Source organism: Python bivittatus, unplaced genomic scaffold (genome assembly GCF_059951505.1).
Source record: "Python bivittatus isolate LINGU-HERP-01145 unplaced genomic scaffold, Pbiv_v1 ctg000700_np1212, whole genome shotgun sequence".
Taxonomy (NCBI): domain Eukaryota; kingdom Metazoa; phylum Chordata; class Lepidosauria; order Squamata; family Pythonidae; genus Python; species Python bivittatus.
This window is the reverse complement of record NW_028277098.1, coordinates 86,018,430-86,132,457: the sequence shown is the minus strand read 5'-3', so window position 1 is coordinate 86,132,457 and position 114,028 is coordinate 86,018,430. Positions and strand designations below refer to the sequence as shown.

General features: G+C 39.8%; 1 protein-coding gene across 3 annotated transcripts; it reads right to left on the bottom strand.

Annotated features, from left to right (window-relative positions):
- Nucleotides 1–40,902: 40,902 nt before the first annotated feature.
- On the bottom strand, nucleotides 40,903–111,219 carry SLC9A8 (solute carrier family 9 member A8). 3 transcript variants are annotated; one of them, XM_088153437.1, is made up of 16 exons: nucleotides 110,981–111,218; nucleotides 107,131–107,309; nucleotides 92,561–92,641; nucleotides 87,774–87,832; nucleotides 85,259–85,342; nucleotides 80,148–80,249; nucleotides 74,069–74,103; nucleotides 72,960–73,103; nucleotides 71,644–71,782; nucleotides 67,375–67,480; nucleotides 57,965–58,081; nucleotides 55,479–55,561; nucleotides 53,614–53,725; nucleotides 52,300–52,520; nucleotides 48,929–49,075; nucleotides 40,914–47,001 (listed from the first exon to the last, which is right to left on the bottom strand). In XM_088153437.1, the coding sequence occupies exons 1-16, from the start codon at nucleotides 110,992–110,994 to the stop codon at nucleotides 46,894–46,896; spliced, it is 1,731 nt and encodes a 576-aa protein (XP_088009563.1). In that variant the 5' UTR covers nucleotides 110,995–111,218; the 3' UTR covers nucleotides 40,914–46,893. The 3 variants fall into 3 exon arrangements, with proteins under 3 accessions (XP_088009565.1, XP_088009564.1, XP_088009563.1); XM_088153439.1 differs by lacking the exon at nucleotides 57,965–58,081 and having other exon boundaries at nucleotides 40,903–47,001; nucleotides 110,981–111,219; XM_088153438.1 differs by lacking the exon at nucleotides 92,561–92,641 and having other exon boundaries at nucleotides 40,911–47,001.
- Nucleotides 111,220–114,028: the final 2,809 nt, after the last annotated feature.

Sequence of the window (114,028 nt, the reverse complement as noted above, 5' to 3'; positions counted from 1 at the left end):
TCTGATTTCTAAAGTGCAGTTTAAGACAAGGAAGCCAACACCTTTCCCCCCCAGTCAACTGGCAAGCCTACTATGATCAAATCAGCAAGCATTAAGTTTTCAACTTTTCAGTTGTGGAGGAGAGGAAATGTTCCTTACTTTAATATGGAATTTAAAAGGTGGCTATAGCCAGCAACTGGATTATTAGGTAGCAAGCAAAGAAACAAAAACAAATTCCAACTGTTTGCAATAAGAAAACATTAAGAACTTCAAATTAGCAGAAAATGCCAGCTGTTTCTGAGCAGGTTCAAAGCCTAAAACAGGGGTGGACAACTTGTGCCCCCCCCCAGCTTCTTCTAAATAACAATCAGCTGCATGGGTTCCCATTATTTTTAAGCAGGGAACACCTGAACATAGCAGTATATGCTTTAAAATAGTCTTAACTATTAAAGCTCCCTCAACTTGGGAACTGCACCAGAAAGTCCAACCACTACCTCTATGTGTAACCCAGCACTGAATGCTTGGTATCAGCACCCTATCCATGGTGAATATTGCCTACTGCCCACCCCACCCCAACTGAAGTATGGCTTTCAGCCCCCAAAACATGGCACTCACCAGGATATAATTTAAATGTATATAGTAAACACTAAAGCAGACTAAGATTACAGAAACTGAAATGGCCATTCACTACATAATAGAGAACAGGGACCAACAAGGACAATCAAAGAACAGTCAAAGGCTAACAGCAACACCCCTACACGCACATATTAGAATGTTTGGGACTCCTTAATAGAGAACGGCCATATAAAATTATGCAGGGTGGGGTGAAAGTGGGTAGAGAAAAGGTGAGTTTTCCTTCTCATTTCTATAAACTCTAAAATTCAGGGCCATTCAAGGAAGCTGAATGGAACAAACCAAGCTATATGGGACAGAAGAAGGACAAACTTCACTCAGCCAAACTTTGACGGCTTCCTCCTGTACCAACCAAGCTTCTTTCCCACACCATGGATCTCAATGCAATTGAGATCACTACAGAAGGACAATTAAACCTCTACCCCTCTCCACTGCCCAACCCCAACTGATTTACCAGTGCTGCAAGGCCTAGGCCCATAAAGGACACTTAGTGTGAAAAGAAGAACATGGGGTGCTCTGCCTTTCGTATTTATAGGGCTCTGTAGTCTGCAGTGGGAGGTTGCACCCAGGCATTTTGCAGGAGACATGACTTGTGAGGCTGGAAGTGAGCTGAACATTTCAGAGCACTGTTCTGCATTTGGGGGTTTTCTTGGGGAAAACATCAATCTGATGGGGTTGGATGTTTTTAAGGAGTGCAATTAATTGGTAATTTAAGCTTCTGCAAAGCTTACAATGTCAGTTTTGTTTGTTTAAAGTTTCATAGTTTTTAAAGGGTCTGAAATTTATGTCCCATCATCTTGGGGAGCAAATATTGGAGGCTCCATGCAGCCCATGTACTTCAGCCCATGCCTATTGTACAGGATAAGGCCAAAAGACCCTGTTTTCTAGAGAATTTGGACTCAGAAAGTTTCGTTTTCAGCCTGGGAGAATTCTATAGTTCTCTCGCATTGGGATAGCCACCAATTTAAGAAGACTTCAAACTGGACATATTCATGAAAGATGATGTGATCATCGCTACATACCTGAAGCATGCTCTGAATAGCACTCTCAGGAAAGAAATATAAAAGGTCTGTACCAGAATACAGTGCTTGGGGACTTTTTAAGTATTGGCTGGGTGCTCTAACAAGAAGATACTGAACTGATAGTGGGGTGATTCAGCAAGCCATTTTAGGTCCATGTAAATTTAAAGTTTCATAAAAGATGTACAGTAGTGTGCAAGAAAAAGTGTTGCCAAGAGCAAGCGAATTGCCTGCGAAAGGGTTCAGCAAAGAGAAGAGCCATTCACAGTGCAACCCAAGGCAGGGATCTTCAAAGCCAAGTCCTACTAAATTCAGTGCCTCCTAGATTAGTGCAGCTTAAATACTTCCTGAGGGAGGCAAATAGATCAAGGTGGAACAGCAGAGATAAGTGAACAGCTAAGTCAAATGTAAATAAACAGTAGACAGAGACAAAAATAACTGGAGCTTGCCAAACAAGATTGGTGGCAGGTGGAAAGAAGAGAAAGCAGGGCAGATAAAGTGGAAGTGAAGGCACTCAAAAGTGAGACACTTCAAATTCCATCCAGGTAGGTCATGGATTTTAAACGGGCCCAATTTTGGGGGCTGGTAGCAGGGGCATCCTCAGGAGAGGTTAAAAAGGTCAAGATGGTGGCCACAACCATGCAGTTGAAGACCCCACCCCTTTTTATGGGCATTGAACATGTGGCACATGTAAAAAAGAGGCAGGTCTTCAGTTGTATGGTCACAGTTACAATATTGACTTTTTGTCTGACCACTGACACCCCCTGGCTGGGAGCCATATAGGAAGTTTGAGAACATGTGAAGTGCACTTTTACAAAATGGCTGCCATGGTGTGCAGAAGGACAGCTTATCCTTCCATAAGATAGTTATTTTGGTGGGTCTTGACAAACGTACAAAACAACAGCTCTCTCCCTGAAGGTTGAAAGAAAAGGAGCTTATTCAAGGACATTTGTACAAAATAAAAAGGCCATCTGAACTCAAAAATGCAAAATCCTACCTTTGTGAACCCACAGGTTTCTGCTCCAGCAGATTTTTTTTAACTGATGAGCCTCAGAGACAAGAACATTGCCTAATAAAAGATGTCCAGTTCGAGAGGAGTCATATGCCAATCACTGAGGTGCTCCCATAAAACGTACAGCAAAATATTCATTTCACAGAAGGCCAACTGCTGATAGTCAGAAAAACCCACCCTGACTTCTTCATTCTGACTGAGAAACTCATTTCCTGCCTTTAAAAAATGCCTCACTTCCCCATCGTCTGAAATCAAAAATATTTTGATTTACTTCCAATGTAATATATGAATTCCTTTACAAATGTGGAAATAGGCAAGCCGCCATCCTGTTCATCAGATCCTCAGAGAAAGATAGCTGTGTACCACGATATTACCAGAACTCTTGCTCTTTGACAGGCCTTCTTTGCATAATCCACTGAACCACAAATTAGCTAATCTTTGTTTAGCCTGATGGGTTATGTGAACTCACCATGTGCATTGGGTAAAATATAATATGCCAGGTCCCGGACTGACCACCTGGGCTAGGTTCACACCACACGCCAGGCAAAAATGGGATTGGCTAGTTTGTGGCTGAGTACTTCCTGTATTCTGTGAACATCACCTTTGTGTATTCCAAAGCTGTGCAGAGGTACACTGGAATCAGCTGCTGCTTTCACAGTTCTACATCACAGCAGCTTTCATCTCAACATACACACAGTGGATCCCCACTAGTGATTTAGAGTGCTTTTTAGAGCACTCTAACCATCATTGTAGTGATATAACAATAGTAAGGACAGACTTCATATTTCCTCAGTGATGGCTGGGTGACTGGGATGAGGATTTCTACAAAACAAATCTCTGCGAAAGACAAAAGAGCTGGCTGGGCCTGTTCCTCCACCCCTCCAGCCATCTGGCATTTACTCCCTCATTTGGGATCAAAATGACCACATTGGCAACCCATTGTCCCATTTTGGAAGCGGTCTGACCCGTGTCAGGATCACGGTACCTCCCCATCAGAGCAGAGCCAAGAAATACTACCAAATGCAGTATCGTAGTGACCATTTGGCCCGGCAATGGCTACTCGATACTGCCTGTGTGTCAAGATGATTTTGTAACGCTTAACTCCTTCCGTTGCTGCCTTCCATAAAACTCATCACAGGCGCAGCTTCATTTCCTTCTCCACCATCTCTTTTGCTCCTTTAACAGTGACAAATCTGAGCCCGTGGACCCATCTGCAGCTGCTGGGCCACTATTATTACCCTTGGTCAATGAGCCTTGATAAAATGAACCCACTTGAATTTTAGGCAAGGGAGCAAACTCCTGAGCTGACAAGTTGAGTTAGTTTTTGGGCATGGAGGCAGGAGCATTTTCTTTTCTCCAGAATCAGTGAGCAGAACAGACCATCTGCTCTGACAGACCTTAATAGGAGATCATCAGCTGCTCTCACCCCTGCAGCCTCTATGCCACACGGTCTTGGCCTGCTGTGGACCATTTCATTCCGTGTTCTCTTCCCCAAACTCCAGGAGACAGGGAAAGGGGAGCCATCCTCTAGTGCTGAACCCAGCAGACAGAAGGACACACCACGCAGGACAAAAGCTACAACCATTCAGACACAGAGGTGTTAAACAGTGCAATATTCAAGGGAAGCTGGGGCTCTTGTCTTTAAGGATCGGCATGACAATTTAAAGAGGGTTCATGATGGTCTATGCACAGGGGTGTGTTGGAGCTGGCCCACACTGGCTTGCAAGAGCTGATTTTTAATTTTCTGGAATTTTGCAAGCCGGCTGAGAGCAGAGCTGAGCCACAATGGCTAGTGCACTAATCAGCTGTTTGGTGACTAACCATGCTGTGGGGCTGCAGTAATGAAGCCAGCAGAGCTGGTTATTGAATGTTCATCAGCATGCCACTGTCTATGCACCAGCTAGGTTGGCCTGGCCTACCTAGTTATTTTAAAGTCAGGGTGAATGAACCTCACAGATTTGCTTGTAGGAGAGAAAGGAACTTGGGCTACTAAACTGCATACTTGGAAAAGAGGGACAATTGACTCTATGCATGGGGCAACAATTTCCTTATTACAATTGAGAAAAGGTTGCATTGGACAGAGTGGGTCACTCCAAGTTTACTGGAGTACATTAGTGTTGGGTGGCAAATTAAAACAAAATAAAATAAATAAAATAAAATATTGGACTGCCCTCCTAAGTCAGAAGTCGTCTACTGGTACAGTAAATAATATTATCATCTCATTAATAACCAAGCTGTACTTTCTCCAGGCTGTGACAGATCTTTTCTCATCTGTCTATAAAGTTTTGAAAGGACAACCGTATCACTGATGACCCCAAGTTGAGACTTCGTGTGACCCAGAGAACCTCACAGTGCTCTTTTTGTGAAGATCTGTCTTCGCTTTTCTGCATAGCAGGTTAAGAAAGTAGTGAAGGCCATGTAAGTCTTGGAAAGGAAATGTGTAGGCAAGATACATTGACAATGGCATGTATATGAGTCTTGGTGGCCATCTCCCATATATCTCAACAACTGCCACAACCTCATGAAGTTGCACTTTTCCTGACAGAAACTCTGCTCTTTAAACAATTTTGGGACATCCAGAAGTTCAGGGTTTAACTTAGAGTATGGGTGCATAAGTAGGAGAGCTGCACTAGTTGGATTTCTGCCTGCTGTGCAACTATTAATAGTAAAAAGAACTTGTTGCTAATAGGAAAAGTGGCTACCAATGAATTCTACTAATAAATTCTACTAATTCCATCCTTCTGGAAATCTATGCACTCCAATGCTCAAGGACCACATTAGCAGTCGTCCCACATCGTCCTCTGCTGAAATTGCCTCTTCCACTCTGTGTTTCACCTTGTATCTTTTCTCCACCCCTCCCCAACCCAAGTCACAAAAGCTCATTTCCCCAAATGCGCTGTCAGGTTGAACTGCATTAGTCTACAGGGCAAACTATCCATGAGGAAGCCACTGATCTGGACCTCCATGTGCCTTAGAGAGATGCAGCCAATGTGACTGTATCCTTGGGCATGAAGGCAGACTGTGAAATGGTCCAAGCATATTCAAGCCCCTCATTCTATGATAGACAAAGGCATCAATTTGAAGTCTTAATGGGTGCAACAGTCCTTTAGCCAGTCAGGTTTGATGCACGAGATGGGAGTGCTTTTAGCAGCTTTTCAGGATCTGGCTGTAAAGTCAGTGCTACAGAAAGTTGTAATCCTGAACGGAATAATTGACTCAGAGTCTGCTATTAACTGTTCAGTCTGCTCTAGGCTGGTTAAGCAGCCTTGGAGGACTGCAGGGCTAGAGCAGGAAAAAAATAACCACACCCCAGTCGCTAATGCTAAACCCTAAACCTGGGTTAACAAAATACAATGGCTGGGTTCACATGGTATGTTGTACCTAAACAAAGAGGTCATATTATGGCATAATGGGGTGGCTTAGTTCACACAACGTAGAAGAATGGCAAGAATGGTTTTTGGCAGAAGCAATCTGCCCTTTTCCTGACAACCTGATGTGTTAAGGGGAAAAAGGGGGGGGGAGTATCAGAGACAAGAGGGGATGCCAAAAAGAGGGAAAGGTGGGCTCGTGAACATAGACATCCCATCTACAGCTAGCTACTCTGATTCCCAAATGATGAAACATGATGATGCAGGCTTCAGCTTTTCCTATCATGTTGCATGCCAGTTCCTAAGGAGAAGAGTTTGTGTCACAACTTTGCAATCTCATATGCATTTTTCATCCCTTGCCCCCCATTTTGAGCTCAGCTTCCAGTACCAGCCTCTCCCCTCCTGGAATGCAAGGTAGCTCTCAACCAATTATCCCTGTGAGGTTGTGGAAAAGCTTGCCTACCTGAGAGGCTAGGTTCATAGGACATGCTAAATGCTAAACTGGGCTGAACAAAATGCAATCGATATGTTCACATAACATATCCCCCTAATAGTATGGCTTAATAATATGGCCTGGTTCCCATACTAAGCTGAACCACAAACTAGCCAAACCCACTTTAGCCATTTCTATTGTACCGAGCAAACCAATATCAGCTGGACATTACAAACCTGAGATTTTTCTTAGGGAACTAGCGTACAATGGCAAGATGTATGAAGAGAACTGAAATAAGCAGTTTCCTCAAGCTGAGTTGTATGGCTGGTGTCAGCATCGCTTGCTGAATTTAAGTAGCCATTCCAGCATAGGTAGGACACAGAGCAACCAAAAAGCAGGATCACTGAATCAGAGTTGGCTGCTGCTACCACATTTGCTGAGTAGCTTGACTTTCGAAGGAACTTCACTTGAATGTTTGACTCATTCCATGATAACCTGCCAATATTTCCCATTTGCTTTTAATCGCAGCATAAACATGCTGTGGTAACCTCTTTTTACTGCCACGTCCTCATGGTATTCCTTCATATCATCCCCAGCCCATATCTGAGGCAGCTTTAAGTCATCCTTAGCTGCTCCAGTTGTAAAGGCGTGTTTCCCTCTTAAGGGAAACCACAGAAGTCTTACTGTGGAACAATTTGATGTCCTTCACAATAATTCTGTAGCTTATGCGATCACCCAGCACTCCTTGGCCACCTTACACTGGTGCAGTCATGCCTTCTCCCCTCCTGTTTCTTGGACTGCCCTCTAGGTTTTTTGGTTTTGCTTTGGGCAGCAGGAGACTGATTTTTCCCCCCAAACCCAAGTCTTCCCTTTTACTTGCTAGGTTTCCAAGCCAATCCCCAGATTAAAAACTTGAACCAACTTGAATAGTAGCCAACCAGCAGTGGCAGGGAAGAGAGCCAGCTTTCTCTCCATCACTTCAAGGCATTCTGCCACACACCCCTTCCCCAAGCCTGATAGCTTTTGTCTGGGCTGCTTTTGAACAAGGGTTCAAAGTTCTTCCAGAAGTGTGCTAACCCTGTGTCCCAAAGCACCCAAATAACAAGTATTTTTGAACACAGATTTAGCACTCTTTCAAGGGAAAAGCTAGGTTTCCAAAGCCCTCCCCAGCTGCCTGATACTACAGGAAGCAGATTTGAGAGATCAGAGACCTGGCAGATAAAGACCCTCTTCTACCCTTTACTTGGACTTCTCTTAGTCTGGGCACAGCAGCCAGGGATAGGGGAGGTGGCAGGTGAAACAGGGGTTGTTGTTGTTTAGTCGTTAAGTCGTGTCCGACTCTTCGTGACCCCATGAACCATATTGCGCCAGGCCTTCCTATCCTTCACTGCCTCCCTGAGTTTGCTCAGTTTCATGCTCATTGCTTCAGTGATGCTATCTAACCATCTCATCCTCTGCCGTCCTCTTCTCCTTTTGCCTTCAATCTTTCCCAGCATCAGGGTCTTTTCCAAAGAGTCCTCTCTTCGCATTAGGTGACCAAAGTATCTGAGCTTGAGCTTCATTATCAATCCTTCCAATGAGCAGTCAGGGTTGATTTCCTTTAAGATTGACTGGTTTGACCTCCTAGCAGTCCAGGGGACTCTTAAGAGTCTTCTCCAGCACCACAGTTCAAAGGCATCAATTCTTCGGCGCTCAGCCTTCTTTATGGTCCAGCTCTCACAGCCATACATTACTACTGGAAAAACCATAGCGGATCTTTGTCGGCAAGGTGACGTCTCTGCTTTTTAATATGCTATCTAGGCTTGCCATAGCTTTCCTCCCAAGGAGCAAGCGTCTTTTAATTTCATGGCTGCAGTCTCCGTCTGCGGTGATCTTGGAGCCCAAATAAATGAAGTCTGTTACTGCTTCCATTTCTACCCCTTCTATTTGCCAGGAATTGATGGGTCCAGATGCCATGATCTTAGTTTTTTTAATGTTGAGTTTCAAACCAGCTTTTGCACTCTCCTCTTTCACCCTCATCAAGAGGCTCTTTAGTTCTTCTTCACTTTCTGCCATGAGGGTGGTATCGTCTGCATATCTGAGGTTGTTGATGATTCTCCCTGCAATCTTAATTCCGGCTTGTGATTCTTCCAGCCTAGCATTTCTCATGATGTACTCTGCATATAGGTTAAATAAGCAGGGTGACAGTATACAGCCTTGTCGTACACCTTTCCCTATTTTGAACCAATCGGTTGTTCCATGACTGGTTCTAACTGTTGCTTCTTGGCCCACATACAGATTTCTCAGGAGACAGGTAAGGTGGTCTGGTACTCCCATCTCTTTAAGAACTTGCCACAGTTTGTTGTGATCCACACAATCAAAGGCTTTTGCATAGTCAATGAAGCAGAAGTAGATATTTTTCTGGAACTCTCGTGCTTTCTCCATGATCCAGCGAATGTTGGCGATTTGATGTCTAGTTCCTCTGCCTCTTCGAAACCCAGCTTGTACATCCGGTAGCTCTCGGTTCATGTATTGCTGAAGCCTAGCTTGTAGGATTTTGAGCATAACCTTGCTAGCATGTGAAATGAGTGCAATTGTGCGATAGTTTGAGCATTCTTTGGCATTGCCCTTCTTTGGAATTGGAACATAAACTGACCTTTTCCAATCCCGTGGCCACTGTTGCATTTTCCAAACTTGCTGGCATATTGAGTGCAGCACTTTAACACCATCATCTTTTAGTATTTTAAATAACTCAGCTGGAATACTGTCATCTCCACTAGCTTTGTTGTTAGCAATGCTTCCTAAGGCCCACTTGACTTCACTCTCTAGGATGTCTGGCTCAAGGTCAGTGATCACACCAGGGTGGACATCAGGGACATTAAGATCTTTCTTGTATAGTTCTTCTGTGTATTCTTGCCACCTCTTCTTAATCTCTTCTGCTTCTGTTAGGTCCCTGCCTTTTTGTCCTTTATCATGCCCATCTTTGCACTAAACGTTCCTTTCATATCTCCAATTTTCTTGAAGAGATCTCTAGTCTTCCCCATTCTATTGTTTTCCTCGATTTCTTTGCATTGTTCATTTAAGAAGGCCTTCTTATCTCTCCTTGCTATTCTCTGGAAATCTGCATTCAGTTGCTTATATCTTTCCCTTTCACCCTTGCTTTTCACATTCCTTCTTTCCACAGCTATTTGTAAAGCCTCATCAGACAGCCATTTTGCTTTCTTGCATTTCTTTTTCTTTGGGATGGTTTTAGTTGCTGCCTCCTGTACAATATTACGGACCTCCGTCCATAGTTCTTCAGGCACTCTGTCTACCAAATCTAATCCTCTAAATCTATTCATCACCTTCACTGTGTACTCACAAGGATTATGATCTAAGTCATACCTGAGTGGTCTAGTGGTTTTCCCTACATTCTTCAATTTAAGCCTAAATTTTGCAGTAAGAAGCTCATGATCTGAGCCACAGTCAGCTCCTGGTCTTGTTTTTGCTGTCTGTATAGAGCTTCTCCATCTTTGGCTGCAAAGTATATAATCAATCTGGTTTCGGTATTGACCATCTGGTGATGTCCATGTGTAGAGTCGTCTCTTGTGTTGTTGGAAAAGAGTGTTTGCTATGACTAGCTTGTTCTCTTGACAGAACTCTATTAGCCTTTGCCCTGCTTCATTTTGTACTCCAAGGCCAAACTTGCCTGTTATTCCGATTACTCCTTGACTTCCTACTTTAACATTCCAATCCCCTATGATGAAAAGGACATCTTTTTTTGGTGCTAGTTCTAGAAGGTGTTGTAGGTCTTCATAAAAGCGGTCAACTTCAGCTTCTTCAGCATCAGTGGTTGGGGCATAGACTTGGATGACTGTGATGTTGAATGGTTTGCCTTGGATACGCACTGAGATCATTCTGTCATTTTTGAGGTTGTACCCCATTACTGCCTTTCCCACTCTCTTATTGACTATGAGTGCAACTCCATTTCTTCTAAGGGTTTCTTGCCCACAGTAGTAGATATAATGGTCACCCGAATTAAATTCACCCATTCCCGTCCATTTCAGTTCGCTGATTCCCAAGATGTCGATGTTCAATCTTGTCATCTCATGTTTGACCACATCCAGCTTGCCTTGGTTCATAGTTCTTACATTCCAGGTACCTATACAGTATTGTTCTTTACAGCATCGGACCTTCTTTTCGCTTCCAGATACATCCACAGCTGAACGTCCTTTCGGCTTTGGCCCAGCCGCTTCACTCTTTCTGGAGCTACTTGGAATTGCCCTCCGCTCTTCCCCAGTAGCATATTGGACACCTTCCGACCTGAGGGGCTCATCTTCCGGCGTCATATCTTTTAGCCTTTTAACATTGTCCATGGGGTTTTCTTGGCAAGGATACTGGAGTGGGTTGCCATTTTCTTCTCCAGTGGACCACATTTTGTCAGAACTCTCTGTCATGACCTGTCCGTCTTGGGTGGCCCTACACGGTATAGCTCATGGCTTCACTGAGTTACGCAAGCCCCTTCGCCACGACAAGGCAGTGATCCATGAAGGGGGAAACAGGGGTGGGCTCTTTCAAATTGCACAGATCTCCAATCATGCAGGGTTGCAGGTCCATAGGGGAAAAGAAACTCCACTCTTCTCTTACATACCAATTCTCCCAGCCCAAGCTTGCTAATTCACAGGGTGGGAGATGGTATATACAGAAGGGAGGAAGCTCTTTCAAAGCCCCTGGTTTCTTACTCTATGGATCAGCAGATCTATGGGAGTGAAGACCCAGTAGATCCTGTCCTGCTTCACTTTCTACCCCGCCTAGCCTATCCCCAGTCTAGAGAAGCAGCAGGTGAATAGGAAGGAGTTTTGACATAAGATTAAACCCATGAGTCTTGCCATCTTCAAAAACACTGTCAATCACAGGAAGACTGTGATTGGCAGGTATTTTTCTGAGGTTGACAACTGAGGGGGAAGCAGTTTTTCCTGCCTGGGAAATGAAGACACCTTCCTCCTTTGAGGCCAGCAAAATCTATGCCCATTTGCTTTTCTGTCAGCTCATAGTTGGCTGGAGAGCAATTTAATTGAACTGTGGGAAGAGCCCTGAGCCATCTTCGCAGTAGAAGAGTGGTTGGCGTTTCTACCTCTACGAATCACTATGCAGTTTCTTCCTAACGAATTATTCACATTTCCTTACCACCTGGCTAAGTTTATAAGACATGTTCAGCCTGTGGTTGTATTTGTGGATGATAAATCACAAACCACTTTTCATCAGGAGAAAGATTGGTTAATCTTTCCATTTTTCTTCTTTAAAGAAGAAGTATTGCTAGTATTTATGTTCCCCTTGATGTCTGGTAGAAAATCATTCTTTAGTATGGTTAAGCTTAGTGTGGAGTTGCCAACTGATCAAAAATAAATGGTGAAAAACAGGTGAAGCTTTTTGCCCCATGAGAGTAGACACTGACTGAATTAAGCCAGGCCACTAGCCATAATTTGTGCAACCGGGATTTATTGAATAAACCATCATTGGCATGGAATACACAATACAGATCCCCTCACACCTTGCCAACAGCCATCTTGGCAGATCATACAGAGGATGACAGAAGATTGTCACAGATCCATTGCATGGCATGTCAGCTGCTGTGCAGGGATCTGGGAGGGGATCTGCAAAGATCCCCCATGTGGCATATCAACAGCTACTTTGGCAAGTGGCATGCAAAGGACCACTACTAACCCAGGGAACTGGAGAAGTGAGGACATCTCTGCACCAGCCAGTAGAAGCAGGGAAGATCCCACGCCTTGTCACTTCACCAGTTCAGTTGCCACCAAAACAGCACACATGCGTATAGCAAGGCTTGTGCTGGGGGAGGATGGAAAGCACCACTTCAGCTTCAGTCAAAAAAAAACAAAAAACAATGTTAGCTGGCATTGCCTATGCAGTAATGATGAAAGGAAGACTGTCATACAGAGATACCCTTCAAGAACTGTTAGCCAGGCATCCTCATATGAACTTAGGAGGACTTGTAGATGTGTCCTAACCCAAACCAAAACACATCACAGTATGATTTAGTACAACATATGAATCCACTGTTATCCTCTAAAACTACAGTGAAAGACCCAGCTGCACTAACACATTGGAAAGTTGGCATTCCAACTCACCAGTCTCTTCTTTTGTACCCCTTGTGCCCTGGTCTCTTTTCCTTGTAGCTTTGTTGGTCTTCAAATATTTAAGCACATGCAGTGGTGATCAATCTTTTCATGCATTTTCAATGTTCCAGCTCAAATGTCTTTTCACTAAGAGAATTTTATATGTGATGTCAAAAGAAAAAAAGGCAGTATCAGTAGAATTATTAGCAGGTATGGCGGGTTGCGAGGTAGAAATGAGTGCTCTTGGACTTTTCCTTGTGTTTTACCTACAGGGGTCAGCTAAATACTGTGATCAACATCAGTGCTGTAGGTTTTTGAGTCCCTGCACATTTACATACCCTCCAATCCACATAATTAATTGACAGATGTTCCGAAAACATGTGTTTGTCGTACTCTAGTTTCATAATCCCCTTCATGGATCACTGCCTTGTCGTGGCGAAGGGGCTTGCGTAACTCAGTGAAGCCAGGTATAGGTACCTGGAATGTAAGATCTATGAACCAAGGCAAGCTGGATGTGGTCAAACATGAGATGACAAGATTGAACGTCGACATCTTGGGAATCAGCGAACTGAAATGGACGGGAATGGGTGAATTTAATTCGGGTGACCATTATATCTACTACTGTGGGCAAGAAACCCTTAGAAGAAATGGAGTTGCACTCATAGTGAATAAGAGAGTGGGAAAGGCAGTAATGGGGTACAACCTCAAAAACGACAGAATGATCTCAGTGCGTATCCAAGGCAAACCATTCAACATCACAGTCATCCAAGTCTATGCCCCAACCACTGATGCTGAAGAAGCTGAAGTTGACCGCTTCTATGAAGACCTACAACACCTTCTAGAACTAGCACCAAAAAAAGATGTCCTTTTCATCATAGGGGATTGGAATGTTAAAGTAGGAAGTCAAGGAGTAATCGGAATAACAGGCAAGTTTGGCCTTGGAGTACAAAATGAAGCAGGGCAAAGGCTAATAGAGTTCTGTCAAGAGAACAAGCTAGTCATAGCAAACACTCTTTTCCAACAACACAAGAGACGACTCTACACATGGACATCACCAGATGGTCAATACCGAAACCAGATTGATTATATACTTTGCAGCCAAAGATGGAGAAGCTCTATACAGACAGCAAAAACAAGACCAGGAGCTGACTGTGGCTCAGATCATGAGCTTCTTACTGCAAAATTTAGGCTTAAATTGAAGAATGTAGGGAAAACCACTAGACCACTCAGGTATGACTTAGATCATATTCCTTGTGAGTACACAGTGAAGGTGATGAATAGATTTAGAGGATTAGATTTGGTAGACAGAGTGCCTGAAGAACTATGGACGGAGGTCCGTAATATTGTACAGGAGGCAGCAACTAAAACCATCCCAAAGAAAAAGAAATGCAAGAAAGCAAAATGGCTGTCTGATGAGGCTTTACAAATAGCTGTGGAAAGAAGGAATGCGAAAAGCAAGGGTGAAAGGGAAAGATATAAGCAACTGAATGCAGATTTCCAGAGAATAGCCAGGAGAGATAAGAAGGCCTTCTTAAATGAACAATGCAAAGAAATCGAGGAAAACAATAGAATGGGGAAGACTAGAGATCTCTACAAGAAAATTGGAGATATGAAAGGAACGTTTAGTGCAAAGATGGGCATGATAAAGGACAAAAAAGGCAGGGACCTAACAGAAGCAGAAGAGATTAAGAAGAGGTGGCAAGAATACACAGAAGAACTATACAAGAAAGATCTTAATGTCCCTGATGTCCACGCTGGTGTGATCACTGACCTTGAGCCAGACATCCTAGAGAGTGAAGTCAAGTGGGCCTTAGGAAGCATTGCTAACAACAAAGCTAGTGGAGATGACAGTATTCCAGCTGAGTTATTTAAAATACTAAAAGATGATGGTGTTAAAGTGCTGCACTCAATATGCCAGCAAGTTTGGAAAATGCAACAGTGGCCACGGGATTGGAAAAGGTCAGTTTACGTTCCAATTCCAAAGAAGGGCAATGCCAAAGAATGCTCAAACTATCGCACAATTGCACTCATTTCACATGCTAGCAAGGTTATGCTCAAAATCCTACAAGCTAGGTTTCAGCAATACATGAACCGAGAACTACCGGATGTACAAGCTGGGTTTCAAAGAGGCAGAGGAACTAGAGATCAAATCGCCAACATTCGCTGGATCATGGAGAAAGCACGAGAGTTCCAGAAAAATATCTACTTCTGCTTCATTGACTATGCAAAAGCCTTTGATTGTGTGGATCACAACAAACTGTGGCAAATTCTTAAAGAGATGGGAATACCAGACCACCTTACCTGTCTCCTGAGAAATCTGTATGCGGGCCAAGAAGCAACAGTTAGAACCGGTCATGGAACAACCAATTGGTTCAAAATAGGGAAAGGTGTACGACAAGGCTGTATACTGTCACCCTGCTTATTTAACCTATATGCAGAGTACATCATGAGAAATGCCAGGCTGGAAGAATCACAAGCCGGAATTAAGATTGCAGGGAGAATCATCAACAACCTCAGATATGCGGACGATACCACCCTAATGGCAGAAAGTGAAGAAGAACTAAAGAGCCTCTTGATGAGGGTGAAAGAGGAGAGTGCAAAAGCTGGCTTGAAACTCAACATTAAAAAAACTAAGATCATGGCATCTGGACCCATCAATTCCTGGCAAATAGAAGGGGTAGAAATGGAAGCAGTAACAGACTTCATTTATTTGGGCTCCAAGATCACCGCAGATGGAGACTGCAGCCATGAAATTAAAAGACGCTTGCTCCTTGGGAGGAAAGCTATGGCAAGCCTAGATAGCATATTAAAAAGCAGAGACGTCACCTTGCCGACAAAGATCCGCATAGTCAAAGCTATGGTTTTTCCAGTAGTAATGTATGGCTGTGAGAGCTGGACCATAAAAAAGGCCGAGCGCCGAAGAATTGATGCCTTTGAACTGTGGTGCTGGAGAAGACTCTTGAGAGTCCCCTGGACTGCTAGGAGGTCAAACCAGTCAATCTTAAAGGAAATCAACCCTGATTGCTCATTGGAAGGATCGATAATGAAGCTCAAGCTCAGACATTTTGGTCACCTAATGCGAAGAGAGATCTCTTTGGAGAAGACCCTGATGCTGGGAAAGATTGAAGGCAAAAGGAGAAGAGGACGGCAGAGGATGAGATGGTTAGATAGCATCACTGAAGCAATGAGCATGAAACTGAGCAAACTCAGGGAGGCAGTGAAGGACAGGAAGGCCTGGCGCAATATGGTTCATGGGGTCACGAAGAGTCGGACACGACTTAACGACTAAACAACAACAACAACAAAGTTTCATAATCTTGTGAGGGCCAAAAGTCCTGTTTTTCAAAAGTAGAGGGAGTCTCCTCACCACAGTTGCCAATCAGTGGCTGTCTGGAGCTGCATTTTTGGTGGGGGGATACAAATCCCGGGCTTAGTGAAAAAGGATGGTATCAAACTGATACAAAAGTGGTGCAGGTTCAGGTTGAATATTGAAAAATTATAATTTCTGATGAAACCTGATTTGAAAAGTCCATACCTGCCTAACTATGGGGATAGAAGCTCCAGGCTATATAGAAAAATTGGTTCAAAACCAGTATAAAACTTTGGTGCTGGTTCAGGATTGGTAAGACTATGCTAGCGTTTGAATGGTTTGGTAGCTCTCCATAAAGTTTGTCAGTTACCCACTTTTGGGGGAGGGAGGTACAAATTTCAGGCTTGGCAGAATAAAATGATACAGATTTTGTTGCAGGTTTGGGTGAATAGGGCAACATACCTCTGAAGCCCCAACTGAAACATGTTTAACCCTTAAGTTCTGGGTATATACGTAAAACCCACATTTGGTGTAACAAAATGTAGAAAACCGGTGCAAAATTTCAGCATAGATTATGTGTGGAAACCAAATTTTGGGATTCATGGTTAACACACCTGTTATCCAAAGCCCTTCTACTACCTGATGAGCAACCATTATACAGACACCTTACAAAAGAAAGTATGACTGACCCTAGAGCAGTGTTTCTCAACCTTGACAACTGTAAGATGGGTGGACTTCAACTTGAAGTCCAACCATCTTAAAGTTGCCAAGGTTGAGAAACACTGCCCTAGAGTTACCAGATCTGGATTGTAAACATCCAAGTAACCACTAGTTATCAACAAAGAATTAGCTTTTTCACTCTCTTCTGTTTGCCATTTAGTGGTTGTCCAGATTTTGCAGCCCAGATCTGGTAGCCCTACTGATCCTGAGTTCAGTGGTCACAAGTGGGCTGTGTGTCTGATGGCATGCCCCTGAAAAAAATTTGACTTATCACAGTGAATATATAGTAGATAGAAACACTAGAGTACAGGGAGTCCTTGTTTAGTGACCACAGTTGGGACCGGGAATTGAGTTACTATATGATGTGGTTGCTAAGTGGAAAGTCACGTGACCACAACTGTGCTTCTAATTTTACTTCATCTTTCCTTTTTCCCCACTCCCCAGCCCTTTTGAATGCTCACCCAGGCACTGGGATAATTAGCAAGAATGGAATTAACGTTTGTATTTACATTCATTGGAGTGGAAGGGATTACAAGAGAATAAGCAGGCATGCAATGGGAATACTCATCGAAAGGAATGCACTAGAGCCAGCTGTTTGCCTAGCGCTCTCAGGGCTGAGGGCTGCCAAGGCAAACAGCTGGCACCACCTACATTCTACCTATACTGTAGTTCTTCTTAACGCTGCCAACTGACCAGAAAAGGTAATAGCTTTTGTGTCCTTAAACAGTATAATATTTGATGTACAAACATTAGTCTGGAAATCAGCATTATCTGCTAATTTCTACAATTCACAGGCTGGCTCCATCCTTAGACAGAGTAAACAAGGGGCCTCTGGCTGCAGAAGTTGGAGGCAAGGGATCCACAAAGCAGGGTGGGAGGATCCACAAAGCTCAAGGAGGGCAGCTGTGCCCTCACTATTGAAACCCCACCCCTTTTCATGCAAATCACAACAAATGTAAAAAAAAAATGATGCATCAATCATGCCACCCTCTTGATATTTTTTTACCTCTTCTGTGGACATCCCACAAGCAGAGCTGTGAAGTTCAGCACGGACACGCGGATCTGCGTTGCTCTAACGACATATCATGTTCTGGGGCTGCTGATGGTATACTGAAGCATTTGTTTGAGCAGGCAGTCAGCGCAAATGAACTGAAGAAATGGGAGTGGGTAGGCTCTGCAAACTACACTTAGCTAGCCTACTATCAGATGTGCTGGAGGAGGCTACCTAGGGACATCTCATTGATAGCTGAAGGAACAGAAGGCTGCAGTGGGCCTTTGGTCTGAACTAGCAGGGCTACTTCTTTGTCGGGACTAGTAGAGACTTCTTCTAAGTCTATAAGATTAAACTGGCACGAAAGGCATTTCTTTCTTTTTTTAATTAATTTTTATGGAAGAAATTTTTATGGAAGAAAAACAAATTAAACAAATTAGAAGCAAAGAAAAATGATACATAAATAAGAAAGAAAAGAAAACAGAAAAGAAAGAAAAAGAAAAGGATATAAAGGAGTGGCTTCCAATCTTCTTTACAGCAGTTATAAATGCATTTATAATTTATCCTCTCTCTCGAAGGTTACATTATGGCTCCCTTCTTTCCATACTCTACCCTTTCTAATCATCAAACCCATAAATCACAAGTTCATTTTTTCCATTTTCAGAAAAAAGTCCATAAAGGGTTTCTAGGCACTAACAAATGTCTTTTCCCTAATCAAACCAGGGAGTCAATTTTGCCATCTCTGCAAGTTCTATCATCTTCACCAACCATTCCTCCATTGTGGGTATTTCAGAGTTTTTCCATCTTTGTGCATGTAATAATCTCACTGCAGCATTAAAGGCATTTCTGAAGAGACTGAGTTTTACCTTCTCCTACAGTTTACCTCCTCTGAATGTCCACAGTTAATCCTTCCTTTGTCTCAACCTTTTGAATAGATTTAGAAAGTTTTCAACTCTAGAGTTCAGTTAAGAGAGATATTTATTTTTTTTAAAAAAAAATCCCCTACCCTACATCCAAGCTGTAGGCTTAACTATGCCTGCAATGTGGTCTGCAAAAATCTGTCTGACCCCTAGATGGCAACAAAGAAAGTTAATATAACTTTCTTTGCTGCCATCTAGTGGTCAGACAAATGTTGGTAGTTCAGTTATATGTCTAGTTTAACCTTTCAGAAGTTTATTTCCAGAATAGCATTTTAGCTCTGGTGACACCACAAACCCACCCCTGGGGAGGGTTAGATGCCAATGTTTTTCCATCCAGCTGCTTTTGCTGTCATTCCATCCATATCACTGGAACCACGCTCCAACCAAAATCCAGAGCTTCTTGTGTTCCACTGTGACTCCCACATTTATACATTTTTAAAGACTTGTATCCTTAAATAAATGGTTGTGAAGGTCATTGCATTGCTGTCTGAGAGGGGAAGTTGAGGTCTTTAACATTGCCTTCCCTCCTGGCTTTTAGAAAGGCTGTTTCACCTGGCCAAAGGGGCTGGAGTGTTATGTCATTCTCTCTGGTGGGGAATGAGATCTTAATGGAGGCTCATCTGGTCCAGAAAAGCTCAAAAGGTTGGCTTTTGAAAGAAACTAGAAGCCAGGGCAATTGATGAACCCAACTGATGGGTGATGGGTGCTGGAACTTTACTTGCATTTCTCTTTCCAACATGTTATATTCGGTTTTGTATTTGTAAATATTTAATGATATTTTAACTCTGTACACTGCCTTGAGTCTTTTGATTTGATAGCCTTATAAATCGAATAGATTATTATCATCATTATCATTTCGGAGGCCATTGATTGTGGTTATTGGGAACTGTACATTCCGGAGTCAGCTTCATTGGAGCAGCTTATAACCCTGCTAAAATAAACATGTAAATAAATATTAAGCTATGACATAACTAGAAAAAGAAAGCAGGATGGGAATGATCAATCTTACAGCACCTTAAAGAGACTTTTAAAAAATATCACTATAATTATTATACATACACCTTATGCCCTCCTTGTTCCATGTTAGAATGTATTCTGTAGAAGGTCTTGAAGACTAAGTTGAACAAATGTTGGTCTTGGAAATAATTCCAAGGTCACAGTGAGGGCTGCTAAAAAGATCGGTTTTCTTTGCATGACAGCAACCTGGTGAAGAGGAAAACTCCCATCCAGAGCAATGTAACACTACAACATGGATGCCAGCAGCAATTATGAAACAAGTATTGCAATACAAACTCTGCCCCTTACATATTTGTGTGTGACTTTGTGGTACAAGGACAAAAGCACAGGGCTTCCAACGCAACACACATTTCATCATTTTGGTTAGAAATGGATGCCTACCCTGCAGTATGTAACCTTCACTCAAGATTTTATACATTTCCGTATAGGCTCATTGCATTACTCCAGAAGAATTTCTGGATCCCTGTGTTCTCACTCCATCCTCTGTTTGACAGCTGGGCTGATTTATTTCTGCCTTGCTTATGGTGTATCCAAAATCAAAAGAAAAGAGAAAGAAAAAAGAAAACGCAGCATTTTTTCTGTTTGCAGTGCTGAAGCTTCGCAGAGGCAACCTACAGTATTTTCCTGTTGGTGGGAATATTTGCTGCACCCCTCACCCTGCTCCACAGCTTAAGCTGACATAGCATTCTGTTCACACATCTTTACCACAAGATGTTGGTTTGATGCTTTACAAGTCCCCAAGAGGCAACCACTCAGATTTTTGGCATATAACCAGACAAATGTACACCATCCTGCTTATATTAGTTTAAAAGGCAGCTGAAATGGATCTGGAGTGGGTGTTTTGCTTGTTTGCAGTTCCTCGCAGCTGTTCCCCATGTGCATAACAGTTAGCAAGTTTCTAGGGATATGTCTTTGTATTAGTGTAGTTTGCTAGAGTTGTAAGTTTCCCACTTGTCTTCTGCACCAGACCATGTGGTGCTATTGCTGTTATGCAACTGTCTTGTAGAGGGGGGTGTTGTGGGGACTCTTGTTGCTTCAGAGACTACAGTTATTTGGGGTAGGGCACTGAAAAAGATTTTTGGCACACTCCTTTGAGTTAATTTAGGCAGAAAAAAAGAAAGGAGATCAAGAAGAATCTGTGTGAAAAAGGGAAACTGATTCTGAATCAGTGTGGTTGGTGGTAGTGAGGAAACCTGAGATAGAAGGTGAAACAAGGGAAGCAGCTGGTGATGACACAGGTGGCAGTGAGATATAAGGTTTTGTGACACCATCACAGAGGAAGCCTGCAGTGAGAATGCACAGAGAATTGTGAACACGTGAGTCAGCTTTGGTGGTGCAAGCTGAAGAGAACAGACCATCTGGGAAGAAAAGCATTATTGTCTCTGAATCTGCTTCTTAGTGCATCACCACATAATAGTGTCTGATGATCTTGTCACCAGGGGACACATGGGTAAACTGCAAAGACCCTGGGGACATCTACCAACCCTGCAGATTTTCTTCATGCTTCCTCTAAATGTTTATTTTTTACATCTGTTTTCTGAAAGACCCCACCTAATGCTAAGAGTGTACTAGGGAGTGGCTCATTTGGAGACACAAAGTAGCTGGCCCATCTTGCTTTTCATGCTGCCTCCTTCCAGATGTAAAAGATTGCATACTTTTTGCTGGCAATGTCCTTCGGTGCAAGCCAGTTCTTCCCAGCTTGAATCACAAGTTAGTGGAGTACAAGTCACAAGATCAATGGCCCTTTGGCATACAAGGTGGGGAGCAAAGGTGAATAAAATGCTGTACTTTTCCCCCCATAGAAAAATTCAACTCATAGGCTGATCCATCCAGTCTTGAAAGGTTTCTAGAACTGTATTATAACTGGAGCATGGCTACATGCACACTGACATCCATGCCTAGGGGGAATAGTTACTTACTATGAATCTCAGGTCTAGTATAATGTTTTAAAATTCTCCTCATGGGAAGTCATAATTTCTTTTTTTTTCCCTTCTGTTTTACTGGTGGGTAAGTGATTAGCAGCCTCTTTGTTAATTCTAATTGCTTTCTTATCAACCATTTTTATTATTTATCATCCAAGCATCTTCATTCAAGCTTATCTAATGCTGTACAGCAAGCCTTTTCTTACTTTGTTCTTTGCCAGTGCCTATTTTTTCTGTGGCTTGTGTCCAGGATTTTTGAAAGCAGCTTATTCAAGGTGGAATTGTTGCAATCCGTTCTTCCAAATTGTTTCTTCCAACTACATAATCAGTTAATGGGAAACTACAGGATGGTAGAAAAACAAGGACCCCTGAGAAGCAGTAGGCAAGGATGGGCATTCCCAGAGGAACCTTGACAGTTCCAGAAGAAAAATAAGTATCTTAGGGGAGGAAGCTGACTATGTGCTCTTCCACACTGCATTGTAAACTGGACATAATCAGTCAGCAAAAGTCACTGTCTGTCTGTTGGAATCTGGGTACATTAAAAGGAAGAAGAAATTAGATAGACTATTCAGGGAATGGGAACAGAATGGAACAGCCTGGAAAAAGACAAGTCTAGTTGACTGGATAGAAATGTTCCATACTACAACAGTTCTCTGTTGGGTACTTTGGTGGCTAATCACCCATGTCCATATGTACATTAAGAACTTCATGGGTGGAATAAGTCCTGATGATGCCTACAACATCTGAGATCAAACCAGTAAAAAGAGGGGCCTCTCAATGGGGAGGTCTCCATTCCCAAAAGCTCCTCAAAAGAGGTTTATCTGATATTTTACATATTCTGTTTATACTGCTAGTTTTTTCTCAAACATCTAGATAAAAATTAAAGGCTGTTGTCTTATGCTGTAATTTAACTATCTGTCTTGGCTTTCTTCCAAAATATTTTTCTTTTTGGTGGTTATGGTGTTTTTTACAATGGAGGGAGTACAAACTCTGATTTATGGGACACATAGATTGTCTCTGAGAATCCTCTGTGGCTTCTAGAGCTTCATTCTTATCTTGCATTATTTATTATTAATATGGTTGGTCACACAGTCATCCAGATGTTTATGGATGGATTTGGCATTTTTATCCACCTATTGAGTCCTTCCCAAGGACCTGGGATAGGCAGATGTTGTTTGATGGTGTTAAAGGTATCATTGCAGGATATCAGCTATTCCAAGTAAAGCTGCCTTTTAGAATTGACTGATGATTATATCAATACTGATGGTGTTCAAATGGCGCTCCAGATGTTTTGGGATTGCACCCAAGATGCCTATTACTATTGGTACTATCCTTGCTTTCTTTTATCACAGTCATTCTACTTCTATTTGCAGGTCTTTGTATTTTGTGATTTTCTCCAGTTCTTTCTCTTCTATTCTGCTGTCTCCAGGAATTGCAATGTCCACGATCCAGACTTGTCTTTCTGATGAACAATTGCTCAGTCTGGGGTGTTGTGTGGCAGATGCTTGTCTGTTTGAATTCTAAAGTCCCAGAGCACTTTAGCTTCTTCATTTTCTATTACTTTGTCTATTTTGTGGCCCCACCAGTTCTTGCTTATTATTATTATCTTTATGACAGAGTAAATTTTGATTTACCACCAAAATTCAGCAACAAACTGTAATTTTTATCATTTTGATAAAAAGCAGTCTCATGAAATATCAAAATTATCTTGACATTGTTTTGACATTTTCAACAATTCAGTTTAGTAATTCTTATTTAATATAACTAGAAACATAAGCTATCGTATTATAACCTTGAAGCAGTTTTTCTCTAAGTGAGAGAGAGAGAGAGAGAGAGATTGATTGATTGATTGATTTAACTGTAATATAGAGAGAACTGTTAACTTATTCTTGGGTTTTTTCATGAAATTCACTCACTCGCACGCACACACAAGCACACACACATACACACTCATATATGCTGATCTTCCCAAGTTGTTAATATTACCCTATTTTGGCACATGTGTGCTGAAATACCTATTTAAAATTATTGGATTTGAAAATATTCATTTAAGGAAGATTCATAAGCCTCCAAAATGAATTCCCCCCTTTGATGAAAGTACTTCTCAACTGAATACCATCTTAAAGCTGTCCAGGGTCTGATTTATCAATCCTTGATCAGAAAAGTGATCATGCTGCACTTGATCTCCCCTCCCCTCTTCTGCTTCTCTTTACATCGATATTCCTAGCACACAGATGTGAAGAGAAAGGCCACCAAGTTGGGGATAATTACGTTTTTTTAATTTTAATTCTTTCATCTAATCCCCTAACCAAGCTCAGGAATAAAAATGAAGGGTGCCACTTCATGCCCCACAAATCAAAATGTGATGAGTCAGCCCTCTCCAAATCTAAAATCAAATATGTTTTGAATGAGCATGACTACTAATATAAGAAAAGTTTGAATAATTGTTAAAAAGGATAGTGACAGTTCTGAGCATTTGAGCAAAAATGTAGTATCTTTTTTAAAATAGTGTGTTGCCCCCTCCCCCAGTATAAGTAATGTGTATACTAGAATATAATCTGTCTATCTATAAGTCTCTCTTGGCGTTCCTTAATACATATTATAAATTAGCGAACGATCCCAATGTCTTGAGAAAGGGAGCTGAGGTGGATGTTGTAGATCTACCTGTCAAGGTGGTAAAGAAGTCTTGAGGCAGATACAGGTCTAAATCTCCAGTGCCCTATCTCTTCTAGTCATGCTCTTTGAAGGTGGCAGGTGCCACAAGGAATGGCACCTCACACCCAGGCTAGGAATTGCTTTACTTCCATTAGATCCCAAATGCTCTTGTTCCTTAGTCTTTCCTGGAGCTGACGTGCTCATTTTTCTTCTTATCTAAAGCCAAAAGAAGAAGGCGTTTAAAAACTATTTAAGGGAAATCTCAACTCCCTTCCCACAAAAAAAGATGAAAACTGCCCCTTCTGCTACTGTCCTTACTGGCTTGAACACAGGATGGTTTAGGAAGGAAATGGCAACTCTTCTGGATTTGATTCTCTGGTTCTTGAGAATCTTCCTTAATCTTCAGTAGTTTGAATGCCAGAAGTCCCCAGTTGGCTCCTATTAAAATGAGCTGACTCTAATGATAGTAAAATATTTAGTCAGGATGGAAAAGAGAGCTGGAAGATGTAAAGATTACAACAAATGTTTTATTTCTGCCACTGGATAAATCATGACTGGAATCCTGATTTAATAATAAAAGGTAGAGCAAAACACCAAATAACTCTTGGGAGAGCTAAGAAATATGCAGGGGGAAAGATTTTTTTAATGGCATCACAAACACATCTTAGGAGCTGAAAGTCACTGGCAAGGTTTTGATACCAATATTTCCTAAATGATTATCCCATCATTGGCAACTGTATTTTCTACTATTATCATAGAAAATTATTGATTATTACAGAATCTTTTTTTTTTTTCTTCCTAGCATTTTCCCGCAGGTGCAGGGTCCGGTTTTTTCAGATCAACTGAATGTTACGAATAGTGCTAGGTTGAAAAGTTCGCCTACATTTTTTCCCCTAGTTTTCAATCCCTTTGATTCCTATAGAAGAGGAAGAAAAGAAATGGCTGAAATTTCAGTCAACACAGACAAGTCTTCTTACACACTGATTGAGTCTGTATGATGCAGCTGACCATCCATCCACTTCCCTGGAGTATCCACTTACTCTACATATTAGTAACCCATGATTATGGATAACTCTGATCAAGCCTCCCACTTTCCACAAGGATGGCTGAAAGATGGTCATTCTTGGTGGGATTTTCTTTCTTTTTGGAACCTTGTGAGAGGAGAGGAGAGGAGAGGAGAGGAGAGGAGAGGAGAGGAGAGGAGAGGAGAGGAGAGGAGAGGAGAGGAGAGGAGAGGAGAGGAGAGGATCCACTGTGATTAGTGATTGGGGATCATTATAACTATGGGCAGAGTTACTTCTTCGTTAATCAGTTCATGCCTGTTTGTATAACAAGTCATTATATAACTAGTCTGACTTGTGAAGGTTAATTTTCCTTAAGGTAACTCTAACACTCCCTGCCCTGTTGGCTTATTGAAGAGTGTTTGATGCCATTTTATTACAAGGGGGTATGTGTGAAAGTCTGTACAATTATCTCTTCCTGGCTTCCCAGAGCTTCATAAAGTTCCAGGGGAAAGCGCCATGAGAGATCTCCTGTGGAGGAGTTCAGAAATGTGGACAGACAAGGAGGCTTCACAGTGTGGAAAGATGTGTAATAGAAAACAACTACACCAGAAATTTCACCCTTGCCACTTCCAAGAAGGAAGCTCCAAAATACCACCAGGGGGAACTTTGAAACAGATTCTCAAGTAATCTGGAAAAACAAAAGCCTTTTTAACAAGGGGGGAAATTTTCTGAGAAACTGCAGGGCTGAAGCATAAAGTACCTCTTAATGCATATCTTTGTCTTGCTCTGCCTTGCTGGATCTCATTGAGGAAAGCTGTTGGGCAAAAGGCCCTGCCTCTGCCAGTTGAGTAGGATAATATAAGGTCATTCAGCTATGCATAAATCTCCATGATATTTGGCACCTTTTTAATTTTATGTTATAGGTCAGGAAGAATGAAACCACGAGCATGGGCTGCCCTCTAGTGGTGATGGATTGCCCAAAGATAGCAAAAGATTTTCATGAAGTGCTTGGGTTTCAAAGGACCTGATCTGAGAGTTATTTGAAGTGTGCCACAATCTATATATAAGACATTGCAAGGGTATTAGTGACAAGTGGAATAGGATAGGAGAAAGGAACATTTTGCTGCAGGAGAAACATTGGTGGTGAAGGGGAAGGAAGTTCCCTCTCTTCTCCCTATGGTGACAAATGATCCCACCCAGCAGCTTCATGTAGAGGTTAAATACAAGTGGGGAGAGTACCGGACCCTGAGGAACCCACGTTCTGGAGGGTTCTGGACCTCTCACTCCCAACAAACACTGACTGGTACTGGCCCTGCAGAAAGAAAACCAGCACAATACTGTGCCACCCACTCCCAACTCATGGAGCCGATCCAGAAGGATACCATGGTTGATGGTATCGAAGGCAGGCAAGAGATCAAGAAGAGCAAGGACAGATGCCCTACCTCTGTCCCACTCCTGCCAGAGATCATCCAAAAGTTCAACCAATGCCATCTCTGTCCCTTGCCCAGGCCTGAATCCTGATGGAAAAGGGTCCAGATAATCCACTTCATTCAGGGCACGCTGAAGCTGCTGCGCAACCACCTTCTCCACAATCTTCCCTAAAAAAGGGAGCTTAGACACTGGACGAAAATTGTCCAGCAGTAAGATCCAGCGATGGCTTCTTGAGCAGGGAGCAAACCAATGCCTCCTTAAGGGGCAGCGGAACAACCCCCATTCTCAAAGAAGAACAACCACACGCTACCCCCTGGAGAGCCTTAGCTAACCAGGAGGGGCATGGATTTAAGGAGCAGGTGCCTGAGCTCACTGTCATAAGGACCCTATCCACTTCCTCAGGCCCAACAGGATCGAACCATTCCCAGTTAGCAGAGCAAGTGTGGCTGCCTGGCCTTCTAGTAAACCTCCAACATTTAAGCCTTGTTTAAGGCTCATGTTGCCTTAAACAAGGCAGCCGGATGGCTTTCCGCAGATGCAATAAGGGCAGAGAAGTATTGTTGCATCGCTGCCCTTACTGTCACAAGGTGGGCTTTAATAGAGGCTCTCACCCATATTTGACTGAGTTCATCCCTCGCTGTTTTCCAGCAACTCTAGACATCTCTTCTCCCATTTCATCTCCCTGAGTTCTTCCACAAACCATGGAGAGTGACAGGATCTACAGGAGGGGGAGCACGATCCAATCTAAAGCCTCAGCTGCCCTCTCATTCCAAGTGACAACTAAGGCCTCGGTAGAACCATGCAGCAGGTCATCAGGAATAACCTGCAGCTCCCTCTGGAAACCATCTGGGTCCATCAGCTGCTGGGGTGCACTGATCTAATAGGACCAGCCTCCCTGTTCAATGAGTGTGAACCATTTGCCTTATCACAATCTCGAGAGAAGGTTGGTATCTCACTGAAATGTGTGTGAGTGTGTTCCCAGCAGAAACTTCTGACCATTGATCAAGCTACTTCTCCAGCACTCTCAAAACACCAGTTCCTGGCCATTCCCAAACTATGAAGCATCAGAAGTGGGGAGAGCTGTAATGTGCACCTCAGTGGATGCCATAAGTATGTGACTATGAGCTATAACAGAACCCAGATCAAATAAAGGTGCTCACATACATACATACATACATACATACATACATACATACATACATACATGAAGAATAACGTTGGGGGCAATACTAATTACAGATCCTTGTTCAATGAAAGATGGGCTGTTTTGCACACCTACAGTCCCATTTCTACGCTTCACTTCTCCAAGAAGGATATGGCGAAACTCTCCTCTGAAATTCTGAAACTTCTCCACCAATGTCACTAGTGGCATAAGTGAATAAATGAACCAACAGGCTGGTGCAGTGTAAGACAAATTCCTGTGCCCCAAACTATACTAAATTAGTGGTCCCTGCACTAAAAGGAAAGGTTTTGATTGGTCATAAACAAGTCATATATATTCTTGAATTTCAAAATTTTAACCTGCTTCTCCAGATGGCAGTTGTGGAGCAAGCATCTTAGCTCTCATTCACAGAAGTGAAAGCCTCATTTGCAAGTTAACATTCTGTGATTATAGATGCAAATAGGGCAATTTAAAACCCTGCTGGTGCAAACAAATCTATATGGCATCAAACAGCCAATATCAGCTTAGCCTGGCATTCCTGCATTTTAGCTTCTATTAACTTGAGTTTAAATTGAAATGTAGTTTTTCCCGTGTTGTTTGGATTAAGAGCTTGAATAATTTGCTGGGCACACCACGGGCAAGGCTGGAATATTAAACTGCACTTCAGAGTCAAAACGTTTGGACTCCGACAGGGTTAATAATTTAAACTGAAGGCTGGGAGAAAACAATCAGCAGCAAGGCACTATCCCCTCACTGTTGCTGTTGGATGCAATTCCAATCTTTAAAGGACACACAGGCAGGAAAAATAAGTGTGAATGAGAGCGACCGGATATGAAGAAAGACAAATTCCCTACCTTTTGAAGTTGAGGGAATTATGATCAGTGCAGTTTGTCATACAAAGGAGAGACAGGTTTCCCCACCTAAAAATTGCTTTGCATAATGATTAAATGGACAGGACTCCACTTATGCATTGGTAAAAAAAAAAAAAAAAAAAGGACAAAGTGGGATACAGATTTGCATATGCTAATTTTTATATATAGGCAGGGAATCAGAAATAATAACTAGAATTGAAATAGAAATACAGTATATTCATCTTAGGGGGAAAACTAGATCAATAAGTCTGTCTGTCTGTTAGGAGTCAAAAATGACTTGATGGCATATAATCAAACAATCAATCAATCAATCAATAAGGGCAACTGATGGGCAGTTTACAGGCCTCTCCTTTATCACCTTTTCTTTTAGTAAAGTTATGGCCCTTCCTCCCCTGGACATCTTAGCTAAGATAAAGGAGGCATATTCAGAAAAGGCATATACCATTTTGTTTGGGTCCAGAACTACCACTGTCACTATCCATACTATCTTGGCTGAAAATTCCATGTATTGTCACCCTAATATCTTTTCCTGGGTTAAAGCATACAGTTGCCAAATCTTATTCAAAAGTATACCTATATTTGTGTGAGTCTCCCTGAAGCAGCAAAAGAGAATTTCGGTCACTGTTGAAGTCTTGCCTGCTTACTATGAAAGTGCAGATTTCTTACAAAGGTTTACAAAGAGGGCTATAGCATCCAGGGCACATGGCCATTAAATGCTAATCTCAGTTGACAAAAATGCATGTGTGTGTGTTTTAATGACAAAACTTCAATGACTCTTCTCTGGAAGTATCTGTGCTACTTGAGTTTGCTGCCCACAATTCCTGACTCAGAAATGCCATCCTCTGCATACAGATTCATGGTACCATCTGAAGTAGGAGAGACAATTTCTGTCTTCAGCTGAGCTTCTCTCAGACTTTCACTCTGAAGCAAAGATTGTGAAAACCCAGTGTTCTGAAGCTGGTTCCTGAAACGTTCTTTCCCCCCCTGAAATGCATTGATCCTGTTATTAAGTAAGTAAATCTTCCAGAAGAGAAAGTAGTTCTCATCCAGATGTGCTCGGACAAACCCACCACCATGCTGCAGTCCCAATTTATCTGAGAAACCCCCAGGTTGAGAAGACTGTACTGCAAGCTATTTCCTTTCTAGCCTTAGTTTCCAGCCTGGTTAAAAATAGACAATGGCAAGCGATTTCCTTTAATACCAGTACTGGAAATTGAGAGTTTTAGAGCAGTTGTTACCTAGTAAATTGAGCAACTGATGTTTAACCATTATCTATCAAAACATCTCAGTTCCAGAGCAATTCACAGCATCTATCTGCACAAAAGTGGCACATGCAGAGCATGTATGAATCCACTTCACAACCCAGTTAGCATGATATGCAAGCATTTGGGCATGAAAACAGGACAATCTGAAACTTTCAGATCATTTAAGTAGCATCCAATGATATGCAACTTAATAGAGTCAAACACAATCAAGGCATTATTGCTGAGAGCATGACAGGGAATGTGAAAATGGGGATCCATTTTCAGAGATCAGTTGCTGGGAATAAGCTTCTGAACACAGACAAAATTAGCCAGAGAGAATAATGATGTTTCCAGATGTTGCCTGGCCTCTGCATTCATACCAAACAATTTGTCCTGTCTCACACCGCTAGATACCACCTCTGGAATTGCATCTGTTGGCTTAAGGAAAGCAAATTGTGGCCACCATTATTAAGCCCTCTTTTTGAGATATTCTGGAACTCCCCAAGATCATGATTGCTGAAAACTGGTGATTTTTCTACTTCCACCATTTTGAAGTAGAAAAGGCATGATAATATAGAATAAGCCTTAACATAGGTTTAAATTAGATTTAACAACAACAACAGACTTGGAAATTTCCCCCAAAGCCGGGGAAAACAAGAAGAAAACCCTTGGTCTTGCTCCTTTACAGCTTCACCCCTCCCACTGTGACTGTCGGGCTCCTCTGAAACCTCAGCCTCGTCCCAGAGTCTCAAGGCACACCAAGGAGATTTTAGAATCTTTAGCCCCCCAAACTAAATCCCTCCTGGCTGCTCTACACCATAGCCTAAGCGCATGCCAGATAGATGATTTAAAGAGTAATCATGATTTGTTTATATATTTAAGGTAAACATCCTTCAGTAAAAATTGCCCAGGTGATCTGCAGCTCTCTGAGCAGCACATTTGGCCCTAATTTGTCCCTCATTTCAGACAGCTTTCATATTGTTTCCTGCAAGTGATTTTTGCAGATCCCTCCAAGAACATGTTGCCCTTCTCCCATTTGTCTGCTGAGAGGGGAAGGAGGAGGAGGACAGAATAGGCTAGGCCAGAGAGAGAAGGGAGCAGTGTGCCCACTTTCAAGTCTCACCCTGCTTAGGACCAGCATATCTTCCCCCAAGCCTGACATCATGAGAGATGCAACCCTTTGCTGAAAACAATATTCCCCATGCCTTCCTCCTTCTGCAGAGGGACTCATGCCACTAAAATGCCCACAACACTGGGTCCTGTGATCACATGGAACATTACAATTTAAAGAAGTATAATATATCCAACAATTGTGGCTAGGTTTGTAACCAGGTTATCTCTCTGCTAGTCCAGGCTGTTGTCCGGACGGGTGAATTTAAGGATAACGCAAGTTCAAATATGAAGTTTGCCCTTCTTATAACTAGATGGGCAGCTGTTTGGGCAAAAGCAGGTTTATAAAGAGGGCTATATAAACCAGTGCACATGGCTAGTCTATGCTACCAGCAGTGAACTGTCACAATGTCCATAGGCTATTACTACTGGGAATTTCAGCAATGAAATGGATAAAAATCTGTCATTTTACCTTGTGATTGCGAGGGAGGGGGGAGGGAGAGAACTTAAAATGTAATTTGGGAATACAATACTTATATGTTAAAATACCAAAAGGCAATTTTTACTATCTTAGCTCAATATTCTATTGTGCAAAGGCTAAGGTGCCACTGGAGATTGACCGGTTAAATGAAAAGGCATGTTTCATATTGAAACACATCAGATTCAGATGGTTTCCAGCTAGATTAACACAACTGAAGGACCAGACAAAGGAACCAGAATATTTCCAACAGACCAATCCGGATGTGTTTCAAGTCTGAAGGGGGACAAATTAATAGAGACAAGAGAATAAATTTCCAAGGCTTTCAAACTCTGGTTGCAATGCTTGAAAAAAAATTCTTTCCCAGAGGAAACCCTTGCTCCCAAGTAATCAGGTCCAAGTTTTAAATCAGACTGAACTGCACTTTGGTGTACTTTTTAAAAAAAAAAAAATGTTTCTAAACTTGAGCTTGGGGTGCAAACTCTTTCCTAGAACCTTTCCAGGACCTGTCTTCTCCTATGGTTCTTAGTTAGTTAAAGAAACTGGTAGTCGAGAGGAAGTGGCACAGAGAGCTGTGGCCAAAAAGTAGAGAGGCACCTGGAATTATTACAAGATGATTACATCATTTCTTGGATGCTGGGCAGCTATACTTAAATCAGAATTGACATAATTAGGCAACTCCCCAGATCTGCATTCATGTGGACTCCCAGAGCCTCCTGGACTAGTTGCTCTTCCTCATGTTCTGTTCAGCCACCTAGTCTGAGCCTATCAACAGCACAGGACAGGAAGGGAGATAGAAAATGGGCAGCATCTTTGCTTGCCTTGTAGACTGTGGGGCAATAATCATAATAGCAAGGAAGAGATGGACCTACTGAAGACTTCTTCCCAAATGCTTTCCCAACATTTGAATTTGGCTCTCCTGGGCCAGACTGTCAGATACGTGCCCAACTTAGACAAAAGAGATAGGCGATTTTTAGGTTTTATTAGATGCTACTGGTCAGACAAAAAAATTTGGATGGATGTTTATTTATTTATGTATTTATAAAACTTGTATGGCCACTTACCTCATATAGACACCCTAGGTGGCTTACAATAATTGATAAAAGCAAGATAAAAACAGAACAAACCTTCCTACCAGGCATAGGACCACCTATACTATTGACCCCAACTCAGTCCTGTCCTAGCCCAAGGCTTGGAAGAGGTCTTCACAGTAGAAGCCCCTCAAATCTCAGGTGGGGGTCAATTCCAAAAGGCTGGGGCAGGCCCTATTTAAGACCCTTAATGGTTTAGGACCCTGATATTTAAAGGAGCACCAGTCTTACTCCACATCGGCCCCAATGTTAAGATCTACCTTGGGGGAGCGTTGTCTTCAGTAGCCCATGGCTGGGAGATGGTCTGCTACAGAAAGGCCTTTCCCTGATGGAGCACCCTGGTTTTGGAATATTCTTCCCTTAGAGGGCAGACTGGCCCCAATGTTCCCTGGGTTTTGCCACTAAGTGAAGACCTGTGTTTTTAATCTCACATTTGGGACTTAGCATTCACAACCTGACCATACATTAGACGCTTTAAGGGCCTCTTTGTCATTATTGTGTTTTAAATCCGTTTATTATTTATTTTACTTTGTAGACTCCCAGAACATCCTCTAGATAGCGATTGGACTAAAATCCAACCAAATCAAACAAGCAATAAGGGGAAAAGAAGGCAGGGGCTGAGGTGGGTGGGTGGGTGAGACCCCTAGTGGCATTTAAGGTTCAGATAAGAGTTTATCAAGAAAAGGAGGGATAATAACAAAGGAGAATGAGGGAGAAATCCCCTCACCTCTGCTTTGAAGCCTGGGATGAAGTGATCTTTATCTATGCAGCCCTCAGTCCTACTGGAAATGGATTCTGCACCCGTTCTCTGTCAATTTTGCAGTGACCTCAAGTGGCCTCTGTTTCTACATTTGAACAAGGATTTTACTCATGAGAGTTTCATTTTGAGGGACTATTTAGAAGGTTAGACAGCACACACAAACTTATAGGCTTTTTATTGTAAAATGAGCAGAATAAATTATTAATGACTTAATTTTATAATATGACATGAATATATGTCTAGCACTAGCTATTATTTGGAATACTAAATATCACCTGTATGCTTTTTTTTATTTGTATTTTCTTTTACACATAACATGTTGTGGTAAAAGAAAATACACCCAAATAGAATGTTATGACTTCCCACAAGTCACATTCCCACCATCTGATTTAATCTGCCATTGCTATTTTCCTATACAGCATGTCACATCCAGTGACTTATTCCTAGATTGGGCTCATTTTTAAAATCACTGTGATATTTCCTCTCGCTGTTTGACTGCAGCTGTGGGTATTTTAAGACCTGCTATTGTCCAACTGAGTTGTGCCTGTGCCAGTTCTTGGTTTTTTGGGGGAGAAGGCAAATTGGGGAAGAGAAAATAAAGTAGTCTTAAGATTTGTTATTCTTTTGAAAAGTTGTCAAGGAGCATCATTCCGCTTAGACTCCCTGCTCTCTGGAGTATCATCAAGGGCATCTTCACCTCCAAAGAAGATGAATGGCCATGCATGCAGCAACATGCTTTCACAAGGGCCTTAAGCCTAAAATGACCAATGGGAGCTGCTCTGGTTTTGTTAACTAATCGACTGGAACCTCTGAGCAATGGCAGTCATTAGGAACAAAAGTGCTTCAGCACAGCCCAAATAGCAAAGCTACTCTTTGAATGGAAAGATGCCATTACAAGTGCTATATGCTGGTGCTATGCGAAAGGCTCTGTCCCAGTGGATGTCCTGCCACACGTCTTTTCTGCCAGTCTCTGGACAGTGAGCACCATTTTATAGGTAAGGAATTATTGACATCTGGGAGAGTAATTCAGAGTCTTGCATAATGACCACCAAATGGAATTCTGGTTATAAAAAGCCAAGTAGAGCAATTTTAATTGCCCTTCTCATCTGCCTTTCTCTCACCTTTCTTTCCCATGGCTTTTACCTTCCTCCCCCTTTCATTGGAAAACTACTCTAAATATCGGCACTCAGCATCTGTAAACAGCTGCCAGGGCTTCAACCAACTGGTAAGACTCACTGCTACGCACAGTCCTCCTTTAAATAATTCTTTCTTGACCTAGTGCTCCAAAAGCAGAAGTAGGTGGCTAGCTCTAACAGCAATTCATTATCCCACAATGCTCTGAACATTATGATAAGAATATGGAGTGAACTTTACCTTAGAGATTGAAGTGCTTCTCAGAGTGCTGCTTCCGAGCTAGGTCACCAAGCCCCATCTAGAGAAGACAGATGTACGAGGGAGGGATCTTTGCTCAAAGCTTCCTCAAGCCTTGAACTAGTCCTCTCACCTCTATCCTGTGCCTCAGCTACTGTGCGGTACTCATATCCCAGGCCATCATTATGTCCTCAAAGGAGGAAACATGTAACGGAAAGAGGACTAGAGTTCTTCATCATATCTCTTTGATTCTTGACCATGATGGTGGGAAAGGGGGAAGGGCACTAGTCTAACACATTTTGAGGTCAGAGGTTGGGAAATGCCACAGTAGGATGAGGGATATTGGACCCAGGTATCTTTGTGGGTCACAAAGTGAGAATGAGCCAGTAGCGTTGTGTGCTATTCAAAAAGCAAATGCGATCTTAGGACACATTTACAGAATCATAATGACCAGCTCAAGGGAAGCTGTATTTTGAATTCTGTATCCAGCTCTGATCATCACATGTTGAGCAACAAATTGGATCCACAGAAGTTTAATGGTGAAAACAAATCAAGTGCCCAAGGAATCATGTTTGCCATATGAAGAAATCAACCTTAAACCAAGAAATGCTACACCCATGATACATTTATTAGTCCTTAAGATGCAACAAAAGTATATATGGTTTTAAACTGTAATAGTATTTTTAAGAAGCATACATTAAACAGTTAAATGTGCTTTTCAAGACCTACTGCTTCAAGCTAAGAGCTTGATTACTTTTCAGATGCATCAGTTACTTAATTATGCTTGATGTAACATCTTTTTAAAAACCTGTCTGAGCTCTTTCCCTACAAAATCACCACTAGAGGGCAGGAAATGACCAATCTCCATGTTAAAAATGGATTCCTTGAATTAAGTATATGTATGGGTGTGTGCGCGCACACATTGTTCATTAATGGAAAAGAACTGAGAAACATACAAATGAATCATATGATACATCTACTTAAGTATAACAGTATTTCAAATATATAAAGGACAATTTCCACTCATACTTCAGTTAAAAAAAGAGAAAATTCAGTAAAAGTAATTCCTAAAGTTAATTTTGCTATGTATGATGCCAAAATGCATATATGTTTTTATGAATCAAAGAAATGAGTATGAAAATTTTTCTTTGATGTTAACTTATGCTCCCATGAAACTTCAGTATACCTTTTGTACATAGCCAGATCAAATGATACTTGAGGTATGATTTTTAGACATGACTCCTTCAGAAAAAAGAACAATGAGAGATCGAAATTTTTATACTTAATGACCTGAGATGTAATGATATGATTCCCAAACATCAGACTTTATTATCTAGGATAATTCATGATTCAAAAATGCATGTCAAAACCTTTCAAAGACATCTGATATGTTATCTTCTTATGTCTCTTTCTAAAAACAGCATGTGCCTGCAGTAAATCATAATAGGGTTTGATTGTGGCTTACTGCCTTGTGTAAGTCCTGCCCATCATGCTTTGTAGAGTATGGTTTGATGCTTACTATGATGCATGAATGTGCCCAATTCTTGTTTAACCAACAAACCGGAATGTAATGGTCTTCTTTGAGCCTGGGAAGGAGAAATTACAAGTTCAGTATATCTGGAGATTCCTCCCTTACCTGGTAGATGGTTGGCTACATGTCCTGTTCATCCAGGGATAGTTACCATAAAAATGAAAGAGAATCTACTCAAAGGATAAATGGGCCCTAAAAGGGAATTTATTTCATTACTGAGATTTATGTGACATTATGCCACCTTTTACCTTTCAATAAAGTGGTTGAATAAACGTCTGTGAGAATCTTGGGTGGGGTGTAATTGGCTCTCAAAAGTTTGACATTTTTTAAATTTGATTTATATAGCCGCCTACCCTGCAGTTGCGATTCTGGGTAGTGAGCACAGGATTAACAACCAACAAAGAACAAAAACAAAAAATAATAAATAATAAACAGTAGTAACAAAATAATAGTGTGATGACATCTGGGGACAAACTAAGCCAGTATTTTTTCAAACTTTGCAACTTTAAGATGTGTGGACTTCAACTCCCAGAATTCCCCAGCCACCGTGTTGGATGGGGAATTCTGGGAGTTGAAGTCCACTCATCTTAAAGTTGCCAAGTTTGAAAAACAATGATCTAAGTCAAACCACACAGCCACAATCATCTCAAGGAAAAAAAATCGATGTGCTTGCCCAACTCATCACATGACATGCAAACTCTTTTTCTGTTAGTGGCCTGGTCCTGCCAGAAGGTCATGCTATGCAGCCATGTTTGTCATGGCAGAAGTGAATGGTTTCAAAAGTAATACACAAGGTTGTTTGGCTCTCTGCCACTTTCACAAAATCTAACACAGACCCACATTCAGTATGTGAGATACAGCTTCCTGTGGAGTCCTTGGTGCTCTCTGAGCTTGGTTGTTTGCTTGCAGACGTTTCATTACCCAACTAGGTAATATCATCAGAAGGAGTGTGGAGTTTTCTCCCTGTTTATATACAGTAGCTTGCCCTGCTAGTGTTGGTGGAGGTGTGGTTTTCTCCTTGGTAGTTCCTTGATTAGTATATTGTTTTCTGCTTGACTGTCTGATGTTAATCCCTGCATATCTGGGTGGAGGCTGCTGGAGAGGATGTGTTCTGGTCTTTTTGTTTCTTTCTTAGCTTTTTTATTGTCTCTTTTGAATGGTGTGTAAATGTGGTTTATCTCTATATGTCTATTGATGACTGATTTGTCTGAATACCAAGCTTCCAGGAATTCCCTAGTATTTTAGGATTTGGCTTGGTCTAGGATGCTCAGAGTTTCCCAGTTGAAACTATGGTTGATTCTGTCCACGTGTTATGAAATCAAGGAGTTTTCCTCACGTGAAAACTCATTTTAAGGAGTTTCCATCATGTGAAAATTTACCATGCGATGAGTTTTCATCATGAGATTAAGGAGTTTCATTGTGCACACCATTCAAAAGAAACAATAAAAAAGAAAGAAAGAAACAAAAAGACCAGAACACATCCTCTCCAGAAGCCTACACCCAGATAAGCAGGGATTAACACCAGACAAACAATCAAGCAGAAAACAATACCCTAATCAAGCAACCAAGGAGAAAACCACACCCCCACCAAGGTACTATATAGACAGGGAACAAACCCTACACTCACTAGCACTGATGATATCTAATCAGGTAATGAAACATCTGCAATCAAACAACCAAGATCAGAGAGCACCAAGGACTCCATAGTTCAACCCTGATCTACATATATTATCTTCTATGGGATACAGCTTACTCTCCATGGTGAGGAGTTCAGAGGCAGCATCATGAATTTTGGTGGGCCACCATATTTTTCAAAGCATCATCCTCCACCAAAACCTTGCCATGAAATGCCCTGGAAGAAACCAAGCTCCAACAGTTAAAATGAACAAACCTGGAAGAGTCTGTTGCTGTTCCAAACTTTTTTTTTCTTTTCCCCTCTAGGGTACTTTTCTAGTTGTGCTTATTTCATGCCCATTTTATCAAGGGAAGATTTCTCTTTCTCTTGTTGCTGGAGGCAGGATTTGTTCACAACCAATTAAAGGCAAGGTATCCAGATTATGGTCAATTAACCAATTAACAACACTAGCTAATCTGCCTCCCATCTTCTTTTTTCTTTATCCGCACTCAATCATTACCGATTCTGCAGCGACTGCCTGGACAAGTCCCTGCAGTTTTCAAGGCAAGGTGTTTTGGAAGTGGTTTGCCATTGCCTCCTTCCTAGAGCAGAGCCCAGCTGGCGGGCGCAGGAGGCGGGGTTTCCGTTGCTTCGCGCCTTTTTCAGGCGTGCGCGGCTTCCGCATTACCGGCAACTTGGTCCCGTCTCCCGTGCAAGCGCCGCCAGCATTTTTCCTCCCACCGGGGTGAGAGTACCCATTTATCTACTCACGTAAGTTTTCGAGCTGCTGGGTTGGCAGGAGCTGGGGAGGAAGCAGGAGCTCGCTCTGCTGCGCGGAGCTGGGCTCGAACCGCTGAAGTGTCAACCATTTCTGGCCGGCAACTTTCAGTGTCATTAAGCCACTGCGCCACCACGTCCCCTATCTTCACTTTAGGATGGCTATTTTCTAAGTATCCAGACCTCAGGAATATATTATATGTTTGAACAATGCTAGAACCAGAGATCTGTGAGTAGATCTAACAACCTTTGGTAAAGTTCTAATACAGGCAACATGTGGCACAGATTACAAATGTGCTTTTCTTGATTATATTGTTTGTATATTATAAGCCAACAGTATGAAGGAGAGAAGGTGGAGAGATGTTTGTCTTTTTTCATATGGTGCTGCAAACTTTTGAATTCAATCCATGTTCACCACACTGAATTCACTGAAATAGACACAAATTAGATTGCATTATTGAAGGAGCAATTTGTTGAAGCTTTTTACAAAGAACAAAAAAAAGTGCTCCTGTAGATTTTATATAAACTAGCAAAAACAGAGGAGGGAATGCTGGAAGAATCGGCATCTGTATTGTTTGTGACTGCAATTTTATTCACTATTATCTCAGAATAAGCTTCACTGAATCTAGTGAGATTCACTTCAAAGTAGGCATACAAAGGAATTACATATAAAAATGGGGACAGGGATTTGATCACATGGGCAAAGCTGCAATCTTGACTTTTTTTACCTTTCCCCTGTAAACACGCCTGCGAAGGAACAGCTTTTTAAAGTGACGCTTTTGCTTGTTCTTGAGCAGGCAAGTGCTCTTGCTTATTTTGGAAGTTGGTTTCTTTGTTGCTTGCTTGCTTGCTTTCATTTTGCCCACTTTAACTTTGGCCCCATTAAAATTGGAATGTGGCCCTTGAAGCCTTTCCCAGAACTGGGTTTAAAACATTCTCTTCCCCTGCTGTAAACATAATAAAATACACAGACAGAAATCACTGGCTTGTTGAGTTGGGCATGTACAAAGCCTATTCTGCAGGGCTTGAGAGACAGAATATATGCCCAGGGGGAACAGACAGCAGGGGGAAAAGGCAAGTACAGTGGTACCTCTAGTTACGAACGCCCCTCCTTATGAATTTTTCGAGATACAACCAGCTCCGGCCCCAAAAATTTACCTCGACTTGCGAACTCACCTCGACTTACGAACTGGATCTGCAGCCATTTTCTGCCCGTTCCACGTGGTCCACGGCCATTTTCTGCCCGTTCCACGTGGTCCGCGGCCGTTTTCCGCCCGTTCCACGTGGTCCGCGGCCGTTTTTCCGCCCGTTCCACGTGGTCCGCGGCCGTTTTTCCGCCCGTTCCACGTGGTCCGCGGCCGTTTTTCCGCCCGTTCCACGTGGTCCGCGGCCGTTTTTCCGCCCGTTCCACGTGGTCCGCGGCCGTTTTCCGCCCGTTCCACGTGGTCCGCGGCCGTTTTCCGCCCGTTCCACGTGGTCCGCGGCCGTTTTCCCGCCCGTTCCACGTGGTCCGCGGCCGTTTTTCCGCCCGTTCCACGTGGTCCGCGGCCGTTTTCCCGCCCGTTCCACGTGGTCCGTGGCCGTTTTTCCGCCCGTTCCACGTGTTCCGCGGCTGTTTTTCCACCCGTTCCACGTGGTCCGCGGCCATTTTTCCACCCGTTCCACGTGGTCCGCTGCCATTTCCCCCCTGACACGTGGTCCACTGCCATTTTTCTGCCCCTGACACGTGGTCCGTGGCCATTTTTCCACCCCTGACATATGGTCTGCGGCCATTTTTCCGCCCTGCTGCATGGTCCGCGGCTGTTTTTCCGCCCCTGATGCGTGGTCCGCAGACGCCGGAATGGATTAACGGTAATTACATTGAACCTTATGGGAAAATTTGCCTCGTGTTGCAACCAATTCGAGTTGCAACCAGAGTCACGGAACGGATTAAATTCATAACTCGAGGTTCCACTGTATTTTGTGCTTTGCAAGGCACATTCAAATATCTATGCCTCTATTTCTGATGCTAAAATGCCAGCTTGTATGCAGAGATATCCTAACATTCCAAAATGCTTCGTGTAGGGACACGATCTGAGGCTGAGGTCTTACTCATTCTATTGTCATGATGACCTCTATATGATAAACTTCAGAAGTGTTCTTATACCCCTACCTAAATATACTGGTTTTCTAAGTCTGTTTGATATGAAATGATAAGACATATGAATAAAAACTATTTGGTAGTTCTTTTTGCTATTGCTGATAAGTAAATCAGAGGTAATGTCCACTGTGGAGATTGCTGTTAATTGTGCAAGGGCTAACTTTTGTTTAAAATTCTTTCTGGCACATAGTGATGATGCCAATTTCACAACAGCCCCAACATGTTGCTTAGTCTATGACTGGCATGCCATGGACCACACTCCATAAAGTAGGCAAGACAAGGACAAAAAAATAAATTTTAATTGATTTTATGTTTGAATTTAAATAAATACAGTTAATATGGATTTTGTGCCAAACATTTAATCATTCCTTCCTTTTTTCACATAGAAACAACAATTTGATGGGCCTTGGTGATAATTCCCATCATCATCTTGAAGTTATTGATTGTCCTCTACAAAGCCCTACATAACATTGTCACCTAAAAAGCCCTGGTTGTTTGCAAGCCTGCCTTTCTCCAGTTGTTTCTGTCTGTCCTATAAGATCAACACAGTTGACATGCATTGGTCCCACCTAATAAACAGCATCATCTTACAGTACCCAGGAAGCATGCTTCATCCTGCCCTCTGGAACAGCATTCACCCAAAGTCTGTATGGTCCCAACCCTGCTGTGCTGTAAGGGAGCCTTAAAGACCTGGCACTTGCCACAGGTGTGGCCCAGGAAGTTGCAAGACTCCACCACTTGAGAATGTATAGTTTAATTGTTAGGGTTCCCCCCATCCCCCACCTGCATGGCCATTTTTTAAATTATTCTTTATTGATCGCATTATTCATTTCAACCCTTTGTAAACCGCCCAGAGTCATAGTCAGGTGGGCAGCCTTAGAAACTGAATGAATAGATGAGATTTTTGCCCATGTCCTGAATTCATTAAATAGCCTTCAGAAAGCCTTGGGCTGCTGCCCATTTCCACTTTGATTTTGTAAAGAAATAGTGCTGGAAGCTATTGTACAACCTTTTTTTTTTAAATGAAGATAATTTTTAAAAAATAATGAAAAAGTCAGGTAAGCAGGGACACCAGGAAGATGTCTTTAGGCACACTGGCACCCAGACATCGAGGGGGGGATGGCGTCTGACATATGCCACCATAAAAATCTTGATGTGATAACCTCATGTTTATTAGTTTAACACTGTAACTTTTATGAAATATATGCCTCTGCACTTGTCAATAAAAATAAATGTAATGTACACAAAAAGAGGGGAACAAATACATATTCTAACAGGCATGCATTTTTAACAAGCAATGCATTCATTCAATTTAATTTTGGTAGACTTGCATGGGAAAAATGCTTAATGGGAATAGTGCATCATTATACTCTGCAATAATTACAATCCATTATATGCAGTAGTAGTAAAAATAGGTATGCCTGCAAATGCACTCTTGATGGTAAAGACCTTGCCTATCCCTGTGATAGGACAGAATCATGAAAAGTTCAGAATGTTGACATAAAGGCTGATAATTAAATTAAATGAATAGCTATTAGCTGAACTTAATGAAAGACAAACTAACATCTTCCATGTTGTATTATAAACTAACATCTTCCATGTTGTATTATAGAGATCAGCAACTAGAGATCCCAAGGTTGAAAACGGCCTTAGTTTGTCCTGCAAATTGGCAACTGAAATGTAAGAGATATGAGAAGGGAAAGTGTAACCAAGGGTCTCATGTGACCTGCCAGCATCCCTTCTGTGGCTCTAAGAGCTCTCCTCACCCCTCCCCACCCCACCCCAAATGGATGACATTTATTTTCTTTTTTCCAGTTGGGTGGGTTGGGTGGATTTAGGAGTAAAATAGTTGCCTTAAGCCTTGAAGAAGCTTTCAGCATGACTTTACTTTCAGCATGACTTTACAGGGACGCGGTGGCGCAAGGGCTTAATGATGCAGGAGTTGCCGGTCAGAAATGATTGGCTCTCCTGCGGTTCGAGCCCAGCTCCGCGGGACAGGGTGAGCTCCTGTCGCTTGTCCTAGCTCCTTGCTCACCCAGCAATTTGAAAGCTATTCCATCTGCGAGTAGATAAATGGGTACTCCCGTTTAGATGGGAGGAACCGGCGGTGCTGCACAGGGGAGCAAAATACCGGTGCTGGCTGAACTCCGAATGCAGCCGGCATGAGCGGCGAGCGGCGAGGAAGATCTACGGAGGAGGAAAAGCCCGGATGACCCCCTAGCGACTCCTGCCGGTCACACAGCGTAATTACTTGTATAATTGTATAATATGTACTTTGTGAGCCACCCAGAGTTCCCCATTGGGGGGAGATGGGCGGACAATAAATCGAATGTAATAAATAAATAAATAAATAAATAAAATTCCTGACATGTCAAAGAACAGACCCTGGCACTGTCCACTAATTGAGTGTTATGCTCAACCTCTGGTACAGAGCCTCATATGGGCCCCAAGGTTTCACAAGTTGTACTTTCCTCCATAAGACACGGAGCAATTAATTTTGTAATCAATAGTTAGGGGTAGCCTTCCTCAAACTGGAGTCCCCCAGGTATGTTGGAACGACAATTCCCAAAATTGCCAGAATTAACACTCGTTTTGTTGATGGGAACTTTGAAAGTTGTAGCCATATACTGCAGATCTGAAGACATGCTTAGGGAAAGCTTAGCCAGGGTATTACCACACCACCTTCATCTTCACCATGAGGCTGACTCATAAACCTACTTTATGACCATGGCTCTCCCGGAACACATGCACTGAATAGTTTGGGAATACCTGATGTTGTAGTCAAGATAAATTTTTCAACCTGCTGCCTTCTAGTCCATGCCCAGAATACTATGCCCAGTTCCAGGCTCCATATTTGAGGATGAACATAAACAAGCTGGAATGTGTCCATAGGAGAGTGACCAAGAGGATAAGAGACTTGCAAGAAAAAGGTTATGCGGAATGATTGGAGTTGTTTGAGTATATTTAGTCTGCAGAACAAAAGACTGTGGGGAGTCATGACAGATGTCTTTAGGTATCTGATGTCTGTCATATAGATTATGGTCAGAACTGTTCAAGAAGAACAAGAAGAAACAATGAATTTAAATTACAGTGGTACCTCTAGTTACGAACGCCCGTCCTTATGAATTTTTCAAGATACGACCAGCTCCGGCCCCCAAAATTTACCTCTACTTGCGAACTCCGCCTCTACTTACGAACCAGATCCGCAGCCATTTTCCCTGCTGCCACGCGGTCGCGGCTTCCTGTAGGCGAGATCGCGGTAGCAAGGAGACGTTCGGTGAGGCTTGTGGTGTGTTTTGTGGCGTTTGGAAGGTTTTTGTGGCGTTTGGAAGGTTTTTGAGGTTTAAAAATAAAATGCATATGTTTCAGAACTGTTTAGCCGTATTTACATTGAACCTTATGGGGGAAATTTACCTCGGGGTGTGACCAAATTCGGAGGGCGGATTAGCCGTATTTACATTGAACCTTATGAGGAAATTTGCCTCGTGGTGCAACCAAATTCGGAGGGTGGAACGGATTAACCGTATTTACATTGAACCTTATGGGAAACTTTACCTCAACTTGAGACCAACTCAAGTTGCAACCAGAGTCACGGAACGGATTAAGTTCGTAACTAGAGGTACCACTGTATAAGAAAGCAGATTTCAACTGGACATCAGAAACAATTTTCTAATGTTAACAACTGTTTGCTAAAAGAAATACTTGCCTCAGAAGATAATGGACTCTCCTTCACTGAAGGTATTTAAATAGAGGCTACGTGGCCATTTGTTGAGAGTGCTTAGTAGCAGTCAAATGGTTGGACCAAACGATTTTCAAGGTCCCTTCCAACCCTTGCATTCTATGATTCTATGATTGTATTGGCTATGCTGACTGGGGATTAATCCAATACCTTGCTAGGGGACTAGTTAGGAGTCCCAAATAAGCATCTTTAATAGCATGCAAACTCCTTTGTGTTAATACTACCTTAGAAGTCTAATATACATAAGTAGTAGAGTAGGCTGCATTACATTTTTACTGTACTTATATTCCAGTAATTTTTAAGAAATTCAGAAGTCTACTCACTTGACACTGAATATTTTATTTTATTTTAGGTATTTTGACCTTGCAATTTAAGCTAGTTATCTGAAATATAAAACTCAAAGAGGTGGTTGAATTTCACTTGCATTTCCTCAGTCTTCTTCTGCTTGGATACTGGTAACTGAGCAAGCATTCTTGCACGTTTGGATGACAAACCACCAGTTCTTGTGCTGCATGCAACCTTCAGAGCTAATTTCACAAGGCCTTGAAGATGTGGGTTTTGTCACCAGACTTGGGGATCTGGATGCGTGGCAAAGCCCATGCAGTGGTTGGGTTAATTTGCTGTTGGTGGGTTTTTGTTTTTTGTTTTCTAACCTCAGCTGCTGATAGTATTTATGCAGTTTTTTATATTGTTTGTTTCTCTGTAGTTTTTAATTGTTGTTAGCTGCCCAGAGTCATGAATTTATATGGGCAACCATATAAATGGAAATAATAATAAACAAGTAAATAATTTCACGCCAAACTTTGGCTAATACTAAAAACATTGTGAAACAATAATCTGTCCCTACCCTGTAGGAAAAAAAAAGAGAGGTGTTGAAAAGAGAAAAGGCATCCCCATTCATTCTGGGGTTCAGAACAGTCCTGGCATGTATCCCCAGCAGAATCTGGGAGGAAAAAAAGTTGCCCATTTCTGTCCTACAGAATGACTCAGTTTTGCTTCCCGTCTCCACACCTTTTGAATTATAATCTCATCTTCTGGTCAGCACACTGAAGGGTTGCTGAAGAATAGGAATTTAAACCAACAACCATTCACCTGAAGTGCACCTACTGCATTATTCCTGCTTTCAGTATTACACAATGTTACTGAGAGCATGTCTGTAAAAGAGCATTCGCATAAGCTTTATCAGACCATTACACCAGCATTGCAGAAAAAGCGACATTAAGATTCAGGATACCTAAGGGAATATTTAGTTGTTTGTTTGTTTTATAGGGCTGATAGGCCACTCTAATCAAAACCCTCTGAGGATAGGAGACTGTCTCAACTGCCTATTCCTTTCTATCTGCAGTGAATCTTGAGACTGTTCCAAGTATGAGGAAAAATCATGTGGCATAAACTCTCTGAGACTGTACCAATTTGGAAGCAAATGAGAGTTTATGTGGTTTACAAAAATAACTCAATTTCCCTCAGGTGAAAAAGAAATACATCCACTTTTTCCTCTTTTTTAATATGGTAATATTCCGTCTACCAATGTTTTACATGCAGGGCAAAATTCCAGTAATTCTCCCCACCCAGCTTTTAAAAAAGGTACAGTCATCATATGATTTGGTGTTTTTGCATGAGTGCACAGGATTTTTCAAGCACCTAAAGAAGATTAGACAATATGTAAAAGCCAATCTGTGAATAATAAAAAGCAGCTGAATTGTTTCCAACTTTATGGGTTTTCCCCAGAAAAAGGAAATTCCTTATTTGCCTCTTCCATGCTCTGGCTTTAAGCTACCCATCCATTGTTTGGGCATTACCAAGTGCTACGGAGCTATTCTCAAAGGAAGGGAATGAGAAAGGTGGAAATTAAGCTTGACAGATTTCAAATAAAGCTTTGTTCTGGAACCAAATGATTGAAGTTAGAGTATGGAACCTTGTGTCAGGTTGTTTCAAACTTAGAAATAAGAAATCAGATCAAACTTATTTAGAAATCCCAAAGGCCAAGAGGCTTTAATTAGCTGTTTTTGCCTTCTGTCAGTGTTCATACTCTGCATCCTGAGTTCATTATATATTTAAAGATCAATGTTGAGGCCTTAAATATTCACTTACTTGCTCACTGTCAATAGAAATTCACAGCATCGTCCTTCCAGTACTGGACCAGTATATTAGCAAAAGTACAGTAAAGTGCACTAATTTTTTTAAAGCTTTCCTACAGAATTTTCTTTAACGTACATTTACAGCAGAAAATCACAGCCAGTACCACCCATGTTTCTAATTATCCTAATGCACTTGGGATAATTGCTGCCTGAAAAGGTGTCATAATTTCAAAAGAGTAAAAAACGAATGGTATTAGAGATGATCTTGGATTCTAGCACATGACATAACTTTATACTGGGCAAAGAGCCACTTGACAACAACCTTACCAAGTTGCATATGGGATGTGTGTACAACAGTCTCTGCCTTAAAACTAAACTTGGAGATGTCAGCAGAAGGGCACACACACCCCAGCCTGCTACAGCAACTCCTGCTCGTCATCTTCTGATCCAGAAGGTCCTTGTCGCACCTCCTCATACCATTTGTTAGTAAGGCTTTTCATCTGTATGCGCCCATGATGTAAGTCCTACGGTAAAGGGAAATTGCAGCCCCTTTAGAAAGACCGAATTGCACTTCTTTATCTGCCTGCATATAAGGCAGTACAACTTCAATTCAGTACATACAAAATTATGTAGATCTGAAATGCTAGGTTTAAATGAAGAGAAAAAAATACTGCAAGACAGTGTTAACACTGACAGATTAGGGAGAGTTCCCCTGAAAAATCTCAGGTCTTTCTCTTTCCATGTATATTTTGAACATGGGAAGCAGCAGATATAGAGAGAAAAATAGGAAGTGCATGTAGGAAAACCCCTCATTTGAAAAATTCAAGTGATAAGACAACTCATTTGGAAGCATGTGGTTCTTCACATTACTTACTTGGTTTCCTAGAATGCATGAATATGTTTTGTCTTTTTGTTACAGCAATGTTATTTACATAAATTTCCTGAAAAACAGCTCAAAGGGGTACGCACAAAGCACGTTTTGCTCCATACACAGACCATACGCAGACTAAACATACTGTGACTCAGAAGTTCAGCTAGACTGTTCCAGGTAGGTCATGATGCAACTGAAACGAAACATTTAGACTAATCCAGGTTCCAGCTGAGACAAATCGAGAGAAGTCACAATGGACAAGCAAGGCAAGGCTGATGTACCTCTCTCCCCTCCTTCATATCGCCTGTGCATCAACCTGGCCAATCAATCTTCCCAGTCCTGCACCCACCCCTCTTAGTCACCACTATACTTGAATTCAAGCACAGCATACCTGCCCAGTCCAACCTGGCCCACCCAGTTTTCCCCACACTTTCCTTCTCCATTGTCACTCCCTGTCCCCATGCAAATCCCTTCCATGCTTCTAACACCCACCCACCTAACATACCTACCCGACTCATCCATCCTACCTCTCTGTCACTGCATACCTTTCTTCCCTGCTGGCACTCCACACCCACCTGCCCAACTTCTCTGCAACCAGCTTTTCCTGCTGTCTCCTATTCCAAGCGATCTTTGTTGGAACTTGCATGCTCTAGGTCTGTGCACAGATGAAATATGCAGTCTAGGCATTGACCACCCAATACTGCCTGATGCATGGAATGTTCTGTACATCTCTAGGGCCTTAAGATACCTAACTCAGACTATAGTGGGCCATGTCTGAAGTACTATTATCTCCTTTAATAAGGCATTGTATGGCCACACACAGTGTTCCAATCATTCCTTTGCACATGCTAGAAAATATATGTGGCATGTACAAGTAACCATTGTGTCCTTTGTAGGAGAAAACTATAGTTAAGTATTTCAACACAATCCAGGATATTAAACTATGGTTACTTATTCTGGTTGGTTTGGAAATCATTCACCTTGGGAATCAATTCCTTGATTCCCATGAGCAAGAAACTTACATCTGCTTGGGTTTACATTGTGCTAAATCTCAGTGTGGTTGTTTTGGTTTACTGTGAATGGGGTGACATCCATGAACAAACCATGGATAGTTTTAGGGCAGTAAACTTTAGGCTATTTTGGGCTTAGATTGCAACTGTGGTTTAGGGTGACATGTGAATAGAGATGCATGTTCTGTTATTCCTGTTGTGTTTTTTGCTCCCTTCTCAAGTCTCCCAATCAATTAAAAGGCACAAAGCAAGAGGAGCTCAAAGGAAGGAAAATAAGCCAGGAATCTGTCAACAGGCTATGATTACTCTGTTTATCTGCAACACTGACTCTGATTTGATTCTGTTTTGTTCAGCAAACTATGCTTGGAAAAAATCATGGCAGAGAATGATGCCTGAACCTAGCCAGTTAAATGAGGCTCCTATAAAGAGACAATCAAAATGTTGGTGCAGGAAGCTTGTCCAGTCTAAAATAACTGGGTTATTTTAATACAAATAGCAGTCATTGCATTCTTGGGCATCAAATTAGGCTGCAAGTCAATCTGCTGTAGGATTTGTTTAGGTAGAACCTACCTCTTGGGTGAGCCGTCTGGTAAAGAAAGGATTCAAATATTTGACATCAAGCCACATAAAGCCTTTGAGATCCTGACGTTTTATATAATGGGCTTCATACTCTTCCTCTGTGAGTTCAGACAAGTGTTCAGATTCAATGGTGTTTCCCTGGGAGAGATGATTATAAGAATAAAAAACAGTTGTTTCTCTGACATTCCTTAGTCCTCCCATTTTATCTTCTGTGTTTATGTGCAATTCAACAAAAGTGTCAATAACTTTATTATAATAATAGAAAAATTAAGAAAATCACTAGAGACAAGCAATATCCAAGAACTGAAGATCATCAAAAGAGAAACTTTGACTTGCATTCAACCATTTCAAGAATGGGCATTCAGGGTGGATTTCTGACTGTCACAGACTTTAAATTTGTGCTGCTTTATGACTTCGGCAGTTCTCACTGCACCAAATGTGATAGAAAAGAAAGCAGCAAAGGACCTGCTAGGAACCGGGATTTCATTAGTCAGGTTATTGTCACAAAAATGGCTTGTCTGTTTTGTGACTTTACCTTCCAGCTGCCTTTTACCTGATCTGAATTCATATCAGTCACCTCAAAACAAAGGGTGGTTGAGAAGAACGCTAGCAGAAAAAGTTCACATTGCAAAATGACCAACTCTGTATATTCTGCAACTGCAATGCAGCACCAAGTAAAAAAGGGTGCAACCAAGCACAGAACTTAGCAAGTACATCTTTTCCAAAAAGATTCCAACCTTCTTCTGACAAGCATGTGTAGGTCCTCAGGGATGAGGATTTAAAGATTTAAATGGTCTAGGTGGAATTACATCTGAGAATTCCAGCACAAATACACATTAATATGCAGAAACACTTAAGCATGCCTTATACACATTGACTTGCTTTCATATTATCAGAATAACCCATGATTAACTTAACTGGGATTTATTGAAAGACAACATCTCACTAAGTGTAACAAACCCCTAGTTTTGGAGGGCATTGTAGAGCTCCATAAAACATCTGATCAACTGTTAAGAGGACTGAAGAGATGGAATTCAGCTCTTTGTTTCTCCAATCTCTCCCATACAGCCCCATACAGTATATACAAAGGTAAAACTGGTGAAAAATAAACAACACCTTTATAATTCCATCCAGAGTCATTAAGAAGGTGAGTTTAGCCCCTAGATAATCTCTAATTTGTGGCCTAGATTGAGGATATCAGAGGTGCAGCACTGTCCTTGATTGAGCAAAGCAAGAACCAGTCTCCCCAAAGATGCTGCTTTTCATTTGTGCCCCACTTCCTATAAAACTGGAGAGAAGTGCTTAGAGAAGCAAGAAAAAGGAAAAGAAAAAAGGGAAGGAGAGCAAAGAAACCCAAAGACCGCTCTCCAATCATCCTCTCTATAGGGAATATCTGCTAAATGCCAAGATCTTATTGTAAAAGATAATAGGAATCTCATTTAGGTAAGCTGACTCCACTGATTTTATTTACAATTTGGTATGTATGACTATTGCCTTCCCTTGTTTTCCCTACACTCCTTTTTTTCCAATGAACTCCTTTTAGATGGAAAGGTAGATAGATATACAGATAGATATGGTTTGATTAGGGTGGAGATTTAATAGCATGTATGATATTTCAGATGGCTTAGATACGAATGAAATCACATCAGGAGTAAAGGCAGGCAGCTAGTATGGTGACCCTGGGAAGGAGACAAAGAACAAATTAGTTTTATAAGGGGATTTCTCATTAAAACCTTCTCCACATGCAAGACTGCCTTGTGTTTCTAGATTGGCACTAGATTTGTTACATTCTGTGTTTCTGAGCTTTGGGCAAGAAGACTCAAATCACCTTCCTTTCTATTTGCCTAGAGCTGGGCTGAAGGAAGAAATCCTGGGTAGAAGATAAGCACTCCTCAGTGGACAGACTGGACAGTGTTGGGGAGTTCTAATTGGCTGATGGCTGCCCATTATTATTTTTCACTGGGAAACTCTTAGAAAGTGAGGTCTGCCAGGGAGGTTTTTAAATGACTCTCCCCTCCCAGTTTATAACACTAAGCCATAAACTGTGGTCTATAAATTACAATGGATGGTTCACCCAACACTGAAAGCAAACAAGCTATGTAGTCGCTGTACATTGTCTGTGAACTCTGCCACTGAATGCATGCAAGCATAATACTAAATAGCACTACTGATGCTACAGGTATAAGTATGGATGAACCTTAGGTTTGCATGCTGATTCTACTCTCTGCTTCATGTAGCATGACTGCAGGATTAGAAGTTCTTGTTTCTGTTTTCAATTAACTGTCATTATTTATTTGGCCCACCCTAAAATAATGATTAGCATTAGCTATGGATTAGGAATTTAAACTATGCTAATGTACCATAGCTCAAAGGTCTTGGGTTTATCTAGGTTCAAACATCATGAATAGTACTGATATATTTCATATTTCTAACCATCTTCTAATAAACATGCCAAGAAAAATGGAGAAGAGTAACTTGAGGCTCTAGCATATCACACTAAAATGTAGCTTAGGGCAACGTGCAAATTAAGCCATTGTGTGTCTTCAGAGTACAGATACAGAACCAATATATGAACAGCAAGCATTTGGGCTACATAAAACATGGATTTGCATTTAGTTTAAAAGCATTTTCAATACAAAGTAATTTCCCCAGAATGCTAGCCTGCTCTGAAAATCTTGTGTGCTTGGTAAAAAGCAAGACAGTGTCTCAGGTAAGGCTGATTGTTTCACAGAGCTTCTGCTTTGCCAAGATAGGGGCTTTAAATAAGCACAGGCACTCTTCCCAACTTCTGAATATAGATATGCATTTTTTCTTATTTTTGACCTGCTTGCCAGTAATTTACATCTGCAGCTTATCAGTGAAGTACACCCTATCATCCCTTTGAGAGACGTGTGACTCACCATCTGTGTGTTATCATCATCCACTTAGATGTGACTCAGTCCAACTGGTGGGATTGTATTTGAATTTCAATGGAAATGTTATTTCACTTCAAGGTAGCTGACTAATAATTACACTACACTACATTCACAACTTGCCTGCTGAAACAGGACTGTGTTAGAAGAAAGAGAAGCTCCATATGTAATAATATTCAGAAGACTCCCAAAGATCTGTCCCCCTTGCCTCTTTTCTGCCTTAATTACAGAAAGCAGGCTTACCAAACTGGGGTGTTCCAGATGTACCATGACTACAATCAGAATTCCCAGCCAATAGGAAGAGTTCTGGTAGTATAGTCCCTAACAAATTTAGAGGATGCCAAATTAGGGAAAGCAAATATACAGGAATGGAAAAAGGCAAAGAGGTTTATGAAAGACTCACAAGTAAAAGAATCTATCTCACTTAAACAAGGAATACAGAAAGCTCACCATTTTCTCTGTCTTGCTGAGATTGATATCCTTCTTGTTCTTCCGCCGGGCCTTAGAGTCTTCAATATCAATCAGCCTGATTAAAGGCATTGTTCCTCCACCCAGCAATAAAATTGTGAACAACACAATGATGATTGTCGTGGTGCCAATCAACTGCCGCTTCTCAATTGGTTCCAGGCCCAAGTGGAGGCTCAAGGCATAAGGAATTGCCCCACGTAAGCCTAATTAATGGGGAGAAACACAGGGAAGCATATAAGCATTCCTCAGTCCCTCTATGAATAATTTTCTATCAAAGCTATCACAATGATTGTTTCTTTTGCTGTTTCAAGATTAAGGGACGAGCATCCTAGTTTAGGATAGCTTACAAGGAATTGCTTGCAATGAAGTATTTACTGGCACAAAACTATGCCAGTGCTACCATTCTCCACTTTGTCTCATCAGTGCTGAAATTTTACTCATATGAAGTTGCCTTATACTAGGTTTGTTCCTTCTATACCCAAGATCTATCTTCTCCAGGGATGGGCAGTCTTTTTGCCCCAATGGCTCCATGTGGCAATCAGCAATGGATTAGAAATACACTTCTATATACACATGCAAATATACTGTCATATATATGCAGAGATTTTCCCCCAGGCCGCATTTTCTCCATTTAAATTGAGTTCCTAACTGCCTGTCAAGATGCGTATTAGGGTTCTGTGTGCTGGAGATGACCTGTCAGGAAAATCATGCATCCTTATACGTACTATCAAGGTGTAAGGAGGAACTGGAGAAGAATGATGGTGGGCTTGATAAGAGGCCTTTAAAGACAACATGTGGCTCATGGGTGGTCAGATGCCCATACATGACCTGGGACAAAAGTTCCATCTGAGACCAGTAGAAGTCACTCTCATCAGGCTTTTCTCACCCTCAAATCCCACCCTCAAATCAAGACCATATATCTTGGTCTTGAAACTCTGAATTCCCAGCCAGTGTGCTGCTGAGAAAATCTAGAAGTCACTGTCACAACACAACTAGATAACACCATGTTGGGGAAAGCTGAACTACTTCCTTATTTCCTGCAAAATGTCCAATAGAGAATTAGAAATCTGCACTGAAAGATTTATCCCTGCCCCAAACTTTTTTTTTCTGATCAGGTGGAAACAATTCCTTTGAATAGTGGGAAATATCAATCAATCAATTAGTCAAAATATAGATAAAATGTAAGTTTTTCATGCAGAGACCCAGCATAGAGTTTTACATGATCTTATGAAGACTCATTTACAATTATGGTGCTATGCAGAACAATACCCAAGAATGAAAATGGCAAGAGCTTACCACTAAACCACATGATGAACATCATTTTAGGAGTGATCTTGTGATCACGGAAGAAATTGAGCAGATAAGAGAGGGGGAAAATATTGACTGCTCTACCAAAAAGGACAAGCACCTGTCAAAAAGAAGCAAATTTAAACTTTTAATATCAGTTGCTGGGAAGTAACGATGGGAAAATGGGGATTGGGATTCGTAACTTCCTTATTAGTCTCCTCTCAGCATCTAGGGCCAATATGGAAACAGAATGCTAGCTTAGGTAGCCCTTTGGTCTGATCCAACAGGACTCTTTTTATGAACTGAGTTCAGTCATATACCCATTTTTTCTTTCTCAGATGTGTTGCATCCCATATGTACATGTTTATCTTTATCCAGTTTGGAAGGGGTGGGGCAAGCCATCAATTTGCTACTTTTTAACTACTTCTGACTATGAGAGAAGGCTTAGGGGATGTTAAGCTAAGGCTCCAGTCCACTCCAAATTCACCTGATAACAAATAAAAAGAGAAGGTCTTAACCCTCAAATAAACATGCATGAGAGCATACTATGTATAAGAGGGAAGAAAAGGAGCAAACTGTTAGCACTTAGGTTGTATATAGCTCAAATAGGCTGAAGAATAGCTTCTATCTTAGAGCTGTAACTATACTGAATTCTATCGTATAGTGCAGTATTAATGCAGCATCAGGGGTTGTGCAATATGGAATGTGAAGGTTGTGTTATATGTGTTTTATGTGTGTTATGTGTTTTATGTGTTCTATGGTTTTTATATTTTTAAAGCTGCACTGGGGTGGGATTTAATTTCGTTGTACAAGTAGTACAATGACAATAAAGATTTCTATTCAAGGAGTAAAAGGAATATTTCTTTAATTCCAAATATTTTATATTGTATGTTATGTGTGTGTGTGTATTACATATTATTATTATATTAGTTTCAATTGCTGTGAGCTGCCCAGAGCCATGCATTTGAGATGGGCAGCTATATAAATTGAAATAATAAATAAATACAATAAAATACATAGGGCAAACAAAATGTAGCATCACTATTATGCATTACTTATGAGTTTACAGAAATTCCTGACTAGGAAATCCTGGAAGCGGCATGCTAAACCAAATTAACGTTGGCCTTATCCTACAAAGTAGGGCTTGCACTCTTCTAGCAGTTAGCCTCCTCTTGCTGAGGCCTTTCTTTGTAGCCTTGACTGCCTCAGAATGAATCATAAATAAAGTGGAAATACAAAGTTGGTTTATAACTGAATCAGAACCGAGTTCACTGAATAGTAACATGTTAGGAGAAGAATGATGCTAGTCTACGGTAGCCAAAAGTCAAAAAGAATTCGATAGTATCTTTTAAGACTATCAAATGTTGTTATAAGGATGCATGCAGAGTTCAATCTCACCAGAGTTATAAGAAGGATAACCCTTCTCTTAAGATTTAAGATTGCTATGCAAATCAATGAACATCCTGAAATCAAGATAAGAGTGGCTATTATATAGTGAACAAGCCCTTTAATCTCAGAACAGACCTATAACCACTGTTCACCCCAAAGACAGTGTCCAGTGGCAAAGGAATGTCCTATGCACCCATTGGCTCTCCCAGAAGAGCCTAATTTGACTCATAAGAGTCATTCTCATGGGTCCTTTGGAATTCAACTGGCTACAGTGAAGGAAGAGATAATTTAGTCTGTGATGTTATTATACATACATATTGCATTGTTTTTAATATTGCAATCCCACTAGATTCCAGTGAGTAGACAGCATGCACACTGTTGCAACAAATAAACAAACTGCAGTCCTCCGTCACACATTCTATAGGCTGTCTTGCCAGACTGGGGTCAGGTGGAGCAAATAAACTCTAATAAGCTTTGATACCTACTATGCACCAGATGACAAAGGACATTTCGAACTTGTGAGGAAAGCTAAAAATTGACAAGCCCAGAAATGCAAAAACACATGTTTCTGAAAGAGAAAAAACAGAAATGAGTAATCACAAAGTACCACACTGGACATTCAAGTCCCTATGTTTAATTTTTTAAACTTCAGAGTTTTGAAAGAAATGTTTGATGCAGATACAGTCTCTTATATGCCTAGATGGTACAGAAAAAGGAGAAAGAAAAATGTTCAAGATGTCCTGATAGACTGCTCCTGTCTTTTTCCAAAAGAAGAAAAGAAAGGACTAGTGATTCCTCTTTCATTGAATTATTACTTTCAGTGGTCTGGGCCACTTCCAACAGAAGCTTGACTTCTTCAACAGGGTTCTCTTAAAACCTAGCATTCACTGCACAAGATTTAGCAATGGAGCCCAGTCATTAAAAAAAAAAAAAAAAAAGACTGAAAACACACAACATTTAGGTCTACCATACTGCAGTGTTAACCAAAACACTGCAGTATGATTCATCTTGCCAGCAAGAAATCTTTTCAGGATCTTCTGTTTCCCCCAGCTATTTCCTCTTTTCCTCTCTTAACAGATGTTCAATCTTCTGTGTCTCTGTGCTTTAAACATCAAAAAGCAGCATTCAGATTTGGTACTAATTTAGCTTTAATAGCTCAGCAGAATATCCATGTTCAAAGACAAGAGGCACACCTAATGATGGGGCAAACCACAGGAAAGTCTGTTTACCACAAGTTCTGGTTGTGCGTCTCCTGGTAGTATCTAGTTGGCTGTTGTGAAAGAAAACAGGTAGTGGATCAGTGGAACTGTGATCTAATCTAGCAATGCAGGTTTTGTGCTGGCATTATCTTTTTTCTGTAGCATTGCCTCTGACTCCCACATCTATGAAATTGTAAGATCTGTCTTTTTCACCTCTGTCCCTATCATTAATACTGTGTTTAGCTTCATATCTTTCAAATAATAAATATATTTAAAAACTTATGCCACCTAAGAAGAGACAGGGTACAGAGAACTATATTAATTCCACATGAATTTATTGCCTGTAATTTTTTTTCCTTCCCAAATAGCTTCCTGATAGCCAAATTTTTTTTAATGAAAATGAAGGCAAGTTGCCTCTTTATCATCTAAAAGTAGCCTGGAGGGGAGAAAAGAGTCAAAGAGATCTATTTTGTTATCAATCTTGTGGCAAGACTTAGCCAGAGCCTGGAGGGGAAGGGAGGAAAAGATTTACAGCACATTTTATCCCCCTTGTCAGTAAAGGTGACTTTACTGCTTGGCAGACTCCATATTAGTAGGTCTGTTCTGAGAACTGTGGAGAAGAAATGCTCACAGTTACAGAAACATCTCTGCTTCCTCCTATCCACAATTCATATCCTTGAATGACTTTGAAATCACAAGGAATAGATCAATCAATGACTATGAATTGTAATGTTTAAGGCTGCAATGGTATGCATGTTTAGTTGGGAATCCTACTGGATTAAATGGGGCCTACCGATGTCTGAGTAATCATACACCAAGTTGTAATGTAAAATCTCCTTCTGAGCCCAAGCAAGGACAGCAAGATGCTGCCACCTGCTGAGATATAGAGAAGCCATATGCTGTAACCTTCAAAACTATTTTTTAAATACATTTATCTGGTCAGGAGCATCTAAGACATTAGACTAGATGAGGGATGGGGAACTTGAGAATGAGTCAGTGCTTGCAGGAAAAAGATGCCAGGAACTGAATACACATTTTTCAGACCAGTATTCCCCAATCTTGCAGGTGTTGCTGAACTACACTTTCCAACTTCTTTCATTATCGCCTGGAGTGGCTGGAGCTGGAGTTCCGTAACACCCGCCAGATTGCAAGTTCCCTCACCCTTGGGCCAGAAAAATCTTTGATTTTATCCATATGCTGATATGTTAACCTATTGCCATTTCTTTGCCTTAACATTGTAATAAAAAGAAAACATACTATTATATGCAATTCATTGGCACAAACATTGTTTGATTACTTGACAATGGGCCAGCTTTTCCAACAGAAAGTGATGCATTGGTAACAATATGGAATGAAATCAAAGTTTCATCTCTTATTTACTCATGAACAGAGCAATGAATGACATAAATGTAGGAGGGCTGGCTTTAATCTTCTGGCAAATCATGAAGCTCACTGGATAATTTGAATTGGTCAATAACAATTTAAGAATAGCAGTAGAGATAACTCTCAACTTCACTGCTCATAACTCCTGGTGAATTGGTAGGATAAAAATGTGTGGAAAATACTACTAATTATTCACAGAAGCTAGCTAGTCACTCCATAGTAGCTGGGCGCTGACAAATTTGAAATATAAATAACTAAATTAATAGGCAATGGACATTCGCTTGTGCACTAACCCATAGATTGCCATTGCAAAAGCTGTTAGGATAATTAGGAAGCATTTGGAAAAATCTGCTTTGATAATAAGAGTCCAAGCAATAGATAGCACATACCACACATGAATGCAACAGTTCTCAGCGTCTGCTGCATGAGTATCTGTGTAACCGGAGAAAGATTATGATGGGTGTAGTGAGACATTACAATGCCGGAAAACAAGATAGCCATGATACCTGGGGGGGGGAGAAATTTTACAGTCAGATATACTTTATAATTTTACATTTTTCCTTAAATTGTTACTAATTAAAACCCAATAAATAAATTATCAGCATTGTTCTGCAGTAGAAGAATGGGAAAGCATATTAGGTAGATATTCAGACTGGAAACTCAGGTCTAACAATTGCACAAATCAACATGAGTTGGGTTGGCTGCCAGAAGTAGCTCAATCCTTTGGCTCAACTGCACAAGTACAAAAGCACCTGAATATGATATGCAATATTTTCACACCACACTTCAAAGTTGGGGACAGCTTAGTACCCTTGAAGGACTTGGACTGCTTACTCAGGAGTTTTGTATTTGCCCTGGAGTTCCTTTTTTTTAATAATAATATTTATTACAGTTTAAAAATACAGAGATTAAAAAAAACAAATAGAAAGTAAGAAAAATATAAAAAGAAAAAAGAAAGAATAAAAAGTGCAAAAGAAAAAGAAGAAAAAGGGGGGGAGGAAAAATTATATATATATATATATATATATATATATATATATATGTATAAGAAAAAAGAATATATAAAGAAGTGACTTCCCCCTTCATCAAGACAAGTACAAACATTTTCAGTAACTTATCATCTTCTCTAACATTTTAACCAAAGATCTCTTCATCCCGTATCTCGTCTTTTATCTATTAGTAAATAAGAAAACCTCATCATTCAATCTTAATCAGCCATTATGAGTTACCAGAAATAACAATATATATAACATTAAACAAGTAAATCAATTTCATTTTATTTCCTTTACACAGTAACTTATCATTTTCCCTAAAAATATAACAAAAATCTCTTCTTCCCATGTTTTATATCTATAAGCAAACCTATAAAAAAGCTTGTTCAAACTTAAGAAAAATAATTCCATTAAGAGCTACCAGAAAATCTTAATCTTTAAACCCCTCAAATAATATCCCACAACTTAATTTCTTATCATTTTCTCTTCATCTTCTCTCAGAAATTCCTTCACAAATTTAATACTTTCTTTCAATTTTAACATCATAACCCATCACTTTCTCTAATCATACAACAAAAAATTTCACTTCCCCATATCTTATCTAATAGCAAATCTTTAAGATCTCATCATTCAGTCCTGGTCAAGAAAAATCCATGAAAAACTACAAGAAGAAAAAACATCATATATTTTAACCTTGATCAAACAAACCAACTTTTTGGTTTTAAAAGTCTTGATGTTTATTCATTTTAAGTAATGTCCCAAAAGCTGGTTTCTTTTCATTCTATCTTTATCTTTTCTCAGAAACTCCTTCATAAGTATAACACATCTCTTTTGTAAATCCAAAATAAGAAAGTTGTCCAAGTCACTCTTCTGCGCTGAAATCCACACATCCACGTCACTCTTTTGATTTATTTGTATGTCCCTTTTAGCTATTAAAACATCAGTGAGTTTCATTTATAAGTCCTGTGTAGCATCTTTGTCAATATCATTCTTATATTCCATCATTTTTAAATGCATATCCAAAACAACCTGATTCTCAGTTGTATCCTCTTCTATCTCCTCTTTAAAACCCATTTTTGTAGTATCAAACAATCTTAAGAGAAAGCTCTAAGTACATTGTTGCCAAATATCCTTGAAATCTTCCAGAGTTAAAATACTTTTCTCCATTCTGCATTTGTGGGTCTTCTCCTTTAATTGTAATCTTTAGTTATTTCTGGTTACCTCTAGTAAACAGCCTTCAAGGTCTCCTTTTATCATGTTTTTCTCCAATCCACACCATTTTCCCATGGAAAAATTTCTTACACTTAATTTCAAAATCTTCATATTTTTTAATAGGATTTTAAACAAACCACAGGAAGGATTCTTACAGTTTATTTCAAAATCTTATTCCCAGTCATTCTAGCCCCTTAGTCCATTTATAACTTTCCAAAATCAATGTTCTAATCATCCTTTTGCTGCTTATTTCCAATAAAAAAAAAATCTTTAAGTCCTTAAACTTACATGAAACTTCTTTCATTGAGGATTGAAGGAAAATTACCCAGTGAAATAAAACTTGTCTTTCTGAAGGTTCTTAGTATCCCAAAAGACATTTATAAGCCATTTGCAAAAGTGATAAAGAAAGGAAGTGGGCGAACCCAGTGTCTCTTTGAAGGCTCTAAGCCGCAGCTTGGGCAAGCTGAATCTCCTAGCTCCCAGAGCTCTAATACCTGCTGGAGACCACTGTTTTATGGTCTTGTCCCAGGGAGCCTCTGTAAGGAGCCCTAAGGGTGATCCTAAGTCTTCCCCTTTGTCCAGGGAGGAATTTCATGGCACCAATCCATCCATCAGCTCCTTGTTCTGCTGTGGTTGTCAGCTTCAGCTAAAACTGAAGCCATCTTCAGTTTGCCATTGCTTCCCTGGAAGTCATATTTGCACGGGAGTTCCTGTAGTGCTTTCATGTAAGCCTGATCAATCGTATCACTAATGACATGCCAAATCCATATTTTCCTATTGAAAATAAAAAGCCCAAACCCTAGAAATTACAAAATAATTGCCCTCCCAGTTACATAATTCCAGTTATCCAAAAAGCAACATAGTATATATAAAGAGAAGGGGCCCAGAATATTACACACTTTGAAAGTTGTTTCCACTAGGCCAACAATAGGCAAGCAAATACTAGTTAACAGACCCAAGGAGAATGGCCAGTGCTTAACTAAAGATCGTAGTTATTAGTTTCATTATAAACAATATTGTCACTCTTCAGAATTCTCACAGAGAATGTGATAATGCTTGCAGGAAAAAAAAATGCCAGGATTTGAAAAGGCATCTTTGAGACCAACCTTCCCCAGCCTGGTTCTCCTTTAATCTATTGAATTTTAGCTCTTGAAGAAGACCATGTTCTCCTCTTCTAAAGTATACCCAATCCCACACGATTGAGGCCTGCAAATACATACTACTACTCTAACAAACTGAAGAATTGGATCTTTCTGATACAGTGGTGCTTAAAAGTTTGTGAAACCTTTTGAATTTTCAGTATTTCTGCATTTCTACATATGACCAGAAAAATGACCTGTTCTCCACACAAGTTCTAAAACTAGATTAAGAGAACCCAATTAAACAAATGATTTGAAAACATTATACTTGTTCATTCATTTATTGAGGAAAATGATTGAAAGCTACACATTTACATTTGGAAAAAGTATGTGAACTTCTAGGATTATCAGTTCATTTGAAGGGGAAATTAGAGTCAGGTGTTTCAGTCAATGGGATGTTAGGTTTGAGTTTGGGAGGTTTTGCCTTACCTAAAGAACAAGATTCTGGGAATTCACTATGAAAGTCTGATCTTCACAACACAGGGATATGGAAGTGTGTCATGGCTCGAACAAAGGAGATTTCTGAGGACCTCCAAAAAACAGTTGTTGATGCTCACCAGGCTGGAAAAGGTTACAAAACTATTTCCAAAGAGTTTGGACTCCACCAGTCCACTGTTAGGCAGATCATGTACAAATGGAGGCAATTCAGTACCATTGTTACCCTTCCCAGGATACCAACCAAGATCACACCAAGAGCAAGGCATGTCATACTCCAGGAGGTCTCAAAGAACCCCAGGGTAATGTCTAAGGAACTAAAGGAGTCTCTTACATTGATGAATATCAACTACCATTGGACACTGAACAACAGTGGTAGGAATGCAAGGAGAAAGCCACTACTCTCCAAAAAGAACATTGCTGCTCATCTACCATTTGTGAAAGACCACATGGATAAGTCAGAAGGCTATTGGAAGAATGTTCTGTGGACAAATGAGACCAAAATAGAAGGTTTTGGCTTGAATGAAAAGCATTGTGTTTGATTAAAAGCAAACATTGCATTCCAGTATAGGAACCCTATCCCAACTGCGGTGGTAATAGTATAATGGTTTGGGCCTGTTTTGCTGCCTCTGGATCAGGATAGCTTGCCGTCATTGATGGAACAATGAATTCTGAATTGTACCAGAAAATTCTGCAGGAAAAAGTCAGGGTATCTGTCCGTGAACTGAAGCTCAAGAGCAAGTGGGTCATGCAGCAAGACAACAATCCAAAACACACAAGTCATATGATCAAAAAAATGGTTAAAGCAGAATAAAGTTAATGTTCTGGGATGGCCAAGTCAAAGTTCTGACCTTAATCCTATAGAATTTGTTATGTTATGGAAGGACCTGAAGTGGGCAGTTCATGCAAGGAAGCCTACCAACATTCCTGAGTTGAAGTTATTCTGTAAGGAGGAATGGGTTAAAATTCCTCCAAGCCAATGTCCAGGACTGATCAACAGTTCTTGGAAACATTTAGTTGCAGTTATTGCTGCCCAAGGAGGGCATACCAGTTACTGAAACAAAGGTTCACATACTTTTGCCACACACAAATACATATTTTGGATCATTTTCCTCAATAAACAAATGAACAAGTATAATGTTTTTGACTCATTTATTTAACTGGGTTATATTTATCTAGGTTTAGGACTTGCATGGAGAACAGATCATGTTTTAGGTCATATTTATGCAGAAATATTAAATAAATTCAAAAGGGTTCACAAACTTTTAAGTACCACTGTAGATCAGCTCCCTGTTCAACCTGAACTGAAAGTGCCAAGGGTACCGCACTCAAACACAGTGTCCAGCTATATAGGAATGTGTTATTGAAGAGAGGGACTATGTCCGAACAGCCTCTAAATCAGTATTTGATTCATGACATTTTATTGTAAAGTATTATTTACCATGGATATTTTATGGTATTTTTATTTTGTAAGCCACTGTGAATTTTGAAGGTTTGGCAGCATACAGATTTAATAAATCATCACTATTATCCAAGTAAAGAACATCTACCACTCAGTGACTAGATGATTAGGAAAGTATAACTGGAACCTTTGTACATAAAGCAAACTTCTGCTCCACTTCCTTCAGTATATGGAAGAGCAGATCATAACCCTCCAAAATTGAGCTCTTTGGTCTTTTTAACAATAGCCTGGACCTATTGTTTTAAATAAGACTAATTTGGTGCCCAATTTCTCCATTAAACTGAATTGCAAGAACCATTAATATGGGCAATCTATATGAGTAATTAGATGTTGAGTGCTTGCCATGGATGGTTATCATGCACAGTCAATGCTTGGACTAAAGACCCTACAAAGAGAAATGCCTAAAATATTCTGTTCAGCTGTTTTTGTTATTGGGTTCTTTGCTCTCAAATGCATAGTTATTAAAAAGCAGAATAGTTTTGGAAATACTGTTCTCTAATAATATTATTATTATACTGTTTAAGGACATGGAAAGGAGTGGAGTGATTTTTCCCATCAATTTCCTTACCACTTTCTTTATCCATAATATATTGAGAAACAGTCTTTTGCAATTTTAACACTCCGATTATACTACAGGGTAGATTTAAATTCTTAAGTAGCAATAATAGAAATGAAATGCATTGCTTGAAGCCTCAGCAGGTACCCTTTTTCAGGAATGTAACCTAATGCCTTCTTTACTTCAAACAAAAACTAGTTGAAAATACTGAGATTTATGTACAGATTAATGCCAGGAGGTCAACTGAAGTAGAATAAAGATAATCTATCTCAAGCCTGTTCATAAGATTACATTGAGACTGAATTATGCTATTTTTAACAATAGCAATGAATAATTTTAAGTTGACATTTTTTAGTATGTTAGAGGAATTAAGTGGGTTTTTTTTAACAGTGTAATTTTTCTTTAAAAATAAACTTACGTCATTGTATAAGTGGTGATCATCAACTAAAGACAGGCTGCCAGCCATATATTGATATTTGGCAGATGTGCTCTTTCAAGGAATCACAGTAATAGCTATGGCCTGTTCAACTGCAACAGGATTGAGAGAGTAAATTCTGACTCATTAGCAATTTATACTTTGGTTTTAAGGACCATCTGAAAGTGCCCAACAAACCTTCTACTACAGTTTTTAAGAAATGACCTAAACATTGCATACCAAACCATTTTACCATATTTTACTGAATATACCAGAATTATCCGAGTTAGCAAAACACAAAAGCAAAATACGTTATGGCTTAGCATTACATACAGAACTGGTAGCTATTAGTTCAGCCCCCATATACTTCCTATACATTCTGTTCAGGGCTGGAAGAAAGAGGCCAAGCTACTCCAGTGCTGCAGAGACTCCATGGAACCAGTATCATATGTGTCATATTACCCGATTCCACCTGGATGTCATTTGATGCTGTTGTTTGTTTATTTCTCAGATTTCTATACTGCCAGAATCCAAAAACAAGTTTCACATGTAGAAAATAAGAAGTCGTGTGTGATATTATACCAGAAAACAGGGAGATGGCAAGGTCTCTGCAGAATAAGAATACAAACAGTGATCTGATAGTAGCTGACAGACTCAGTGAACCTCAAACTCATAATCCTTTGGCTGATTTCTTTTAGTTGCTGTGTTACATAATTTATTTTGTCCAATTTAAATCTACTATTCCATTGAATGATTATTGCATTGGTGAAAGTGCTCCAAAATTTTAATTATTAGTTGCATTACAATTGCCAAGATTTTATTTGGAATGAAAATGCTATAAAAGAGCAAGCATTGGCTCTCCAGGGATTATTTCAGGACTAGAGAAGAACTTTAAAATCCACTCTGATTCGCATATGCAAAACTATCATCTTAACTGGATAGAAGTGGCTGTAGCTATCAAAACAGATGCTTTCTGGGAAAATCAGCATGGATACAAATACACTTAGACTTTCAGTTGTTATTAGCTGCCCATGGTGTTTCTTAAGAAATGATACAGCAACAACTAGAAAACCAGAGGACAAGCAGCCACTTGTAAGACAACATGTATTTCAAGCTGTTTGAGATTAATGAGAGGCAGAGTTTATTTAGAGAGAGGCATATTTGGGACCAGGTTCTGCCAGCAGCTGCAGATAAATGAGAATGCTTCAAATCATAAACATGAATATTTAATTGTAAAATGTTGTTCTCTACAAGATATCATAGCAAATCTCTTCTGACTGAGGCCAGACCACATCATCCCCAAACCTTTGTAGAAACGTTCTATTATCCCAGACTCTAAAAACAATGTACAATATACGGTGCTAAAATAAGCACACTGGCTACTTAATGCAAATTCTATGCAAAAGAGGTTGTTTCTGATTATGAAACAACTTTGATCCTTCAAAACTGTCACAGTCTTCTCCCATCTCTCCTTTTCCAGTTCAAGCAATTTGATACACTTTCCAGAATACTTTTCTTCTTTCCTAGTTCAAGCAATCTGATATACTGCTACTGTATCCAATTAACATAACCACATATTTTTCTAACGCATACGTTATCCCCACCAAATACAGTGCAGGGCAAAAGATATATGTACCTGGGCTCTCACTGATGTACAGGCCCCTTCTTCCTTTAATCTATGATTGAACAGTACGTTAAAACCCAAGCTTAGTACAATTTTATTTTATTTTAGTTTCCAGGCTTATATGTTACTTCAGTTGCAAACTGACTCTGAGCAGCTCACACACCTAATTAGAGCAGTAAGATTAAGAACATAAATTAATAGAACAACATAACACAGAACCAAGGATTAACCAAATTAAAGACAACTTTTCCCTGCAGGAAGGACAAACTCAACACATCAGAGCCCAAGGCCAACTGAAAAAGTCTTAATTTCTTTATGAAAATGCAAAAGTCAGTGCTGGTGTAATCTCTAGGGCAGTGTTGTCCAAACTTGGCCACTTTAAGATGAGTGGACTTCAACTCCCAGAATTCCCTAGCCAGCCATGCTGGCTGGGGAATTCTGGGAGTTGAAGTCCACTCATCTTAAAGTGGCCAAGTTCGGACAACATTGCTCTAGGGGAATGCTATTCCAGAGAGAAGAACAGTGACTCAGAAGATTACTACAGAAAATACTCTGTATGGGAGCCTGGGGGGAGCCTTCTTTGCCAGCTCTTAAATAAATAAATCTGATATTGTCCTGGGTTGAATGTAGTTTTCTGTCCAGTGTACTATCTGGATTCAGACTTCATACTAAATCATAAACTATTACTTAAAAGGTTGCTTGAAATGGTTCTGCATTGTCCCAAAGAGAAATATGGATAGAGTTTCCCAGGATTACATCTTTGGCCCAATGCTAGTGAACATCTTTATAAATGACCTAGGAGATAGAAGAGATGCTTCTCAAATGTTTAGGTGTTACCAAGCTAGGATAATTGGTTAATATCTTAGAGGACAAAATTGCAATTCAAAATTATCTCTGTGAGAATGAAAACTGGACCAAAATCAATGGAAAGATGCTCATCTGTGAGAAAAGCAAGGTCCTCCATATGGATATAAAACGTCAAATGTCTATTGATTTAGTGGCAATGTATGTCAGAAGGATCTAGAAATACTTGTGGACTATCAATGGACATAGCACCTAAAAAGGCCAACATAATCTTGGATTGCATTAACAGAAACATTGTGTCCAAATCACAGGACCTGAGTTCCACTGTACTTTTTACTAATTATTCTGCATTTGAGCAATTATGTCCAGTCCTGGGCACTGCACTGTACAAGGGATATAGAGAAACTGAAGCAAATTAAAAGGAAAGGTACCAGGATGATAAAGAGTCTGGAAACCAAGCTCTATGGGGAATGGTTAAAGAAGCTGGAGATGTTTAGGTTGCAAAAGAAAAGACTAAATGTCTACAAATACCTAAAAGCAGGGGCATCTACTCTCTGCTAAATCTAAGAGCCAGATTGTGTAAATTTAAAGAGATTCAGGAGAAATATCAGAAGGAATGTCCTGATAAATGCTGTTAAGCAATGGAACACGTTGCGTAGAACAGTAATGGATTCTTTTTGCTGGAAGTTTTCAGATAGTAGCTGGATAGCCATCTGTTTGGATGGTTTAGTGATTCCTATTCTGAGCATAGGGTAGAACTAAATGACTTATAAGGTACCTTTCACTCCATACTTTCCATGGTTCTATAAAAAGCCATAAGTACTGGATTTTTAAGGGAAAACCAAGCAAATCTCACTATGACTTAGCACAACCTATGAACTTGGCCATTACGGCCAGGGAACATCATATACTAGCTTGAAAGACTGATTTCCCAAATTCCAAATTTGTAAAGTCTCTTTTTGGATGTAAGGGATTAACGTAAACGTGAGAAAATATAAAAACTTGGAGAATAAATTATCAACTTCTCTCTCGTTATAGCCCTCAGTGAAGGTTGTAGGGAGGAAGTATACCAGGAAGTTGGAATATACTGAATGTTCTAGAGAACTGAAAACTGTTTCAACACTGCCAATAGCTTTGGGTGGATTTGTTTTGCAACTTACCTGAGAGAGAAATTCCTTCTGCAAGTCCATAAGGAAGATAGGCAAAGATAATCATCATTCCAAACTCCAGGGAAGGAGTTTTTCGTAAATCAATATGTTTCAGCACGTTAATTACAAACAGTTAAGTAAAATTAAAAGATGAAAAGAATAGGAAAGTCAGGTAATTAGGAAGTTCTCATTTGTCATTAGGGCTCCATTGAAAGGCTTAAGATCTCATGTTAAATCATACAGTGCAATTATTTTTCTTCAAACTGTTTAGCTGATGGAATTTTTCAAGTGGAATAACAGGTGCTACCAGGTGTTGGTGTTCTGTGCAACAAAGAATTATTTTTAAAAGATTTTTAAAGCTTCTAGTACAGTGCATAGAAAAATGCTTTTTATTACAGCAGGGCTTTTAACTTTACAATATTCTTAGCTTTATATCTAATTTTTTTCCTATTCACCATGCATGTCTTTAACATTAGATTTAAGACCTCACTTGAAGAACAACATTGTAGTTGTTAGGCTGCTTAAATCTTACTGACTTCAACAAGGTTTAAGTATCCTTGCATACAACTGTAACTTTTAGAATATGAGATGCTGAAAAAGTAGTTTTCGGTGATCATCTTCTAACACATTAAATTTCTAAGGGAAGACAAGTAATATGTCTTTTAAGGTAGAAAACAATTCCATAATGAGTTTCCCTGTACAGTGGTACCTCGGGTCACGAACGCTTCTGTTCACGACCAATTCGGGTCACGAACAGCACCGTTCGCAAAATTTTGCTTCCGTTCGCGAACTCCACATCAGGTGACGAACAGGATCCGTGGCCATTTTCCCTGACACACGTGGTCGTGGCTTCCTGTAGGGAGGGGGACTCTCCCTCCAAACAATAACTGCCTCCCCACCCGCCTTCCTGTCCTCCATGCCAGAAGTCGTCTCAAGCAAGGTTAGCGTTCTCTCTCTTCATAGTGTACCATACTGTACTTTGTGTCATATTTTTGTGGTTTAAAAAAAAAAATACATATGGTTCAGAATGGATTAACCGTATTTACATTGAACCTTATGGGAAAATTTGATTCAGGTCGCAACCAAAATTGGTTGGTGACCAAATTCGTAGGGGTCAGAACAAATTAACCATATTTACATTGAACCTTATGGGAAAATTTGATTCGGGTCGCGACCAGAGTCGCGGAACAAATTAAGTTCATGACCCAAGGTACCACTGTACTTTATATATCTAGTTTTAACTTATTTGAAAGCATGAGTATAAACGCTTGAATGGAATGAAAACCAACTTACTATCTCTGTGATGAACATAGATCTTTTTCTATAAAGAAGCCAATTAATAATTTTACTGCCCAAAAATAGCTGCGAAAAGGACAAAGATACAGAAAGTGGGTACATTTATGCTTATTGGCCTGGATAGCCAATTTGATTTTTCAATTAATGATCCATTCTTATACTTCATATTCAAGGCTAAGAATGGATAATACAAACACGCTGCCTCCAATAAACTGGCTCCTGTTATTGAAACTTTTTTGGACTCCCCTTGAAATTTTTCAGATCTTTTGCCTAAAAAGGAACCTCTGAAATTCACTTTAACAGGCATTTTGCTCTATGTGATATTTCAGTAAATCTGTCCAAGATCTGCTTTTAAGAATACCTGAGTAATCACAGATCCATAAAGTTGGAGAATCGCCATCTAGAGATTATTTTGTCTAATTCTATTTCTAAAAAAGTTAACCCTGCCTCGAGGCTGTTCTAAACCTACTTTTGAAACTCTAAGCACTGGATGTTCTAATTTTCCAAGTTGCTCTACAAGCTAATTAATATTCAGTTTGAATAGTGGCCAATACAATGTTGTTAGGCTCCCACTCTCTATAGTTCCAGGCAATATGACCCATCATTAGGGATGAAGGGATGCTAAATCTAATAATATTTCAAAACCCATGGGCTTTTCATCCTAGAATTGAAAACTTCAAAGAGAATTGTTTTTATCAACACTTACAAAGAAACAAATTAAACATTTTATCTCCCTTTTATAAGCACTTTTGAAATATTTTAGATTGGGATAGTATGCCTATCTAAACCAAAGATATGGTACTGCCATTTTTTTTTTTACAATGTGACTCACACATTCCAATTAGCATGTCCAACAATCTGGCATTATGGGACTTTTGGTCCAAAACATTAATTTAAACATCTAAAAACAACAGGTTGTCTGATCCTGATCTAAAATCTTGATAATTTGTATTATTTGTCGGTCTATTGTTTTATTGTATTTTAATTAATATTTATTCTTTTACTGTAAATCGCCCAGAGTCACATCTAGGGAGATGGGCAATGACAAATGTGAAATATAAATACAAATAAATAATAATGAACTAGTGTAATTTCTCACACAAATTTCTAGTTACTGATCTGAGATAAAACAAAACACATTCAGACAACATTATCTACTGAATCCTCAGAAATAAAAATGTCTTTAACTTGGCTTCTCATGAAAAAAATAACTCAGTAAATTGTCTATTGCAATTTGAGATGCCCTGCTCCAAATGTTCCAGATGTCAACTACCACCATCCTTGACTAAGGGCTATGGTGGCTAGAGCTAGAAAAGGGGAGCTGGATGGTAGCCTAAACCAGGGTTCCTCAACCTTGGCAACTTTAAGACGGGTGGACTTCAACTTCCAGAATTTTGGGAGTTGAAGTCCACCCGTCTTAAAGTTGCCAAGGTTGAGGAACCCTGGCCTAAACCATTTAGACCTGTCCAAGTAGTGCTTTCCTTTGTTAGACATATTACATTTTGTCTAACAGATGGAATGCACAAAACACTACAAAAATGACAAAAAAATGAATATAATTTTCTCATAGGCACAGTCCACCCATAGCACATTAATTGAGCTCTACCAATATTTAATGCTCTTGCTGGTCTAATGTGTGGAATTTGGACTTACATAATATTCCTGGAGGCTTTTTTTAATCAGTATAAAAACAACAAAGATAATTGAGAGTATAATTAAATGAGAGGTGATGAAGCTGAAGTCTGCTTCAGACTTAGCTACCTAAAACTGGAAATCCAGAGGAGTGGCATAAAAGTAGTCTGTCTTCATGACCTCAGGCACATCATAGCCTAACCTAAGTTTCCCGTCAATTTTTAGCTGCCAGTCAGAAAAAGTAGAAAAGAATCCATTGCTTAAAAGGACAAGCAGTGTTAGGCTGAATCTTCATGAGAAGATGTCCAATGTCCATAATATACTATATAACCAGACTGTGCATGCAGTTCAGTAGAGAATTATTAACAATAATAATTCACCAAATAATAAAAGAATGATAGGAAGGCATGTTCAGTGACTAACAGTGAGAGCAATTCAGGATAGAACCAGTTACCTAGAGAGATAGTGGGCTTCCCTTCACTTCATGTGAAGTAGAGGCTGGACAGCCATCTGTTGAAGATACTTTAGTTTGGACTGATGACCCTGTTCAACTCTGTAATTCTATGATTTTCTATGTTTGCATACTGCTTAGCAATTTTTGTAATGAAGGCTGCTACTGCTGCTGCTGTTGTTATTATTCCTGTGTTTCTATAAGTTCCCCTTCCCACCCATGCTGTAGAAGTAATGTTAGTTTTGTTACTTACCACTACCAACTTAACCATTGTCAGCTCTTTGCACATAAAATAAGCAAATCAAACATATACTTTAACAAAAAAAGAATTATGGAATTCTACTGTTTATAGGAAAAGAGAAACTCAGAAACTCAGAACATGATGAAATAATGCTTCTGTTTACCAGATATTACTGAAAGATTACTGAAGCATACATTTTGTAATAGAAAAGCAACTCAAACTGCTATGAGATGTCAGACCTTTAGTCTGACATGAATCCATACTAAAAGAGCCGGACCACCCAGCTGGATAGACTTTTAATATAGGATAATTTCAGGATTCAATTCTAAAGCCCCCAACATGAAAAAATCAATAAGATATTTAATACATTTGAAAATTGGAACATGTACTAACATGTTATTGAAAATATAATTAAAGTACTAAAATTGCAGCAAGAAAATATACATTAGCCACATCCATTAGCACGTATGATGAGTTATTACACAGCCACTTGGGCCTTAATGAAAGTCTTGTACAAATATAAGTTTCATGCAAATCTGAAATTGTTACTCACTAGCTCTTTTCTTAAAAATATTAAGTTTTAAAAGAATAATCATCTTCAGAAATGCAACCAAGGGTCATTCAATAGCAAATGTTTATTTTATTTAAAAGCAAAGGATATTAATGCAGAAATAAGACCAGTCAGAGTCCCCAGTGCTGCAGAACCAAAGAACATCTTCAGGAAGTAAGCCAGCGCTTGTAAAAAGGTTTGCCATCCACTTACATCAGACGTATGTTCTCTTGTCAAACCTTCCGCTGTACTGAGAATAAAAACAAAACAAGGACAACCAAGGAGGTTACATATTAGAATGTTAGGTCTGGGATTACAGAATCCAGAATCTCTACATGTTTGTTGTTGTTGAAATTGCTCTTAAAATGCTTTCACTGTGATATGACTAGGGGAATGACAAAAGACATTCATTCAAGTCCTGATACAATATTTTTCAAAGAGAAACACAGCTGTGCTAAAAATCTGGAAGCCTAGACTTGTTTTTGTATTGTTGTTAACAGTGGTACAAAATAAGCCAGGAGGAAACCTACTACAGCAAAAGAAACAAAATGCTTCTAATAGATCTTTCATAGAAAAAGTACAAGGGGAAGAAGACGCAATGTTAGAGAATCAAAAATAAGGTGCTTGCTCTTCTGATCCTCAAAGCAAATGGGAATATGGGAGGAAAAAATGGCTTATGTTCTGAGGGAGGGAGGGAGGGGGCAGAAAGTACATCAGGATCCTAATGTGAATAAAGTTGGGAGGAGTTAGATCCTTGACATATAAGTTGAGAATCAGATCACATTAATATGTATACATGGAAGCCATCTATATAAAGCTTTTAAAAATAAATAAATAAAATGATATCCTTATGCATAGCATCCAGTTAATCAATGAAACTTATTTCCAGCTACATGAGTTTCAAACCAACTATCCATTTTGCCCAACAGATCATATTGATTTATTAAAATAAGAACTTTGTAAAGTTTTACAAAATAACTCCATTTCTGGCCTCAAACCCAGAAACTAATACTGCAACCAATATAAACCATGAAAGGAGACTGAACTGACACACCAGTTTCCCATATGAATTAGAATTTTTAAAAAAAATTCCTAAAGACTTCACAATGCTAAACAGTGACCGCAACACAAATTCCTGGCCTTGTGTGTAATTATGTATAGTTTATACTTCTGTGGATCTTAAGAGGAAGAATAATTGGGGCTGCTTCACGTAAGAGTGGGTGGCAAGCATCAGTTTGTCAATACATGCAATTAAGGAGGAGTGGCAGTTAAAAATTATACTAACCCAAAGAGCATAAGTGCATATTATGCACATTTCTTGCATTAAAATAAGTAGTGTTTAAAGTACCACTTTAATAGATTTTTGTCTAAATGAGCATTAATTTCAAACAGTAGATTTTTTCCTCCATGTACATGAATATACTTACTTTGTCAGGACAATTGAGACTGCATCATTGAGAATACTTTCTCCAAAGACCAGCATGTTAAGTACAGGGTCCACATTAAGAGCATTAAAGATAGCAATAGTAGCTACTGGATCAACAGCAGAGATCAAGGAACCAAATGCAAAACTGTTAGAAATAAAATAAATATATTAACATAATTTCTGAATTATTAAATGCTATTGGGCTTTGAGGCCTACTCAGCAAGCCTGGAATGGATCCATGTATTTAAATCACCATTATCCTGGAATGCATTAATGGATTTTCTCGTTTTAACAGAAGATAAATCTCATCCCATGTAGGCTAACAATTACCAATAAGAAAGATAAAAATAATATACTTTTTCAAATATTTATAAGCATTTTTATGTTAAATGGTAGGTATCTCATCCATTATACTACAATTAATCTGAAATTTTAATTTAGCATTTAATTCCCTGTTTGTTTTGAATTTCTTATAAACAGTCTTAACAGTTTGCACTTTAGTTTTTTTCCAATTTAATAGGACATCCCAAACTCCATCTGAGAATTTTATTGTAGCATCTATCCCTTCTTTTTAAACATAACATTTTAACAAATAATACACCACATAATTAATACATACTACTGTGGTATCTTTCCAAGCATTATTGTTAATTCCTCAGATCCTACCCCACTCTTATCCCACTTAAAATATAGATGCTTGCCCTCCTCTAGTCATCCTTCACCTATTTTCCAGGATTTTTCAAAAATAATACATAAAGATTTAGCTAAACTGTGGGATGCAAGTCATCTGGTCTTAGATATTAAAATTCAGCAGAGATTACCTCTTCACTACAGTTAAAAGGCTGGAGGCACCTTGCTATGCCATGTTAATTTCCCTCATATTCCATATGCACTCCGATTCATATTTCCACCTACCTACCGGAACCAGAGTTAAGCATTATATCATCACTGAAATTAACAGTGGCCACAAGTATAGTTTCCAGTGTCCTGCCTAACTAGTCTGGTCAGGAATCAAGAACCTAATAGGTAAAAGCAGTCATTGTGCTCATTGCAGCAGCCTGAAGATTCTCATAAACACACAAAGATTATATAGATTTTTTCAAAACTTACCTGTCGGTCATATTCAGTTTATAAATTAGATCAGCCTAGAAAAATTGACAAAAACAGAAACATCTTTTAAAAGTTAATGATTACTCTCTACTTCTCTTTTCCGCCTATTAATGAACTGGTGTGTTGGCTCAGGGATCACAAAGTGAGTTTGCTGGTTGGAGATTACAGCTGGATTCTGTATTTTCAAAAATGAGGAACCTACCAGATTTGCTTCCCATGAAGATTTCTTGGAAATTAAATCTTCCATGCTCACAAAGGTATTGTCTTGATCTGGATTTTTGCATATTTCAAGTAAAACTGTCTTTCCATCCCCCTCAAGAGCCTGGCATTTGATAAAGCTGTGATGAGCATTCCTATGACCTAACTAATATGGTATGCTGTCACCAAAAAGGACTGAGTTTCTCATAAAATGCTGAAGACACTCATGTGTTCAGCACGAGATGGAAGAAAACTTAGGAGTTATTCAATTTATAGTTCAGTGAAGCAAGGATCTGCTCACTGCAGCAATGTCATTTTTATTAAGATCAGATGTGAAATTAAAGACTACTAATCAATGTCATTTATGCTCAGACTAACAAACAGTGCTTTGAGTACATCATATAATATACAGTAAGCATCACGATGCTTTACATCAATGTCATAGGCATAATTCTTTTATGTAAAATAGAAAGAAATGTTACATTGGAAAATCTATGGGAGAAAAATACTAATAGATGCCCAGAGAATGAGGTGGTCTACAGAAGCTCTTTCTGAAATGAAGAGGAAGACCAAATAAACAGCCAAACTCTGCAGACTAGAAGAAATGGGGGGAAATGCCAAGGGTGAGTGACATCTGAGTTCACTCAGAGCTTTATTGGAGAAAATACAAAACATCATTCATTCTAAAGAAAAGGATGGAGGAACAAAGTTTGGTGGGGAAGTTCAAGCCTTTTGGCTTATGCTATTTTCCTATACTAAAACTCCTTTCTCTGAAGTTATTAGCCATATTAGGGAATATGTGTAGGTAAGTGGAACATACAGTGGGGCAAAAAAGTATTTAGTCAGCCACCAATTGTGCCAGTTCTCCCACTTAAAAAGATGAGAGAGGCCTGTAATTTCCATCATAGGTATACCTCAACTATGAGAGACAAAATGAGAAAAGAAATCTAGAAAATCACACTGTCTGATTTTTAAAGGATTTATTTGCAAATCATGATGGAAAATAAGTATTTGGTCACCTACAAACAAGCAAGATGTCTGGCTCTCACAGACCTGTAACTACTTCTTTAAGAGGCTCCTCTGTCCTCCACTCGTTACCTGTAGTAATGGCACCTGTTTGACCTTGTTATCAGTATAAAAGACACCTGTCCACAACCTCAAACAGTCACACTCCAAACTCCACTATGGCCAAGACCAAAGAGCTGTTGAAGGACACCAGAAACGAAATTGTAGACCTGCACCAGGCTGGGAAGACTGAATCTGCAATAGGCAAGTAGCTTGGTGTGAAGAAATCAACTGTGGGAGCAATAATTAGAAAATGGAAGACATATAAGACCACTGATAATCTCCCTTGATCTGGGGCTCCATGCAGGATCTCACCCTGTGGGGTCAAAATGATCACAAGAATGGTGAGCAAAAATCCCAAAACCACACGGGGGGACCTAGTGAATGACCTGCAGAGAGCTGGGACCAAAGTAACAAAGGCTACCATCGGTAACACACTATGCCACCAGGGACTCAAATCCTGCAGCGCCAGATGTGTCCCCCTGCTTAAGCCAGTACATGTCTGGGCCTGTCTGAAGTTTGCTAGAGAGCATTTAGATGATCCAGAAGAGGATTGAGAGAATGTCATATGGTCAGATGAAACCAAAGTAGAACGTTTTGGTCTAAACTCAACTCGTTGTGTTTGGAGGAGAGAGAATGCTGAGTTGCATCCAAAGAACACCATACCTATTGTGAAGCATGGGGGTGGAAACATCATGCTTTGGGGCTGTTTTTCTGCAAAGGGACCAGGACGACTGATCCGTGTAAAGGAAAGAATGAATGGGGCCATGTATCGTGAGATTTTGAGTGAACACCTCCTTCCATCAGCAAGGGCATTGAAGATGAAATGTGGCTGGGTCTTTCAGCATGACAATGATCCCAAACACACTACCCGGGCAACGAAGGAGTGGCTTCGTAAGAAGTATTTCAAGGTCCTGGAGTGGCCTAGCCAGTCTCCAGATCTCAACCCCATGGAAAACCTTTGGAGGGAGTTGAAAGTCCGTGTTGCCCAGCGACAGCTCCAAAACATCACTGCTCTAGAGGAGATCTGCATGGAGGAATGGGCCAAAATACCAGCAACAGTGTGTGAAAACCTTGTGAAGACTTACAGAAAACGTTTGACCTCTGTCATTGCCAACAAAGGATATATAACAAAGTATTGAGATGAACTTTTAATATTGACCAAATACTTATTTTCCACCATGATTTGCAAATAAATTCTTTAAAAATCAGACAATGTGATTTTTCTGGATTTTTTCCCCCATTTTGTCTCTCATAGTTGAGGTATACCTATGATGAAAATTACAGGCCTCTCTCATCTTTTTAAGTGGGAGAACTTGCACAATTGGTGGCTGACTAAATACTTTTTTGCCCCACTGTAGGTATAACCTACAGGGCTGTGACTGCCACAATGAGATAAAAACATCCTTCCTTAATCTACTGCAAAACTGTGGGACTTTAACTTTCATAATTTTCAGTCAGGATGGTCGTCATGCATGCTGACTGACAGTGATAGGGATGGAGGTCTAACAATTCAGGAGGGCACCAAATGGGGAATGTTAATCCATCAAAATGAATTAGAAAAATTGCTCACATAACCAATCCTTTAGCAATAAAAATTTTCCATTTAAGATCATCAATCTGAGGCCCGCCTGGGGGAACTATTTTCTTTCACTTTTTTAAACTGCTATTCTTCCTTTTCTTCTATTTAATTAATCTCAGCTTTTTTTTAGTCAACCAGAATTTAATTGATCAGAATCTCATGCAGAATTTGAATACTTGTCACAAAGTTTGTTCTTTTCAACCTTTCTGAACTTCCAGATGTGGACTTCAATTCCTAACATTCCCCAGCCTGCATGGCCATTGCTGAGAATTTGGGAATTAAAATCCACGCATCTGGAACTTGTCAAGGTTGGAAAATAGTGCTCTAGAGAGCAGGATTTGAACAAATAGATATGAAATGGGAGGAAATGGCTAAATGTAGAAGCAGTTTCTAACTGGTAATACTGTCCTTCATCAGATGTTCAAAGGCTTGAAGCAGTATTCTCCATTGCAAATCCCACACTTGAGCTGAACTACAGCTACCAATAGTCCTGGCCAGCATGGCCAAAGTTGAGAAATGATGGGACTTTGAGTTCAGCAACGTCTGATGGGTCATAGATTCCCCAGTATTGGACTATCTCCCAGGTGCACATACAGTTCCCAAAATGTTAGGTCCAACCATGAAATCTTAGGTCCAATTACACTGGACTAATTTTTAATGAGACAAAAATGAGAAAATCTTGTATAGAGTGGGAACCATCAAATTATCTGCATTTAGTTAATTTTACTAAATAAGCAAATTCAATCAAATTTAGTTTCTGTCCCAGCCTAACTCCCTTACTTGTCCTGTGGGGGTTCTTCTCATTTTTTAGAGTGTGGCTCTTGCATCTGAAAAGTTGTACACCTCTGGACTAGATTATTTTGTAGGACCCTTCCAACTCTATGTTTCTAAAATATTACATGAACACCAAACACAAACAACCCTATCTTAAATTCAAGCCACTTCTGGTTTACTACAAATATTAAATACTGGTGTTGTTACCTTGTTTTGCATTCTATAGCCTTAAAACTATGTCACAATAATTCATGTTAATGGAGATTAAAAATGCAATTCATTTTTAAAATGTTCTTATATGTAATTGTATTTTTTACTCCTTTATGGCCCTATATTGTCAAATGGATATTATGAAATTTTACAAATAAGTACATAAGTAAAGAGAAATATTTTTTTTAAAAAAACTCAAATATAAAACATAAAACCAATGTCAAAACCAAGAACACCACAACGAAGTTGGATTAACCATTATGTTGGTAAAGGTACAGTCTCTGCTGTGGCAGTAATTAATTACCTGGGAATTCGCCAGTGTGAATACTCTGCCTTTCCTCTGCTGCTCTAGGATTTAATTAAAACCCCCACAGGGTTTGCTACTCTCTCCGCTCCTTTTTAATATCTACATGAAACCACTGGGTGAGATCATCTGCCACCATGGGATGAGGTATCATCAATGTGCCAATGATACCCAGTTACACATCTCCAACCCAGGTGACTTGAGTGATGCCATGACCACCCTTTCAAGGTACCTGGAGGCTGTGGGGGTCTGGATGGAGAACAACAGACTTCAGCTGAACCCTGGTAAGACGGAGTGGCTGTGGATTAGAGGCCCCTCTGTATCCAAAAATTTATCATCTTTGGTTTTGGATGGGGTGGCACTGCTCCAGACAGATCTGGTGCATAATCTGAGAGTCCTCCTGGACTCACAACTCCTGCTCGAGGAGTAGGTGGCAGTCATGGCCAGGAGGGCCTTTGCCCACCTTCATGTGGTGCACCAGTTACACCCCTTCTTGGATCAGGAGGCTCTCCAGTCAGTCATTCACGCCCTGGTCATCTCCTGGCTAGACTATTGCAATGTGCTCTACATGGGGCGGAAGCTACAGCTGGTTCAAAATGCAGCCACGCAGATGATATTAGGTGCCCTTAGGATGGCACATGTAACACCTTTGCTGCGGGAGCTGCATTGGGTGCCGGTTTGCTTCCGGGTCCAATTCAAGGTATTGGTTATCACATTTAAAGCCCTACATGGCACAGGTCCAGGTTACCTGAGTGACCGTCTCATCCCCATTACATCAACCCGTCCCACCCAGTCAGGCAAAGAGGGCATATTGCAGACCCCATCAGCAAGAGAATGTTGGCTGGTGGGACCCAGGAAGAGAGCCTTCTGGAATATTCTCCCCCCGCCCAGGTGTGGTGGGCCCCTACCCTCCCAACTTTCCAAAAAGGTTTAAAGACCTGGCTCTGCCAGTGTGCATGGGACAATATGGGCTCTACCTATCCCTGAGGGTGGTTAGCGCCCTGACGACGTTCCCTTGAATTATCCACCAACTCCCCATCTTTCCTGGAAGCTATTTATTTATTATTAGGATTGTTTTATATTGCATTTTAATGAATTTTATCTTTGCTGTAAACCACTCATTTCAATGAGATGGGTGGTAACAAATCTGAGAAGAGAAGAGAAGAGAAGAGAAGAGAAGAGAAGAGAAGAGAAGAGAAGAGAAGAGAAGAGAAGAGAAGAGAAGAGAAGAGAAGAGGTGAAGAAAACAAGTATCACTGTGTCATATAAAGCACTGGGGGGGTTTTGTATGTTTGTTTGTTTTTATAATTATTTTTAGATAATTCAAGTCAGTGTTGACGCCTGGCAACTGCTTAGACCAGTCCCTGCAGTTTTCTTGGCAAGATTTCAGAAGTGGTTTGCCATTGCCTTCTTCCTAGGGCTGAGAGAGGATAACTGGCCCCAGGTCACCAGCCAACTTTGTGCCTAAGGCAGGACTAGAATTTACAGTATCCCATTTTCTAACCTGGTGCCTTAACCACTGCCCCAAACTGGCTCTCAAATCATTGTTTTAATTTATCTAAAAATAATTATATTTTATTATTAGCCTTTCCATAAGTCTAATCCCTTGTGAAGGGATTCTCCAATAAAAAATACCTGTTACAAGAAGTGTATGTTAGAAAAAAATACACCAAAAATGGACATATTCATAAAAATAACATTAAAAATGCATTAGGTAAAATTGCTTGCAAAGAATATGTATGGTAGGAAAAACTGCATATAAAATCCATATAGGCAACTTTCAGCTCAAATGCCATGTGACTAGACTTCTAACCATATAAAAGTTCTTCCCTTTTTTCTCCATCCTCTGATTCAGTAACTGAATTCTACATCCTTAATGAGTTCTGGAGAGCATTTCACACCACCCCAACCTTCATGCATGCAAACTTCTTCATGCATATTCTCACCTGACCAAGAAAGTAAATTCCTCCGCCAACTATGAAAGCTGAAATAGCTGTCCCAATCACAGAAAACAAGGTGATGGAGCCTATGTTCTGGAAGAAGTTCCCCTAAAATAAGAAAGTATGGGGGAGACATAACAAAAGTGAGTTGTGAAAGGGCTTTAAACCAAAAATCACCTGAAATCAGGGTCAGGACTCAGCATCCAAACATACGTAATATTTAATGTTGTACGTCATGCAATTGGGGCAGGAACTAAATTCAATAAATTAATACATGGGTTGGAGAAGAATCATATACATCTAGCATGAACAAATGGACTTTCAGATCCAGGGACATTACTATCTATGCATACTGAAGTTCACCTTTGCTTTCTTCTTTCTTGTTTGTTTGATAAGGTTGCACTACTCCATGATGACTCTGGACAGCTTACAAAAGGTAAAAACCATATAATGAAGCAGAAAAGAGAGGGCTGACCCTCCAGAAGAGAAAACCATCCAGTTCAACAGAAAAAAATCCTGTAAGTGGCTCACCACCCACTATAACCCAAGACCTGGGAGAAAAGCCATGTATTTGTTTGTTTGTTTTCAAATTTATATATCCATCTCACTGTACAAATGACTCTAGATGCTGTTACAAGTAAAAAACAATAAAATCTTTGAGAAAATGTACAAGTTAAAAACTACAAAAGGTTAAAATTAAAACTAAAAAGTTAAAACTACAAACTAAAAAGGTGGAGAGAGCATCCTCAAGCTACCAACCACCCCCAGTGCTGCGAATCCTTGTTGGGTCCTCATGCAAGTTGGCAGAGTCAGGTCTTGATGCCCTTTCGGAAGGCCAACAGAGTGGGAGCCAATCTCACCTCAGGGGTCAAGATGTTCCGGAGGGTGGGAGCCACGGCAGAGAAGGCTCTCCTCCTGGACCCCACCAGTCTCTAGGCGACAAGGTCCATAACATACCCTTTCCGCCCAACCAGGTGGGATGGGTCGTGATGGGGACAAGACGGTTCCTCGGGTATCCAGGGCCCATGCCATGAAGGGCTTTAAAGGTTATAATCAACACCTTGAATTGGACCTGGAAGCAGACCAGTACCCAGTGCAACTTGCACAGCAGAGGTGTTACATGTGCAGTCCTAGAGGTGTACATAACTGCCCGTGCCACCGCATTCTGCACTAGCTGCAGCTCCCGAATACTTTTCAAGGGTAGCCTCATGTAGAATGTGTTGCAATAGTCCATATGGGAGATGGCCAGGGCATGAGTGACTGAAAGAAGGGCCTCCCAATCCAGGAAAGGGTGCAACTGGCACAGAACACAGAGTTGAGCAAAGGCCCTCCTAGCCACAGCTACCACCTGCTCCTCGAGCAGGAGTCACAAGTCCAGGAGGACCCCCAGATTGTGCACTGGGTCGGTCTGGGGCAGTGGAACCACATCCAGAACCAAAGATGGTAAGACCCCAGATATGGAAAAGCCCCGAACCCACAGCCACTCCACCTTACCAGGGTTCAGCTGAAGCCTATTGCTCCCTATCCAGACCCCACAGCCTCTAGGCACCATGAAAGAACATCCACAGCATCACTATATTCACCTGGGACAGAGATGTATAATTGAGTATCATCCGCATACTGATGATACCTCATCCCATGGTGATGGATGATCTCACCCAGCAGCTTCATGTAGATGTTAAAAAGGAGCAGAGAGAGCACCAAGCCCTGCAGCACCCCACAAAGCAGGGGCTGCAGGCTGGACCTCTCATTCCCTAATGAAGCAAACTGGCAGCTCACAAAGCAGAGGTGTAATACGTACTCTTCCAGGAGCACACATAACTGCCTGCGCCACTGCATTCTGTACCAATTGAAGCTTTCGAATATTCTTCAAGGGCAGCCCCATGTAGAGTGCATTACAGTAGTCCAATCTGGAGGTGACTAGGGCATGAGTGACTGTGAGCAGAGCCTCCCGATCTAAAACCCAGGCCTGAAACCCGACTGGAAGGGATCCAGATAATCCATTTCATCCAGGATCCCCTGGAGCTGCAGCACCACCACCTTCTCTATCACCTTCCCCAAGAAAGGGAGGTGAGAGACTGGACAAAAAATGTCCATTGTTTTGAATGACCTTTTAAACTAAGGCAGTGTAGGAACAATATGAATTTCTGGGGGAATGCTGTTCCAGAGGGCAGGCTCAATGACAGAGAAGGCCTACTTCCTGGATCCTATCAGATTACATTATTTGATCATGGGACCTGAAGCATGCCACTTTTGTCTGCCCAGGCCAACACACACATAGACATATAATCGTTAGGTTACTAATGCTTTCCATGGTTAGCTGGGGTGAGTTTGAACCTGTCATTCCTGAATAAGTGGACAGGGACATTGGGGTTACAAACAGGGCCACCTGTTTATTAGATCCATGCCTCTCCTAGCTGATGAAGGCCAAACAGGAGGTGACATGGTTGGGTCTATGCAGTAATGGAAAGAAATTATCAGAGATAGCCAGTTACGGAAAGAAACTCCTGGAGATTGTCAGGCACTATGCCATGAAGGGCTTTATACCAACACTCTGAATTTCATGCAAAAGCTAACTGTCTCATGAAGCAGAGGAGTTACATGAGCATACCACGGCATGTCCATTGTGAACAACTTGAAGCTTCCAAGTAGTCTTCAAGGGGATCCTCATGTAGAAAACTTTGCAAAGGACATGAATAACTATTTGGAAGACCTCCCTGTCTAAGAATGGGTGCAACTGGCACACGAGATGGAGCAGTGTGAAGTCCTTTCCAGCCATAGCTTCCACCTGCTCTTCGAGAGGAGCTGTGAATCCAGGAAAAACCCAAGGTTGCACACCAGTTCCAAATGGGGAGTGCTGCTTCATCCAAAACTAAATATAGATATTCTCCAGGATCATGGCCCAATATCTACATCCACTTGGTCTTGCTAAGGTTGACCCTGAATCTTCCTCCCCATCCAGACCCTCACAGCCTCCAAACACTGGGCAAAACCTTGACAGCATCATTGGTCAGCCTGGGATTGATATATACAACTGGGTATCATCAGTATTCTGATAATACCTGACCCTGAACCTAAAGATGACTTCCCCTAGAGGCTTCATGTAAACAGAAAAGCAACTGCTCTCTAGAGCCCAACTGCAACCAAAGGGTCTCACATCTGGTTATCTGTGGGACAGAGCCTCTGAAAGCCACCAAATTTTTTTTTTTTAATGCAACTAATAGTTTAAAACATGTCTTGTCAACAGATGTGGAGATGGCCATGAATTTAGATGGTTTTAAAAGGACAGAAAAGAACCAATAGCTACTACTCTTCATAGTTTATACAGCAATATACCTTACAAACATCTGAGATACAAAAGCGGAAGAAGACCCTCACCTTTCTGACTTACTTTCAAGCTTCCCAAATGCATTTGGTCCCACTAGGAGATGCAGAATGCTGGACTAGATGGGCTTTTGAGTCAATAAGTTATAAAGCATTCATTTCTAGAGCTCTGTTTCTTCCATTTTGCTGCTATGATTTGCCATTAATATTCATACCTTCTCTTTTGTTATGGAGAAAATCATCAGGGACCTGGCCCCATGACTTTGGAATCAGCTCCCTCTTTCTCTTTGCCTCGGTGAAAGTTTGATGGCCTTTAAAAGGATATTAAAGATCTTTTTATTCAACTAGTGGGCTAGTCTAAAGCCTGGTTTTCTTATCCTATTCTCATTCATCTTGCAATTCTTAAGTTAATACCTGCTACATTTTAATTTATGGATGTGTACACATTTGGTTGTAAACTATGAAGAGTAGTAGCTATTGGTTCTTTTCTGTCCTTTTAATATGCAAGATGGTTTATTTGTCTGTATCATTAATACTTGTTTACTAGTTTAACTTAATTTTATGGGATAGAATTTTGTAATGATTGTCTTTTTCTGATTCGTATCATGCCTTGGTAATATTATTGTTATTTGCTCATAGAGGCATTCAGATTATTAGTTTTCTAAATTATGGTTTTTCTCAACCTTTCCAACTGGTAAAGAGCAGGGAGACCTACTGTACTTCCAGATAATGAATTACTGTCAAGAACATACTGTACCAGTGTTTAAACACTTGCTGTACTGCCTTACACAATTTGAGCCAGTGACGTATTCTTGCTCCGTTTCCCATATATAGTCTTTTAAGATGACAGAGGACTCTTTTTTGACAGTCTCTATACATACCATCCATGTGAAAAGAGTAGGAAAGAGGTGACTCAAACTTTGAGCATCTTCCAAAAGCCTGTTCTATTGCTAACTTTTAATATTCAAAGTTAAATTGGGATTAAAGGGTCAAAGAAGAAAATTAGTTAGATTTTAATTCCATAGGGAATTTGTAGGGCTTCATCCTGATGTTTCATCAGCTATATTTTTAGAAGTTTATTTTCTCCTTTTACTGTAAATAAAACATGGGAAATAAGAGAACTTTCCACATCCAGCAAACACATGACATTTAAGCAGAATTTCCAGAAATAAGAGGATTACAACCATTTATCCTTGTATATTTTAATTATAAGTTTTCTAATATGTAGAAGTAAAGGAAGTTCTTCTTCGTCCAGCATATTATAGCTTGGACTTGGATCTAGGACAGAAAGGTAAAGTCTTCAAACTGAGATCAATGCATTCAATGTTGACCACAGCAGGGGAAGAGAAGGACATTGGTGCAAATAATTTCCCTTCTTCCACTTGCAGCAGTGCCTATTTGCTTGATCCAATTCACTTTCACAAGTGGAAGCAACCCTTATGTGGGTAAAAGAACAGATCTTGACTGAACCTAGCACTTTTTCACAATATTCCATAGAACTTTACTCAGGTACCTGTATGTGTGTTTTAGTCTGTTGAGAGTTAGCAAAGGAGCATTGTACTCAGTAATTCATATTTATTTCAAAGCTCAAGGATAGTTCAACGCAAATATAGCCAGAAAGGGTAGTATCTGTCTGTTTGCTTTTACAGGGTTTTAGATGTTTGTTATTTTAATGGAATGTAGTATTGTTTATAGTTGGTGGATTTTGCAATATTATTTTCTGTTTGTTCTACTGTTGTAAATGACCTTGAGTAGGCCCTATACAAGCAATTGTAATAAACAAAATAACTCACTTTGTGTAATGAATACCCAGATTCAAATATAATTGGTGGAAGTAAAAGAAGAAAAAACATATTGGGACGAAACATTTCTTCTTCCTGCAAAATACAATAAACAAAAAGATATATGAGAAAGGGAATAATACCACATCTGGAACAAACGTAAATCCAGCATCTCTAAGTGTCTATAAAAATAGGAACATTTTATAAAGCAAAAAATACTGGAAATGAATTCCATATTAGCCTGCCCCATTTCCCACCATAAATAGAGAGGATTCCAGAAAAGCAAGCATCCTTGGGATTACCGTTAAAATTGCTTTTTCTTGATCAATTAACAGAATTAAAGAGCAAATATTTGTTATCTGAGGAATTGCCAAAACATGCAAAGTGGCAATTGACTGATTATGTGCCACCAAGTCAGTGTTGATTCCTAGCCATTATACAGATAGATTTTCTCCAGGATAATCTGTCCCTAACCTGGTCCTTCAAGTCTTCCATTGCCATTGTAATCAGTCCATCCACCTTGTTGCTGGTCTTCCTCTTCTTCACTTTCATTCAACCTTTCCTAGCATTACAGACCTCTCCAGAGAGCTAGGTCTTCACATGTGTCCAAAGTATGATAATTTGAGCTTGGTCATTTGTGGCTTGAGTGAGAACTTTGGATTGATTTGTTCTGTGATCCATTTGTTTGTGTTCTTGGCTATCCATGTATTCTCAGAAGTCTTCTCTAACATCAGAATTCAAAAGTGTCAACCTTCCTTCTACCCTACCTCTTCAAAAGTCCAATTTTTGCTTCCATAGAATGTCACAGGGAAAACCATTGCCTACATGACTCTGATCTTTGTAGGACTGCGCATAAAAGGTCTGCACACAATAACAGCACATAAAACAATTTTGATGTCTTGATATAGGTCAAGAATCTGTTGATTTAAATTTCCATTAATTCAACAAAATATTTTCAAGAAGAAATTGGTACATTTGATTAATTGTTGGAGACATGATGCTTAAAATGTAACAGTGGTTCATAAGATGTTGTCTTATGTTAGAGAAGCCCTCTTTACACATATTAAGTATTACTGTGGAGGAAGCCTGAGTACTGTCACTGTCAACAGTATATAAATTGCCCAATGGTTTCTTTATGACTGAAATCCCCAGAATACTTTTAATGTTAAATTAAACATACTGGCTAAACTAATAATATTGTTGAGATTAACTTTTTTTCCTTGAAAGATATGTGGACTGAGGCTTGGCCATTGGTGCTGCCTTTTGGAACAATATGAGATGTACACAGTAAAGTAACTGAGTAACACTAAAGAATGTACTACTCTAACATACCAATTGTCAAATTAGACAACATAATCACAAAGAAAATATAGTAACATAATGTATTATTATTAAGGCTCACCCACTATGCATGAAGAAGCTAGAATTCTATTTTTAAATTAGGCATACTGAGATTCAAATATATCATTAATTGTCTGCAACAGAACTATGCAATTATCTCAACAAATGCCATGTTATCAAGCATTTTTATTCTTCCATAATAAAAGGAAACAAGCTTAAGTTAATCTCCTTTTAAAAATGCTTACAGAAGGAAGAAATAGAAGACATTCCCTAAACATCATCATTGTTCTCTGTAATTCTGAAGTTATGAGGTAAGTGTGAAACAATATATACAGTAGCTAGCTTCATCTGTGCACAAAAGGGAGGTGACAGCATAGTTTGGAAAGGGGAGGGCAGCTCTTTCTGTTGTTAAGGAGTGCACTGTTTTTTAATTGTCTCCAAGGGTGGCAGTGGATATGACCATAGTTGACAAGGCCCAATTCTGTGGTTCTTTTTCACCTTTTGGCAGGCTTTAAAGGACTAAATACAGTACACTAACTTTTCCTCTTAACCCACCCCAAATAGAACAAACCAACTTGACTCAGGGATTTAAGAAGTAAACTGTGTGCCTTAATCCTTCACCTCTTAATTCCCCAAGCCCCCTAAATTAGACTGAAAATGTTGGCCTTGTGCATTCCACAAGACCACAAAAGGAATGCTGGTGACTGCAGGTTGCCTATCATTGGCTTAGGAAATCTCAAAGTTTTACAAAAATACAGAAACATTTAAAGGTTAACAAAAAGTCCAAAGGACAAGAGGTTCCCCCACGCCCCAAAAAACACTCAGTGAGAACTGAGTGATGGGTGAGTCTCTTGGAAAGGGATTTATGGAATATAAAACAGACATACTCCATTTTGCAATGTTTTATTACACATCCTGTTTTCATGGCTGAATACCAAGCTCAACTGCTGCGTGACTGTAGCTATGCCAGCTCTCTCCAATGTGATCTATGTATTGGATTATAACTCCTAGAATTCCCAGTTAGCTGTATGTACAGCTTACTGAACTGAGATGACCAATACAAAAATTGTTCCTGCTTTAGGTATGAAGCAAAGATCATTAATTTTGGGAGCTGAGCTTTCAAACAGAATTGTTTAAGTACAGCATAAATTACATGGGAAAAATATGATAAAAGTTGCTGATATACCTTCCAGTTGGCCAGCTTTTGAGATTCTATAATTTTTATAACTGCACCCATCAAGATACCTAAAAAGAAAAAAAAGATAAAGAACTATGAGATTTATGAAAAGCTCTGGCCCATCCAAATGAGTGTTTTGAGTGACTAATACTATGATAGTGACATTGGAGTTAGGTTATAATGAATGTGATAGTTGTTTAATACAATCTCCTACCCAAAGGTACAATCTTCTCTGCACAGTAGTTCTGCCCACCACAGTCCCTTGATTAAACCATGCAATAAAATCATTCATTTGTTCATGTGATAACAGGAAGTTATAAACTACTGCATATGAAAGAGTCATCTAGAAGTAAGTAGTCTCAAACAATGGTCCCGTATTCCTTCTTCCTCATCCTTACTGGGCCTGCAATTTTCTAATAAAGCTCTGACTTCTGGGCTAATCCTGTCTGTCTTGATCTTATTAATAATAGATCCAATCTGCTGAGAGACCAGAACAGGAAACTGAAAACAGCTTTATAGTTGCTATTGGTTTAGCTACTCTGAAAACAAAGAATGATGTCACAACCTCTAGAGCTGGGCAACTAAGGAGCCTAGTATTTATTTATATATTTATTATGTTTATGTAGCAGCTCATTTGCCAAGCAACTTTGAGCAACTGACAACAAAAACAACCCAGTAATATGGAAAATAAGTATTCCAAAAAAAAAAAAGCAAATAACACAAGGAAACCAGGCACAAATACTTATAATGCCAGCGTCAAAATTCACTTCACCCATACTGATGGCTCATACAATATCCTGCCCCAGTGACTGAGGGAAGAGTCATGTTTTCAGGGACTTTCCAAAGGCCAGCAGGACTCTAGTCATCTGGATCTCTATCCAGCAACAGAGAAGGTATTTCAGAATTTTAATTCGAAGACCAAAGGATTTTATGTTGATTACAAAGCTAAGTGAAGCAGCTAGGATAATGATGTAATGTGCTTTCCAGCTCAAAGGAAAACTAGTGTGATGATATCATGACCATATTCATATACAGTCATTTCACTTTCCTGTCCCTTATGTCCTCAGAACAGTTAATTTTTTATAGCAAGGTCTTTAGAGAAGAACTGGATTTATATAAAAAGAAAGAAAAAGGCGCATACACTGATAACACAATAATAATGCTAATAATATTTCTAAATATCCAGTCAAAAGCATGGGACAAGCAGGTGATTCATCATGATCATGTGGAATTGCTTCTTTTGCTGCCTGGAAACAAAACTGCTAATATTTAGCTTTTATCTTATCACCATTGTCACCTTTTGACAATGCTCTAAAGAATTTCTTTGAAGGACTCTGAAGTAGCACAAGAGTACCACTACAACATTTCTAGGAAGCTGTAAAGAAGTAAAGCAGTAAATTACAAAATGCAATGTGGGTTGCACCAGCCAAACAGAGAGATTTCCAGATAAATGACACAAAACTGGGACATTCAGAAATATATTTTTAAACAGGGAAAAAACAGTTTCTTATTGAAATAATCAAAAGAATATCAAAGACTGCTTTCCTTTGTACACATTTCGAGATATTAATATTTGATTACCTTGAAAACCCTGTAGCAAAATTGTATAAATGCAAGGAATTGAATCTCCAGAAGAGACCATCAAAATAATTAAATCACAAAATATAAGGGTTGGGAGGGATTTTAGAGATCATCTAGTCCAATCCCCTTCCCACTGCAAGAATTCATTACTATGGTATAGCCCACAGATGGCCATCCAGCCTCTGTTTATGCACTTGTAGTGAAGGACTGTTCACTTCCTAAGCAATCTATTCCACTGTAGAATAGCTCTGTTAAAAATATTTTTCTAATATCCAACCAAAATCTTTGTAATTTAAACCCTTTGTTTCTTATCCTGTTTTCTGAAACAGTTCTATTCCATCTTTTACATGACAGCCCCTAAAGATACTTTAAAATAGTTATCATTTTATGATTGCTGGTTGTTGTTGTTAGGGGGCGAGGATTCTGACACCTATACTCCTTGGTAAGTAGAGTCTGTCAACGTCACTGTGTGGATGAAAGGCAAGTTTTATTGTTGTTACTTTTCTGGTTCTCCTTTCCAGGGCTTCTAGTTCTGCTTGAGCCCAATCCACTATTCCATCTGTGTATTTAATTACTGGAATTGACCAGGTGTTAATTGCCTTGATGGTATTTCCTCCACTGAGTTTGGACTTTAAGATCTTCTTCACTCTTCTGATGTGCATCTTTCTGCCTCCTCCAGTAATGACAACGAACAGCTCACTTCCACCGCCCCGAAGCTGAAGAACAATGCCATCTACATATCGTTACCCTCAGCCACTCACCTCCACCTCCAACATCCATACATCCAACTATTTGAATCAACATACTCCAATGCAATCTGTTCCTCTGCCCCAATTTTCTGGAAAATTTGCTCTTTCTTCTTCAGCCCTGCTAACTTTTCAGCATCTTTCTGTTTCTCCCACCCTCCCCTCCTTTATAATTTTGGACTTTTGGTTTTTGTTCCTTTCTTGGAACAAAATTGGCAGTGCAGTTATTGTTGTCACTTCCTGGCATGCACTGTTTGGGAATAATGAATTTTATCATACAAGATATTTATGTAGTGCATAATTTCAGGGTTCTCAAATCTTCTAAGGTTCCTTGTGTGTGTGTGTGTGTGTGTGTGTGTGTGTGTATGTGTGTGTGTGTGTATGTGTATGTGTATGTGTATGTGTATGTGTGTATATATATATATATATATATATATATATAAAAGCACCATCATTATCATCCAACAATTTGCCCACCAATATCAGACCGGCCCATGCCCTGCTTTTCTTTAGTATAGTAAGGTGAAAATGGTTCTTCCTTTGTAGAGCATTTGATGAAGAAGACTTTTAGTGTGGATAGTGACGTACTGGATATAATCTTTTTGTTTTTTTATATTGGTTGTTGTTATGGTTTTATTCTTTATCTAGGTAAGGAACCTAGAGACCAGTGAATCACGCAACACATACATTTTTGTAAAAAATAATAAATAAATATAATGTATTAATACAGTACACAAGTCCAATGGGGAGGGAAAAGAGAAACTTGAACGCAATGTTTCTGGGTGACTATTAACTCAGCAATATTTATAATAGTCTAATGTTATCATCCCTTAGGGTAATAAAGAATATTGATTGCTTAATTGTTTAGACATTACAAAAGGCTTACATGAAGTAATGTTGGGCTTTTATATTTCCTCCTCTTCTTCCTTGGTGCTGCCAGTAAGAGAACATTAGAAGTTTTTGCTTCTACTAAACTCAGAAAAATTGTAATTATGGAACTATGGAATAAACCAGCTTCATTCTATGATTTTTAATGCTGGCTCATTTCTCTCTATCAAAAGATAGCAATGCCAAATCACTTCTATACAATACTGCTCCCAAGGAAAACACAGTATCCATGGAATGCCAAGGAGCCAAGACTGATTCAAAGCAATCTTTAGCTTCAGCAAGTGGTAGTACAGGTGAAACTCGAAAAATTAGAATATCATGCAAATGTTCATTTATGTCAGTAAGGCAAGTCAAAAGGTGAAACCAATATATGAGATAGACGCATTACATGCAAAGCGAGATATGTCAAGCCTTACTTTGGTAAAATGGATGGAAAACCATTAGAAAATTCCAGGCTGTAAGCCAGCCTGGAAAATATCCAGATAGGTATGAGGAGTTGAGCAAAACTTAAAGGAATTTATATTTACCTAATCACAAATGGCAGGGGAGGGAACCACAAGTTTATCACATCATAAATTCTTTAGCTCACCCTAAAAATTCTATTCATAAGAACTCTGTGTGCTTCCCTCTAAATGTGACCATACATACTGTTTATGATGCAAGTTATCAGATTTTACACTTGTTCCTGCTGATGCCCTAGAAACGTAGCACAGCTGTTCATATATTTATAGGAACAATCTTCTCAATGGCTGAAACAACAACCATAATCCAGAAACAGGTGGCTCTCTGTTAGCTACTAGTCTTAGGGTTCTCAAAGTCCAGCCAAGCCCAATCTGGTTACCTCCATATGTTTTGGCCAATACCTTTCATTATGCATAATAATTGAGCTAATAGCCACATTGACTGATGATAATGGGAGTTATAGGCTAATATATCTGGATTTTTAAAAAAGCCCACCAACTTAAGCCATACAGGATCAGGAGAAATAACAGCTCAGACTCAGCTGGGGAGGTACTCTTCCATCCTACCCTGTTCTGAAATAGTAAAGCAAGATACTCCTGTGAAAGCTCTCAAAGTACCAGTCACTTATTAGGCAGGGTAAAAATGAGTCCCAGAAATCCTTTGCCCAAGATTATATCTTTCACAACTCTGAACTACTACAGGCAGAAGAGGTGCTAAAACTGCTAACAGCAGTGCCAGATCTACCGAGAGGGTTTTGGATATTGCCATTCTTCCTTGCACAATAATAACCTGCATCCTTCACTCTCTCTCTTACAACAAATTTGTATAATCATCGTGGTTAAAGTACCTTCAACCTGAAGACTGTAGGTTAAAATCCTTGTTCAGCCATGATACTCAGTGATTGACTTGGAACCAGTCATATCATCTCTCCCCTTCACACTAATAAACTTCACAGGATTTTCTGCAGTTAAGAGGGGGGGGAAACTACTTACACTGTCCTGAATCTTATGAAGGAAATGTGTTACATAGGCAAATAACAAAAAGCAAGCACTGGATTAACTTACAATTTGGACTTAAAGAATATCAACGGCTATCATTTCTTCTACTATCCGTACTCACCTAGAGAAACAACAGCAACACTCTCTGGCAAGAAATGCAGTCTGTATCTTATCAATAAGTGCACCAATATGATGCAGATAGCTGAAGAGAAAGTAGACAACATTTAGGGACATTTAACAACAAAGTACTTGATCAAACAAACTGTGCAATTATCCTTTGAATTTAAAATAAATATGAAGCTTGAAAAAAGTTGAACATTCCTGAAACTGAGCCAGTTAATTAAATGATAAACAATAATGTTTAATGTTTTATATGGACTTACAGACACATTTTCTGTGAGTTCTGGTCAAAAGTACTGTAATGCCCAGAGTCACTGGTTTGTGAAATAGGCGGCTATATAAATTAGACAAATAAATAAATAAATGCAGTAATTGTCAGCTTTCTATCAGTTTTGGACAGAAGAAATGTTTTCTGTCCAAAACTAAATAGAGTGTCTTGATGTCAAATGTCTTTGTAAGTTTGATCCAAAGAATTATTTCACACAACAGACCTTAGAGAAAGCCACTTCTAAGATCATTCTAGAACAGTTCACAATGAGATGTACAGGGAAGGGCAAACAGCTATTGAGGGAGGGGAAGTTAGCTTTTTGTGGGAAGAATCAATAGCACACATCTCCTATTTATACATGAAATCCTAGGATCCAAAGCTGTATATCAAACCATAAAAATGGCAAGGTTCTTATAATGTGTCATATTTTTTAATTAAAAAATGAGTACAATAGATTTGTTTCCATGTAAGCACGAAGTGCTATCACTGAAATGAATGAGATATACAAGTCAGAAGCAGCCAATCTTTTTAGATCAGTAGGCACATTTGTTATTATGAGAATATATTGGAGGCCCTGTAGCAAAATAACTGCCATGATGCACGTGGTGAATCACAAAAACACCTGTTTCCAGATGTTCTTCTCCAGCATGGTCTCTACCATCCAAAAAGACCTCTTTCTTTTTTGGGAGTGGGGGGAAGGGAGATAGGCAACCTTGCTAAACATGCAACCTAGTACCCCTAACCCTGTGCCATTGGCGTTCAATTTTTTGGTGTGCCTTTAGCATTCCAAAACCAACCTCATCATTATCCTGCCATTTTTTTTAATTTGGCAAACTGTAAATATTGTCCTCTGCCCTTCATATTAGGAATCATAAGGAAACCGACTGTCAGATCAGTTGTATGGTCATCTGCTACCTGGTCTATTTTCTTTCCTATAAATATCTGAATTAAAATTCAAAAAACTGTATGCTTTAAAGCTTAAGCTTTAAGTGGATGCTTCTGAGAATTTTCCCACTGAATTAATTATATTCTATCATTGAACACTGTGAAATTTCCTAATATTTTTATGTTTGTTTGTACATGTAACAATACGAATGTTACTCATTTTCCTAGAGACATGTGGTAACAAATCTTAATGATTGAACAATGATAAAAGCAACACAAGTAACATTGGCAAGCATCTACTTGATGAAACTACTTTGTCTATCCAACTCATATAGTTGTGAAATGTTGTAATTACCCCTGTACACGTAGCATTGTGTTTTTTATGATACAAAAGATTCTCTAAAATTTAACGTTGCAGGTATTCCACAACTCATGATAGAGGCTGATACAATTACTGTATGTTATATACATGTAAATGACACAGTTTGCTTTATATATTAAAAACTGGGGAATTAATCAGGCACTTCCCACCCATTCCTGTAGTTATTTGTACTTCACGTTGTGGAGTATTATTGACTTCATTATTTTTACTTTTTATTTTGCAATTATAACATTTTCTTGAAATAGGAAAATTCTCAGTAAATAATTCTACTCAGTAAAATGCAGTATTTTTATTTGCAAATGTTGCCCTCTTAGCACTATACCTCAGGCATTTATTTTTATGGTGTTCTTGTGATACATTTGATTCTGATACAGATTGATACAGCTGATACTTCTGTCAAACAAGAAATACGTGATTCAAATCTGCATGTGGTTCATGAACGAGAAAAATGAATCAAGCTACAGAAAATTCTGAGTCAACTTTCAGAAAGGCATTTTTATGTGAAGATAAACAGTAAGCATGCCATCTGGTCAAACAATTTTATATTTTGTCAATTTTATGCAGCATATCAGGTGCTGAGAGTGTATGCTAATAATGGCATAAGTAACCACAACCATAACACAATCAAAGGAGAAGCTACTTTTTCTCTCAATAAACTAGAAAAAGTGCCAAAAACATGAAGAGTTCTTTTATCCAGAGAACATCCTAGGATAGAAAAGGGCAGCCAAGCACTACATTTTATCTAAATAAATTACACGCCATCCTAATCACATTTATCAGGAGGTAAATACTAGTTAATTTTGGAGGAAGCTAACTTCCAGGAAATATGCTCTCTGGATTTGAGATCAAATTCTCCTCTGGGTTTTAGCTTTTCTTACTTGGTAAACAAGGTAATCCCATAAAGATATGGACATTTGCTGATAGCTTTACATCTTCACAAACAAGAAACTAATCTTTTTATTTCTCTTTGGCAGATACAAAATAGTTATATTTTCTACTTCTGCTCTGCCAACCTTTTAGCTAACAAAGAGTTCCATCTTATAACAGCACATTCAGAAAATGGATCCATTTCATAACCAACAGTAGAAACAGTAGTAAATTAACTATTCATTTAATCCCAAAATGTTTTGGAATTCATAACTTTTAGAGCAGCCAAACAAACAGCAACATCATACCAGTAACAGTAAACCAAGGAGAAGCAGCCAATATTCTAGCAAAAGAAAAAAAAAAGGGGGGGGGTTGTAAGAAAGTTTGCAAAAGTCCTCAAGTGCCCCAGAAAAAGAGAAAGCAGGGAGTGTTCTAATCAGTAAATTTAGTAAAGTTAGATAAATATGCAAGTTATTAAAATCTTAGATGAATTCATCAAACAAAAGAGATTAGGACATTCCAGCCAGGCTTTTTCAAAAAGGCCTTACACAGAATTGTTAACAGCACATAAAACCCAAATCCAGTGGAGATTTAACTTCATCTGACATGTCTATAATGAACAGAGTTGCTCTTGCGTAGCACAGGACGATGCATGACCTAAAATCACACATTGTGACCATTTTGGGGAAATTAGATCTGGCACAGAATCTAGACAACTCTGGGCAAGAAAACTACAGTAATAGCATTTATTCAGCAATCAAACTACAACATCTTGTCATAGGGGAAATGCAACCCTGCTCTGCTGAGATAATGGGGACTGTGTTGAATACTGTAGAAGGTATTACTGGACACAACATGTGATATTACAGTGGCAAGTGACATAGTAGTCAAGTGAGAAACACTCATTCAACAAAGCAAAAGAAAAACGAGAAGTGGCAAAGGAGAGCAAGAGGTTAGTCCATGCCATTGTTTTCTTCCCCTTTGCCCACTTTTTTAGAAGTCATGTAGGTGTTTATTTCTCCATACCAATATTTTTTTAAAAGTTCCTCAGGTGTAATCTTTAATAAGTCATTTGGCAAGTGGGGCAGCCATACAAGGTGATGTGTTTACAAATAAATAAATACAGGCCTTTTTCTATGCACTGAGATGGGATGCTTTTCCACAAGCACTAGACCTCAAGTATAATAATGTAACATCAAGAATAAGGCTTCCTAGACTTTTTTGCCACTGTTTGGAAAGCAGCCCATTCAGATTTAATTTGGACTGAATTTATCAGGTATATTAGCCTACTTAGGTAAAAGTTTCCAGGAAGTTGCCTGATAACGAATCAGATGGCTCGTACAACTATCTCATTATTATCTGAATTGCTGTCAGTGGCTCCTGAGAGTTTTATACAACTTTTTCCTGCCCAACCTAGAGATGTCATGGATTGAATTTGGAAGTGATGTGCTATATCAATCACAGTTTCTTGTCTTAATTTGTATTACTTTCCCCCTCATTGCCACAGAAAGGTCATTACTGAGATGCACTCTCCAGTCAAACATCTACCAGCCCATTTGCCAGTTGGTCAATTACATTCAATGACTCACTCTGGAGCTTTAACGGCAGCAAACCTTTCAGAGTAGTAGGGTAGAATTTTGCTGCATCACACTTACCCTGTATTTCAAAATAGCCTCTCCTACAAGCTCACAGTGCTTCTGTAAAGAATACCATTCAGAGTACTGTTTGGGCTCGAGTGGCACATAAATTGCAGGGAGGGAGGGAAGGAGTTGGTGATAACCACAGATAATGTCATTTGGAGTAGTGGTTAAGGTATCAGGCTAGAAACTGGGAGACCAGGAGTTCTAGTCCTGCCTTAGTCATGAAGCCAAATGAGGGACCTTGGGACAGTCTCTCTCTCTCTCAGTCCTAGGAAGAAAGCAATGGCAAACTACTTCTGAAAATCTTGCCTAGAAAACTGCAGGGACTCATCAAGGCATTTGCCAGGAGTTAACACTGACCCAAAGGCAACCCCCCCCCCCAACCAAGCCAGCATCTATAGACCCCCAGGGAACATGTTTTGTTGTGCCAGATTTTATTATCTTGTTATTATAGAGGTAGCATCTATGTAGTTGTACAAAACCACTGTCAGGAGGATGTGATGAAGATGGAACTGGCTGCTTTCAAAATATTCTTACCATAGCCAAGAGTTCAGTTCATGATGCCAAATGTGAAAAGAAAAAAAGGAAATGTCTTTGTGGCATATGAATATAAATATTTAGAACTTTCTTTTGCAGTATCATCTACCATTTTTTTTAACTTTAAATATTCCATTTAATGCTTTTCAAACATTAAGTTGGTCCTGGAGGCCAGACAGACATTAATTAAGCCAAAGGATAAAGGACTGTTTAAAAAAGTCATGGACTATATATATTCAATCCATATTTTCTTATACTGTATTGTTTCACATAATATCTTATGAGGTATTATTATAGCATTTTTAATAAGTTTATAAAGAAAAATCTAGGCTTTCTGATATTAGCTGGTTTCACACACTGCACTAAATCATAATCTGGTTTAGTAATATATGAATCCAGCCACAAAGCACTTCTAGCTATTCAAAAAATCACTAAAAACTCACAAGAAGTTATGTTTATATTTTTGGAGGGGAAAATCATTTGTTAATTTTAGCTACAGAACCATATTTTAGATAAGGCACTACCATTATTGCCCATCGTTTAAAAAAGGTCCAAGAGTCATCAAAACTGGTTTCCTTAGGGCAAATAACTCCCTAATGCAGTTATAAGATTTGCAACTATTCAATGCATGACTTGTTCCTATCCTGTTTAAAAAAAAAACAAAAAACCTTCAGAGCCTTCCCCATCTGTGAGAAAGAGTAGCATAGGATATACTTGAATATTTAAAATTGAGGAGCTTATGGGTCCGAGAAACTCTTTTAGATATTTATCTCAAAATGGCAATAATTTGTGTTTCAGTTTATTGTCGAAGGCTTTCACGGCCGGCATACAATGGCTGGTGTGGGTCTTCCGGGCTGTGTGGCCGTGTTCTGGAAGTTTTGTTTCCTAACGTTTTGCCAGCACCTGTGACCGGCATCTTCAGAGTGCAGGAGCACAGACAGGAGCAGTTCTCTCTGTGCCTGGGGTGATGTGACCCTTTTGTGGGTATTTATAGAGATCTGAGGGGGGAAGGGGGGGATTGGGGGTGTGTGGGGGGGGTTGGGTTACTGAGTGGCTGCTTGTTTTGGTGTCAGAATCTCTGTGTATCTTCCTGGGGATTAGGCAGGGTTTTTTCTTCTATTGAATTGTTAACGAGGGGCTGCTGGGGGTGATTAGCAAGTTCATTGTGTGAACTGTTCACATGTCCTGGTGGTTGAGCTGAGTTCATTGACCTTTTGCAGGCTGTATTTTTCAGGATTGGTAGCCAGGTTTTGTTGATTTTTAGACTCTCCTCTTTTTTATTGAAACTGTGCCGGTGGTTGTGAATCTCAATGGCTTCCTGGTATAGCGGCTGTTGGTGTTGTCCAGTATCTCTGTGTTTTCAAATAGGATTTTGTGTCCAGTGTGCTTGAGAGCATGTTCAGCTACTGCAGATTTTTCTGGTTGCTATAGTCTGCAGTGCCTTTCGTGTTCTTTTATCCTGGTATGGATGCTGCGTTTTGTGGTCCCGATGTATACTTGCCTGCAACTGCATGGTATGCGGTATACTCCTGCGGCGGTGAGGGGATCCCTTTTGTCTTTTGCTGATTTTAGCACTTCTTGTACTTTTCTGGTGGGTCTGCAGATTGTTTGGAAATTGTGTTTTTCCATCAGTTTTCCCATGCGGTCTGTGCATGGGAAATGCTACCAAAACAAGCAGCCACTCAGTAACCCAACCCCCCCCACCCCCCAATCCCCCCTTCCCCCCAGATCTCTATAAATACCCATAAAAGGGTCACATCACCCTGGGCACAGAGAGAATTGCTCCTGTCTGTGCTCCTGCACTCTGAAGATGCCGGTCACAGGTGCTGGCGAAACGTTAGGAAATAAAACTTCCAGAACACGGCCACACAGCCCGGAAGACCCACACCAGCCATGTGTTTCAGTTCTTACTAGAATCATTGCAGGATTGAAGATGGGTTCAGATGACTTCTCCAAACCAGCACAGGAGTGTTTCAAAAGAAAACATACTTGGTTTTTCCCTAGAATAATTCCCACACTTCAAAAGATCAAGCATTGTTAAAATAGAAACTGTAATCCAACACATCCAGAGTGTACCAGGTTGTGATGGTATAAACAATCATTCAACCTGACAACCAGATTTTCAAGAAAAACAAGGCTTACAAGTTAACTGTGTTTGTAAAAACACAATCAGATATAGTAATGGAAAGCAAAAGCAAGATAATACATACAGACTAGTATAAATATATCTTACATACAGAATTATCCAGTTCACAGAAAGGCAAATTTAATCAAGCAAAAATATCAAAGAAAAGAAAAAAACCCTCTGATGCTATGAAAATCTAGTGAAAAAAAGTGCTAAAATATTTCCTCTCATTATTAGAGAAACATTTCTCTATTATCTTGTTAGTAATATACAACCTTGTTATTTTCATACTTGAGGCTCTCAAAAACTCAGAACCAGACTTTAATGGATTTACAGTGGGGCAAAAAAGTATTTAGTCAGCCACCAATTGTGCAAGTTCTCCCACTTAAAAAGATGAGAGGGCCTGTAATTTTCATCATAGGTATACCTCAACTATGAGAGACAAAATGGGGGAAAAAATCCAGAAAAATCACATTGTCTGATTTTTAAAGAATTTATTTGCAAATCATGGTGGAAAATAAGTATTTGGTCAATATCAAAAGTTCATCTCAATACTTTGTTATATATCCTTTGTTGGCAATGACAGAGGTCAAACATTTTCTGTAAGTCTTCACAAGGTTTTCACACACTGTTGCTGGGATTTTGGCCCATTCCTCCATGCAGATCTCCTCTAGAGCAGTGATGTTTTGGAGCTGTCGCTGGGCAACACAGACTTTCAACTCCCTCCAAAGGTTTTCCATGGGGTTGAGATCTGGAGACTGGCTAGGCCACTCCAGGACCTTGAAATACTTCTTACGAAGCCACTCCTTCGTTGCCCGGGTGGTATGTTTGGGATCATTGTCATGCTGAAAGACCCAGCCACATTTCATCTTCAATGCCCTTGCTGATGGAAGGAGGTGTTCACTCAAAATCTCACGATACATGGCCCCATTCATTCTTTCCTTTACACGGATCAGTCGTCCTGGTCCCTTTGCAGAAAAACAGCCCCAAAGCATGATGTTTCCACCCCCATGCTTCACAGTAGGTATGGTGTTCTTTGGATGCAACTCAGCATTCTCTCTCCTCCAAACACAACGAGTTGAGTTTAGACCAAAACATTCTACTTTGGTTTCATCTGACCATATGACATTCTCTCAATCCTCTTCTGGATCATCCAAATGCTCTCTAGCAAACTTCAGACAGGCCCAGACATGTACTGGCTTAAGCAGGGGGACACATCTGGCACTGCAGGATTTGAGTCCCTGGTGGCATAGTGTGTTACCGATGGTAGCCTTTGTTACTTTGGTCCCAGCTCTCTGCAGGTCATTCACTAGGTCCCCCCGTGTGGTTCTGGGATTTTTGCTCACCATTCTTGTGATCATTTTGACCCCACAGGGTGAGATCCTGCATGGAGCCCCAGATCAAGGGAGATTATCAGTGGTCTTATATGTCTTCCATTTTCTAATTATTGCTCCCACAGTTGATTTCTTCACACCAAGCTGCTTGCCTATTGCAGATTCAGTCTTCCCAGCCTGGTGCAGGTCTACAATTTCGTTTCTGGTGTCCTTCGACAGCTCCTTGGTCTTGGCCATAGTGGAGTTTGGAGTGTGACTGTTTGAGGTTGTGGACAGGTGTCTTTTATACTGATAACAAGGTCAAACAGGTGCCATTACTACAGGTAACGAGTGGAGGACAGAGGAGCCTCTTAAAGAAGTAGTTACAGGTCTGTGAGACCCAGACATCTTGCTTGTTTGTAGATGACCTACTTATTTTCCACCATGATTTGCAAATAAATTCTTTAAAAATCAGACAATGTGATTTTCTAGATTTTTTTTCTCATTTTATCTCTCATAGTTGAGGTATACCTATGATGAAAATTACAGGCCTCTCATCTTTTTAAGTGGGAGAACTTGCACAATTGGTGGCTGACTAAATACTTTTTTGCCCCACTGTACTTTAATGGATCTGTAAAATCATTCCTGGCAACAATTTTTCTATGACAAAAATGCTGGATTACACAGCTGCATATTATGGAGAGGCTCACTCTTCAATACTAGGCATGTTTACTCAAAATGAAGTCACTTTCAGTTCAGTGGGGAAGCAGGCATAGAAATGAAATTAGATAATTCTCAGACTGAAAGTTCAAGGAAAAGTAAAATAAACATGCCTTCGCTTTCTGAGTGCAATGAAGGTGCAACACCCTTTAATTTTAAGATTGGAATTGAGGAAGTAATTGCAGAGTTTAATCAAGTAAAAACTATAGTTAGGTGCCCACATTACACACTGTAATGCAAAGGTCTTTTGAGTTTTAATTGTTTTTTTGTGCATCCCTCTATGTGGATGGAAATTTATATCATTCTTTAGAAATGTTATTGTTAAGGGAACTGGTTGAACAATATTAGAACAGGCTCAAGAAAAGGATGAAGCAATTCTCTTTTAAAATTAAATCAGTAAACTACATGAATCTGTAGTGCTGATTTGGTGGTATGGGCTACATACAGTTCTCCATGTTTTTGTAACAGAATTTCTATGAACTATTACTGTATACTGGGAGTTCCTGCATGTTTTGTTTTCTAGAAGCTACCGTAAACATATAGAATATCAGTGTAAATATACATATGTACAGAAGACAAAGTAACCTTCTTCTGGGAGAGATGATGCTCACGTCATTCACAGTGGCAGTGAGCCTGTTCTAATATTGTTCAACCAGTTCCCTTAACAATAACATTTCTAAAGAATGATATAAATTTCCATCCACATAGAGGGATGCACAAAAAAACAATTAAAACTCAAAAGACCTTTGCATTACATTTATATTCTTATAAGGATCTTTCTTGTTAGAACACATAAGCTGTGATTAATCAAACACAGGAGAAAGTGTTAAAAATATATGCTTATTGAAACTCATATTCTGTATACTAAGAACATGAAACAGAAGCCCCAACAGGCTCTCAGAGATTCTTAGTGACCTAACTCTGTCTCATAAAAATTATTAGACTATCTTCAGAATACTTTTAAAATGTAAGAACTGCTGAAAATGCTGTAATCAATTAATGGCCATTCCTCAATAGCTTTTCCAGGTGTATTTTGTTGGCATCACGAAAGGTTCTTGTCATTAAAGTTCCTCCCCTAACAGTTGTTGTTGCTGCTGCTATTGTTATTATTGTTGTTGGTCGCACAGTCAGCCAGATGTTCAGACTCTATTTGGCATTTTTATCCTCCTACCCAGTCCTTCCCAAGGACCTGGGATAGGCAGATGTTGTTTGATGGTGTTAAATCGCAGGATGTAAACTGTTCTAAGTAAAGTTGCCTTTTGCAATTGACTGATGGTGATTTTGTCAATGCCGATGGTCTTCAAGTGGTGCTCCAGATGTTTTGGGATTGCACCCAAGGCACCTATTACTGTTGGTACTATCTTTGCTTTCTTTTGCCACAGTCATCCTACTTCTATTTGCAGGTCTTTATATTTTGTGATTTTCTCCAGTTCTTTCTCTTCTATGGTATTTCTTGCAGCTATTCCAATGCACCATTGTTGCTATTTTGTCATGCCGTTGTTTGTAGCCAGTCTGTGATCTTCTTGCAGCAGCTAACTAGGTGGTCCTCTGCAAAGAAGCTGTCTGTTCTGTTTTCTCAATTCTGGTTTTATATGCATTTGTTCTTAAGGCTTGATCTTGTGCAGCCAGAATTAGCCCGTCTCTTTCTTCAACTTTCCTGCTCTTAGCCACTGCCTGGTGTTGTTGTTATCAGCTTTGCCTGCTACATTTGTGTGTGTGTGTGTGTGTGTACTGGCCATGTAATACTTTGCCTTGCCATGTCTCTTTTCTACTCTTCATCTGGTCTTTGTTGTAGACCAGTTTGGTCTCTTCAGTAAGCCTTCATGGTATACTAGCTTCAGTGCATCTTCTTCACTGTCCTTCAAATATTCTTCTAATACCTTTTGCAACATTCCACACTCACCTATGCTCCTTGGAAGTAGAATCTGTCAACATCGCTGTGTGGATGAAGGGCATGTCATTGTCATTATGTTCTGGTCTTCCTATCCAGGGCTTCTAGTTCTGCTTGAGTCCAGTCCACTATTCCATCTGTGTATCTGGAAATGCCCAGGTGTTAATTGCCTTGATGATATTTCCTCCACTGAGTTTGGACTTTAAGATCTTCTTCACTCTCATGATGTATTCACTATTAACCTTTTCTTGACTTCAATGTGCTTGACGTTGTCAGCTTAAAGGATGCTCAGGTATTTGTAGTGATCTTCTTCATCCAGACTGTTGATGTTATTTCCACAGGCATCTTGATTCCTTCCATTTCCACTGTTTTTCCCCTGTTGATAGTCAGGGTGGCACATTTGTCTGGTCCAAACTCCACTGCAATATTTTGGCTGTATATTCGGACAGTGTTGAGCAGCAATTCCATTCCAGATGGTGTTTTTCCATACAGCTTCAGATCATCCATGTAAAGGAGGTGAGATAATCTGGCAGATGTTTTTGATGTTTAATAACCATGGCCTGACTTGTTCAGTATTGTTGACAGAGGAATCAATGCAATGACAAACAGGAGTGGTGATAGTGAATCTCCTTGAAAGATTCCTCTCTTGATATTAACCTCTCCCAGTCTATCACCATTGACCAGCAACTGTGTCTTCCATTGTGCCATTGATTTTTGCACAAAGCTTCTGATGTTTCTACTGATTCCTGTTATTGCTAGGCACTTGATTATCCAATCTTGTTGCATGGAGTTGAATGCCTTCTTGTAATCAATCCAAGCTACATTCCAGTTGGTCTTCCTTCTCTTGCAGTTTTCCAAAATCATCTTGTCAATTAGGAGCTGATCTTTTGTTCTGCTGCTGTTTGGGCGGTTTCCTTTTTGCTCAGATGGAAAAAGCTTGTTTTCAACTAGATGATGTTGGACTGTATCAGCTACCACATCAGTTAGCAGTTTGAAAGTTGTTGGCAAGCAGGTAATTGGCCTGTAGTTGCCTGGTGCTGCCCCTTTTGCTGGATCTTTCATTATCAGGTAGGTTTTGCCAGATGTTAACCAATCTTCAATTTCACCTCCCTGCAGTATGTTGTTAAACTGCTTGGCAATGAGTGGATGCAGAGCAGTCAAACGTTTCAACCAAAAACCATGCAGTTCATCTTCACCTGGTACTGACCAATTCTTGATCTTCTTTGCCCTTTTCTCCACCATTTCTGCTGTTATTACAAGTTCTTTCATTTCAGCTTCTTTTTTATTCTTATCCACTTCCTCTATCGAAGCTGCATTCTTGTTGTATTTCTTTGGGTTGTCCCATAGCTGTGCCCAGAACTTCACTGTTTCTTCTTTGTCAGGTGTTGACTGGTTCATTGCAGTCTCTGCATTGATGGATTGGTAGAAACATTTCTGATTCAGCTGAAATTGGAGATTCTGCCTGTAGTGTGCAATTCAAGCTTTGTATCTGCTGATCTTCTTGGCTATGGCTGTTATTTGCTGATTATTTCCAGTGCTTCCTTGATCTTCCTTGTTTCTAAGTGATATTTCTTGATCAGCTATTCTTGGGCCTTTTGGTTTTTCAACTTCTTTTCTTTCATCTGTTCTAGCTTGCTTGCATCTGATCTTAGCATGCTGATCTTATTTTTCAGCCTGATCTTCCATTTTGGTGGTGCACTGTGTGGCTTTTTTTCTTGTTTGTTAATTTTGCATCCAAGGTATTCAGTTATAACTGCAGCCATGCTGTACATCAGTTGGTTTGTTTCTTACAGTGATCTGGTGCTTATATTTGATATTACAGTATTGGCATCGTTTAATACTTGTGCCAGCTGTTTCTTTGTAACAAGCTTCAATGCAGGCAAACTTATTCTGTTGTTTTTGTGCTCTTCTAGTTGCTCAGTTATTCTTTGTTTAATGTCTCTTGCTTTTTTGTAACAGGGCTTTGTTCGTTCTGAGGAGAAGGCTCCTCTGTCTGAGCTACTTCTGGCAAAGCTTCGATTTCTTTGCCCTGGGTAGACCTTTGCAGTTCTTCCAATTCTACTTCTGTGAATACTTTATTTCATGTTATAAATCAACGTTGATCTGCTAGCCTTTGTTCTGTTCTTTCTGATTCTGGATGTTGTTCTTTCCAGAAGTGGTGTATTCTTTTCAGATATCCTCTTCTCATTGGACTTGATTTGTAATAGCAGATCATTATTTCTTTGTTTTCAGTCTTTGTATATTTGCAATGGGTAAACAACTTTTCTTCCAGTAGTTCTGCAGCTGCTGGCCCTGGTTCCTCAGCCAACAGTCCTGAGTCCTGTAGCTCACTTGTCACTAGATGTCCAGAGACTAGAACACCTAGCACAGTCCTTGTTGACCCGTACAATGACTGATCCAGTATAGGTTTCTATAAATTACATCTCACCATATTGTTTATGGGAGAGACACTCTTCGTCTGGCTCCTCTGATGAGACCTGCCCAGTATGGTTGAACCTCTGGCATAGCTTTCATCTTCCTCAGAGCATGGAAGCCCCACAACCATGTCAAGATATTATTATTATTATTACCCCACCTTTTTTCTTTGAAAATTGGTAAGGTACAGTTAGGAACAAAATGACCCCAATAGTAATATACTGTTTACTATCTTTATTCTAATTAAAATTTCATCAGTATAATTTTCTATCTTGACAAGGAAAATCCTCATTTAAGCAGACAAACAATGAAACTCCAAGATAAATGAGAATGTCTTTCTAAATTACCACTCTACGCATACAATCCACAAAGTAACCTGTAAATTGGCCGATATAAAGCTTTGGCTAGAGATAACCTGCTATTCCCAGGAATCAAGCTATTGGATTATTTGTTTTATCTTATCCTGGGTATAGTCATTCATCTGATACACACATACTGTTAAGGTATGGTTTATTTAAACATGAGGTTGCTGAATAAATCACAATTGGCTGAATCTACTAAAAACTAATCAATGATTTACAGATTTTATACAACATGGCTGAGCCAAAAGTATGAACCCAGCCTTTGACTGCATTTATGCATTATTTTTCATCTTAAAACATTTACATTTTCATGATTTGTATATGGCCATCAGCTACTCTTATGTGCAGCCATAGTGGTTTGCTAAATGGTTAGAGCAGCCAAAGTAGCACAGGTTGCATTTAGTTAAATGTGCTGTTCAACACATGATGATGCTATTTCCAAAAGGTTTAACCTCAGCATAATATACTGAGACCTATGGGTACACACAGTGGTTCAAGGTAGACCAGATCAAGCATCTATAAACATTTAGCAAACTATAGATGATATTTGCCAACATCTCCTGGATGGAAATTTGACCCATTAAACAAGGGATGGATCACCCACAAGCTACATGTGATTTCTGGATTGCTTTTTTGCAGTTATTCCTATCCCATTCTGACAGCACAAATGAAGACTAACAGTACAGTTTTCTATCATTTTTAGGAGGGAAACAGAAACTCTTAGAAAAATGTTGCAGTCCCCAACTGCCCTCCCCCCGCAAAAAAGTTGTCTGGAAACTTATGGGTATACTTATTCATATGACATAATCCTATCTAATTCAAACCATTATCATAATGAGTAACAAACCACGCACAGACCAGAAGCGTAGCCTCTGATAAGTAAAACATTTTCTGCCCCCGCTCTAACCATGTGAAATTTTATATCCCCACTATTTTCTTTATATGCATAAGTAAAAAGGTATGCAAATTTTAATTTTGAAAGAGGAAAGCTAACGTTTCCATCTGCCTCCTTCTACTTTGGAAACTTTAAAAAAGAGAAAGGAAAACCTCTTCCATTCCACTTTTTCTCAACACTAACAATACAGGTCAGAAACCATAACTGGAATTGTATTTCACGGCCTTCATCTTTCCATGATTGCTATCAAAAGTAATTAATAAGGGATTACCTAGTACAAGAAGACTAAAGAATATAGTCATGCCACTCGACTGTTCTTCTTGTTGAGCCTGGACACCAGTTTGCACTGGAAGGATTGGTTTGGCAGGTGTAGGAAGCACCAGTTTCGTGGTGAGGGCCAGGGTGGTATGAAGGGTGAAATTGAATACATCATGGGTCACATTTGAGAAGCTGTAAGAGAATGCAAACCCAGGTCAGACTGAGTAGAAACTGACTAAAAATAAGAACAATGTCTAAAACACAGAACTTAGAAAAACGATTATTTGAGAAACAGCTGCCTAACTTTCAACCTGTCTGAAAAGAGATCTCCTTAATTATAGGCCTTGCATAGTTGCAATGTAAATACTGTGACTCCAAAACCTCTTGGAAAAATATTGCAGTGAAATGATTGTAAGAACTGTATGTAAAGAGTATATGAAGGAACATTTTCTGCTTTATTAAGAGTAAAGGCATCAAAGCAAAACAGAAATAAATATAAGCATAAGAGACCTACAAGTACATAACCCAGAAGAAACAAAGAGTATCTAAGAGACTGAACTTCTTCAGAAGGAATGGATGGGTGCATATTATACTAACATTCTCAATTATCAGTTAATAGGTGTGGGATAGTTATTAGGGCTGTGCACACTTCAAAACTGATTTGGAAGAAATATTGGACTTCACACAAGCACACAGCATCTCTCTGCTATTTGTTAAAACAGCCCCATTAATGAACTTTAATGAATTGACTCCTTAAATCAGAGCTGCCTTTGTTCAGCTCATTCAGAAGCCTGAAAATAGATCATTTGCTTTACTGAATAACAGAGAGGTACTGTGCTCATGAGAAAACCAAAGCACTTATTCCAAACCACCTTTAAAGTGTATACTGTACAGCTATAATAATTATCAGCTATTATGGATCTCCAAGGGACAGAGGGTCTACTCAGATGTAGTGAGAATTTAGCACAGGACCAAGCATACCTCAAAACCCAAAAGATAATCAAGAGAATATAGTCATATTTAGACAATTCTAAGTCTAGCTCGTAATAGCCTTTGTTTTGTTCAGGTCTTCTTCCCAGCTACAGTTCTGTATTCTCATTAACTCCTTTGCTCCCATGCTGGCAAAAAGGCAAGGATGGTGCATATTCATATGTTTGAAGTAACATCCAGTGGGTTTCTGAGTTTTGCATTCTGTACATGATGCAGAAAATACTGCTAATTCACAATATACTCATGCTAATATATTGAAGAACACAGGAAAGAGTAACTGAGTTAGATATGCCCTTGCCCACTCCTCTTGTATAATGTGATAACGTGCAGTGGAACTATACAGCTAAGGCCACTATCATACAACTTCAGCTATAAGATATTTGGATTTGTGCTGAGCATCTCATAACACACTTCTAATTCTTGGTGAGAAAGGACAAGAGTGATGACCTTTGCCTCAGATTTCAGCAAGATACTTAGAGAACTGTTGGTTTGTCTTACAGAACCAAATGTTTTTCTCTGTGAGACCATTAGAGGTCTTGTCTCATGTCTAAAGCAACTAGGTCTTAGATTAGGTACTGTGTAGTGTGCTCTATTACAAGGCTGATGAAATGTGTGATACTGTTTGATTTCAATTCCCATCAACCTTGGCCACCATGATGATTTTTGAGGCATAGCAGCAATGTAATTCAGCAATATCTGACAGAGTGCAAACAAGAAAGGAGAATCATCTAATTGCAGGAAGACCATATGAAAATGTTTTCATTGCTTTTCATGAGATACAGTAGAGATGAGAACAGATGTCTTAGCCACATCAGTAAGAGTGGGCAACAGAGATGACAAATATATGATGGTACTTCTATTGACACATGATGCTGCAACTATTCATTCAAAGGATAACAGGAAATATTCAAGGTGGGGGATATTTGAAATATTGAAATATTGTTTCTTCATATACAACAAAAATAGAAATGCACAAAGACCCAAAATGATGATGTTCAAGAGTGAAGGGCTTTATCACAATGTATTAGATTAAGAGTAAACATGGAAAATGTTCATTGTGATCTACCATCCAAAAGAGATGAGAACAAGTCTAACTGCACTTGTTAATCTACATCCCCCTCTAAACATGGTGAATCATCTATTCTTTTTTATTTCATGTCCTCTTCTAACCCTGAGGATAGTCTGGTTTTTAGTGTTAGCACTGCAGTGAATATAAGAATGGCATATTCTTGAACCTCTCCATAAAGACTTATCTCCATAGAAAGGCTGCTTGCTTTAGCATGGTTTGAATAAAGTACAGTTGGCAGAGTTCTCACAACACAAGCAAATCACATTTTGACTCAATACAGTGTATGAGGCCAATCATAGTTTTGGGGACAGTCAGTAAATGAACAAAGTGTTGATTTGGACTCAAGGCACTAAGGTCAAAACTATCCTAAGATTAGACAGCCTAAAACTCAGGATAACTAATGTATGAACTATTTCATTTTATTCATTCAATCTTGAAAACAGTGTATTGGGGGATAGACAACGTAGATATTTTGGAAAACAACTCCCCAAACCAGTAGCAAATATCTTTTCAACCAAAAGATATCGAGGAGTCCAGATTGCCTACCCTTATTTTACTGATCTTTCTTTGTTTTTGTCTTTAACTCATTCTTGACTCCTGGCAATTGCCTGGACAAGCCCCTGTAGTTTTCTTGGCAACATTTTGCAGAGTGGCCTGCCATTGCCTTCTTCTTAGGGCTGAGAGTATCTTGTCCAAGGTCACCCAGCTGACTTTGTGCCCAAGGCAAGACTAAAATACACAGTCTCCCAATTTCTAGCCTGATGCCTTAACCACTACACCAAACTAACTTTCTGTTTAGATCCACAGACTAATAAATATATTATCTTCTGTGCAAAAAGATAGCAGTTATATTTATATGTAAAGTCTTACTTGGGAAAAGAAGTGAACATTCTTTCAGTTCTATAATAGCTTTGTTATCCCTAACATGGACAAATTCAGCATAAAAATACCCAAGTATTTTTGAACAATAAAAAGGGGAAAATCCTATATAAGACCAATTGTGTTTGTGTGTGATTTTGCAGTAATGCAAAGTTTGAAGTAATGCTGTAAGTCTTGCACCGATATCCAATAAGCAAAGAAGGGTGATATTCTTTTAATTATCATTACAAATTTGTAAGTTTTCTTCTCATGACCAGGCAATACATTTTTGCTCTTCCACTTAGGCTGCTCTGCTTACAAATAACTACCATGTTCAGAATACATATGTTTAAAGAACACCAATAGTTTAACTTCTACATTTCCTGGGAATTGTCTGAAATCCTGTGAGGGCTGAGAGAGGTGACTTAGTTAGGTTTCTACATCCAACACTGAAGACACCTTTGAACTTCTCGTTTACATCTGCAGGAGATGGGACAGCAGCATCCCTCCCAGCCTTCCCCGATCAGGAGTCCTCCAGATGTGCTCCACTCCGACTCTACCTGCCAGCCCAGCAGCGACAGGTGAGGATGGCAGGACTCGTATTCCAACACACCAAAGAAGACACCTGCTGGAAAGGCCAGGATGGCGGGGGGGGGGGATCGTAACCCAACACACCTGGAGAGCCCCAGGTTGGAACGACCATATTGAACGACTGTTCTCTGGGATGCTGCAGTCCAAGTCAGCGCGACCGCACAGGAAGAGCCTCGAATTCAGGTTTCTCTCACGCTCTTCCAGGCTGCTGGTGGGGTGAAGGTCTCGCATTTCTTCTATGCGGCCCTTCGCCCACCCAAAACCTGGTACCGCCGACCCCCTCAGCCCCAGACAGGAATACCCACCTCCTCGCCTCTTCCCCCACGCCCGGAGCCCTTAAAGAGAAACCACTCACTCCGTTTGCGCCATTGGCTCGCTGCTTCAAATCTTAACGGGGGAGAGAATATATTACTTCTTTCCTCCTCCCCCTCCCCCGCATCATAGAGCGTTAGAACTAAACTATCCGCAGGCGACTTCCGGGTTCTTGTTTGCGACGCTCTAGAATCGGCATGACGCGCCTCTATGGCAAGCAAGACCCAGGGTAGAACCGGAGTGGGAATCGCGGGTTAGCGCGTGCTCTTTCTGGGCCATAACGTCATTGTCGCGTAGTTGGGACGTTACGTCATGGCCGAGACTTCCAGATCCGGCTTCGTGGGAGAGCGCGTCATTTCTCCAGCTGTGTCTGGAATCGCTCCAGAGGCTTCCAAGCAGTACCACCCACCTGCTGCTCTGGGACAGCCGCTGTGCTGGCTTTTGACTCTCGGTGTGGAAAGAGCGAAACCTTGAGAAATCAGTCAGGCATGATATAGGGCTAACCTAACCATGGCATAGTCAATCCAATTTTCAGGATTAATCTGGCACGCTAAACCACATTATGTTGGAGTCACCCTTCATGTTGGGTGACAACCCACTAAACTCTGATTGTATAAATAGTGTTGTGTTTTTTGTGCCTTCGAGTCGGTTTTTGACTCCTGGCGACTGCCTGGACGAGTCCCTGCGGTTTTCCTGGCAAGGTTTTTCCAAAGTGGTTTGCCATTAGTTAAACATTTATAGGATAGCATTTTAAAACCAGATACAGGTAGTTCCCAGTTTAAGAATGAGTTCCGTTCCCAAGGTCTGCCCTTGAGTCAAATTTGTATGTAAGCTGGAACAATATTATTGTATAATACTATAAAAGTAGTATTGTGTATTTAACTCGGATCATTGTGTATTTAACCCAAATTTGGCTACAATAGGCCCCATTCTTAACTATGGGTCATCCTTAAACCGGGCATTCTTAACCAGGGGACTACCTGTACATAGGTGGTAGGTAGCAGTTTACATTACTGTGTTGTGCAGTAGAATAGCAAATGAGAGAAGCTATTATTGCCCAAGAAACGTGATGTTTCTGATTCAATGGGATCTCATGCATTGGTCTTAGTTGGTCCAGTAAATTAGCCAGCAACACCAGGAATATGCAAAAATAGTGAAGAACTTTTCAGAGAGATTAGATTCATACATAGTGTTAAATCATGGTTTGTTTTAATTATTGTTATTAACTAATTCGCAATTGGCTAAATCTGCACAGTATGCTAAGCTATAAACCATGGTTTAAAAACTATAATGACTGGGTACACATAATTCACCAAATCAAAATCAATCAAATCACAGGATTTAGCATGATACTTGAATTCTGTTGTTTTAATTCTTTTTGAATCATGCCACATAACTGAAATTGAAATGCATTTTTTGCTTACCTAAGAATAGAATAGCTGCACAAACAATCAGCAAGTTTGCACCAGCTCTGGGATTTTCTCCAAATTCGTCACAGCAATGCATGAAAGTGATCGTCTTTGTAGAAGAACTCCTAGGTAGAGCTTTCATTTGTGGTTGTCTGCTGTGCAGCTAATAAGCATTTATTAAAAATGCTAGCTGGATTCTTTTTCTTAAATACAGTCAGAAAGTTATATGATTGCATAAGACTTTTCCTCCCCCAGTGCCAAGATATGGCTGAAAATTTAGTTGTGTTTAGTCTTGATTTCTGGGCAGTCTAAACAGATTCACCTGATACAATATATGGAATTCTGAGTGAATAGCTTAATTTAGATAGTCAAGCACTGAAAAATTGTATCTTCATTGATATATTTAATCATGTTATTGTAGAGATAGAATGTAGAAGAAAATAGGTATCCTTATTCAATACATATTGCAGAGCATTTGGTATTGTTGGTTACTTTAAATGAAGTTATTTATCATCCCCTTTCCTCATATACTTTGTTTAAAATTTGGGTGACAGGAAGTGTTCTGATTTTCTGATCTTTCAAAAATGGAAAGTGCACAAACCCTTAGACTTTACTTGGTTTTCACAAGCAAAATGCATGGGTTTGCAAAACAAATGGAAGACTGACTCATTTAATGTTAAACAAACTGCACCTGGAGAAAATGAAATGAAACTCAAGTAAACATTTAATCAATTGCCTTTATATCTGTCATCTCACAGCAACCTCCAGGCTGTCCACAAAGAAAAAAAAAATCAACAAAGAAATCATACTGAACAATGCAGGAAGTGCCCTACTTGAATTTAAAATCAGAAAATATCCAAACACTTTATAAAAAAGTAAGCACTTACTGGGAATTCAAAAATCCATTTTCTGACCACTAATAAGGCTTATTAGGGTGGCTTATTAATGAGGGCACATTATGTTCTGCTTGTGCATTCTTTTGAAAATAAGTTTATGTTATCACTGTATTGTCGAAGGCTTTCACGGCCGGAATACGATGGCTGGCGAAACATTAAGAAACAAAACTTCCAGAACACGGCCACACAGCCCGGAAGACCCACACCAGCCATTTATGTTATCACTGTTGCATATATACTACACTATAAATAGCCTGCGATATATATAGAATAACGTAAAGGTAAGCAGATCCACATAATAAATAAATATCCCTTCAAGTGAATGTATCTAATAATACTAGCAGAAGAGTCAGATGCAAATAGCAAAATTGCATTCCTCAAACACTTTGAGGTGAGAAAAATCATTGGCTGACTACTTTGTCACTATTAAGAACCCATAACGGCTCAGCTTTTTCTGTGGGTCCCTTTGTCCCTCTCAGAGGTGCCAGATGGGGGGGGGGTGTTGATGGTGGGCCACAGGAGTTGGTCTTGGAGGCAGATTGCAGGGGCTATGCAAATGTCATGAGGAGCCAGAGAAAGTATAGAGGATCTCTGGATGTGATGTATATCATTAGCTGGGGTGGAAAGTGTTTGCTGCAGCTGTCAGGATCATCTCCTTGGATGGTGGTTCCTGTTCAATCAGCAACCAAGAAAGAGCCAGGCAGGATGATGTGAGAAACCAGGTTGGACAAAGAGCCAACAGTGGAGTGGCAGCAGTGTCAAAGTCATCTAATTTGATTCTGATTC

Coding starts and splice junctions, on each gene's coding strand:
- SLC9A8 (XM_088153437.1), bottom strand. Junction 73,104..74,068: donor AAACTGAATATGACCGACAG/GTAAGTTTTGAA, acceptor TATTTCTAACAG/TTTTGCATTTGGTTCCTTGA. Junction 71,783..72,959: donor GTCTCAATTGTCCTGACAAA/GTAAGTATATTC, acceptor TTTTATTCTCAG/TACAGCGGAAGGTTTGACAA.